Source organism: Oncorhynchus masou, chromosome 5 (assembly GCF_036934945.1).
Source record: "Oncorhynchus masou masou isolate Uvic2021 chromosome 5, UVic_Omas_1.1, whole genome shotgun sequence".
Lineage (NCBI taxonomy): Eukaryota > Metazoa > Chordata > Actinopteri > Salmoniformes > Salmonidae > Oncorhynchus > Oncorhynchus masou.
In genome coordinates, this window is record NC_088216.1 from 34,016,586 (window position 1) to 34,143,668 (window position 127,083).

The 127,083-nt window shown below is 40.7% G+C and overlaps 1 protein-coding gene across 4 annotated transcripts; it reads left to right on the forward strand.

Moving 5' to 3' along the window:
- The first annotated feature begins 5,344 nt into the window (after nt 1-5,344).
- On the forward strand, nt 5,345-112,301 carry LOC135539487 (CSC1-like protein 2). Of its 4 annotated transcripts, none has more exons than XM_064965392.1 (24): nt 5,345-5,385; nt 33,525-33,768; nt 38,368-38,447; nt 43,180-43,218; nt 47,520-47,610; nt 48,690-48,727; nt 56,353-56,495; nt 58,987-59,038; nt 62,765-62,873; nt 63,065-63,135; nt 69,612-69,692; nt 71,424-71,547; nt 71,636-71,769; nt 71,959-72,096; nt 88,576-88,729; nt 89,316-89,422; nt 95,363-95,449; nt 96,304-96,369; nt 96,642-96,804; nt 96,888-96,993; nt 103,270-103,437; nt 103,835-103,971; nt 104,101-104,187; nt 106,282-112,301. In XM_064965392.1, the coding sequence occupies exons 2-24, from the start codon at nt 33,595-33,597 to the stop codon at nt 106,462-106,464; spliced, it is 2,532 nt and encodes an 843-aa protein (XP_064821464.1). In that variant the 5' UTR covers nt 5,345-5,385; nt 33,525-33,594; the 3' UTR covers nt 106,465-112,301. The 4 variants fall into 4 exon arrangements, with proteins under 4 accessions (XP_064821464.1, XP_064821463.1, XP_064821465.1 ...); XM_064965391.1 differs by having other exon boundaries at nt 5,348-5,668; XM_064965393.1 differs by having other exon boundaries at nt 5,348-5,668; nt 103,835-103,950.
- The last annotated feature ends 14,782 nt before the right edge of the window (nt 112,302-127,083 follow it).

The following is a 127,083-nucleotide window of genomic DNA, read 5'->3' on the forward strand; positions in this document are numbered from 1 at the left end:
TTCCACTGTTCCAAAGTCCAATGGCGGTGAGCTGTACACAACTCCAGCCGATGCTTGGTATTGCGCATGGTGATCTTAGGCTTGTGTGCGGCTGTTCTGCCATGGAAACCCATTTTATGAAGCTCTTGACGAACAGTTATTGTGCTGACATCGCTTCCAGATACAGTTTGGAACTCGATAGTGAGTGTTTTAACCGAGGACAAGTGATTTTTATGCACTAAGCGCTTCAGCACCTGGCGGTCCCGTTCTGTGAGCCTGTGCAGCCTACCACTTCGCGAATGAAACATTGATGCTCCAAGATGTTTCCACTTCACAATAACAGCACTTACAGTTGATCGGGGCAACTGTAGCAAGGCAGAAATTTGACTAATTAACTTGTTGGAATGAGCACTATGACGGTGCCACGTTGAAAGTCACTGAGCTCCTCAGTAAGGCTATTCTAATGCAAATGTTTGTCTATGGAGATTGCATGGCTGTGTGCCTGATTTTGTACACCTGTCAGCACGAGTGTGGCTGAAATACCCGAATCCACTAATTTGAAAGGGTGTCCACATACTTTTGTATATGTAGTGTATACAGTATATTCTCCAAATCTATGCAAATTGTTATTGTTCCTAAAGATTTAAAAATTGCCAAAGTTATCCCCCTCTATAAATCTTGGGATCCAAGATCTTTTACAAACCATCTCCCAATATCTGTACTTTTTTTTCTAAAATCCTAGAATATAATAGAATGTTGAAACATTTAAATCAACACCGTATTCTTAATGAGCAGCAACATGTTTTTTTGTAAAAACTACTCCACAGATTTGGCTCTTTTGCAACTTGTGGATAAAATCTTTACAGCCCTTAACAACATTTTTTTTTAATATATCCAAAGCATTTGACACGGTTGATCATGACACACTACCTTCTAAATTGCATTATTACTGTTATATTGTTATGTTTATGCTAGAGAACAATTTGTTTATGCAAACGGCTGTGCATCTACCAGGGCCAATATATCCTGTGCTGTGCCACATGGTTCGATAATTGGACCTTTGTTATTGATGACCTTGCTGCTGTGTCTTCTACTGTACTTCCCATTCTCTTTGCTGATGATACCAATTTAATTTTATCACACAATAATTTTGATTCACTAATTGATGAAGCCAGCTCAGGTATGGCCAAATTGTCTGAATGGTTTCAGATAATCAAATGTCCATTAAATGTTAAAAAATCTAACTTTATTCTAAAAACTAGTAAGAGTAAGACATTTACATTACATTTAAGTCATTTAGCAGACGCTCTTATCCAGAGCGACTTACAAATTGGACATATTGTAAAGAAAAGAGACAGAATCTCAATTGGTGGGAATGAAATGGAACAAGTCACATCCACTAGATCCCACTAGTTCAAATTGATGAAAAGTTATCCTGGAAATGTCATATTACATTTGTCTGTAGCAAAGCAATGAAATCTGTTATCATCAGAAAGATTAGTGGTTTGGTTCATCAGGCTTGCCTCCTAACTCTATACTATAGCTTAATTTACCCATATCTCATTTACTGTAATATTGTCTTGGCCAGTACATATGCCTCCTACCTACACAAATTACTCATCATACAAAGACATTTGCAAGACTAGCCACCTCCTCTAATTACTTAGCTCCATCTGCAACTTTGTTTGAGAAACTCAACATAGTGTCTGTTTACAACATTAATGTACGCCAATTATGCACTTTCATCTACAAATACTCATACCTCCCAGACAGTTTACCTAAACCCTTCAATGGATTCTTCCAGGTTAATTCTGAAATCCATCTATATAACACTGCGATAACCTTCCCCCTCCCCACCCCTCACAAAGTAAATTCTCTACCAGATACAGAGGAACCATACTCTGGAATTCTTATCTTCATATTGCCAAAACCTCATCATGCCTCAATAACTTCAAGCGAGGACTGGGGGTCAGCCTGATGAACCAAACTACTCAATAATCCCCTCCATGTAGCCTAACTCTCACACTCACACTCATACTCACCCCCCCCCACACACATATATATAATCAAACATGTTTCTTCTTGTATGATAAATATATAATGTACAATTATAGTTAGTATGCTTTGTTTAACTGATATATATATATTTTGTTTTACATATGGATTCTTTAGGCCTTTTGCCATTTGGTAGGCCGTCATTGTAAATAAGAATTTGTTCTTCACTGACTTCCCTAGTTAAATAAATGTTCAATACAATTTACAAAAATAAAGACATTCAGAAAGGTGGGAAAAATGCAAATAGAGAGCCACTCTATGATCACTAACCTAAACAGGTCTATAATAGATAGAAAGGCAAAATATGTTACAGCTTCCTCCAGTCTCCCCTTACTAATAGTGAGCGTGCAACTTTCAAACAATTTCTCCCACTCTTGCCTACCAGCAAATCAATGAAATTCCGATTTATAGAGGGAGATAACTTTGACAATTTTCAAGTCTTGAGGAAGAATACCAATTTGCATAGATTCGGTGAAGATCCAGTATTCGCTACATATACAAAGGTATGTGGACACTCTTCAAATTAGTGGATTCTGCTATTTCAGCTGACAGGTGTACAAAATCAGGCACACCGCCATGCAATCTCTATGGACAAACATTGTCATTAGAATGCCACAAAGTTTGCAAGTTGTTCAACGAATGTAGAACGGAAGGATGGAAGGTAACTATTGGGAACAGTAGGAAGCCCATGTTTCAATAGGTGATAAGGTATTAATGTGTCATGAAAGGAGTGTGGATATTTGGCCCGGCGAAGCCTGGAATGGAAGCTGATACTGGTCCTGTTCCTCTGCTCACAGTGCATTTCCACATAACACTATGGGGGTGATGAAACAACAGAGCCCCATTCATTTTCAGTGGAGGGAAGTGAAGTGGACGGGGGGACCATTGGGCGATGCGAGAAAGATTGATCAGAGCAGGACCAAATTTGGAGAAAGCTGAACTTTATGCAAATACTCTACGATAACGCAACACTATTGACCAATTGAAGCTCACTATAGCTTCCAGCCCCTACTGGATTGGCTGTTGATACCTAGCACTACCTCAGCTTCTTGCTAGCTCCCACACGAAGGCAAAGCTAGAATGGCTATTGGAATTATTGTGTTATGTGGAAATGTACTGATAGACGTAGCCAGATCTTACGTCATATGTTATAGCAATCTGTCTGTAGATGACACATTCAATGACGTGGCACAAACCATTGGTTGATGCATGCAACATCTAAGCAGTGGAACGCGACCACTGCAATTATGAGTTTTTTACTCTGCTGGTCTCGCCTGGTCTCTGGAAGAAATTATGAGTCCTCATTGTCTGAGACCGAGTCAAGACCGAGTAAAAACGTATCAGACACTGAGACCAGACCAAGACACTCAATATGTGGTCTTGATTACTACAACACTGAACTGTTCCTTGTAGTTACTGCAGACTGCAGAGAGATATTATAGGGAAATATGGTCACAATGCGGACACAGAAGACAGATAACAGACACATTTTATTACCATGTGTAAACGTGACAGAACTTGTTTGGATCATCTTGATCAGATAATGAAGGTGAAAACAAGGCTTTTGGGTGTGCACAGCCTTTAGTAGCATTCAGAAAGCATATTGTACAAACCTAGGAACACACCTAGGGTTCCAAGGATGACTACAGGACAGAAAGAACACATTTATCCCAATGGTGGAAGGAAAACAGACTCATTTTTATGTGAAAAAACAACAACAAGGAAATGACAATAAACTTCAGAACTTTAAAAGATGATCTCGGGCCCATTCACATTGACTCAGAGCAAATAGAAACAGTTGAGCAACACAAATATCTTGGAACTATAATTGACTCAAAACTCTCCTGGACTGCAAACACAAAACAGATGTACAAAAAGGGACAACAACGACTGTCTTCATGAAGAGATTAATTACATATCAGGAGTTCATCTCAGAACATGGAAACGCTGTTCTTAGAGAGAGTAATGAGGGCAGGAGCGAGAATTTCCACTGATCTGACAGACCCACTCAACCAGGAGTACCAGCTCATACCGCCGATGCAGAGTCCATCTTTACAACACCGCCAGAGCCCAGAAATCATTCATTCCCACCAGTATAAATAACTACTCACCCCCCACCTGAATTGATGAACATGTCTGTTGTAGTTATTGCTTGTGATTTATGTATTTTACTAGGCAAGTCAGTTAAGAACAAATTCTTATTTCCAATGATGGCCTAGGAACAGTGGGTTACATGTCTTGTTCAGGGGCAGAACAACAGATTTTTACCTTGTCAGCTCAGGGACTTGATCTTGCAACCTTCTGGTTACTAGTCCAAAGATTTAACCACTCGACTACCTGCCACCCCACTTATTGGTGATGCTGTGCTGTTGTTTGTCGAGATGCAAGACACATTTCCCAAAAGGGACACATAATAAATAACGTTTTAATATCTCATCAGAAAGTTCAAACCTCTTGGTGTAACAATTTAAGTTTTGGACTCACAGTAGCAGTAACCTGGGTTTGAGTCTTGGTCGGGCTACATATTCGCTATGCTGGTGTTAGAACTAGAAGTGTGTCGAGACCTTTAGAGACCTTTGTACAACAACTAGGGACCTCATCAAGAAGTAGCAGAGTCCCGAATTGGGCTTAGCCCTGAATTTGCTACAATATGTTCAAAAACAGCAGTCTTCTGGTAGCCTAATATGGATGAGTGTAAAAATGATCATAATGGTTAATTTACGTTATCATTAGTCTTCATTTCTTTTTGTGAATAATGTTACATATTTACTGATCTATTTGTGCATATGTAGCAGATGGGGATCTATGAAACTCACTCTTCATCCTGAAAGTGTCATCCCTTGCGCTATTGAAATAGGCATTTTTTGGCAATGCAATGGGTTGGAGTGCTCTTGGAGGGCGGTCATGTGTGCTTGCGAGGCAGAGGTCCTGAGTTTGCACTGGGTAGGAGCCAAATCGGGTGGAAGTGGCACTCCCTACGCAAGCAGCATGATCTGCAGTTACCACCTGGTAATTTGCAACTTCCATACTAATAAAATTTGGTTTTGGTGAGCTGACTGAACTGGTTTTTAGTTAAGACAATATATTTTTTGTTCTTAAGATTTAAAGTAAATAAAACAGATGTGTTCCAATGATTCCAATGAGGTGTAACTAATAGGAAATAAATAAAATAACACTTTACAAAATGCCTGTGGGCACTGACAGTCACACTTTGCAAAATTACTTTGCATGCGTTTTTGGATAAAGGGACTTTTATTCTGAAAACCTAGCGGAAGTGTTACGTTGTCGCCACCTAGTGGTTGTTGTTGGGAGAGAGGCTCACAATGGAATATGTCGGGCTTCCAATTGCCGGTAATTATTTTCCTAACGTTTGCGTCCATTTTCGGTGTCGTTCAAAGGGACTGTGAAGCAATTCGCCGCTTTTTTAAAAACTTTTGCAACAAAAAGCCCATAATGGATTTCGAATATGTTTCTGACGCTTCTCAGTAGCTTTCTCTCGTGAGGCTGATTGCTTGGTTTCCAGACCTTGTCACCTTGGTGGTGGATTTGTAACGATATATTTAGCCTCTCTCGTTTGGGATATTGCCATTGGAGCAAGAGAAGACGCAAACAGAAATTCAAATTGGATTGCCAGGTAAAAGACGATGCGGCTTCATTTAATTTGTTTTGACATATGGCCAGAAGATAAAGACCTACATACAATATATACTATTGCGAGGGTTCACGTGTTTAAAAATGTTGACGCAGCGCAGCAATCATGCAGAATCGCATTCGCACTATTGTGCTCTGGGCCTGTCACGCCTATAGGCTAGTTGAGGGATAACCTACTTTATATAATTTTATAGTAGCCTAGACCATTTGAAGAATTATTTAAAAACCAAACAACGTCGTGTCGTATGATCTAATTGACGTTCTAAGAACCGCATTTAAAATAATTTTGTGCTGAGTTGTCTTTGCAGAAAGACTTTGTAGGATCCAGTGAGATGAACGGTCTTGAGTCTAGCCCAGTTTCTAGACAGATATTGTAATCTCCATCTAGCAGCATAGGGTAACTGACCCTTCTGTAATTCTCACAGAAACTCATTTGTAACACTTTTCCTGGCTGCCACTACTCGAGTTAAGCTAAAAATGTTATCTATCTAATCTACATTATTAAAGTCACTAACAGAACTATTCTGAGGTAAATTTATCTAATATTTAATCATTTAGAAAAATAAATTACTATATAGTACCACCTACTCATTCCAGAGTTTTTCTTTATTTTGACTATTATTCTACAATGTAAAAAATAAAGAAAAACACTTGAATGAGTTAGTGCCCATACTTTTGACTGGTACTGTGTTTGTGTGATATAGAGAACAAAAATATATAAGCGATTTTTCTAAGTTGCAGTTCATATAAGGAAATCAGTCAATTTAAATAAATTCAGTAGGACTTAATGTATGGATATCACTTGACTGTGCGGTGGTGCAGCAATTGGTGGGCCTGGGAGGGCATAGGCCCACCCACATGAGTGCCAGGCCCAGACAACCAGAATGAGTTTTTCCCCTCATAGGGTTTTATTACAGACACAAATATTCCTCAGTTTCATCAGCTTTTCGGGTGGCTGGTCTCAGATGATCTGACAGGTGAAGAAGCCATATGTTGAGGTCCTGGACTGGTGTGGTTGCACGTGGTCTGTGGTTGTGAAGCCGTTTGGACGTACTGTCAATTTCTCTAAAATTATGTTGGAGGCGGCTTATGGTAGAGAAATAGCAACATGTCTGTCCGGACATTCCTGCAGTCAGCATGACAAATGCACGCTCACTCAACTTGACATTTGTGGCATTGTGTTGTGTGACAAAACTGCACATTTAGTGGCCTTTTATTGTCCCCAGCACAAGGTGCACCTGTGTAATGTTCATGTTTCATCAGCTTCTTGATATGTCACACCTGTCAGGTGAATGCATTATCTTGGCAAAGGAGAAATGCTCACTAACAGGTTGTTTTTGTTCAATATATGTAGATTAGTGTATTCGGACCCCCTGACTTATTACACATTTTGTTATGTTACCTTGTTCTAAAATGTGTTCAATTGTTTCCTTCCCATTCATCTATCTACACACAATACCCCATAATGACAAAGCAAAAACTGTTTTTTTTAAATAAATTTGGCAAAAAATTTCAAACGTATGTACATGTGACATTTCAGTTTTCAGACCCTTGACTCAGTACTTTGTTGAAGCATCTTTGGAGCGATTACAGCCTCGAGTCTTCTTGGGTATGACGCTACAAGTTTGGCACACCTGTATTTGGGACGTTTCTCCCATCCTTCTCTGCAGATCCTCTCAAGCCTGTTGGGTCGGGAGCGTCGCTGCTCAGCTATTCTCAGGTCTCTCCAGGGATGTTCAAGTCCGGGCTCTGGCTGGGCCACTCAAGGACATTCAGAGGCTTGTCCCGAAGCCATTCCTGCGTTGTCTTGGCTGTGTGCTTAGGGTTATTGTCCTGTTGGAAGGTAAACCTTCACACCAGAGCAGGTTTTCATCAATGATCTCTCTCTGTACTTTCCTCCGTTCATATTTCCCTCGGTCCTGACTAGTCTCCCAGTTCCTGCCGCTGAAAAACATCCCCACAGCATGATGTTGCCACCACTGTGCTTCACCGTAGGGATGGTTCCAGGATTCTTCCAGACTTGACACTTTAATCTTGTTTCTCATGGTCTGAGAGTCCTTTAGGTGCCTTTTGGCAAACACCAAGCGGGCTGTCATGTGCCTTTTACTGAGGAGTGGCTTCCGCCTGGCCACTCTAACATAAAGGTCTGATTGGTGGAGTGCTGCAGAGATATTTGTCCTTCTGGAAGGTTTTTCCATATCCACAGAGGAACTCTAGAGCTCTGTCAGAGTGACCATTGGTTTCTTGGTCACCTCCCTGACCAAGGCCTTTCTCCCCTGTTTGCCCAGTTTGGCCAGATGGCCAGCTCTAGGAAAGTTATTGGTGTTTCCAAACTTCTTCCATTTAAGAATGACTGTGTTCTTGGGGACCTTCAATGCTGCAGACTTTTCTTTTCTTTATTTGTTTTCTTTATATATATATATATTTTTGGGATACCCTTCCCCAGATCTGTACCTCGACACAATCCTGCCTCGGAGCTCTACGGACAATTTCTTCGACCTCATGGCTTGGTTTTTGCTCTGACATGCACTGTCTACTGTGGGATGTTATATAGACCGGTGTGTCTTTCCAAATCAAGTCCAATCAATTGAATTTGCCAAAGGTGGACTCCAAGTTGGAGAAACATCTTAAGGATCATCAATGGAAACAGAATGCTTCTGTTTTTTCTTTGCCATTATGGAGTATTGTGTGTAGATTGATGAGGGGGAAAAAACAGTTTAATCCATTTTAGAATAATGCTGTAAATGAACAAAATGTGAGAAGTCAAGGGGTCTGAATATTTTCAAAATGTACTGTATGCATGACCAAGGTGGCAGGTGAAAGAACACTTTGAAGATTATTGGGAAATTATCAGACCAATAGTGAGGACACAACATTTTCACCTGACACAAGAATCCAAACATTACGCTGTTTATTTTGGTGCATTTTACATTTACTTCACTTTTCAACTACATCTGAAAATACTCTGAATACATTCAGTGATGTAAGAATATTCATTTACATTTTGAAGTAGGTGCAAGATAAGAAAAAAAACAATTACAAGGGTTTGAGTGAGAGGTCTAACTGGTGTTTCCAAACTGCACAGTTCCTAAGTAATTTCAATGCAGTTTTATGACTCAAGGAAAGAGCCTTCAACTATGAAGGTTCTTTTTAATTTTTTAAAATTAAGGTCTTCCTGCTTTGTCATTTGAGGAACTGAAGCAAACATGCTTGTGGCTTTTTGTTTGGAACAAAATGACTGTTTTTGCAATCCAAAAAACGTTTCATTATGAATCACAATCTGGGTCAGGTGGGTTTCGTGAAAGCTTATTCTATTGCCAGCACAGCTAGCTAAATTATACAATACAATCTTAGTGTTAAGCTTTGTCAGACAAACATGTCAGACAAAATGATTGTAATTTTACATTTTCAAATATGGAAGTGCACATTTTGGACTCATGGGCGTGTGGTTTGTGTGACATCAAAGCGGTCTTTGTTATAATCCTCAATGTCTCATCTTTCAGAACACCGACTCCTTTTGAGTTAGGCGCTTGTCAATGACAAGGATGACTGGCTGTGAGTGGAAAATATCATTGTTTTAATTGCAAAACTTGAGTTTTAGAACTGTTTGGCCCATCGGGTGAAAGCAGGGAGGGAGGAGCGCCCTTCTCAAATCGAACAGTAATCTGCTTATCCATGTTGTCAAAGATGCAGCATAGTACATCATCCAGAAACACACATCGCTTTAACATAAAATAAATGTGACATTTTTCAAGGCAGTTTTCATTGGGAAGGCAGATAAAACATTATCGAAACAAATCACTTTTGCATGGGGAAACACAGATCCCAAGTAATTGCTTAATTATGTCACTTTTGTTTGGAGCAGACTTCACCATCAGACCGAACGGGGCACCTGGCTCACCACCGGGAGGCAGCCCGTTTCCAAATTGAATGTAATCAACTTTTAGTCTATGCAAAACACGCCTGCCCAGGCGAGATTAATCAAACCCCCTCATGGATTACACCTCCGGTGTGAAACAGACAGGTGCGTGCCCGGATAGTGAAAACATTGAATCCATCTATGTTTGGTTTTAAATTAGAGGTGGGTGGTCGCATCTAACAATTGTATTGACTTGTTTCTTGAGTTTCTTGTGTTCGAAACCACCTAAAGCAAGACTGATTCAATACCGAACAATGGGTCCAAGACCGAGACCAGAAAAACATCCAATTCAAGACCATGATTGTAATTCTGTCAAATTGCCACCATAATAAGAGTTCAAAATGTCCAGTATTTCTGAACAACATATGGATTCTTTAGCCATTCAGAAGTGAAAAAATGCATTCTGAGGGAAAATAGAGCTGCTCTACAAATTATTATTAACCCAGACACAGTGAGGAAGAATGGGTCTTCTAAGCCTTCAGAGAAGATTAATAAAAAAAAATAAAAATTGAAAAGAAAGGAAAAAAAGATCCAATCAGCATTTGTATTTGCTGGTCCCTGGGGAGATACAGTAAATCTAGCTAGATAAGTCAACTATTGGCTAGGCCATCAGAAGCTGTATAGAAGGCATCTGCCATTCACCTGTATTATGGCAAAAGTGACAGTGAAATCAACCTATCAAATTTGGACAGTTTTAACAAAAACGTATGGAAACTTCTGCCTTCTCGAAGGCCAACGGGTCACAATAGCGAGCAGTAGCTTTCCCCCATGGCCTAGCAAGCTAGCTTTTGTTGTCGGCTAGTTTGCGGAGGCTGCAGCAGGTGTTGTTGCTAATTTGTTAGCTTCTCCCCTTTGAAGACTAACTTCCAACAGGAAGTCCAGTTTTAATGATCATCTGGTGACTGGAACTGTTTTTTTAATGCAGCACACCTGCTGCTGATAGCGTGAAGCATGATAAATGGCCTACTAACAAACATTTCGGACCAAACTTTTTCAATACCTTGTTTTCACATCCATTGTTGCCTTGTTAGCATTTACTGGGAGATATCTTTCCTACCCTACCGGCTACCGATGTCATTCTTCCGAGAGCTGCTCCTTACCAAAGCCGGTTGAGTGCTGTGGGCTCTTGCTGCCTGCAGATGATATTCTGCTGAAACTAGGCTATGTGTGTGGCGTTCGTGAATATACAGTATTTCATGTGTTTTGCGACGTGTGTAGGCTAATTTGTGCATGATTTCTCTATTGTACTACATAATTTATAAGCCTTGTACCTCCACTACGCTACTTTGATACGCATCAGTAGGGATTAAGAAGTGAGTTTATGCAATGCCAACTGAAAGAAAAAGGTGTGTGTATATATGGCCTATACCGGGTGTATAACTTCCACTGGGCCGTTGTGTTTTACTAAAAGTGTAATATTCCTTAACCGCGGAAAGTAAGGGTGCTGAGGGTGATAATAATATATTACTATTTTTTAAATTTAAAATCACAGGTAGTGCACTGAGCCTTTACTAATCAAATTGATTTGTATTTGTCACATAGACATGGTTAGAAAATGTTAATGCGAGTGTAGCAAAATGCTTGTGCTTCTAGTTCTGATAGTGCAGTAATAATATATAACAAGTAATCTAACAATTCCCCAACAACTACCTAATACACACATCTGAAGGGGTGAATGAGAATATGTACATATAAATATATGGATGAGCGATGGCCGAGCAGCATAAGCAAGGTGCAATAGATGGTATAAAATACAGTATATACATGGAAGATATGTAAACATTATTAAAGTGGCATTATTTAGAGTGCGTTGTATAAAGTGACTAGTGAGCCATTTTTGGAAAGTGGTTGGGTCTCAATGTAGGCAGCAGCCTCTGAGTTAGTGATTGCTGTTTAGCAGTCTGATGGCATTTAGAGAGAGAGAGAGAGAGAGAGCTGTTTTTCAGTCTCTCAGTCCCAGCTTTGATGTACCAGTACTGGTCCCGCCTTCTGGATGGTAGAGGTGTGAACTGGCAGTGGCTCGGGTGGTTGATGCCCTTGATGATCTTTTTGGCCTTCCTGTGACATTGGGTCAGGTGCTGTAGGTGTCACGGAGGGCAGGTAGTTTGCCCCTGGTGATGCATTGTGCAGACAGCACCACCCTCTGGAGAGCCTTGCGGTTGAGGGCAGGGCAGTTGCCGTACCAGGCTGTGATACAGCCCGACAGGATGTCGATTGTTCATCTGTAAAAGTTTGTCAGGGTTTTGGGTGACGAGCCAAATTTCTTCAGCCTCCTGAGGTTGAAGAGGCACTGTTGCGCCTTCTTCACCACAGTGTCTGTGTGGGTGGACCTTTTCAGTTTGTCTGATGTGTACGCCAAGGAACTTAGAACTTTCTACCTTCTCCACTGCTGTCCCTTCAATGTGGATAGGGGGGTGCTCCCTCTGCTGTTTCCTGAAGTCCACGATCATCTTTGTTTTGTTGATGTTGTGTGAGAGGTTGTTTTCCTGACACCACACTCTGAGTGCCCTCACCTCCTCCCTGTAGGCTGTCTCGTCGTTGTTGGTAAACAAGCCCACTACTGTTGTGTCGTCTGCAAACTTGATGATTGAGTTGGAGGCGTGCATGGCCACGCAGTCGTGGGTGAACAGGGAGCACAAGAGAGGGCTGGCATGCACCCTTCTGGGGCCCCAGTGTTGAGGGTCAGCGAAGTGGAGATGTTGTTTCCTACCTTCACCACCTGGTGGCAGCCCGTCAGAAAGCCCAGGACCCAATTGCACAGGGCGTGGTCGAGACCCAGGGTCTCCAGCTTGATGATGAGCTTGGAGGGTACTGTGGTGTTGAATTCTGAGCTGTAGTCAATGAACAGCATTCTTACATAGGTATTCCCTTTGTCCAGATGGGATAGAGCAGTTTGATGGCGATTGCGTCGTCTGTGGACCTGTTGGGGTGGTATGCAAACTGAAGTGGGTCTGGAGTGGCCGGTAAGGTGGAGGTGATATGATCCTTGACAAGTCTCTCAAAGCACTTCATGATGACAGAAGTGAGTGCTACGAGGCGGCAGTCATTTAGTTAAGTTTGCCTTCTTATGTACAGGAACAATGGTAGCCATCTTAAAGCATGTGGGGGACAACAGATTGGGATAGGGAGCGATTGAATGTGTCCGTAAACACACCAGCCAGCTGGTCTGCACATGCTTTGAGGACGTGGCTAGAGATGCCGTCTGGGCCAGCAGACCGTTATAGATGTCGGTTGTGCAAGCCAATTTTTACTTCATTTATTTTTTAAAGCATCTTTGCGTTGACAAAAAGGTAGTTTTCTAATTAATGCAGGATTCAATAGTTGGAATTGTAAGAGTTTTTGCTCTGTCCCTTTCTCTGCTGTTGTCATTCTAATGGAATCCATAAAGAACAAAATCCTGTCCTCAAAAAATGTACATCAAAAGGTGCAAAGACATGACATCCACATCAAATAAAATATTTTTCTTAAATATGAAATACTTTTTGTTCAGTATTAATATACCATCCTTACAAACCACTTAATGTAAATTAACATTACTGTGTTGTATATAGGCTGGTCATCTAGGTTTGTACCTGTAGGCTTTCCATCACCATGAAGAAAAACAATGACCAATACAGTGTTTGAGTACATTGAGACATCAGGTGGTATGTGATGTGGCTCAGTTGGTAGAGCATGGCGCTTGTAATGCTAGGGTTGTGGGTTCAATTTCTACGGGGGGACCAGTATGTAAATGTAAACTCACTACTGTAATTTGCTCTGGATAAGAGTGCCTACTAAAATGGAAAAGGAATGAATAGACGATTTCTGTTTTCACATAAGTTGCATTTGCAAAGTATTTCAAGAATCTGGAAAACTTATATCAAGCAAGTACTTTTTATATTCCTCAAGTATTATCAGAATAACTGTTTTGTACCGATAATTATCAGACTCCAATTACAAATGCTGTAAACGTTCAAATACATTTAAAAAAAATAATAATAATCTGAAAAGCAGTGCACTGGGCCTTGTATTAACGGACCGATTATAGATGCCTTTAGCGCGGGCAATTCCAATGCCAGGGTCATGGGTTAGGTTCCTGCTGCACTAACTATTGTATAAGAGGTAATGCTAATGGCATGCAGACAACCTGGGTTCAAACCCAGATGGTAACACAATAATGCAACCTTAATTTTCTGTGGAGACTTTCAGCATGTGCATGTACCCACTAGAATTCTGCACAACCACTATTGATAGAGGTGTGAAAGTCTCTTGCAGAGTCTGCCACAGACACGCACATTTTTATGATCTTCATGGTTGAGTCAAGTTTCATGGAGTTGGGATGATTTGGAAATAAGTCTGACTTTATTGTCATATCCCAGGTGTGTAAAAAAAAAAATATATATATATATATATATATACTGTCTTTTTTTTCATGAAAAATGTGTTAATCAGTTAAATTTGAGGACCTCCTTACAAAATAATAAGGTATTGAAATGGTTTGCTGTCCATAGCTTTTCTGTCAAAATGATAACTAGATTCTATATTTTGTAGTCTGTAGCCAACACCGATATGTTGATCATCATCCATTTACCCCATTGTCTTTTGGGGAGTGCATGCAACTCTTCAATCTAGATAAAGTCCCTTCCCATTAGATCAGGGGTGTCAAACTCATTCCACGGAGGGCCAAGTGTCTGCAGTGTTTTTTTCAATTCAGACCTAGACAACAAGAGGGAAGTTCCTTACTAATTCGTGACCTTAATTCACCAATCAAGTACAAGGGTGGTGTGATAACCCTCAGACACTCGGCCCTCCATGGAATGAATTTGATACGTGCATTACAATGTCCCAGGGTATTTTGAAATACGCCGGGATTTCCAATACCATACCGATTTCCAATTATTTTAAAGGTATGATTTTCAGAAGGCTACTAATTTGGATACCACCCAATCCATATTTCCAATGGCTCTGTGTTTTCTGACATGGAAGTATTGGAGAGAGAGTCATTATCTTTTGTTTTTATGTGGGGTGATTCTAATATTTTACATTTTAATATATTTAGTCAGTCATTCTTTCACTCTCTCATTCTGTCTCATTTTCTCTTCTCTCACTATCTCCTGTTTTCTCTCTCTGTATCTACCTTTCAAGTACATTTACTGGTTACCTTGGGTCTGTGTAATGGACACAGTGTTTGAAATTCAGTGAGAGAGCTCCTGCATGGGACCCAATCTACTGCAGCTAATGAGAGAAGATAAGAATTCTGTGTCCGAGAGAGAGAGAGGTGCAGAGTCATAACACAGCACTTGTTCAACTTCACTACAGCATGTCCTTCCCATTGATTAGGCTGGGTCAGCTTTACCTTGTGTTTTTTTTTTAACCTTTAACCTTTAAGTCAGTTAAGAACAAATTCTTATTTTCAATGACGGCCTAGGAACAGTGGGTTGACTGCCTGTTCAGGGGCAGAACGACAGATTTGTACCTTGTCAGCTCGGGGAAATGAACTTGCAACCTTTCGGTTACTAGTCCAACGCTCTAACCACTAGGCTACCCTGCCGCCCCGTTCCTAGGGCAGAATGTATATTTATAATCTAGTCTTTAACTCAGGTTTACGATACGGATACATACGACCAATGTACAAACAGGCTATGTAAGTGGTAACAAATACATGGACAGTCATGGGACTTCTACGAGATATTTCTGTGTTTGTTGATAAGCACTGCACTCATGTTAAGCGGGTGCGTTCTTATAGGCTACCTAGACATTTTTTTCGCCTCTCTCTGCTCTTTTTCCCCTTGTTGCACACTTGCTATCTGTTTGGAGCAGATAATCTCACTCTCGCAGAAGAACATGTTCGGTGCAGATATGTGATCATGAGCAGCCTGCTATATGACGATCCACATCAGTTTCCCTTTGAGAAATTGCTATGATTGTAAAACGAATTGGCTTGTATACATACCACTGGAATAGAGTGCTTGTTTTGGCCTAAACAAATAGATACAAAGTACTTCTAGAATTCAAAATTATGCATTCAAAAATAAAGTATATTTTATATGGAGGGAGTATAGTGGATTCTAGTATTCATAAATGGTTATGATTGTAATTTGTTATGATGTGAAGTCTACTGCTGTTTGATGCAGTGTTATGTGTCCTGTTCCATTGCAGTGTTGTTGACAGCATAACCCCCCCCACCCCCTTACCCACAAACCAAACACTGGTCAGAGGCAGGTTGGTCATAAGAACCTCATGCGCTCTGTTGACCAGACTAAATGCTAACGTTCAATTTTTAATTAGGGACGATTTTCAGGTTTTCATAAAAATCGGTAATCTTTATTTTTGGATGCCGATTATGGGCGATTACATTGTAATCCACGAGGAAACTCCGTGGCAGGCTGGCTACCTGTTACGCGAGTGCAGCAAGGAGACAAGGTAAGTTGCCAACTAGTATTAAACTTATCTTATAAAAAACAATCTTAACATAATAGTTAACTACACATGGTTGATGATATTACTAGCTTGTCCTGCGTTGACTTTATTCAATGTGGTGCCTGTTAATTTATCATCAAATCACAGCCTACTTCGCCAAATGGGTGATGATTTAACAAAAGCACATTCGCGTCAGGGTACAGTGCCTTGCGAAAGTATTCGGCCCCCTTGAACTTTGCGACCTTTTGCCACATTTCAGGCTTCAAACATAAAGATATAAAACTGTATTTTTTTGTGAAGAATCAACAACAAGTGGGACACAATCATGAAGTGGAACGACGTTTATTGGATATTTCAAACTTTTTTAACAAATCAAACTGAAAAATTGGGCGTGCAAAATTATTCAGCCCCCTTAAGTTAATACTTTGTAGCGCCACCTTTTGCTGCGATTACAGCTGTAAGTTGCTTGGGGTATGTCTATCAGTTTTGCACATCGAGAGACTGAAATTTTTTCCCATTCCTCCTTGCAAAACAGCTCGAGCTCAGTGAGGTTGTATGGAGAGCATTTGTGAACAGCAGTTTTCAGTTCTTTCCACAGATTCTCGATTGGATTCAGGTCTGGACTTTGACTTGGCCATTCTAACACCTGGATATGTTTATTTTTGAACCATTCCATTGTAGATTTTGCTTTATGTTTTGGATCATTGTCTTGTTGGAAGACAAATCTCCGTCCCAGTCTCAGGTCTTTTGCAGACTCCATCAGGTTTTCTTCCAGAATGGTCCTGTATTTGGCTCCATCCATCTTCCCATCAATCTTCCCTGTCCCTGCTGAAGAAAAGAAGGCCCAAACCATGATGCTGCCACCACCATGTTTGACAGTGGGGATGGTGTGTTCAGGGTTATGTGCTGTGTTGCTTTTACGCCAAACATAACGTTTTGCATTGTTGCCAAAAAGTTCAATTTTGGTTTCATCTGACCAGAGCACCTTCTTCCACATGTTTGGTGTGTCTCCCAGGTGGCTTGTGGCAAACTTTAAACAACACTTTTTATGGATATCTTTAAGAAATGGCTTTCTTCTTGCCACTCTACCATAAAGGCCAGATTTCTGCAATATACGACTGATTGTTGTCCTATGGACATAGTCTCCCACCTCAGCTGTAGATCTCTGCAGTTCATCCAGAGCGATCATGGGCCTCTTGGCTGCATCTCTGATCAGTCTTCTCCTTGTATGAGCTGAAAGTTTAGAGGGACGGCCAGGTCTTGGTAGATTTGCAGTGGTCTGATACTCCATTTCAATATTATCGCTTGCACAGTGCTCCTTGGGATGTTTAAAGCTTGGGAAATCTTTTTGTATCCAAATCCGGCTTTAAACTTCTTCACAACAGTATCTCATTCCTGCCTGGTGTGTTCCTTGTTCTTCATGATGCTCTCTGCGCTTTTAACGGACCTCTGAGACTATCACAGTGCAGGTGCATTTATACGGAGACTTGATTACACACAGGTGGATTGTATTTATCATCATTAGTCATTTAGGTCAACATTGGATCATTCAGAGATCCTCACTGAACTTCTGGAGCGAGTTTGCTGCACTGAAAGTAAAGGGGTTGAATAATTTTGTACGCCCAATTTTTCAGTTTTTGATTTGTTAAAAAAGTTTGAAATATCCAATAAATGTCGTTCCACTTCATGATTGTGTCCCACTTGTTGTTGATTCTTCACAAAAAAATACAGTTTTATATCTTTATGTTTGAAGCCTGAAATGTGGCAAAAGGTCGCAAAGTTCAAGGGGGCCGAATACTTTCGCAAGGCACTGTATCTGGCTAATCTCGTCCAATTAATCGGTTTTGGCTTTTTTTGGTCCTCCAATAATTGGTATCTGCGTTGAAAAATCATAATTGTTCTGCCTTATTTCCATTTCACATTAAATTTGATCTTTGTAGCTGTTGGCTCTGTTATGGAGCAGAAAGATCGATTGGCGCTCTTGTCTTTGGACAAGTTCAGCACAGACTTCTCAGGTGCAACCCAGCTCATTGAACATGGCTCAATATGCACAAATGTTTTATGTGAAGTAATGTATCTATTTACATTGTTTGTGTTTTCGACCATCCCCAAATTGAAGTGATGGATCGTTTGATAACTATAATGAGCCATGATTGAAGTGTTGGTTTCTTGCTTTTTGTTTAATAAACAATGGCATGTAGACAAGGGACTTTCACTCTTGAATATTTAATATGTTTGCGACCACAGTGGAGTATGGTGAGGTAAGATGACAAGATGTTCCAGTTGAAAGTATGGCGATCAATAGTATTTGTGTCTGTAGGCCGAGGGTTAGCACTAGCAGCCAGTCCTTCAGAAATTGGTGCTGAACCTGGCAGTGTGTCAGTGAAGGATGGGACAAAACTCACTCACAGAAACACACAAACCTAGACATATGGGTTGTGATGCAGGACACACGCACTAACTAACCTTGGATGTTGGTGAATAATGGGGTTTGTATTTCGCTGCTGTACCCTGACAGTTTGCCATGGCGCAAGGCACCAGGCCTGTGTTAATAATAGGAACATAGTTGTCAGCAATGACACGGAATTTACGACTTGCTATCCATGTGATGCCCTTCTATATATTTCATATTTACTTGCTGTCTAAATGGGCTAGAGAAGTAAATTATTATTTATATATCCGTAAATAGATAATTAATCTGTTGGTTATCGCTCAATATTGTTTATGCTCCATGCTACTGGCAATTCCAAAACAACTGAGTATTTCTTGGTGAGTTCCTGCAAATTTCTTCAGGTCTGCTGTTGTGGTGGAGGAAAGTGATGATTTGTTTTAGGTGACTGAATCACTGGACAGTTGTTTACACCATACTATTACTGAACAAAAATATAAATGCAACATTTGGTTTCAAATATTTTGAGTTACAGTTCATATAAGGAAATCAGTCAATTGAAATAAATTCATTAGCCCCTAATCTATTGATTTTCACATGACTGGGAATAAAGATTATTATTTTTTAATTAAAAGATAGAGGCGTGGATCAGAGAACCGGTCATAGATCCAGGGTGACCACATATCCTTCGCATAGAGATTATCAGGCTGCTGATTGTGGCCCGTGGACTGTTTCACTTCTTTTCAATGGCTGTGCGAAGTTGCTGGATATTGGCGGGAACTGGAACATGCTGTCGTACATGTCGATATAGAGCATTGCAAACTTGCTCAATGGGTGACATGTCTGGTGAGTGTGCAGTCCATGGAAGAACTGGGACATTTTCAGCTTCCAGCAATTGTGTACAGATCCTTGCGACATGGTGCCATGCATTATCATGCTGAAACGTGAGGTGAAGACGGAGGATGAATGGCACGACAATGGGTCTCGGGATCTCTTCACGGTATCTCTGTGCATTCAAATTGCCATCAATAAAATGCAATTGTGTTCGTTGTCCGTAACTTCTGCCTGGCCATACGTAACTTTGACAACAGCAAACCGCTCGTCCAAACAACGCCATACATGTAGGCTGCTTGGACGTATTGCCAAATTCTCTTAGATGACATAGGAGGTGGCTTATGGTAGAGGAGTTAACATTTTAATTCTGTCAACAGCTCTGGTAGACATTCCTGTAGTCAGCATGCCAATTGCACGCTCCCTCATCATGAGATGCCTGTGGCATTGTATTGTGTGACACAACTGCACATTTGTAGTGGCATTTTATTGTCTCCAGCACAAGGTGCGCTTGTGTAATGATCATGATGTTAATCAGCTTTTTGATATGCCACACCTGTCAGGTGGATGGATTATCTTGGCGAAGGAGAAATGCTCACTGATAGGAATGTAAAAAAAATGTATGCACACAATTTTTGTGAAATGTGTTTTGTGTGTGTGTGTGTGTGTGAAACATTTCTGGGATCTTTTATTTCAGCTCAGGAAACATGGGACCAAAACTTTACATACTGCGTTTTATATTTTGGTTCTGTGTATTTATCCACAATCATAATATTATGTAACTTATGTGCCCAAATTAGACGTTAAGAGTTTCACTGTGGACTAGATGTGTAAGAAATAGACTTATAGACTTATGGTATTCTGCCACGTCTTGCCTTTTGACTCAATAAAATTATTGTTGTATAAAGTCTATCCCGGTAGGCTATTTTATTGCATAATATTTTCTGCTTGGCAGTTAAATCAAGCAGAAATGGTTTGAATGGTATCTGAAGCTTCCCTATATGAATGGACTAGGATAATTCTTTAGTTTACAGAACTTTGTTCTCACACAGTCCGGATGGGGGGAGGGGGGTGACAATGTTGGGATGGGCTGAGGGGTTTCCATGTCAGGAAGTGCGGAGGGCTTTCCATGTCCTCCACCATGAGTCACGTTTCCACTGCACCCTGGCAGCCCATTGAGTGTTCATTGTTACATCTGTGAGGGTGTTGTATTGGGGAGTGAAAGAAAGAGGGAGGGAGAGTGCGTTGAGGTGCAGAGGGAAAGCAAAGCCCTGTGGGTAACAGGGATTTCGCTGGTCTGCAGTGACACAGACGAAAGGTCCATTCATATTAAAACAGAGTGGGATGATTTAAGAAAAATAGTCACTTGTGTGAATAAGAGTTTGGGCAGTCTGGCCTCGAGTCAGATGCATTTTTACCCAGAATGTTTTTGCTGCATTTGTGCACGCCGCAGGTGACCATAACTTGGACCAATGTATTTATTTTATCAAATTTTTATTTTATCAGGGAGTCCTACTCAAATCAAATGTTAGTCACATGCGCCGAATACAACAGGTGTAGACCGTACAGTGAAATGCTTACTTACAAGCCCCTAACCAACAATGCAGTGTCAGAAATATGAATAAGAAATAAAAGGAACAAGTAATTAAAGAGCAGCAGTAAAATAACAATAGCGAGACTATATACAGGGGGGTACCGATACAGAGTCAATGTGCGGGGGCACCGGTTAGTCGAGGTAATTGAGGTAATATGTACATATAGGTAGAGTTATTAAAGAGATTATGCATAGATAATAACAGAGTAGCAGCAGCGTAAAAGACGGGATGGGCAATGCAAATAGTCTTGGTAGCCATTTGATTAGATGTTCAGGAGTCTTATGGCTTTGGGGTAGAAGCTGTTTAGAAGCCTCTTGGTCCTAGACTTGGCACTCCGGTACCGCCTGCCGTGCTGTCGCAGAGAGAACAGTCTATGTGGGGTGGCTGGAGTCTTTGACAATTTTTAGGGCCTTCCTCTGACACCGCCTGGTATAGCGGTCCTGTATGGCAGGAAGCTTGGCCCCAGTGATGTACTGGGCCATATGCACAACCTTCTGTAGTGCCTTGCGGTCGGAGGCCAAGCATTTGCCATACCAGGCAGTGATGCAACCCGTCAGGATGCTTTCGATGGTGTAGCTGTAGAACATTTTGAGGATCTGAAGACCCATGCCAAATCTTTTCAGTCTCCCGAGGGGGAATAGGTTTTGTCGTGCCCTCTTCAGGACTGTCTTGGTGTGCTTGGACCATGTTAGTTTGTTGATGTGGACACCAAGGAACTTGAAGCTCTCAACCTGCTCCACTACAGCACTGTCGATGAGAATGGAGGTGTGCTCGGTCCTCCTTTTCCTGTAGTCCACAATCATCTCCTTTGTCTTGATCACGTTGAGGGAGAGGTTGTTGTCCTGGCACCACACGGCCAGGTCTCTGACCTACCTATAGGCTGTCTCGTCGTTGTCGGTGATCTGGCATACCACTGTTGTGTCATCGGCAAACTTAATGATGGTGTTGGAGTCGTGCCGGGCCATGCAGTTGTGGGTGAACAGGGAGTACAGTAGGGGACTGAGCACGCATGCCTGAGGGGCCCCTGTGTTGAGGATCAGCATGGCGGATTTGTTGTTACCTACCCTTACCACCTGTGGGTTGGCCCGTCAGGAAGTCCAGGATCCATTTGCAGAGGGAGTTGTTTAGTCCCAGGGTCCATAGCTTAGTGATGAGCTTTGAGGGCACTATAATGTTGAACGCTGAGCTGTAGTCAATGAATAGCATTCTCACATTGGTGTTCCTTTTGTCCAGGTTAGAAAGGGCAGTGTGGAATGCAATCGAGATTGCAGGACCTGTTAGAGCGGTATGCAAATTGGATTGTTTCTGGGGTAATGGTAATGTGCGCCATGGCCTGCCTTTCAAAGCAGTAGGTGCTACGGTTAATTTAGGCAGGTTACCTTGGTGTTCATGGCACAGGGACTGGTGGTTTGCTTAAAACATGTTGGTATTACAGACTCGGACAGGGAGAGGTTGAAAATGTCAGTGAAGACACTTGCCAGTTGGTCAGCTTATGCTCGCAGTACACGTGCTGGTAATCCATATGGCCCTGAATGTTGACTGAGACCAAAGTCTATTTTACAGAGGAGCCCTGAATTACGGAAGTTCACATCAAATACAGAAATAAGAGAACAAACTTGGGACTGAAGGAAGATATGTTGAAGGCTCGCGAGTGGCGCAGTGATCTAAGGCACTGCATCTCAGTGCAAGAGGCGACACTACAGTCCCTGGTTCGAATCCAGGCTGAATCACACCTGGCTGTGATGGAGAGTCCGCGCACAATTTCCCCAGCGTCGTTTGGTTTGGCCGGGGTAGGTTTTATTTTTACAAATTTCCTGTCGGCCCATGTGGGACAAGTGCCGAGTTGTCATAAGTTGACGCTTTTGTTGTCCCGACTAAATTGTGTTTAAATTCAGCTTAAGCCCCGCCCCCTCTCTAGCTCTTCTTCATTCTTATGAGCGAGAGAGAGGGCGGCGCTCATTATCTTTCCTTAAAGACACCGCACACATTATATATCCCAGCTGTATCTCACTCACTCACTCACAGTGTCTGACTTTATTAAAAACCCGTGATTGTAGCATGATTCCTCCCTGCAGACCAAGGAAATTTAATCAGATGGATCATTTTAGATTTGTATTTTATGCGCACTTAATTGCAGCTCATGAGTTGGCCCCAAAGTTTTTCCACTCTGGGTGTAACTCTTATACTGACATGGAATTGATCTTGTAGGAGAATTGTCCTTTCTCAATAATAATATATATATATGCCTTTGTTCACTACACACACACTTATATTAATAATCTGAGTACCTTACAGTATTTTTGGCAACGGAAGGGTGGATTTTTATTTCATTAAGCCCTTCTGACTATCCTCTCATGAGGTCTTATGGCAATGGAAAGTAATCACATTTGTACTTATAAGACATGGGCTTTTCATCAGGATGGTTAGATGGCTGCATAACACTATGTTCAGATACAGCTATGAAGCCATGTCAAACAGAAAAAGGACACTTTTTCATACCAAGACTAGTAAAAGAGCCCTGTATGAAACAAAGCTGTGTACCTGGCCTTAGTTGTGCTGTTGACTGCAGTGCATCTGGGTTTAAAAAGAACAATGCCCCTCTTTCCTCTACTAGGATTCAATGGTAACATGTAGATGTGAATTTGGGGGGGTAGCCTGATCTAGAATTGAACCCATGTCTCTGTGACTCAGTCCAGCACCTTAGTCATTACCCCAAGAGGCTCAAACCTCATGGCGAGGTTCCTACTTTGTACTTAGTTGTACAAGTTACAAGTTACTTTCTACTTAAAATACCCCTTACTTTGGAAAGAATTGGTGTCAGAAGCATTCAACTTCTGACAACAATGCAGCTAATTTGGGAATAGCCTGACTGGAACTCAGTCATGGGTCTTTGCAACTGTCGGTCAGACGCCTTAGTCAATGCGAAGAGGCTCAAACCAGTCAAGTTACTAGGTTTTGTACTAAGGTCGCCACAATGGCACACCCACAACTGAACCTGTGGTTACTTTTGTTACTTTTGAAGTTGAAAACATTTATATAACACTTCACAACCCCGCAATTTTTTGTTTGTTGATAAGATAAGGAGGTAGTAGGCTAAGGTATTAAGTGTTTCTGAGCCGTGTTCTTCAATCACCACAGACGAATCACAATGATCATTATCAAGGCTTCGTAGGAGGTACAACAACATATATTTTCTGTCAGATTTTCCCTATTGAGTCCACATCCTTATTTAGTCGTTGGGAAGTTCAATGTTGTCGGTAAGATCTTTGCATAGAATTCCTGTTGATCAGCTAGAATTCAGCTGCCAGAACTTCACACTCATCACTATCTTGGCTCATTTTCTCTCTCTTTTTTTTGCTTCTCTACTCTGATCGGACACACAAGCGAAAAGTGAAAAAAGCATTCCATTCTCTTTTGATAAGAGAAAGTGGGACGATTTTAGGTGTGAAAAATAGGTTGGGAACACCTCACCGTATCCATGAAGGGAATGCCGTCACCGAGTAGTAAGGCTGAGGCAATAGTCAATGCTCGCCCTGGGGAGTGGCAGCTGCAAAACTCAAAACTCCTTTCTAAGCTGAGAACTCTGAAGCAAGCAGACATGCCATCTTTCGGGGAACGCAAATAGGCCAAAGCCTTTTAATCTTATCCCTCAACAACATCAAGACCGATTGCACAGTTCATACTGATCCAACCTGTATTCGTTTATCGCCCAGTCAATCTAGGGCATGACTGTACAAGTGCTAGGAACTCTGAAACAGGTTACACTGTATTACTACTCAGACAATGTATGAATCAATAGTTCTGTTTATAACTATCATGAGCCCTTTGTCCAGATCTTGCCCACATTCTGATTGTGACATCTTTAGACCGATTTCGACGATTTAAAAGACACATTGGGATATGATTGTGATCAGATCTCCCTGACCACATCCGGAGGTAGTCGGTCACACGGTGCCTGGATATCAATCAAGTGTAAACTGATCTAGATCAAACCATTTTAATCATCATTATACTGGTCTCTAAAATCTGACCAGTAGCAAAATCTGTCAAATGATTTGCATACAGGGAGACACCAGCTGATCTGGTCACAAAGAGACACATTTCACCACAATACAATGTGTAGAGATTGGATCATATTGATTAGATATCGAAACTCATGTTAGTGCAGGGTGTCAACAAAACTAATGACTGAATAATATGGCTGAAGTAATGTGGTGACGTTCTTCAGGGAAGCATCACATAGCAGGCACCAATGATTTCAACTATTTAAAAACATAAACACTATTGAGCTATTTTAGACCCCACTACAGATAGCTTGTTCAACTATGCCTTTAGATAATAATGCATAGTTTTTACATGGACAATCTTTGAGTATAAGGGTGTTTTTATTTTTTGTTCTTGTCATAATTATTTTGTGCAAATTAGCACTATCTGTGGGATTAGATGTCAAATTTTAATCAAATCAAATTGTATTTGGCACATGTGCCGAATACAATGTGAGTAGACTTAAAGGTGCTACACAGGATTTATTTTAGATTTTTATCATTGTAATTTCAGAAAATGTCCATAATATACAGTGCATTCGGAAAATATTCCGACCCTTGACTTTTTCCAGTTTTGTTCTTCCTCCAATCGACACACACTACCACATAATGACAAAGCAAAAACAGGTTTTTAGAGTTTTTTTTGTAAATGTATAAAAAAAATAAAAAAATAATAATATTACATTTACGTAAGTATTCAGACCCTTTACTGAGTAATTTGTTGAAGCACCTTTGGCAGTGATTACAGTGTCGTCTTCTTGGGTATGACTCTACAAGTTTGGCACACCTGTATTTGGGGAGTTTCTCCCATTCTTCTCTGCAGATGCTCTCAAGCTCTGTCAGGTTGCATGGGGAGCGTCGCTGCAAGTCTATTTTAAGGTCTCTCCAGAGAGGTTAGCTCAGGTTCATGTCCGAGCTCTGGCTGGGCCACTCAAGGACATTCAGAGACTTGTCCTGAATCCACTCCTGCTATGTCTTTGCTGTGTGCTTAGGGTCGTTGTCCTGTTGGAAGGTGAACCTTTGCCCTAGTCGGAGGTCCTGAGCACACTAGAGCAGGTTTTCATGAAGGATCCCTCTGTACTTTGCTCAGTTCATCTTTGCCTCAATCCTGACTAGTCTCCCAGTCCCTGCCACTGAAAAACATCCTCACAGTTTCCTCCAGACGTGACGCTTGGCATTCGAACGTGACGCTGGGCATTCAGACCAGAGAATCTTGTTTCTCATGGTCTGAGAGTCCTTTAGGTGCCTTTTGGCAAACTCCAAGCGGGCTGTCATGTGCCTTTTACTGATTCAAAGTAAAAATACATTCATCAATGTGCAGGGGAATGAGGTAGATATGTACATGAAGGCAGGGTAAAGTGGCTAGGCATCAGGATAGATATGATTATAAAAAATGTGTGTGTTTTGTGTTGTTGGTATGCATGTGTATGTGCAAATGTAGTTTATGTGAATGTGTGTAGTGTGGAGCGATTAGTGCTTTTTGAGGTAAGTTTACCCTCTTTCTACTGTAGTCCATGATCAGCTCGTTGGTCTTACTGACGTTGAGGGAGAGGTTGTTGTCATGGCACCACACGACAAGTCTCTGACCTCCATCCTGTAGGCTGTCTCATTGCTGTCAGTGATCAGTTCTACCACGTCGTGATCGATGGTGTTGGAGTTGTGTGTGGCCACAGTCGTAGGTGAACAGGGAGTACAGGAGGGGGTTAAGCACACACCCCTGACGAGGCCCCCATATTGAGCCTCAGCGTGGTGGTGTTACCTACCTTCACCACCTGGGCCCGTCCCATCAGGAAGTCCAGGATCTAGTTACATAGGGTGTTCAGTCCCAAGATCCCCAGCTTGGTGATGAGTTTGGTGTTGAACGCTGAGCTGTAGTCTATGCATAGCATTCTTAGTTATTTCCCCTCTTGTCCAGGTGCAAGGGGGCATTGTGAAGTGCAGTTGGGATTGCGTCATCTGTGGATCGGTTTGGACGGTATGCAAATTTGAGTGGGTCCAGGGTGTCTGGGATGATGGTGTTGATGTGTGTCATGACCAGCCTTTCAAAATACTTCATAATTACAGATGTGAGGTTACCTTGGAGTTCTTGGAAACGGACAAAAGGTCGAGGACAATGGTTAGAGCACGTGTCAAACTCATTCCATGGAGGGCCAAGTGTCTGCGGGTTTTCGCTCCTCCCTTGTACTTGATTGCTCAATGAGGTCACTGATTGGTTAGGAACTTCCCTCGCCAGGTGCTGCAGGGTAGCCTAGTGGTTAGAGCGTTGGACTAGTAACCGAAAGGCTGCAAGTTCAAATCCCCAAGCTGACAAGGTACAAATCTGTCGTTCTGCCCCTGAACAGGCAGTTAACCCACTGTTCCTAGGCCGTCATTGAAAATAAGAATTTGTTCTTAACTGACTTGCCAAGTTAAATAAAAAACCTGGGTGTATAGGTCTTAATTAATCTTTTCACATGTGAGTTCCAAATATCTCTAACAGTCGCCCCGATTGTAAGTTGTTTCATGCACATGGTGTCAGAATGCACTCACTGTTCCAAAATGTGATTTACGCAACAGAACAGTTAACACGCACTGCCTCCTAATTATCTATAGGCTATGTTTCAACTTGTCAATGTCAAATTATTTTCTAACAACATTTTTGAATCAAGGCGTGTTCCACCTCCTCATTCGTTCACATAGAAGTAGCCCATTTCACTGTTGCGGACAATTTATATTTGAGGCTTAACTGAGCTGGACAAACTTCCCTCTTCGAGGAGAGCCCTTCCCCCATTTTTCCTGCACATCAAGTATGCTGACATTTGCGCAGTCTTGCACGAACTGGCACATTTTCTGGCTGGCGCTTACATTGTTTTCCTTACAAATAATAACTTTGGACATGTGTGCGTTCCTATTACTTTCTTTATATCATGTTTCTATTCTAGCATACATGTATTTATGGAGCATAATGTATTTATGGAGCATAATGTATTTACAGTTTTATTCACATGTTTTCAAGTTCTGGTGATAAATAATGCATTCCGATTATTGCATAGATTGTAATGGACACGTGTTTGTGTGTGTGTGTGTGTGTGTCCGTAAAATAACTTTTTGAAGGTTGTACTGATTATAGTAAGCTAATGCTAAGCTATTTGCCAGCAATGTGTGGCACAGTGTTTGTTGACATTATACAATGCATTCTGGGTGTCACGTAAACATCTGTCAGACCAAAGATGTTATAATGAGGTGAAGGAATGGTGCAATCATCTTTCGAATAAACTTCCGAAAGTGAATGATCGTAGACGACACACCCCCTTCAACATGCATACTGCAAACAGACCAAACTCATCTTTCCCCTCTTTGGTTGATGCGGGGAAAAAAACATGGCGGCGCGCACAAACTACCCATTGTTCGATTACTTTTGATTTCTCGAAAGTGTTTTACGAAATTAATTAGATCAATGTTGAGTTCACCTGTGATGTGATGAGTTATAAATAGTAATTGCTATTAGCTAATTCATATAGTGGTTTCTGTCAGCTGAGAGCTCTCTAAATATGACCGCTTGTGTTACTTCAATCTTACTTCAGGACTAATGTAGCCTACATTTTCCAGTTTTGATAATTGTGCATGCTGTCGCTACTTCTGTGAATGTTTGCACATTGCATCCAAAAATAAATGGGTCACATTCAGGACATAACTTTGTAAGGCCTGTGTTTGTGCAAAATGTTTCTGTGAAAAACCAGTGTGGCTAGTCAATCATAACTAGACGTTCTAAATAACCATTCTAATCACACCGGTTTGAGCTTACGCTGCAGGGACCACTGTAGAATGATCTCACCTGTTTGTCACCTTGTGACACTGAACTCTATCAGAGAAGTAGTTGGTAAACCAGGCAAGGCAATCATTTGAGAAACCAAGGCTGTCGAGTCTGCTAATAAGAATGAATACGGCTGCACAGTAATGTCTCTTATCGATGGCGGTTATGATGTCGTTTAGAACCTTGAGTGTGACTGATGTGCACTCATGACCAGCTCTGAAACCAGATTGCATAGTGGGATTCGAAATGGTCAGTAATCTGTTTGTTAACTTGGCTTTCAAAGACCTTAGAAAGACAGGTTAAGATAGATATAGGTCTGTAGCAGTTTATATAGGTCTGTAGCAGTCTGATATAGGTTTGTAGCAGTCTAGAGTGTCACCCCCTTTGAAGAGAGGAATGACCGCGGCAGCTTTCCAATCTTTGGGAATCTCAGACGATACGAAAGAGTTTGAACAGGCTAGTAATAGGGGTTGCAACAATTTCGGCAGATAATTTTAGAAAGAGAGGGTCCAGATTGTCTCGCCCGGCTGATTTTGTAGGGGTCCAGATTTTGCAGCTCTTTCAGAACATCAGCTATCTGGATTTCGATAAAGGCCTTGTAATTCCAAAAACTCACATATCGTAAAGATTTTTTTCGAATTTCTCTCCTTCATGAGGAGGAAGGATAATGAAAGTTCACAGAAGTAACAAGTACAAGTAGACCTCAGAAAGTACTCACACCCCATTACCTTTTTTCCCCCCACGTTTTGTTTTTAAAGCCTGAATTTAAAATGTATTCCATTTTGTTTTTGTGAACCTGGCCAAGACACACTACACTATAATGTCAAAGTGGAATTATGTTTTTAGACATTTTTACAAATTACATTTTAAAGCTGAAATGTCTTGAGTCAGTAAGTATTCAACCCTTTTGCTATGGCAAGCCTAAATCAGTTCAGGTGTAGAAATTGACTGAAGTTGCATGGATTCACTCTGTGTGCACTGTGTTTAACACATTTTTTTAATGACTACCTCATCTCTGTACCACACCAGTGTTTCAAAATGATTGAAGCAACATCCCAAAAATATGGAACATGAAAATATATATCTGCAGAAAATATATATCTGCAGAGGTGCACTTTGAAGATGCTAAGACTGTTTACATTTACTTTCCCTCTGCAAACAAAACATGTAATTAATAGAAAAAACAGACTATCCCATAGTAGAATAGTTTATCCATTTCCCTAGTCGGCTTGTTGTTTTGTGTTCAATGCAAGGGAAATACTTCTCTCAAAGAGCATTCAACTCAACTTTTTTTTGAGTGACTTAAATTGTGATTAGACAGATTACATTTTTAGTTGAGCAAGAGTAGTGGCAATTCTCCCTTGGCGTTGCCACCACATGTTAATAGGCAAAAAGGGGGCATGTATGTTGACATTAGAGGTCGACCTTTTATGATTTTTAACGCCAATACCAATTATTGGAGGACCAAAAAAAGCAGATTAATTGACCAATTTGTGTGTGTGTATATACGTATGTGTGTGTGTGTGTGTGTGTGTGTGTGTGTGTGTATTTGTAATAACGACGATTACAACAATACTGAATGAACACTTATTCTAACTTAATATAATACATCAATCTATTTAGTCTCAAATAAATAATCCATAAACAAATTGTTGGAGAATAAAGTAAAAGTGCAATATTTGCCATGTAAAGAAGCTAACGTTTTAAGTTCCTTGCTCAAAACATGAGAACAGCTGGTGGTTCCTTTTAACATCAGTCTTCAATATTCCCAGTTGAGAAGTTTTAGGTTGTAGTTATTATAGGAATTTTAGGACTATTTCTCTCTATACCATTTGTATTTCAGTAACCTTTGACTATTGGATGTTCTTATAGGCACTATATTATTGCCAGCCTATTCTCGGGAGTTGATAGGCTTGAAGTCATAAACAGCACAATGCTTGAAGCAAATGCGGGAAAGTGCTGTTTTGAACTCTTACGAGCCTGCTGCTGCCTACCACCGCTCAGTCAGACTGCTCTATCAAATATCAAATCATACACTTAATTATAATATAATAACGCACAGAAATACGAGCCTTGCGTCATTAATATGGTCAAATCTGGAAACTATCATTTTGAAAACAAAATGCTTATTCTTTCAGCGAAATACGGAACCGTTACATTATTTTATCTAACGGGTGGCATCCCTAGGTCTAAATATTGCTGTTACATTGCACAACCTTCAATGTAATGTCATAATTATGTACAATTCTGGCAAATTAATTCCGGTCTTTGTTAGGAAGAAAAGGTCTTCACACAGTTTGCAACGAGCCAGGTGGCCCAAACTGCTGCATATACCCCAACTCTGCTTGCACAGAACCCAAGAGAAGTGACACAATTTCCCTAGTTAAAAACTTCTTAGGGCTGCATTTATATGACAACAGCCAGTGCAAGTGCAGAGCGCCAAATTCAAACAGAAATCTTAATTATAATTCCACAAACATACATGTATCTTATACCATTTTAAAGGTAATCTTGTTGTTAATCCCACCAGTGTCCAATTTCAAATAGGCTTTACAGCGAAAGCACCACTAACGATTGTTAGGTCACCGCCAAGTCACAGAAAAATTCAGCCTTTTTTTCCAGCCAAAGAGAGGAGTCACAAAAAGCACAAATGGAGATACAATTAATCACTAACCTTTTATCTTCTTCAGATGACACTCATAGGACTTCACGTTACACAATACATATGTTTTGTTCGATAAAGTGCATATTTATATCCAAAAATCTCATTTTACATTGGCACGTTATGTTCACTAGTTCCAAAAACATCCGGTGATATTGCAGAGAGCCACATCATTTTACAGAAATACTCATATATATAAATGTCGATGAAAACACAAGTGTTAGACATGGAAATATAGATACACTTCTCCTTAATGCAACCGCCGTGTCAGATTTCAAAGAAACTTTACGGAAAAAAGCAAACCATGCAATAATCTGAGTACAGCTTTCAGACAACAAAGCAGCCAAAAAGATATCCGTCATATTGGGTAGTCAACATTAGTCATAAATAGCATTATAAATATTCACTTACAAAGTTCCGTTACTGTCTGTAGAAACATGTCAAACGATGTATGGAATCAATATTTAGGATGTTTTTAACATTAAACTTCAATAATTTTCCAACCAAAGAATTCCTATGTCTGTAGAAAAAAGCAATGGAACGAGAGCTAACTCTCTCGTGACCGCGCCTCAGAGCCTGTGGCAATCTGCCAGACACCTGGCTCAAACAGCCCTTATGAGGCCCCACTTCACAGTAGAATCCTCAAACAAGTTTCTAAAGACGGTCGACATCTAGTGGAAGCCTTAGGAAGTGCAACATAACCAATATCCCACTGTGTATTCAATAGGGGCTGGTTTGAAAATCGACCAACCTCAGATTTCCCACTTCCTGTTTGTAATAACTGTTTGCATTTCTTCTCAGGTTTTTGCCTGCCATATGAGTTCTGTTATACTCAGACATCATTCAAACAGTTTTAGAAACTTCAGTGTTTTCTATCCGATACTAATACTACTATGCATATATTAGCAACTGGGACTGAGGAGCAGGCCGTTTACTCTGGGCACCTTTCATCCAAGCAGCTCAATACTGCCCCTGCAGCCATAAGAAGTTAAAAGAAATTCTTGTTAGCAGGCAATATTAACTAAATATGCAGGTTTAAAAAAATATATACTTGTGTATTGATTTTAAGGCATTGATGTTTATGATTAGGTACACATTGGTGCAACGACATTGCTTTTTTCGCGAATGCGCTTGCTAAATCACCTATTTGGCAAAGTAGGCTGTGATTCAATGATAAATTGACAGGCACCGCATCAATTATATGCAACGCAGGACAAGCTAGATAAACTAGTAATATCATCAACCATGTGTAGTTAACTAGTGATTTATGTTAAGATCCATTTAATTCTAGCTAGCAACTTACCTTGGCTCCTTGCTGCACTCGGGTAACAGGTAGTCAGCCTGCCACGCAGTCTCCTCGTGGAGTGCAATGTAATCGGCCATAATCTGTGTCCAAAATTGCAGATTACCGATTTGTTATGAAAACTTGAAATCGGCCCTAATTAAATCGTCCATTTCGATTAATCGGTCAACCTCTAGTTGACATAATTGTAATCCAAACCCAACCCTCATGTAAGTCGTGATGAACTCTCAAAACATTTTAGACGAGACTGACTTCATGATTGAAATGATACTATTTACACTTTGTAGTACATTTTGAAACTAGAATATCATATCAATACCACAATGGCCACATTGGCCATTTTCAAAAGGAGAATTTGCTTTTTTGATTGTCGCTCTTTGATTTGGATTTGTAAGATTTTTTGGAAAACGTGGTCACACCAAAAAACATTTTACTGAGATTTTACTGTCATTATGTTACCAAACTTTACATATGCCCTGTTCGAGTAAATGTGTTTTTGTAAAAAAAAGATTCTGGGGAAATTGTTAAAAGTAGTCCTTGTGCATAGAGTTCTATGGTTTTTTAAACTTTGCAATCAATGTTTTTTTTGTTTTGGCATACTTGTAAAGTGAAAAATCTGAGTCTGTGTCATTCTGTTACTGTGAGGTGCCCCAACACTTATTCTGCTTTGTGAAATGGTCCTTCGCGGCATAACACTTGCTCTATTTATTGAATTGCCTTCACAACAAGTTTCAGTTTTAGAAACTGTAATTTACAAAGATCTGAGTTTTGAGATTTCTATATAAAGTGCACAATTCCTCTCCCTAAGTGATGATGTTTAGGTGTTTTTCGTTGCCATAAGTGGTTTATCTGGATATCTGAAATAGGTGGTTTCACCCTCCTTTTCCTCCTTCCTTCCATGATAGGTTTCCAGGAAGATGCGGCTGTGAGCTTGCTCACAGTGCTGATCCTGTGGGTCTTCACCTGATCGTGACCATGGGGATATGGCCGGGGGGTGTCCGGGCCTGCATTGCAGGCCAGGAGAACTGCTCTGCCAACAATGAGTCCAAAGACTACTGTTACTCAGCCCGTATCCGCAGCACCGTGCTTCAGGGCCTACCCTTTGGAGGGGTCCCCACAGTCCTTGCGCTGGACTTCATGTGCTTCCTGGTGAGTCTGCCTAGAGATCTCTTGCCTGTATTTCAAATAGATTCCTAGCACCCATTCCAGTGCTGCAGGTTTTTCTCACTCCCCTGTAGTTAATTTATTGATTTGTCACTGATTCATTGGCCAGAGATTATATTTACCTGGGATCCCAGGTTTGTGTACAGCAATACTTCTGACCTGAAGGTGAGGATTTGAGAAAAGGGGTCCTAGTGACTTTATGCTAACCTGCAATGATCACATAGGTATACAGTATCTATGTGTGTGTGTGTGTGTGTGTGTGTACAGTACCTTTGGAAAATATTCAGACCCCTTGACTTTTTCAACATTTTGTAACATTACAGCCTTATTCTAAAATGGATTAAATAAACATTTTGACAAAGCGAAACAATGTTTTGCAAATATAAAAAATAAAAAATGCTTATACTATTCAGACCCATTGCTATGAGACTCCAAATTGAGCTCAGGTGCGTCCTGTTTCCACTGACCATCCTTGATGTTTCCACAACTGTGGTAAATTAAATTGATTGGACATGATTTGCGAAGACACATACCGGTCTATATAACATCCCACAATTGATAGTGCATGTCAGAGCAAAAACCAAGCCTTGAGGTTGAAGGAATTGTCCGTAGAGCCCAGAGACAGGATTGTGTCGAGGTACAGATCTGAGGAAGGGTACCAAAAATGTCTGCGGCATTGTAGGTCCCCAAGAACACATTGGCCTCCATCATTCTTAAATAGAATAAGTTTTGAACCACCAAGACTCTTCCTAGAGCTGGCTGCCCGGTCAAACTGCGCAATCGTGGGAGAAGGGCCTTGTTCAGGGAGGTGACCAAGAACCTGATGGTCACTCTGACATAGCTTTAAAGTTCCTCTGTGGAGATGGGAGAATCTTCCAGAAGGACAACCATCTCTGCAGCACTCTACCAATGAAGCCTTTATGGTGGAGTGGCCAGACAGAAGCCAATCCTCAATAGAAGCCACCTGATAGCCCGCTTGTAGTTTGCCAAAAGGTACCTAAAGAATCTCAGACCATAAGAAGCAAGATTGAGATGCCAAGCATCACAACTGGAGGAAACCTGGCACCATCCCTACAGTGAAGTATAGTGGTGGCAGCATCATGCTGTGGGGATGTTTTTCAGCGGCATGGACTGGGAGACTTGTCAGGATCGAGGCAAAGTACAGAGATCCTTGATGAAAACCTGCTCCAGGACCTCAGACTGGGGCAAAGGTTCACCTTCCAACAGGACAACGACCATAAGCACAGTCAAGACAATGCAGTAGTGGCTTCAGGATAAGTCTCTGAATGTCCTTGAGTGGCCCGGACTTGAACCCAATCTAACATCTCTGGAGAGACCTGCAAATAGCTGCCCAGCAGCACTCCCCATCCAACCTGATAGAGCTTGAGAGGATCTTCAGAGAAGAAAGGGAGAAACTCCTTTTAAATACAGGTGTGTCAAGCTTGTAGTGTCATACCCAAGAAGACTCAATGCTGTAATCACTGCCAAATGTGCTTCAACAAAGTACTGAGTAAAGCGTCTGAATAGTTATGTAAATGTAATATTTCAGTTTTGTTATTTAAAAAATAAATAATTAGTAAACATTTCTTGAAACCAGTTTTTGCTTTGTTAAATTTTATATTTATTTAAACATTTTTGAATTGACTGGAAGTTAACACTGCATGAGGCACCTTTCCGTTTTGGAGACGGCAATATTAGACTTTTAACATGGTGGGTTAGCTAGTTAGCTTTGTGCCACAACAGATAGCAAATATCCTAACGTTATCTACATTAAAACATTTAGTATTTTGTCATTGTCCAGCATCAATGCCCTTTCAATTATTTCATTGAAAAGGGATCAATTCTGTATGGATTTATGACTATTAGATAGTCTAAGTTAGCTAACTACCCTGCTATGTTACGTTTTTGGGAATACTAACGTCGGCTTCTGAGTGCTTCTACTACACGAAAACACAGGTTCATTTTTTCCTCACCAAATAATTACCATATCTTTCAAACTCTGTACATGTTATGTGATGGTTTTGACACATGTAATTCATATTTAATGACTTCTCCCATGGTTTGCTTGTGTGTTAATGCGCAGGGGGAAAAAAATGTTAAAAATGGCTCAGGTCAATTGGGCGGGCCTACATAAGGTCAACAGGGCTAGGATATTCAAATCCGGACCAGTAAGTCCGTCATTAGTGTTGATTTTCTTTTCTCCCTGGATGTTAATTGATGTCATTGATTGGTCTGAGTCCACTCAACCTTGTGTCCTTGTCATTTTAGGTCTGAATCAGTCCCCAATTTACAGGGGAGGAAGTGTATGGTTTGACAAATCTTATTCTTATTAAATCCTTTAGAAACTTTACACCCACCCAACTATGGATTTCAAATTGGACAAGTCGGTCAGTGAGTTCAATGGTACCATTTTCTTTTTGACCAGTCCTAATGGTTTGGCTGTAGTACTGGTGTGGAACAGGATGCTCCCGTTCAGGAATAATTGATGGTAACATCCATAGTGCTTTGTGACCATGGGGACAATGGATTGACCTACATAGAGGCTGACTGTCTGGCAGTGGTGTTATTCAAATGAAGCTGTATTGTCATTGGGGCTCACCATCTACTGTTGTCTTTTAAAGTATGCTACATTCACATGGCCACATGCTCATCTCCTCATGTATTGTAAAATGTTACTGGGCAGCCAAGGTCACAAAGTGATGGGTTATGGCTGTGCTTGATAAGCATTATCAATAACTATATATGTGTCCAGAATGCGTTTTCACCCAAAATGACAGGGTCTGGTGACCAAATTAGTGTTCTGAAGACATTTTGTAATGTGTGCCCTCAAAGATCCCTGTCTCTCAAGGATTTTGTTTCTTAGGACAATGTCAACTTTGACGCTCATAAAGCAGCATATAGCAGGTCCCCCTCCCAAAACAGGTTTCTGTCTGTTCCTGGTTAAATAAAGGTTAAATAAAACATACTAACAACATGGACATGATATCATAACACAATGAACAGATGAAAAGGCTTGTTTAGTCAATTTATTTCATATTATTACTCACGTCTTTGTCAGCGTAAGGAAAATGTGAAATATATATGCAAAACTCAATCATTTTTGGAATCTGAACTGAGTGACGTGAGTAGTGGCCTTTTTATACTTTGACATTTTCTTAATTACCCTTTAGAATTAAGCACCAATGTTGCTGCTTTCTATTGTCATCCTCTAATCGTACTACATTTACCTCCTATAATATGAAGTGTGGTCTGAAATGATTGACACCCTTGATAAAGATGAGCAATAATGACTGTATAAAATACGTAATTCAAATACTTAATTATATTTTATACTGGTACAATTTCTCAGAGAAAGATTTTGTTTAACATTAAAAAAAATATTCTCATGGGTAGGGGTCAAAATTGACATCCCTAAAGATTCTTATAAGTCAAAGTCCAAAAGGCTTCTTAAAAGCTTCTACCCCCAAACTATAAGACTGCTGAACAATGAATCAAATGGCCACCCAGACTATTTACCCTGCTGCTACTCGCTGTTTATCACATATGCATAGTCATTTTACCCATACCTACATGTACAAAATAACTTAGCTAACCTGTAACCCCACACATTGACCCGGTAGGGTACCCCCTGTATATAGCCTCATTTTTATTTGACAATTTTTACTTGAGTTTATTTAGTAAATCTTTTCTTAACTCGTTCTTGAGCTGCATTGTTGGTTAAGGGCTTGTAAGTAAGCATTTCACTGTAAGGTGAAACCTGTTGTATTCAGGGCATGTGACAAATACAATTTCGATTTGATTATAAGTAAAGTGGCCAAGTTTTGTTTTGTGTTTCAGATTTTGTGCTCAGTAGAAATTAATGGTAAATGTATTGTCATTTGAGTCACTTTTATTGTGAATAGAATGTGTTTCTAAACCCTTCTACATGAATGTGAGTGAGAAATTTAGAGGGTCAAAAGTCATACCCCACAAGACATGCTTAACCTCCCTGGTTTGGTAATGGTGAGAGGGTAGCATTTTTGAGGGGTATGATCTTTGACCTTCTAAATTTCTCACTCACATTCATATGTAGAAGTGTTTAGAAACACATTATTCTATTCTTATTTGCAATGTCTCAAAAATGACCACAATAGATAATTTACCATTTAATTTCTATTGGGCACAAAATAATCTAAAATGGAGCCAAAACGAACCGTGAAGGCATCCAATAAGTTTTTGTAGTGTCAAGCTTGATGTAGTCATTGCATACTAGGAATATGGGACCAAATACTAATCTTTTGACTACTTTATTAATAAGAATCTTTTGGTGTGTCAATTTTCACCCCGACTTTTTTTTTCTTCTCTATCTTTCCATTTTTTTGGAGTGTACAATATAACTTTGTTCATTTTTTCCCCCATCATTATTGTTCATCATTATCAAGGGTGTCAATAATTTCGGAGCCCACTAAGTGCTTACTGGTCCTACAATTTGTTTTTTTTAGAACAGCAGTGACATTTGAATGATACACAGATGTTCTTGGGGCTCACCCAAAAAACACCAACGAAGAGGAAATCATAACACATTACTTTCCTCTGTGCTTTCAGGTGCTTCTCTTTGTCTTCTCAGTACTGCGGAAAGTGGCCTGGGATTATGGACGCCTGGCATTGGTGACAGATGCTGACAGGTAGGCCTAACAAATGACTCTGAGGTGTTACATTGTACGCACATTTAGGCATACACGTATACTGCCCTGATGTAGTCCTACTGGTCATTAGCCCTTGTCCGTTGAATTGTGAGAATGACTTGCCTGTTATGACTGTGTGCCTTTAAGTAACCCCATCACCATTCCTTCCTACCTCTTCCTTCAGGATTATTGGTTTGCAAGTCATTCAGGGAGACTGAATGACTCACTGTCACTTACATACTACTCATTTCTGGAGCTGTATATGAACGACGACTGTCTGGGCTGCAGGGTTTGCTCACACAGCAGAGCAACAAAATAGGGAATATTTTCACCAGTTTATTATTGTAACCCATTGGGATACTTATTAATCAATTATGATTCATCTATGGTTTGGGTATGTTGGTCATAAATATGGAAATAATTTCTAACTAGTTAGCATACTTACTGTATTTTACTGTTGTGTCAAATCGATCACCTTGAATGTACATGATTTGGTGCAGTGCATTAAGAAGAGAAATAACACGTTTTGAACTCCTTGAGTACTGAATCAGTCATTCACTGAGAACTGGGTCTTGTCATGGTCGCTCTGCTCATATCGACCTCATTATTTCTCCTCCAGGCATTTCCCCATGCAGACACATGCACATACATACTTTGGACATGGTCAAAAGACAAAATGAAAGGGTTAGCTTTCTGCCTCCATCTTATTTTTATAGGGTTAGCTATCTGACATTAAAAGTTGACTGTCATATTATACATCAGTGATCATGAATTCATGAATTTCGTCAACCAATTTGTTCCATAAAACAAGCTTATACTTAGGGGACTTGTCCAGGTAATCCAGTGTATACTTGCACTCTGTAATGACGATGTAGGCAAACCTTCTGGCAGTTGTCCTTTTGGGCTTATGTCCTACTGGGGAAATATTGAGAGAGTTGGCCTTGCCCAACCAGACACCGGCTTATGCAAGATTTTCAAAACTGCCACAACAAATTAGTTTTGAAAAATATTCGGTAGCACTTTTATAATAACTCCACATAATAATGTATTTGTTAATTGTTTCTTAATCATTACTACCACATTTGTAAATGTTAGTAACCTAGTTATTCACACATTTATAAACAACTTTAAAAGTAGGTCTATTTGCTTGGCCTCATCTAAAGTGTGGGCTATTTCTACTTTATAAATAATTCATAAATGTTTTGAGTATACATTGTAATTTCACAAAAAGATGCACATGCCATAGTAGACATTCCAGCAGTACCTGATGCTCCATAAGGTCTCAAAATGACCCAAGAACATATTAATGGTTAAACAATAAGCACATGGTACAGAGGATGTTTAAGAAAATATATGGAACATTTTATTCCAAAGCTGTTTAATATTGTAACGTGTCAATTCATACATACTCTTTGCTGAGTGAAATACAATTTTTGGTCTGAAAATGCTAACATAAGCGTTTCGTTTCTACGAAAACCAAATTGTAGTTTGAGGTCACTCCTTAGGGCAGTCTAATCTTGTGTAATTTGGTCAACTACGGGATTAAATTTTGTTAAAAAAATAAATATATATTTGGACAGGAAGTAAATTCTGAGACCAAGGTCACTATTCCAGACGAGCCTTGCAGAGTTCTGGTCCATAAGTGAGTCCCAGTTTGCGAAGTCTCCACCCTTGAAAAAGGAACCCCCCCCCCCCCACCAAGAATTTGCTTCCACACTGTAGCTGCACATGTGCATGGGTTCACTTCATGAAGCTAGAGCGTGGTAGGTACGGGAGTAAAACAGTGAGGGAGTTTAGCCTTGCGCTTCTACGCTCTTAGGTTGTTGCGGAAATTACCCACTATGCTGTTTACTTTGTTCACCTACGTCATATCACTGAGTGTACCTGTAGCCCTTTACGCTTGTACCCGTATACAGGTTGAAAATAGCAGATTTTGGCACTTAAGCACCTAAAATGGAACACAGTGGCTGTACAGTAACATGATATAAATTGCATCAGAGCTCAGGCTTTGCGCTATATGGGTTTTGACTGACAGCCGTTCTGAACCTGAGCACCAAACGCATCAAGAAGTTGCCCCCATCCCTCCTGCTAATTGGGCAACTTTTGCACATTTTTTGTTTGAGTGAGGGAAATGCTGTAAATTTAAGAGGACTCAATGAATTTTGAAAGATGAGACATTGAGGATTATAATACATACCAATTTGATGTCATACTACTGTAGCAACACTTCACATTTCCCTATCACATTTTCATATACAGTGTTTTTGATGTACAGTTACAAGATGACATGGCGTCATACCCTGGGTTGTTCAGAACAGAATAAGCCTATGTTTGTCTATTGTGATTTCTTTTTGCAATGGGACACGCGCCTGAATGCACTCATGACTGCTTTCTATGAGCACCAAAATTACAATCTGTTTCTCTGAATTGCCCTGTGAAAGCCTAACACTCAAGATTATATTTTATAACTTAGCTATTCGTAAACAACAGTAATTGGTGTGGTGGGGGATGCAGAGTTATGTTCCAAACCAAACAACTACCAGTGTCCCTGCCCTAGTTCCTCAAGGGCACAGCTAGGAGAACAAACAAAAAGAACACCTTATCGTTGAACTCTTCTTTGAGTCATAAAACTACATTGAAATTACTTAGGAACTATGCACACTTTGGAGGGGGTTTTGGCCACTTGGAGACACATGTTAGTCCTCTCAGTCAAACCCTTGTAATTTTTTTGTAATGTTGCCCCCTATTTTGAGTCTCAGCTTTACATTTACTATGTTACATCTAGTCTTTGATGAAAGGGTGTTTTTCATTATAATTATTTTTTACAGTAAATATCCAACTCTAATAGTTGATTTACTCTTTTTAGTATCATTTTAGTATACTCTTGCAATTTTACACTTATCTGTGTTTTGAATTAACAGTCAACTCCATCAGTTTACATTTTCTCTATCAGTTTACTACTTCTGAAGTGTAAGGGTGATGCCTTATTTGCACATCTTAATGTGTCACGTTATGGTAACTAGCAAAGTAATATCCAATCCCTGTTGGTATCCAACTCAAGGGAAGATATCACGACTTGCATTCAGAAAGCCTGTTGGAGCATGAAGTAAAAAACTAAGGATTATAAACAATCAATGTACATGCAAAAAGACAGATATTAAAAAACAATTAAATAAAAATCTACCTGCACCGGAGCATGCTGGGAAATATGAGAGGCCCCTCCCACACCTGTGGATACTCCATAGATTTAACTCCCTGTCTCTGTTTACTCTTAATTAGGTAAAAAGTACTCTGTCCCAACTAACTCCAGAGAGCGTATCACGCTGATGGTTAAAATAACTCAAGTGGAGTCAATTTAACCCTAACAATTTTAACACTGATTTCAACTCTCCTTGATTTACTGTGTACCAATCCTGGATGGCCCCTTATAAGTACAATAATAGTTGAAGACTTATTTGGTTACTTTAAAGTGACCTGGGTCTGCTCATGGATATGATGTATGAGATTTCTATTTCTATATTTCTGTCCTCCCATTCATTTAAAGGACTGAGAGAGAGGGGCAAACCGTTTCCTGCTATAGTCCCACAGCTGACTGAACAATCTCTTTTGCGCCACATACTTCCTGTTTTCTTGTCTGTCCCGCTCCCTCTCCCTTGTCACTCCCTACACACACACACACTAGTGCTGAGTGATTTAATGTTTTTTTAGGATGATTTGGTTACGGTTCGGTTTTTGAAAAATAGTCACGGTCTTCAATATTGGTAAGATTTGTTTTTCTTCTGTACCTACACATAATAAAACAATTAGCTAATAAAAGCCCCATGAAGGTAGTGACTGCCAATATTACTGCCTATCACTTAATTCATTCACAACTTTACTTCCTCTCATGCGGTCTGTGTGTTGTTCCCCTGAATTACATCAACCAATGTGCAAATTGCTGCCGGTTCATAGTCCAAAAAAGTTTCCCAGCTCTCCCAAAAATTACGCCGCTGACAGAAGTGGAGCCACTGCCTGCATTGGCCATATGGTCACGTACTGCACAGCGCTGTTGTAACTTTCCACCGTCTGGCTTGCACAGCAAAGCTGCTCTACAAGCAAACACATTTTTGGGTGGGAAAGAGAGACAAGCACTTATTGCTATACTAACTGCTCCTGCGCCTAGATGGAGAAAAACGCACCCTTTTGTCTCCAAGAACGGGCAGCTGTCTGCAAGGGTGGATTGTGGCCAATGTACTTAATTACCACATTTTCTGCACTAAACTATGTTGAACTTCCCACAGTTTGTACTGGATTTGATTTCTCTCTAGAGAAACAGCGTGGTGAGTTCAGATAAAAACGTTGGTCAATGAGTAAACCGGGCCCACATTTTTGTTAATTGGTCAGCACTAACAGACACACGCGCACACACACACATACAGAGCTGTTTTCTTGCTTTCAGGGGCTCTTTCAGAGCTGTGATGAGGCAGGGGTCACCAGTGTGGGAGTTGTATGTCCGTGTGTGTGGTGAGGGGATTGTGGGGTGACATTTGATCAGGGCCCATGTGATGGATCGCCCCTCAACCTCACTCCGCCTATGGCTCTCATAAACCTGTCCTGCTACATTGTGTAACATCTAATTTGTTGACACTTCAGGATTTCTATCCAGGACTAACCTTAATGAAGTAAATGTGTACTCCTTTTCATGCCGATTATGTTAATTTTTCCTGTTTGTTTTGTTTGTTTCACTGTGAAGATCGAAGAAGCGTTTCAACGGATTGGAGGAGCGGGAATAGTATGTTGTTTTTAAACACGTTTTGATTATCTCCTGGTTTTCCAATGTCATCTTCTCTCTTCCCTGGTTGCTTTACTGTCCTAACTGTACTTGTCCTGCTCACTGGTGGAATAACACTCTCTTTTTTCCTTTCAGGTGTGTGTGTGTGTGTGTGCTTGCAGTCCAATTCCATAATGTACTGCAATCAACTCCAATTGGGGTGTCCTGTGGGTTGGTGTGTGTGTGTGAGAAAGGTTTATGTGTATCTATCTTATTAACAAGCAAGATGGTTTGGTGTGAGGGCTCTGTCACTGCTTTTTGCTGTGGATTTATTGGGTGTTGACTCTGACTTTGGTTAACCCACCATAAGTGCCTTGTGTGTCATTAACCATACTGTTGACTTCCACCAGTGTATCTGCCATGGCTTCTGATGCTTTGACTGTCACCTAACATATGAATCTTTTGACATGCATGCTTCCTTTTTACATATTTGAATATAACATAGTCGGAGAAGAGAAAAGGGTAACTATGATACACTGAGAGCAAATAATACAAGGTAAATGGTGAATCAGGGTGGATGTGAACTTCCCTAGGCCCTCTTGCTGTGGCGTCTTTGTGAATCCTTGTGACATTACCTGTGATAGCACCTCCCGAGTGGACCCTTTAGACGATAAGAAGCCAAGTTCTCAACAGGCTGGGTTCTGTCAAAAATTGACCCCTTCCCCTCTGTCCATTCAGGGCTATGAAGGGGTCAATAAAGGCAGAGGAAAGGAGTGTTTTCAGATTGGAATCCAGCTAGAAAGTGGAATGTGGTCTTCTGTCCTGACGGATAAATGCCCCCATTTCTGTACATGTCGTCATTGGACTAAGTTTATTGTTGGACCGTGGTAGATCTTCTGTTGTAGGATGTAAGAGTGGGAGATTCCAATACACACCCAGTGCTGCATCTAAAACAACCTATTTGTAGACTTTGGACCCTATTCAAAATCGCTAACTGTCTTTCCGGAATAGGTCAAAAACAAATCCTACCCTTCAAGAAATTATGGAGTAATACTGTTGTTGTTGAGGCCAGGCACCACACTGATGGTGTCCCCCCCCCCCACCCCCTTAATCACAATCATCTAGGTTGTAGAGCCCCACTCTGGAGGTGTCATAATACCCTTAACCTAGCAGTCAAACAGGGAAATGGTTCCAATCATTTTATTAAAACCATTTTTCCCACAGGGGATTTTAGAAACACTTAAAACAAGGGATGTGTTTCATGTAGGCTTACCCTGGCGTGAAGTTTTGATAACCATGTAAATCTCTCTCGTTCAATGTGATTTTATCAATATATTCGGCTTCATTTACTCTCTGATTCGAAAATGCTAATTAGCATCAAAGTAGACATCATGCAAAACTACAAATTCCTGCAAGGTCCTGCACATCATCTCTAGCTGACACCTTTACTAAAAAGTATTGTGTCAATTTAAAACTTGCACAAGACAGTTCACAGAACAGTCCGTTGTAGCCAATTTATTAATTACTACATTTAGCTAATGTTAGATGGTTAATCCAGAGGTGACCTTTGCCTTGATTCGGCAGTCTCGTTCAGATCTTGGCATTTGTTATTCTTTATGATAGCCACATTAGCAGCTAATTAGCATTTAATTTTGGGGAGGTAAATACAGGCAAATATATTGATCAAAGTCACCTTGTCCTAGAGAGTTTTACATGGTTATCCAAACTTCACGCCAGGGTAAGCCTACACGAAACACAGCCCTTATTTGAAGCGTTTCTAAATCCCCTATGGGAAAGATCTATGGTGGAATAATTATTGGAACCATTTCCCGGTTTGACCGCCTAGGTTTTATGGGTATTATGACTCATACTGTGGTACTCAAATTAAATATGCAAATATTTGCATATCCTGTAAATCCATTTTTCTGGAAACTGTCATTGTCAGTCATTAGGGGTGGCAGGTAGCCTAGTGGTTAGAGCGTTGGACTAGTAACCAGAGGGTTGCAAGATCGAATCCCCGAGCTGACAAGGTAAAAATCTGTCATTCTACCCCTGAACAAGGCAGTTAGGCCATCATTGAAAATAAGAATTTGTTCTTACTGACTTGCCTAGCTAAATAAAGGTAAAACAAGCACAAAACATTTGCCCGTAGTGCCTGGCCTTGAGTTGCAGTTTTTTGTTTTAACATGTTGTTTGAGTACATAACCCAAAACAGGCTTTCTTATAGCATAAAAAAACAATTGCTCATGATGAGAAGACAGTTAATCGGTTGAATTGAATACGGCCCTTGGCGTTTAAAGCATAAGACAATGCATGTCCATTGCTCAATGGAGCTCTAATCACAAAATGAGATTATGCATATCAAAGATGGTACACTACATGACCAAAGTATGTGGACACCTGCTTGTCGAACATCTCATTCCAAAATCATGGGTATTAATATGGAATTGGTCTCCCCCTTTGCTGCTATAACACTGCCTCCACTCTTCTAGGAAGGGTTTCCACTAGATGTTGGAACATTGCTGCATGATCTTGCTTCCATTCAGCCACAAGCATTTAGTGAGGTTGGACACTGATGTTAGGTGAACCATTACTCCTCCATCACCAAACTTTACAGTTGGCGCTATGCATTGAGGCGGATAGCATCCTCCTGGCATCCGACAAACCCAGATTTGTCCGGCGGATTGCCAGATGGCGACGCGTGCTTCATCACTCGTGAGAATGCATTTCCACTGCTCTGGAGTCCAATGGTGGTGACCTTTACACCACTCCATCCGAAGCTTGGCATTGCACATGGCGATCTTAGGCTTGTCGGCGGCTGGTCGGCCATGGAAACCCATTTCATGAAGCTCCCGACGAACAGTTCTTGTGTTGACATTGCTTCCAGAGGCAGTTTGGAACTTGGTAGTGATTGTTGCAACCGAGGCTACGCTCTTCAGCACTCTGCTGTCCCGTTCTGTGAGCTTGTGTGGCCTACCGCTTCACGGCTGAGCCGTTGTTGCTCCTAGACATTTCCACAATATTTACAGTTGACCGGGGGGGGCAGCTCTAGCAGAGAAGAAATTTGACGAATTGACTTGTTGGAAAGGTGTCATCTTATGACGGTGCCACGTTGAAGTCACTGAGCTCTTCAGTAAGGCTATTCTGCTGCCAATATTTGTCTGGAGATTGCATGGCTATGTGCTCGATGTTATACACCTGTCAGCAATGGGTGTGGCTGAAATAGTCAAATCCACTAATGTGAAGGTGAGTCCACATACTTTTGTATATATAGTGTATTTCCTCAGGCATGTTAGGCAGCACAATGCAATGGTGGCCAACATAGATCGTGCAAAGCCTTTCTTCAGTCTAAAAATTCTACTGCTAGCACACAACCATTATTTGGCTTGAGGGTACCCTCAATGATGCCTACCTTAATGTCTGGATGCTTGGCATACTTGGGGCACCCTCAGCCAGAGTTGTGTTGGTCTGTTGCACACTGTGTATGTCTCTTGTCCTATAGAGTGAGGGGTAACCCTTTACTTGATACCTCCCTGACAAGGCAGATGCCATAAACCGTCATTACACTGTTGGCTGATTCTACCAGACTTTACAGTCATGACACAAACCATAATCTAGACATCTCTCCAGCCCCACGAGTTTGATGTTTGTGTAGTTACAAATGTTGAACTTGTGGAGCTGGACATCCTATTATGTCATTCACATAGCAGCCTTGTTGATGTTGACCTTGGTGTGGGGAGTTCAAGTGAGATGTTGTGTGATTTTGGTAGTGCATAGTATCTACAGTAAAAAGTCAAATGTAGGATTATCTCATGTGGCAATGACTAAATTAACTGTTTTCTGATTGACGCCTCTGTGCGTACCAAGTCAGCAATGCTTGATTGGCCAGTAATTCCGCTGAGGGTTGATGGGATCTTGAATGTGTCATGTTAGACCCTCCGAGAGATGGAGAGTTTATCAAACTGACTATAAAATATACACAGAATGGCATGGGTCTACAGACATTGTTGAGTAACTGTTATGGTTTCATTAATAAGTTGACATTTTTGATGATAAATATGCAGCAGTGAAACATAATGTGGGTTGGGGTCAAATTATATTTAAATGTTGTAAATTCAGGAAGTAAACTGACATTCCAATTTTCTGTTTACTTTCTGAATTGATGGAATTAAAATGGAATTGACCCCATTAGTTTTTCCTCTAGCCTCAATTCCATTCGGTTTCAAACCACAAATTAACAAACTAAACCACAGTTGCAGGACCCGGTCCTGCCTTGTTCTCTGTGCCTCCATCAAAGCCTGACACTTGTCCTCTGTTTCCAGTGTTGCCTCAGCTCTGCATTCTGAAACGCCAGACCGCTATGAACGTCTCACTTCAGTCTCCAGCTCTGTCGACTTCGATCAACGGGATAACGTGAGAAATCCCTCCCTACTCCCTCCCTCCGAATGTCTCCCCACCACTGTCTCCTACTGGTCACACGTGCATCTCTTTAATCGACTCCATTGGCTTTGCCTCCCATCCCTGTTAAATAATGCAAGATAAGCCGCTGGCTGCCAGCCTTGGATGTGGGTGGAGTCAGGTCCGTCAGACACAGTTTCACTTGGTGACTCATGATGGAGACTTCCCACCCCGTATCGATTCAGTACATAGATGTTTTATCATAAGGGAGACTTACCTCCTTATCTCTCTTGACTCTTCCAAGTAATGCAACACAATATTGTATATGATGATAGTTTGAATTAATATCCTTAAGATGAAATGCCCCAGTGCGTGGAATAGACACTCATACACATTTTCAAACTTGTGACTTTTACAGAAATATAAGCTAAACCAGTCAGTTATCCACACACCAATGTTCCTCAAGAACATTCTATGGAACTCCATACGATATCCCGAGTCATGTGTAGCACTGTAATCACCCTAGTAGGTCAATTCAGTCCACGTTATGTCTTTCTACCTCCTAGCCTTTTAATCCCAGCTGGTAGGCTAAGGCTCTGCCTCCGCTCTCCCTGTCTGTTCACTAAAACACACATCATGACGATTGGGCCACTGCTATAGCTGTCCTGATCACGTTGGCTTTACCCCAGACAGTCCCCTGTTTATTGCCCTCTCTGGTCATACAGTACTTGGACCCCAATTAAATAAATTGCAGATAAAGGAACACCGTAGTTTAATTCTAAATGTTTACACTGTTTTGAGTTTAGGTTTCACATCAACATCCAATGACTATGAGAATAGCATGTTGCTATGTTGGATTTAACACCTCTGATACAGAATAAACCAGAATTGTTTTTTATTTATCTGCAATTGATTGAATTGGGGACTAAAAACGAAAACACTTTATAATGCATCACCACTGTCAAATTATTTGTGTGGAATTTCATTTTTATTTTATTTTTAAATATCCATGTATTGAAAATGTTGAAAAGCGACTGTTTTCAACTGCATATTTTTCAAATGTCTGATTGTCATTGTACATGTCTACACTGCAGGGCTTCTGTTCCTGGTTAACTGCCATCTTCAGAATAAAGTAAGTGAGTCTGTTATCAACGTTCTATGTAAATGCTTGATTGGGAAAAACCTAGAGATCATGCATATCAATGTTGCCACAATAATGTGCAACTGAATGAATAGTAATGCCAATGTGCTAAAGGCCACCTCTGATCGGAACAAACGGTGATAAATAACTATCGCCCTATTTCAAAACGTTCTTGCCTAGCAAAAATATTAGAATCCTTGATTAATTCTCAGCTACAATCTTTCTTATCTATGAAATATATCCAGAATGTTCACCGGTCTGTTTTTAGGCTATGACATAACACCATCTCTGCTGCATCCCAAATACAATATCAGCATGTCAAGTGGCTAGTTAGTGCAACTTCTTTATGCAATTTTACAGCTATCAATTTAGGAGTCTCCAATCTCACCATGTTCAACCTGTGTATAATGCGCCTCAGGGTGGGGTTTGACATTTGAGGAAATGGTAAACGTTGCCCGCGCTACGCTACAATGGGCCGCGCGGTGCATTCTGGGTGAAGGCGCACTCTCATGCAAAGAGTGAATGGGAGTCTGTTGGGCGCTAGCTCAAAACCCAACATTAGCACGAATTTTGTCAAAAAGTACAACATTTACAAATCTTTTCTTAGATGTGAGATAATTAACTTGCTATCCGTAATATCGCATAGCTTTGGAATCGTTACATTGCGTACTTTCAAGGAAAATAGGCACATTCCTCGACATATATACTGACTTTGAGAAGGGATTGCGTGACGATTAGTTTAGCAACCGCGTGACTCAGCATGACAATGTGAATGCGATTAGTCGACAGTCTGCTGGGTGGGGTTTATACGTTCCATTATTCATTGGATTCCTATCTCCTTTCTATAATATCTCTGACAACGGCATCATACAATGCACCCCGGATTAAAGAGGCAGAAAATGTGCTAGACCCTCCGTTAAATTACACATTTCTCGAGGTAGGAATATCACAAAAATATAATCAATGGCTCATTCGAGAGAAGACATCCTCCCGAGTTTTGACATCGGCCAGTATTGAAATCTGACCTGTACGATAGACGTTTTTGCAATCCTAAATATCATATTCCTGTTAACTTCCAGTGTAGTGAGAGCGACTTAATCAGTTCTACGTCATACCGGACGGATTTCTGTCTGCTTGAACCCCAATAACTCGGATGTGTGAACCTTTCCTTTAAAAACTACTTGACAGATCTAACATATTATGTATCTATTGATGGTGTTCAGTTAGGTTTCCTTAATATAACAAAATATGTTCTGCAAGGGCTGATTCTGGGTGCAGTACTTTTTGCCATCTACATGAACAATATTGTTTTTTTCTGTGAATAATTATAAATTGCGCCTGTATGCGGATAATACTGTTGTGTATTTTATTCCCCTCCACCGTGGACAAGGCTCTGTCTGACCTACAGACTGCTTTCATTCTTATGAAAAACACTAATTGCCCTGAAAGTTGTATTAAATACTGGAAAAACAAGGTATATGTTTTCTAGAGCGCTCAACAATGACTCTAAAGATCTGTACCTTGGATGGTGCCTAACTTCATCGTATCTCTGCTTACAAATATCTGGCATTTGGATAACTGAGAAGTTGATAATAAAACTAGGCTCTATAGCAACAGGTCACGCCTCTTGCTTAATTGTGGGAAGCAGATCTTTGTCGCCGTTCCTACCAGTCCTAGACTATGGCGGCACCTTCTACATTGTTGCAGCTGCCACTTCATTAAAGCTGTTAGATGCAGTGCACTTTGCTTTATTACAGGCAGCAGGTTTTGCATTCATCACCGCATTCCCTATCTGAATGGCCCTCTGACTTTGCGTAGGTCCAAACATTGCATTCTGTTTATTTTAAAGCCTGTTTGCTAAAACACCTGTATTACCTAACATTGTAACTAGCCTATTGAAGTGTGAGATGCCATATCCTGTTGCAGGGATGGCTGAGTCTTGAAATTCCTTCTGTCACTACAGATTTCGGTAAAACTGCTTTTAGTTTGTTCTATGAGTGATGTGCGAAGAATCTTCAGAACACCCTACAGTTGGACGCATTGGTGCCTTTCCGGCAATTCAGATTGTTGGTAGAGGGACCTCTTCACTGGGGAATGTGGTTGTTTTTTTTTATCATCGTTTTTTTGTGTGTATTTTGCTTTGTTTCCTATATTCTTTCCTTGATTGCTTGGTCTTGTCATGTAGGGCTCCCTTGAAAAAGAGACCTTTATCAATGGGACTCCCCTGCCTTAATAAATACAATTAAATACTGTAATATAGTAGTTTTTACGTTCCCCACAAACAAATGCTCAAACTATTTTTTAAGAGGGTAAATGGCCTTTGTTTGAAAAAAAATATTGTTTTAGATGTATCCCTTTTGTACAAATCAGTGCCCAACCGGCAATTTGGAAGGGCTGGGTTGTTAAACCATGGGGGCTGTTTGAAATTGATGAATTTACCTGCAAAAAACACAGCTAAATTCCCACGTATAGTAATAAAAAAATATATAAATCTTGCTGGTCACAGACCTGGGCAGAAAATAGTTGTATTTTGTTTGTTTTAAACTTTTCAAATAATCTAGGAAGTCGAATATAGTTTTAAAATAAATCATTATTTCCTTTGTTATTCAAGTACAGGTCTCAGAAAAGCAAATGATATTTGAAAGTATTTTTCATATCTTTCAGATATGAAAGTTTTCACACCCATTGCCCCACATTTTGTTGTTAAAAAGTGGGATTAAGATTTAGTTGTCATTTTTTTGGTCAACGATCTACACAAAATATGCTAAAGTCAAATTAGAAGTGGAAGAAAAATTCTAACATTTGTTAAAAAAAATATATATATATACAGTGCCTTGCGAAAGTATTCGCCCCCTTGAACTTTGCGACCTTTTGCCACATTTCAGGCTTCAAACATAAAGATATAAAACTGTATTTTTTGTGAAGAATCAACAAGTGGGACACAATCATGAATTGGAACGACATTTATTGGATATTTCAAACTTTTTTAACAAATCAAAAACTGAAAAATTGGGCGTGCAAAATTATTCAGCCCCCTTAAGTTAATACTTTGTAGCGCCACCTTTTGCTGCGATTACAGCTGTAAGTCGCTTGGGGTATGTCTCTATCAGTTTTGCACAGAGAGACTGAAATTATTTCCCATTCCTCCTTGCAAAACAGCTCGCGCTCAGTGAGGTTGGATGGAGAGCATTTGTGAACAGCAGTTTTCAGTTCTTTCCACAGATTCTCGATTGGATTCAGGTCTGGACTTTGACTTGGCCATTCTAACACCTGGATATGTTTATTTTTGAACCATTCCATTGTAGATTTTGCTTTATGTTTTGGATCATTGTCTTGTTGGAAGACAAATCTCCGTCCCAGTCTCAGGTCTTTTGCAGACTCCATCAGGTTTTCTTCCAGAATGGTCCTGTATTTGGCTCCATCCATCTTCCCATCAATTTTAACCATCTTCCCTGTCCCTGCTGAAGAAAAGCAGGCCCAAACCATGATGCTGCCACCACCATGTTTGACAGTGGGTATGGTGTGTTCAGGGTGATGAGCTGTGTTGCTTTTACGCCAAACATCACGTTTTGCATTGTTGCCAAAAAGTTCAATTTTGGTTTCATCTGACCAGAGCACCTTCTTCCACATGTTTGGTGTGTCTCCCAGGTGGCTTGTGGCAAACTTTAAATTACACTTTTTATGGATATCTTTAAGAAATGGCTTTCTTCTTGCCACTCTTCCATAAAGGCCAGATTTGTGCAATATACGACTGATTGTTGTCCTATGGACAGAGTCTCCCACCTCAGCTGTAGATCTCTGCAGTTCATCCAGAGTGATCATGGGCCTCTTGGCTGCATCTCTGATCAGTCTTCTCCTTGTACGAGCTGAAAGTTTAGAGGGACGGCCAGGTCTTGGTAGATTTGCAGTGGTCTGATACTCCTTCCATTTCAATATTATCGCTTGCACAGTGCTCCTTGGGATGTTTAAAGCTTGGGAAATCTTTTTGTATCCAAATCCGGCTTTAAACTTCTTCACAACAGTATCTCGGACCTGCCTGGTGTGTTCCTTGTTCTTCATGTTGCTCTCTGCGCTTTTAACGGAGTGCAGGTGCATTTATACGGAGACTTGATTACACACAGGTGGATTGTATTTATCATCATTAGTCATTTAGGTCAACATTGGATCATTCAGAGATCCTCACTGAACTTCTGGAGAGAGTTTGCTGCACTGAAAGTAAAGGGGCTGAATACTTTTGCACGTCCAGTTTTTCAGTTTTTGATTTGTTAAAAAAGTTTGAAATATCCAATAAATGTCATTCCACTTCATGATTGTGTCCCACTTGTTGTTGATTCTTCACAAAAAAATACAGTTTTATATCTTTATGTTTGAAGCCTGAAATGTGGCAACAGGTCGCAAAGTTCAAGGGGGCCGAATACTTTCGCAAGGCACTATATATATATATATATATATATATATATATATATATATATATATATATATATATAAACACTAATGTATCTTGATTAGATTAGTATGCAACCCTCACAGGTGATTATACATGTTCGAATCACCTGTGAGTTGTGGGCTGTGAGTTTCTGGGTAAGTCTCTGAGCTTTTCACACCTGAATTGTGCAATATTTGCCCATTTATTATTTTCAAAATTCTTCAAGCTCTGTCAAATTGGTTGTTGATCATTGCTAGACAACATGTATTTTATTTGTAATAATGACAATTACAACAATACTGAATGAACACTTATTTTAAGTTAATATAATGCATCAATAAAATCAATTCAGCCTCAAATCAATAATGAAACATGTTCAATTTGGTTTAAATAATACAAAAACAAAGTTTTGGAGAAGAAAGTAAAAGTGCAATATGTGACATGTAATAAAGCTAACGTTTAAGATCCTTGCTCAGAACATGAGAACATATGAAAGTTGGTGGTTCCTTTTAACATGAGTCTTCAATATTCCCAGGTAAGACATTTTAGGTTGTAGTTATTATAGGAATTATAGGACTATTTCACTCTTTACCATTTGTATTTCAGTGACCTTTGACTATTGGATGTTCTTATAGGCACTTTAGTATTGCCAGTGTAACAGTATAGCTTCCGTCCCTCTCCTCGCTCCTCACTGTGCTCGAACCAGCAACACAACGACAACAGCCACCACATAGAAGCAGCGTTACCCATGCAGAGAAAGGGGAACAACCACTCAAAGTCTGAGCGAGTGATGTTTGAAACGGTATTAGCGCGCACCCTGCTAACTAGCTAGCCATTCCACATCGGTTACACCAGCCTAATATCAGGAGTTGATAGGCTTGAAGTCATAAACAGCTAATGCCAAATGCACGAAAGTGCTGTTTGAATGAATGCTTACGAGCCTGCTGCTGCCTACCATCGCTCAGTCAGACTGCTCTATCAAATCATAGACTTAGTTATAACATGATAACACACAGAAATACGAGCCTTAGTTTCCGGATTCGGCCATATTAATAACCTATCATCTCGAAAACAAGTTGTTACATTGCACAACCTTCAATGTTATGTCATAATTACGTCAAATTCTGGCAAATTAGGCGGCCCAAAATGTTGCATACACACTAACTCTGCGTGCAATGAACGCAAGAGAAGTGAAAGAATTTCACCTGGTTAATATTGCCTGCTAACATGGATTTCTTTTAGCTAAATATGCAGGTTTAAAAATATATACTTCTGTGTATTGATTTTAAGAAAGGCATTGATGTTTATGGTTAGGTACACATTGGAGCAACGATACGCACCGCATCGATTACATGCAACGCAGGACACGCTAGATAAACTAGTAATATCATCAACCATGTGGAGTTAACTAGTGATTATGATTGATTGATTGTTTTTTTATAAGAGAAGTTTAATGTTAGCTTGCAACTATCCTTGGCTTACTGCATTCGCATAACAGGCAGTCTCCTCATGGAGTGCAATGTAATCAGGTGGTTAGAGCGTTGGACTGAAGGTTGCAAGATTGTTACCTTGTCAGCTCGGGGGATTCAATCTTTCTTTCTGCCCCTGAACGAGGCAGTTAACCCACCGTTCCTAGGCCGTCATTGAAAATAAGAATATGTTCTTAACTGATTTGCCTAGTTAAATAAAGATGAAATAAAGGTGTAAAAAAATAAAAGAATAATAATCTGCCAAATCGGTATCCAAAAATACCTATTTCCGATTGTTATGAAAACTTGAAATCGGCCTTAATTCGGCCATTCCGATTAATCAGTCGACCTTTAGTTGAATTAGTCTAAATATATATTGAACAAAAATATGAACACATGTAAATTGTTGGTCCCATGTTTCATGAGCTGAATTAAAACATCCAATACATTTTCCATACGCAAAAAATACTTATTTCTCTCACGTTTTGTGAATTTATTTAAATTAACTGATTTCCTTATGAACTGCAACTCAGTAAAATCTTTGAAATTGTTGCATGTTGTGTTTATTTTTGTTCAGTGTATGATCGTTAGCACAAGGTTTGGAGGGCTCTCAGATATGAATCTTAATCTATATCCTAGAAATAAATGTATGAGGGACATATAATCATCTCAACATCAGAGCATTTCTAAATGACTAACAAATATATTTTTCACAATGAGTGAGAAATAAGGTAATAGAGTAACACTTGACATCAAGTTCTTATACATCTGCAATTTCTTTGATTATTACAATAGCAACATTGGTGTTACATAGAACTTTGGTAATTGTTTTATAATTGCATAATCGAGTAATACCATAGTTATAAATACACTCAGCTCATTACTATGCAATTAAAATGCAATTATCAAAATGTTATTTAATAACATGCTAATAAAATGTTGCTCAAAGTAATTTGTTTTATTACACAGGCATAAGAACAGTTTAATGTTAACAAAATATGGCTATTAAATGTCGAAAGGGAACACATTTAATAACAGCCTTCTTGAATTAACTACAGCCTAGGTAGATTGAACATGTTAGTTTGTACTCTGTGTAAACTGTCTTTTTAAAGATGGTATAGTGTGTGTTTGAAACGAGAGCACTGACCAACTGCAGCTTTCGACCTTTTCAGTGGCATGTTGATAGTCATAGTAGTTGAGCGTCACAACTTGGTTATACTTATCTGTAAAAAAAATAATATTTTTAGTTAATTGGTTTGAATTGATTATCTACACCTGAGGCAATGGACATTCCGAAGAATGGACATTTTACCGAATTTTCATATAATGAATTGTGTAGATCAAATATGATTTCCTGTCAGATAGTGGAAAAGTATAATAAATTGTGTGCTCTAGTCATTATATTTCTATCTGCAAAATGCAGTTCCAGATACAGCCATGCCATTTATTGTTGTCACCGCCAAACAAACTATTTGTTCCTCCCCAAAAATTGTCACTATACACAAAGCATAGTTTAAAACTAGTTATCCCAGGTCTGCACATAACTAGGTCTCATGCTGGGCTTTAAGTGGTTTTAATTCAAATGTAAAACATTTACCTCCTATCCCTTTCACCAAAAATAAGGTCAAAAGGTTTAAAAATAAGGTTCTTGTCTCTGTGTAAATGGGGCTCAATTTATACTCCAAAAGTGAACCCACTTCTCCTGCCCTCACCCCACCTAGGGACGAGGAGATCCGGGAGAAGTGTGGTGAGGACGCCGTGCACTACCTTTCCTTCCAGCGCCACATCATCGGCCAGCTGGTGGTTGTTGGGGTTCTGTCTGTGGGCATCGTCCTGCCGGTCAACTTTTCTGGAGACCTTTTGGGTGAGTATGCCAGATTTCCATTAATTTCTATTAATGAAATGTACCTCTTGTTTACCTTTATAAATCCCTTATTAATGAGATTAAGTTAGACACACTACATTGTTTTTGTTGTCATCATGTGAGACTTTGCATATTAATGTGACTTCAACAAAGAAATAAACAAATAAATAAACAATGGTACAACATGAAGACGTATTCCATCAGATTTGCACATAGAAGTAGCATATCTGCTCTCCATTGTACAGTTCGGTTTCAAAATCTCCTATGACAACAAAAACACCAATGGACCAATCGGTCCTTGTTTTGGGTTTATGATATGCCAAAACGGCCCATTAAGGCATTTGCAGTGCCTTCAAAAAGTATTCATACCCCTTGACTTATTTCACATTTTGTTGTGTTACAGCCTGAATTCAAAATGGAATCCCATCTATACACACTACCCCATAATGAAAAAGGGAAAACATATTTGTACAACAGTTTTCTAAAACATTTTTCTAATGTATTGAAAATTAAATACAGAAGTATTCACACCCCTCAGTCAATACATGTTAGAATCATATTTGGCAGCCATTACAGCTGTGAGTCTCTGGGTACATCTCTAAGAGCTTTGCACAGTTGTATTGTACAGTATTTGCACATTTTTTTAATTCTTCAAACTCTCCCGAGTTTATTGTTGATCATTGCTTGTCGGCCATTTTCAAGTCTTGCCATAGCCATATAAGCCAATTAAAGTCCAAACTGTAACTAGGCCACTGAGGAACATTCAACATCATCTTGGTAAGCAATTCCATTATATTTGGGCTTGTGTTTTAGGTTATTGTCCTACTGTAAGGTGAATTTGTCTCCCAGTGTCTTTTGGAAAGCACTGAACTAGGTTTTTCTCTAGGATTTTATCGGTGCTTAGCTCTATTACATTTATTTTTATCATTAACAAAAACTCCCTCGCTGATGAAAAGAATACCCATAACATGATGCAGCCACCACAATTCTTGGAAATATGAAGTGGTACTCAGTGATATGTTTGGGGCAAATTCTACACAACACTTTGTATTCAGGACATGAAGTTATTTAAAAAACAATTGTTTTCCTTTTACCCCCTTTTCTCCCTAATATCGTGATATCCAATTGGTAGTTTGTCTTGTCTCATTGCTGCAACTCCCCTATGGACTCAGGAGAGGCGAAGGTCGAGAACCATGCATCCTCTGAAACACGACCCTACCAAGCCACCCTGCTTCTTGCCAGCTGCAACAATCTATCGGAGGAAACACCGTACAACCGAAAGTCAGCTTGCAGGCGCCCAGCCTGCCACAAGGAGTCGCTAGAGCAAGATGAGACAAGGAAATCCCGACCGGCCAATTCCGGACGACGCTGGGTCAATTGCGCGCCGCCTCATGGGTCTCCCGGTCACGGCCGGCTATGACAGCCTGGGATTGAACCCAAGGCTGTAGTGACACCTCAGCACTGCGAAAGTTCATTTCTTTGCCGCATTTTTTTGCAGTGTTACTTTAGTTCCTTATTGCAAACAGGATGCATGTTTTGTGATATTTTTATTCTGTACAGGTTTCCTTCTTGTTGTCGCTACCGAGTTCCAAACTGCCTCTGGAAGCAATGTCAGTACAAGAACTGTTCGTTGGGAGCTTCATGAAATGGGTTTCCATCGCCGAACAGCCGACACACAAGCCTAAGATCACCATACACAATGCCAAGCTTCGGCTGGAGTGATGTAAAGCTCGCCGACATTGGACTCTGGAGCAGTGAAAACACGCTCTCTGGAGCAATGAATCACGCTTAATCATCTGGCAGGCCGACAGACTAATCTGTGTTTGGCAGGTGCCAGGAGAACGCTACCTGCCCAAATGCGTAGTGCCAACTGTTAAGTTTGGTGGAGGAGGAATAATGGTCTGGGGTGTTTTTTCATGGTTCGGGCTAGGCCCCTTAGTTCCAGTGAAGGGAGATCTTAACGCTACAGCATACAATGACATTCCAACTTTGGCAAAAGTTTGGGGAAGGCCCTTTCCTGTTTCAGCATGATAATGCCCCTGTGCACAAAGCGAGGTCCATACAGAAAGGGTTTGTCGAGATCGGTGTGGAATAACTTGACTGGCCTGTAGAGCCCTGACCTCAAACCCATCAAACACCTTTGGGATAAATTGGAATGCCGACTGCGAGCCAGGCCTAATCGCCCAACATCAGTGGCTGAATGGAAGCAAGTCTCCGACACAATGTTCCAACATCTAATGGAAAGCCTTTCCAGAAGAGTGGAGGCTGTTATATCAGCAAAGGAAGTCCATGTTAATGCCCATGATTTTGGAACAAAATCTGTTAGGTTGTATTCTGAGGCAGACTACTTCATTTTAGTTGACTATCATAGCTAAATTGATACAAGAAAGTTTCTTTAAGTTGACTAACAGACTAAGTACAGATAATATAAATACTTAAAGGAAATGTCACAAGAAAATGTCTATATACATTGTTCTCTTTTTGTCACCAGAAAATAATGCATACAGCTTTGGGCGGACCACTATAGCAAACCTGAAGTCTGGGTAGGTACATTTTTTTTATAACACGCTTTTGTTATTTTGTTGGATATTAAACCAATGGCATTATTTGAAAAGAAAGAAGGATGGGTAGTTATGGAAAATCCCAGGAGGCAAAACTGATTGCAATGACTTTGTTATTAATTATTTTGGTACATCATGATCAGATGACTGGTTGTTTTTTAAAAGTCAATTGGGGATCGTTGAGCTGACCAACTCAACCATCTCGGCGCCGACAGAGATGGCCGCCTCGCTTCGCGTTCCTAGGAAACTATGCAGTTTTTTTTTTTACGTGTTATTTCTTACATTGGTACCCCAGGTCATCTTAGGTTTCATGACATACAGTCGAGAAGAACTACTGAATATAAGAGCAGCGTCAACTCACCATCAGTACGACCAAGAATATGACTTTTGCGAAGCGGATCCTGTGTTCTGCCTTTCACCCAGAACAACGGAATGGATCCCAGCCGGTGACCCAAAAAAACTTCTTAGAAAAAGAGGGAAACGAAGCGGTCTTCTGGTCAGACTCCAGAGACGGGCACATCGTGCACCACTCCCTAGCATACTTCTCGCCAATGTCCAGTCTCTTGACAACAAGGTTGATGAAATCCGAGCAAGGGTAGCATTCCAGAGGGACATCAGAGACTGTAACGTTCTTTGCTTCACGGAAACATGGCTCACTGGAGAGACGCTATCGGAGTCGGTGCAGCCAGCTGGTATCTCCACGCATCGCGCCGACAGAAACAAACATCTTTCTGTTAAGAAGAGGGGCGGGGGTGTATGCTTCATGGTTAACGAGACGTGGTGTGGTCACAACAACATACAGGAACACAAGTCCTTCTGTTCACCTGATTTTAGAATTCCTCACAATCAAATGTCGACCGCATTATCTACCAAGGGAATTCTCTTCGATTATAATCACAGCCGTATATATTTCAAGCAGACACATCGATGGCTCTGAATGAACTTTATTTGACTCTTTTCAAACTGGAATCCATACATCCTGAGGCTGCATTCATTGTAGCTGGGGATTCTAACAAGGCTAATCTGAAAACAAGACTCCCCAAATTGTATCAGCATATCGATTGCGCAACCAGGGCTGGAAAAACCTTGGATCATTGCTATTCTAACTTCCGCGACGCATATAAGGACCTGCCCCGCTCTCCTTTCGGAAAAGCTGACCACGACTCCATTTTGTTGCTCCCTGCGTACAGACAGAAACTAAAACAAGAAGCTCCCGCGCTGAGGTCTGTTCAACGCTGGTCCGACCAATCTGATTCCACACTCCAAGACTGCTTCCATCACGTGGACTGGGATATGTTTCGTATTGCATCAAACAACAACATTGACGAATACGCTGATTCGGTGAGCGAGTTCATTAGAACGTGCGTTGAAGATGTCGTTCCCATAGCAACGATTAAAACATTCCCAAACCAGAAACCGTGGATTGATGGCAGCATTCGCGTGAAACTGAAAGCGCGAACCACTGCTTTTAATCAGGGCAAGGTGACCAGAAACATGACCGAATACAAACAGTGTAGCTATTCCCTCCACAAGGCAATCAAACAAGCTAAGCGTCAGTATAGAGACAAAGTAGAATCTCAATTCAACGGCTCAGACACGAGGTATGTGGCAGGGTTTACAGTCAATCACAGATTACAAAAAGAAAACCAGCCCCGTCGTGGGCCAGGATGTCTTGCTCCCAGGCAGACTAAATAACTTTTTGGCCCGCTTTAAGGACAATACAGTGCCACTGACATGGCCCGCAACCAAAACATGTGGACTCTCCTTCACTGCAGCCGACCTAAGGAAAACATTTAAACGTGTTAACCCTCGCAAGGCTGCAGGCCCAGACGGCATCCCCCAGCCGCGCCCTCAGAGCATGCGCAGACCAGCTGGCTGGTGTGTTTACAGACATATTCAATCAATCCCTATCCCAGTCTGTTGTTCCCACATGCTTCAAGAGGGCCACCATTGTTCCTGTTCCCAAGAAAGCTAAGGTAACTGAGCTAAACGACTACCAACCCGTAGCACTCACTTCTGTCATCATGAAGTGCTTTGAGAGTCTAGTCAAGGACCATATCACCTCCACCTTACCTGACACCCTAGACCCACTCCAATTTGCTTACCGCCCAAATAGGTCCACAGACGATGCAATCTCAACCACACTGCACACTGCCCTAACCCATCTGGAATACCTATGTGAGAATGCTGTTCATCGACTACAGCTCGGCATTTAACACCATAGTACCCTCCAAGCTCGTCATCAAGCTCGAGACCCTGGGTCTCGACGTCGCCCTGTGCAACTGGGTACTGGACTTCCTGAAGGGCCGCCCCCAGGTGGTGAGGGTAGGCAACAACATCTCCACCCCGCTGACTCTCAACACTGGGGCCCCACAAGGGTGCGTTCTGAGCCCTCTCCTGCACTCCCTGTTCACCCACGACTGCGTGGCCACGCACGCCTCCAACTCAATTTGTGGACGACACAAGAATGGTAGGCTTGATTACCAACAACGACGAGACGGCCTACAGGGAGGAGGTGAGGGCCCTCTGAGTGTGGTGTCATGAAAATAACCTCACACTCAACGTCAACAAAACTAAGGAGATGATTGTGGACTTCAGGAAACAGCAGAGGGAACACCCCCCTATCCACATCGATGGAACAGTAGTGGAGAGGGTAGTAAGTTTTAAGTTCCTCGGCGTACACATCACAGACAAACTGAATTGGTCCACCCACACAGACAGCATCGTGAAGAAGGCGCAGCAGCGCCTCTTCAACCTCAGGAGGCTGAAGAAATTCGGCTTGTCACCAAAAGCACTCACAAACTTCTACAGATGCACAATCGAGAGCATCCTGGCGGGCTGTATCACCGCCTGGTACGGCAACTGCTCTGCGCACAACCTTAAGGCTCTCCAGAGGGTAGTGAGGTCTGCACAACGCATCACCAGGAGCAAACTACCTGCCCTCCAGGACACCTACACCACCCGATGTCAAAGGAAGGCCATAAAGATCATCAAGGACAACAACCACCCGAGCCACTGCCTGTTCACCCCGCTATCATCCAGATGGCGAGGTCAGTACAGGTGCATCAAAGCTGGGACCGAGAGACTGAAAAACAGCTTCTATCTCAAGGCCATCAGACTGTTAAACAGCCACCACTAACATTGAGTGGCTGCTGCCAACACACTGACTCAACTCCAGCCAATTTAATAATGGGAATTGATGGGAAATGATGTAAAATATATCACTAGCCACTTGCTACCTAATATAATGTTTACATACCCTACATTATTAATCTCATATGTATACGTATATACTGTACTCTATATCATCTACTGCATCTTTATGTAATACATGTATCACTAGCCACTTTAACTATGCCACTTTGTTTACATACTCATCTCAAATGTATATACTGTACTCGATACCATCTACTGTATCTTGCCTATGCTGCTCTGTACCATCACTCATTCATATATATTTATGTACATATTCTTTATCCCCTTACACTTGTGTCTATAAGGTAGTAGTTTTGGAATTGTTAGCTAGATTACTTGTTGTTTATTACTGCATTGTCAGAACTAGAAGCACAAGCATTTCGCTACACTCGCATTAACATCTGCTAACCATGTGTATGTGACAAAGTTTGATTTGATTTTTTATACTGGTTATAATGTTTTTAGACATCTTTTAAACAACATGTTTATCAAATCTCTTCTGCGTTTTCTCAGGACTAACCTCTTGTGGCTCCACACTTCGTTTGCATTCATATACCTGCTTCTGACTGTGTACAGCATGAGACGACACACGTCCAAGATGCATTACAAGGAGGACGACCTGGTAAAGTTTATTTGATTGATTGATTTATTTATCCATAGTCAAATTCAGATGAATGCAATGTCCACTTAATCATGGGCTACTATATAAACATTTGGAATGTAATAGTTATGAAGTACAGTACATGGCAACATCTGGTTAACAGATGTGTTTTTTTTCAGCAGTCATAAATCAAAGCATATGCTCTTTTCCAGGTGAAACGTACTTTATTTATCAATGGCATCTCCAAATATGCCGAAGAGGTCCACATAAAACAACACTTTCAGTAAGCATTTCTCTTGTTTCATTTATTGTCAGACATCAGCAAGGCATTGGCTTGCACCTACATGTGTGGTACATTATACTGTGGGGTCAGAATTGATTGACATCATTGATAAAAATGAGCAATAATGACTGTAAAATAAATAATTTAAATACTGTATGCAAACAAAAATGGGAACTTATTTTATACTTACACAAATTCTCGTTCTCTGAACAATTGCATTAACAAGCAATATTTTTTTTCTGAAAAAAGGAAGTGGTTAGCATGATATACACCGATAAAGACTCTTTTATAAGCTTGTCAAAAGTTTAGTATGTGGTCCCATATTCCTAGCATGCAGTGAACTACATCAAGCTTGTGACCCTACCAACTTTTTGGATGTGTTGTGTTGTGCCCAATATAAATTAATGGTAAGTGATGTATTGTAATTTTGTCGTCACTTTTATTGTAAATAAGAATAGATGTTTATAAGCATAGGTTTCTAAACATTACCATTAAATGGGAAGGTTAGCATGTCTTTGGGGTATGATCTTTGAACCTCAAACTTTCTCACTCATCATTATTCACGATTCATTCAGGATTATCTCTAAACACGTTAGCTTCCACATTATTGTAGAAGTGTTTCGGAAAATATATTCTTATTTACAATAAAAGTGACTCCAAAAGACACAGTACATTAATTACCATTTCATTTATATTTGTCATAAAATAATTTTAAACACAAATAAACGAAATGCAAACACAAAAAAACTAAACACCAGTCTCAACATCAACAGTGAAGAGGCGACTCCAGGAAGCTGGCCTTCTAAGCAGATTTGCAACGAAGCCTTTTCTCAGACTGGCCAATAAAAATAAAAGATTAAGATGGGCAAAAGAACAGACACTGGACAGAGGAACTCTGTCTAGAAGGCCAGCATCCCGGAGTCGCCTCTTCACTGTTGACGTTGAGACTCGTATTTTGTGGGTACTATTTTAATGAAGCTGCCAGTTGAGGACTTGTGAGGCGTCTGTTTTTCAAACAAGACAAATGTACTTGTCCTGTTGCTCAGTTGTGCACTGGGGCCTCCCACTCCTCTTTCTATTCTGGTTAGTGCCAGTTTGCGCTGTTTTGTGGGAGGGAGTAGTACACAGCGTTGTACGAGTTCTTCAGTTTCTTGGCAATTTCTCGCAAGGAATAGCCTTTATTTCTCAGAACAAGAATCGACTGACGAGTTTCAGAAGAAAGTTCTTTGTTTCTGGCCATTTTGAGCTTGTAATCGAACCCGCAAATGCTGATGCTCCAGATACTCAACTAGTCTATAGAATGACAGTTTTATTCCTCCTTTAATCAGGACAACAGTTTTTAGCTGTGCTGACATAATTGCAAAAGGGGTTTCTATTGAACAATTAGCCTTTTAAAATGATAAACTTTGATTAGCTAACACAACTTGCCATTGGAACACAGGAGTGATGGTTGCTGATAATGGGCCTCTACGCCTATGTAGATATTCCATGTCTACCCTGTTTTTCGGATCTATTTGATGTTATTTTAATTGACTTTTCTTTCAAAAACAAGGACATTTCTAAGTGACCCCAAACTTTTGTATGGTAGTGTACATGTAAATCTCTCATGGCTCAAATTGGAAGAGAGGTTGACTTCATCACTACCTATTTTTGTAAGAGGTGTTAACAAGCTGAAGGTACCGAGCTGTCTATTTAAAATACTAGCCCACAGCTCGGACACCTATGCATACCCCACAAGACATGCCACCAAAGGTCTCTTCACAATCCCAAAGTCAAGAACAGGCTATGGGAGGTGCACATAACTACATAGAGCCATGGCTACATGGAACTCTATTCCACATCAGGTAACTGATGCAAGCAGTAGAATCAGATGATTAAAAAACCCAGAATAAAAATACACCTTATGGAACAGCAGGGACTGTGACACACACACACAGGCACAGACATACATACACATAAGACACACACTCTACAACATGTACACATGGATGTTGTATTGTAAATATGTGACAGTGGAGTAGTGGCCTGAGGGAACACACTAACTGTATGGAGTGAAGTGTTATGAAATGTAATGCCATGTAATATTTTAAATAGTCTATAACTGCCTAAATGTTGCTGGACCCCAGGAAGAGTAGCTGGTGCCTTGGCAGTAGCTAATGGGGATCCTTAATAAATACAAATACCAACATCATTTCCCACATTTTTTAGCAAAATATATAGCTCAGTTTTTGAATTGTTTATTTTCTACAGTCATTATCGCTCATCTTTATCAAGGGGGTCAATAATTCCAGACCCCACTGTATGTGCCTTCAGAAAGTATTCATACCCTTGGACTTATTCCACATTTTGTTGTGTTATGGTATTATTTCAAAATGGATTAAAAGAATATCAATCTCACCCATCCACACACAATACCCCATAATTGACAGTGAGAAAGATTTGCAAGTGTATTGAAATCTCATTAACGTAGGTATTCACACCCCGTTGCTATGACGCTCCAAATTGAGCTCAGGCGCATCCAATTTCCTTTGGTCATCCTTGAGCTGTTACTACAACCTGATTGGAGTCCACCTGTGGCTGATTCAATTGTTTGGACCTAATTTAGATAGAAACACACCTGACTATTTAAGGTCCCACAGTTGACAATGCATGTCAGAGCAGAAATCATGCCATGATGTCCAAGGAGCTGCCCGTAGATATGAGATTGAATTGTGATGAAGCATACAGTATATCTGGGGAAGGTGTCGAGGAAATTCCCCACTAAGGACTCAAAGTTAATGAACAGATGTATTATCACGGCCGGAGAGGTTACAACAAACTTAATACTGAAAATACAAGTCTGTCAGAATCTCTGAAGGGATGCTCTCCCTTCAGCACTCTTTATACTCGTGCACAAACTGGGCGTCTCTGCTCTCAGGGCGCAATAGGCTGATCATGACCTTGCACACACAGTTTCTAGGCGTTGGGCCAAAGTAACATTGTGTTCCCTTCTTTCTGTTCTTCAATCAGTCCCTTTCCTGAGAGCAGAACATCCTAACACAATAACAAGAAACAACACGCTACATGTAGTCACACATTTGCAGACACAGAGGACGCTAAACATTTCCACTACAAAAGATCGAAAACAATTTCTACAGTGTTGAAAGTTCCCAAGAGCAATTTCCCATCATATGGAACTACCCAGCTGGCTGTCCATAAGCATAAGGCAAAATATAATATAATCCGATGGTCTGACGAGACCAAAATTGAACTACTTGGCCTGAATGCACAACACAATGTCTGGAGAAAGACAGGGGTTTAGCTGTGGCTGGTTAACACCATCCCTACTGGGAAGCATGATGGTGGCAGCAGCTTGCTTTGGGGATGTGTTATAGCGGCAGGGACTGTGAGACTGGTAAGGATAGAGGAAACAAAGAATAGAACCAAATACATGCAAATGCTTGAGAATTAAAACCGGTGCGAAGATTTAGGTTCCAACAGGACAATGACTCCAAGCATACAGCCAAAGCAATGCTGGAATGGCTTTAGAACAAGAATGTGAAAGTCCTTGAGTGTCCCAAGGCAAAGCCCAGACTTGAATACTATTGAAAATCTGTGGAAATACTTTAATTTTACTGTTCAATGCCGCTACCCATCTGATTTATCGGAGCTTGAGAAAATATGCAATGAAGAATGGGAGAAAATCCCCAAATCGTGATGTGCAAAGCTGATACAAGACGACTCAAAGCTGTAGTCATGGCCAAAGGTGCTTCTACAAAGTATTGACTCGGTGTGAATTCTTATGTAAATTACATATTTCTGTATTTTTTTTAATACATTTGCAAACCTGTTTTCACTTTGTCATTATGGGTTATTATTGTGTGTAGATAGATGGGTGAGAATTTTTCTTTAAATCCATTTTGAATTCAGGCTGTAATGCAACAACATGTGGAATAAGCCACGGGGTATGAATACTTTCTGAAGGCACTATGTGGGAATTGGGTGAAGATCAGTGATGTAAAGTACTTAAGTAAAAATACTTTAAAGTACTACAGGTTTTGAGTAGTTTTTGGGGGTATACAGTTGAAGTCGGACGTTTACATACACTTAGGTTGGAGTCAATAAAACTTGTTTTTCAACCACTCCACAAATTTCTTGTAAACCAACTATAGTTTTGGCAAGTCAGTTCGGACATCTACTTTGTGCATGACACAAGTAATTTTTCCAACAATTGTTTACTGACAGATTATTTCACTTATTATTCATTAATTATTAATTATTATCAAAATTCCAGTGTCAGAAGTTTACATACACAACATTGACTGTTTCTTTAAACAGCTTAGAAAATTCCAGATAATGATGTCAGGGCTTTAGAAGCTTCTGATAGGCTAATTGACATCATTTTAGTCAATTGGAGGTGTACCTGTGGATGTATTTCATGGCCTACCTTCAAACTCGGTGCCTCTTTGCTTGACATCATGGGGAAATCAAAAGAAATCAGCCAAGACCTCCGAAAACAAATTGTAGACCTCCACAAGTCTGGTTAAACCTTGGGAGCAACTTCCAAACACTTGATGGGCCATGTTTATCTGTACAAACAATAGTACGCAAGGATAAACACCATGGACCACGCATCTGTCATTCAGCTCAGGAAGGAGACGCGTTCTGTCTCCTAGAGATGAACGTACTTTGGTGTGAAAAGTGCAAATCAATCCCAGAACAACAGCAAAGGACCTTGTGAAGATGCTGGAGTAAACGGGTACAAAAGTATCTATATCCACAGTAAAACGAGTCCTATATCGACATAACCTGAAAGGCCGCTCAGCAAGGAAGAAGCCACTGCTTTAAAACCGCCCTAAAAAAGCCAGACTACGGTTTGCAACTGCACATGGGACAAAGATCATACTTTTTGGAGAAATGTCCTCTGGTCTGATGAAATACAAATATAACCTTTTGGCCATAATGACCATCATTTTGTCGAGCCGAAGAATCCCATCCCAACCGTGAAGCACGGGGTGGCAGCATCATGTTGTGGGAGTGCTTTACTGCAGGAGGGACTGGTGCACTTCACAAAATAGATGGCATCATGAGGAGGAAAATTATGTGGATATATTGAAGCAACATCTCAAGATATCAGTCAGGAAGTTAAAGCTTGATCTCAAAATGGTCTTCCAAATGGACAGTGACCCCAAGCATACTTCCAAGTTGTGGCAAAATGGCTTAAGGACAACAAAGTCAAAGTATTGGAGTGGCTATCACAAAGCCCAGACCTCAATCCTATAGAAAATGTGTGGTTAGAACTGAAAAAGCGTGTGCGAGCAAGGAGGCCTACAAATCTGACTCGGTTACACCAGCTCTGTCAGGAGGAATGGGACAAAATTCACACAATTTATTGTGGGAAGCTTATGGAAGGCTACCTGAAACGTTTGGCCAAGGTTAAACAATTTAAAGGCAATGCTACCAAATACTAATTGTGTATGTAAACTTCTGACCCACTGGGAATGTGATGAAAGAAATAAAAGCTGAAATTAATAATTATCTCTACTATTATTCTGACATTTCACATTCTTAAAATGAAATGGTTATCCTAACTGACCTAAGATGGGAATTGTTACTAGGATTAATTGTCAGGAATTGTTTCAAATGTATTTGGCTAAGGTGTATGTAAACTTCCAACTTCAAATTTATGTACTTTACTATTTATATTTTTTCTACTTTTACTCCATTACATTCCTAAAGAAAATAGTGTACTTTTTACTCCATACATTTTCCCTGATACCCAAAAGTACTTATTACATTTTGAATGGTTCTGACTTCTAAACTTGAAAACATGAAACATCCTTTTTCATGTGACTAAGAGAGAAAGAGGAATGTAGAACGTTTACATTGTCACTATGTTATTGTTAGACATCAGGGATCCTATGGAAAGGAGAAGTGCCACAGTCTGGTACAAGTCAACAGGACAGCTATGAGAGGGAGGAGTGAGGAATTTGGGCTGTGGTCAGATGAAGTGAGGAAGAACAGATCACTCAAGTTTTGTCTAGCAACAGAGGTGTATTGGCTATTCAGATATGTAAGGAGGAGACTGCATAGGAGGAAGAGTTAAATACCAGTGCTTGTGTGAATGTCTTTGTCTGTTCAGCTGTCTGACCCATTGGGTGAATCAACTTGGTTTGAGCTTTTCATAGTTGTCTGTCAGTTTTTTTTACCCCGTTATTTAGAACCTAACACAGGAAAATTATATAATTCACACACTTATCAAGAGACCATCCCTACGCGTTTTGATCTGGCAGACTCACTAAACACAAATGCTTCATTTGTAAATTATGTCTGAGTGTTGGAGTGTTCCCCTGGCTATCTGTAAATACAAAAAAACAAGATAATCGTGCCATCTGTTTTTTTTAATATGAAAAATGTCACTATTTTTAAGATCACTGACTTTATCAACTCTCATTATCGTATGGTAATTGTTTTCTTTTCTCTCCATTGTCACACAGGCAAGCCTATGAGAACTGCACTGTTCTTGATGCTCGAATCTGCTACAACGTAGCCAAACTCATGTCCCTGAATGCTGAGAGGTGAGACCTTTACCTGCTGTTCACCAATTATGTTCATTCTCACTTTCCTTTAGAGTGCGTCATCACAATTTCAGCCCCCAACATATCAAACCCTCACTACATAAAATGGCATCGTTTGACAAAATTGTACAGATGTATGATTGTAGGGCAGCCCCTGAAGTGACTCTACACTGTATGCAAAGATTTCCTTTGTGTTGTCTTAAGAATTCAGCCTTCTCTGTGTTGTTCTCCACATCCCTCATTCTGTTGTCTTTATATCCTGTGGGTCTGATATCTGATGGGAAGTTAACTCAACAGTAATGCTATTGGTCAACAACTCAGATTTTGAATCCAAACAAGTCAGATACTTATTTTTTTTAAACTCTTAGATTCTTTCTCTTTTGTTCCTGACCTGCGTTGGTGAAATATACACGGTCTTTCTACCTCTCTCTCCCCCAAAAGCTATGGGACATGGCACAAGCCATGATTTCTCTCTCGTTTCTGGTCTGATCATACCTAGGATAAGGCCTTGTAACTGAAGGTTATGCCTTGTATGATTTTATCATTTATTTTATAATAATATTACATTTTTGCCTTTGATAGACAACTCAGACCTTTCTTGAAAACCTATTACTGTAACTCAACTATAATTTGTTGAGTATTGTTAAATCATCTTTATGGAGTCAATAACATTTTAATCGGCTAATTACGTAGTTTTATCACAGGTCACATGTGAGGTATCTATTATATAGCCTATGTTAAATATTATTTCACTTTTAATTTGATCACACTTTTGTTGCTGAGATTTTCCTGCGCTGCAATGCAGATGAGTGATTTACATAATTTCACTTAAAACCCATGGTTATATTATCAGTATTCCACTTTACATGTATCCTCATTTTCCCCAGCGATCAAGCAACATGATGGACTAAATGGACAAATCCTGTTTCTGCAGGATTCTTTTGCTGCGACAATACAGGTCTAATTAAGATGAGACATCTGTAGTTACAGTAGAACAACTCCCAGGTGGAATTTATTCCTGCCATTTTTGAAGGGAAGAAAAGACCCCCATATTTTTGTTGTTGTTGACCAGACATAGAGATAATACATTAATTAAACTCATTACCTTCTCACTCTCAAGAAATGGGTCAAGGCAAGTGTAAGGTCCATAAAATAGTGCTTGAATTGGATATAGAGACGCAGGGTTGAGGAGTAACTACATGGGGAGTAACTAAACCTTAACCCTTACTATATCCATTCAGAGTGAGGTGTAAAATAGTGGTGTAAAAATACTTAAAATTACTTTTTACTTCATACATTTTCCCTGACACCCAAAAGTGGAAAGTTTCGCTGTGCTTCTTGAAAATCCTATATCTTGAAAAGGTATCACAGGTGAACTACAAGTCAGTATTCAACATATATCCATGTCTGAGGACGTTGGGAGATAACGTGGAAACCAGCAGCTAAGGGCAACAGTGAGTGCTGTTACCATCAAGTCGGCTTTGGCTTTGCTAGGGTGTTGTGAATGGGGATGGTGGATGGGCTTCTGTCTCTGGTTCCAGAGGTTGCATGTTAGAATCCATCGATAGAAAGTTGTTTTTGATATTTTTTTTGTACTTGTACTGCTCTGATGGGATTGTGTGGACATACTGTATGTCACCATGCATTTGTGCGTTTTGTGCACCATGTGTAGAGCTTTCAATATGATTTGTGTGTGTGTGTGTGTGTGTGTGTGTGTGTGTCGCCTCACAGGAAGAAGACAGAGCGCAGTTTAAAGTTCTTCACTGATCTCATGGCCAAAGAGCACATGCCCACCATGGTCAACCCCAAACCCTGTGGCCACCTCTGCTGCTGTGTCATCAAAGGCTGTGAACAGGTTAGACACCCAGAAAACCATCAAATTCATTTGCAAATTAGACTTCTGTGCTATGTTATGTAAAGTATAATCTGTCATTGTATTTCAGGAAGAGGCGGTGAGCTTCTATACCAAGCGGGAGGCCAAATTGAAGGAGGAGTACAGAAAGGAGAAAGAGAAGGTCAACACTAAACCTCTTGGCATGGCGTTCGTCACTTTCCAGAATGAGGCAATGACTGCAATGTGAGTCGATCTCGACATAAGTTGATGTTTTTGTGGTGTATGTATTTGTTTGTGCATGCATGCTCTGTTATATCTGACCAGGATGGTCTTTCAAAACGCCTCAGTAGATCAGTGCCATCACCAAATGCCATATGTAATAAAAGCTTTTTTAGCCTGCTCAATTTCCCTGCCATTTACCACTTTTCATAGAATCCTAAAGGACTTCAATGCCTGCCAATGCCATGGCTGTACATGTCGCCAAGAGCCCAAGTCATCCCAGTTCAGTGAAAGTCTCCACATCTACAACTGGAGTGTGAGCTATGCACCTGATCCTCAAAACGTGCGCTGGTAAGAGACAGTGTCTTGTCCAGGGTGGGCCAGCCATAGAAATAGAATTTAGAGAACTACTAATTCTATTTCTATGTGGCTAGCACCAACTATGATGTTGAGGTAGAACAAAGGGGGCAGCAAGAGAGGCTAAAATGGACTCTATCGTCAAATCAAATTTTATTGATCGCATACACATGGTTAGCAGATTTTATTGCGAATGAAGAGAAATGCTTGTGCTTCTAGTTCCGACAAGTGCTGCAATATCTAACATGTAATCTAACAATTCCTCAACAACTACCTAATACACACGTCTAAATAAAGGAATTGAATAAGAATTATTACATATAAACATTATTAAAGTGACTAGTGATACATTCTCTCTGTGTTAGTGATGGCTGTTTAACAGTCTGATGGCCTTGAGATAGAAGCTGTTTTTCAGTCTCTCGGTCCCAGCTTTGATACACCTGTACTGAACTCGCCTTCTGGATGGTAGCGGGGTGAACAGGCAGTGGTTCGAGTGGTTGTGGTCCTTGATGATCTTTTTAATAATGGTAACACAAAATAACAAGTACAAGGTTATATAAAATAAGTACTGTTACCGAGTCGATGTTCAGGGCTACGAGGTAGTTGAAGTAATTGAGGTAATATGTACATGTAGGTCGGTGTAAAAGTGACTAGGCAATCAGGATAGATATTAAACAGCGTAACAGTAGTGTGTGTGTGTGTGGCATCAATATGCATGTGTGTGTGTGTTGGAATGTTAGTGTAGTATGAGTCCAGTAAGTGTGCATAGACTGTATGTTGGTATTTTATTAGGATCCCCATTAGCTGTTGCGATGGCAGCAGCTACTCTTCCTGGGGTTCACAGCCAGTGTAAGAGTCAGTGTGAAGAAAAAAGGGGGTCTATGAAAATACTCTGGGTAGCCATTTGATTAACTGTTCAGCAGTCTTATGGCTCGGGGATAGAAGCTGTTCAGGAGCCTTTCGGTCCCAGACTTGCTGGCTCCGGTACCGCTTGCCCTGCGGTAGCAGAGAGTACAGTCTATGACTTGGGTGGCTGGAGTCTGTGACAATTAAGTTGTTCTTCTGATACCGCCTAGTATAGAGGTCCTGGATGACAGGGAGCCTATCAAGATGCTCTCAATGGTGCAGCTGTAGAACTTTTTGAGGATCCGAGGGCCCATGGCATATCTTTTCAGCCTCCTGAGAGGGAAGAGGCATTGCCGTGCCCTCTTCACGACTGTGTTGGTGTGTTTGGACCATGATAGGTCCTTAGTGATGTGGACACTGAGGAACCCATAACCCACTCCACTACAGCCCCGTCGATGTCAATGCAGGAGTGCTTGGCCCTCTGTTTCCTGTAATCCACGATCAGCTACTTTGTGGGGGGGGAGGCTCATCGTCGTCAGTGATCAGGCCTACCAGCGCCGTGTCATCAGCAAACTTAATGATGGTGTTGGAGTCGTGCATGGTCACGCAGCCGTGGGTGAACCGGGAGTACAGGAGGAGACTAAGCACGCACCCCTGAATGTGGGTGGCCCGTCAGGAAGTCCAGAATCCAGTTTCAGTGGTTGGTGTTCAGTCACATGTTCCTTAGCTTAGTGACGAGCTTGGAGGGCACTATGGTGTTGAATGCTGAGCTGTAGTCAATGAACAGCAATTTTCACGTAGGTGTTCCTCTTCTCCACGTGGGAAAGGGCAGTGTGGAGCGCAATAGAGATTGAGTAATCTGTGAATCTGTTGGGACGATATGCAAATTGGCATGGGTCCAGGCTGTTTGGGATGATGTGAGCCATGACCAGCCTTTCAAAGTGTTTCATAGCTACAGATGTGAGGGCTACACATAGTCTTTTAGACGAGTTACCTTGGCGTTCTTGGGCACAGGGATTATGGTGGTCTGCTTGAAGCATGTTGGTATTACAGACTGGGTTAGGGAAAGGTTGAAAATGTCAGGGAAGACACTTGCCAGCTGGTCAGCGCATGCTCTGAGTATGTGTCCTGGTAATCCGTCTGGCCCTGTGGCCTTGTATGTTAACCTGTTTCAGGGTCTTACTCACGTCACTGGACAAAAAGGGTCCACATCAGGGGATATCTTTATCTATATATTTCCAGGTATCTGACATTTTATTAGATATAAGGAGTAGACATGCTCCACATACGCATGTTCTTCAGTTCATATACGGAGCTAGGATATCCTCCGTAATGGGAAGGTTTCTGCAATCATCCAATCCCAACGTTCAAGACACACACCTGATGCCCGTGCACCCGATTTATATATTTGTTGAATATTCTATTGTTTTATTTTTTTAATTTTACATTAATTTTTATTCAAGAGCACATAAAGAACATGTACCATACATACACAACGTTGCTGTCTTTACTAAAGAGCATAATTACATTCCCATCTAAAGGGTACATTTTGGCTGTATAGAGCAACTATTTCAAGTCTGAATAAGTATACAAGTTGGATTAAGCCACACAAAAACAGAAACAAACAAAAAGCCCAGAAACGACAGAATAAGACCTGTACAATATGTCAGGAGCTCTGACCAGACACCTTCATACCTGTGCTGTCTATGTTGCAAGATTGATGTAATTCTCTCCATGTCAGCAAGTTCTCCGCATCGACCTAACCACATATCTTTTGAGAGTGAATGATAATTTTTCCAGCATTTTGTTACACATTTCCTTGCTGCTGCTGAAATATAATCTATACATCTAAGTGGAGAGGATTGGAGTGTATCCACAGGAACAATACCTCGAAGGAGATGACATGGGTCTGGTTGAATAATAATACCTATGATGTCCTGAATAACATGGAGAATTTCAGACCAAAAATACTGGATTTTTGGACATAACCTAAATATATGTGAGAAAGTACCTATTTGTCCACACTGCCTCCAACACTTAGCGGATATTCCTTTTTTCATGTTATTAAGTTTTTATCAGGTCTCAAAAAAATAACAATGTAGTACTTTGAATTGAAACTCCCTTGTTCGTTTACATTTAGTGGCTCTCCCAGCTTTCCACTGATATCTGCACCTGTAATTCAACCTGCCACGTGTTAAGATTATCTAAAGATGATATTTGCATGTTGGGTATATTGTGATAAAAATGTGAAACGGTTCCAATGTTTTCCCCTTGATGAAGTAATTCAATCATCTCGTCAATAGGCGTAATTGGCTCAGTCATTTTTTGTAACAATCCTTTTTTTTAACAATGAATTGCCTTGCTTGAAGGTACCTATAAAACTTTTTGGGGATATAATGAATTCCACCTGGATTTCTTGAATCGATTTAAAAAATTGAGCCTTTGAATAGTTGAGACTCTACAAAGCTCTCTCTCTCATCCCAATCCCTAAATCCTTGGGACATGGTAGCAGGAAGAAAGGCTGGGTTGTGGAATATTGGTCGAGTGTCTAGAAATGTCATTACTCAGTTTATATTGGCATTGAACCAATCTCAATGTAAGAATAATAATTGGGTTTTGTTTAATCCTGTCAATAGAAATAGGGTCTGCTATAAAGAGATGACAATGTAAAGGCATATCACAATATTGACTCTCAATTTCAATCCATGACAAATCCTTTGGTTGTTGAATCCGTGATGCTATGTGATTAAGTTGCGCTGCCCAGTAATATGATTTAATGTTAGGAAGGTCAAGCCCACCCAGTTTTTGAACAGCTGTAGCCTGCTTATTGTCCCTTAAAAATGTGCCTATTGCTGCATTTAGTCAAGTAAAGGTTTTAGCAGGGATTTTAACAGGATGCATTGAAAACGGATAAACCAGTCTTGGTAAGACGTTCATTTTCACTGAAGCAACCTGACCTGCTAGAGATATAGGGAGGGGCATCCAATGGTCTAGATCTTCAGTGATTTGACTAATCACAGGGGGGGTAGTTCAAAGCATATAGTTTCCCATAGTCTGACGAAATATTAAAGCCCAAGTAACGCATGCTTGTATCAGTCCACTTAAATGCGTAGTTGTCTTTGATACTTGAGGGTGCATCACCAAATGTCACCATAGCAATAGTTTTACCAACGTTAATGTTATAGGCTGATGTAGCACCATATTAACCTATTCATTTGAATAGATTTGGAATCGTTGTCTCAGCATCTGTTATGTACAGGATGACATCGTCTGCATATAGAGATATCTTGGTTCATTTGGCCCCACCTGCAGACCATGAATGTTTATGGCATTTCAAATAGCTACAGCCAGATGTTCAATACTAAGGGCAAATCAAATTTGCAAAAGACATTCTCCTTGATGATTACCTCATTGAAGTGAAAAGGAATGCGACATATTCCCATTAGTTCTAACAGATGATTTGGGACTTGAATATATCAGTTATATCCATTTCCAAAACTACATTTCTTTAACGTTGCTAAAAGAAAGACCCAGTCGACGCGGTCAAATGCATTTTCAGCATCGAGAGACAGTATAACTGTTTGTTTGAGTTGGGTCTTAGAGTAATTGATAATATTCAGATGTCATCTTATATTCAACGTTGAGTGACGTCCTTTAATGAACCCGGTTTGATCTGGATTGATTAATTTTGTTACTAGCTCAATTCAGTTTTTTAATGTTAGTAAGGATTTTAGAGTCACAATCTAGAAAACATACTGGTCTATGGGAACCACAGTCTAGTGGGTCTTTACCTGGCTTCTTTACAGGGTGGTGATTGCTTCACACCAAGTATCTGGATATTTATTTCACTCTAACCTCATGAAGAACCCCTCTGATCAGCGGTATTATTTCCTTACTGAAAGTTTTATAGAACTCACAGGGGAACCCATCGGGACCCGGGCACTTCCCATTTTGCATGCATCTGATGGCTGCTTCGATCTCAGAGTCAGTAATGTGGGCGTCTATCTTCACACGATAGTTCTGGCAGTTTCAAATGTGTGAGAAAGTCCTCCTGAGAGGAAACATCTTTAGATTTCTTATATCGGGTCTCGTAGTACTCACTAACAAGTAACTTTGCCCTGCACAGTTCTGATAATGAGAATACATTCAGCTGCATCCTTTTTAAGATGTAGTGCAATAAGTTTGCCTGTTTTTTTCTCCCTGAGTATAGTATTTATTTTTGGCAAATCGTATAGAACCCTCTGCTTTACAAGTAAGAAGCGTATTAAGCTCCCCTTTCGATGCAGTCAACTGAATTAGTGTCCCCATCCCCTTGTTTCTTATGTCTGTCTTCTAATTTCTCTCTCCATCTTCTCCTGTTTTTGTATACATACTTTTTTTGCAGAGATGAAAAGGCTATGATTTGAACCCTAAGATATGCCTTAGCACTCTCCTATAAAGGGTTGGGCTGACACCTTCTGTTGAGTTAAATTCCAAAAACATTAAGTTCAGCTTGAATAACCTTTTTGAAAATGAGTTACTCCAAGAAGGGAAGTGTTTATCCTTCACCTGTATGTATCAGGTTTGTTGGTATTTTAACTTTAGTTTTAAGGACACCGGACTATGATCTGAGATGGTGATTTTATTAAAAATAGTGTTCTACCTGATGAGCTAAGGTTTGAGTGATAAGAAAGTATATCCTAGTGTAAGTGCCATGAGGATTTAAAAATAAAGTACAATCTTTTGTTGTTTGGTTGAACTTTCTCTAAATATCAATAAGCCCTTGTTCTTCACAGTGAAATTGAACTGCTCTAGACATTGTTTAATATGGGACCACCTGGTTGTGACTTTTACAAATTTGGAGATAATATGCAATTAAAGCCACCTCCAACTATACAATGTGTATTTGAATGCTTAGCAATCGTTAAGAAACATCTATTAATAAATTGCGGGGAATCATCAGTTGATGTGTACAAATTTTCAAAAGTAAAATTTATTCCAAATAATAGGCACTGAACAATAACAAACTTACCCTCTGAACCCAGTTACCTGATTTTTCACTGTAAGAGACTCTTATTAAACGTCTTATTAAGGATCGGTTGGAGGGCATGCAATTCAAATAAATAATCATTAATATTATGGATTTTAAACATTTAGGTAAATACAAGTGTCTTATATTGGCTGAAAGCTTAAATTCTTGTTAATCTAACGGCACTGTCCGATTTACAGTAGCTATTACAACAAACATTTTTCCACCGGCACAGGTTTCATACATTCATGTATAACGATTAAATATTCACTTTTGGAAATCTTCCTCTGATTTATCATCCAAAGGGTCCCAGCTATAACATGTAGTGTCGTTTTGTTAGATAAAATCCTTCTTTATATCCCAAAAGGTCTGTTTAATTGGTGCCATCAATTTGAGTAATCCACTCGTTCAACTTGCAGAGAAAGGAATCCGAAAATCTACCCCTAAACTTTGTTTCAACAAGTTAAAATACATTACTATTTACTCCCCAGATAACCTAAAATGTAATCAAACTATAATATTTATTTTGGAAAGAAGTATGTTCAATAGGAAACCGATTTTTAGCAGGTGCGTAATGTCTTTATGGTGCGCAAACACGAATTTCCAAGACTGTGTCCCTCTACTAAGTGTTATTTCTTATTCGTTTTTGAAGTTACAAGCCTGACACCTTGAACATAGACTGCTAACACCATGTGGAAGCCATAGGAATTGCATCCAGGGAGCTAATTTACAATATGACCTTTCTCTTGCATTTCTAAGAGGATGGTCTCTCAAAAAAATAAAATCAGGTTGCTATTTCTTTTGGAATTTCTCCTACCATCTATTGTTATATTCTCCTACATTATTTAACATTTCTTCAGACGTAAGTATTTTCTTTCCAATGGTACCAATTATATGCATATCCTGGCTTCAGGGTCTGAGCTACAGGCAGTTTACTTTGGGCACGTCATTCAGACAGGAAGTGGAGAAAAAGGATCCTAGCCCTAATACAAACACCTATTATTTTGCAGAAGAGTGAGAGGAGAAAAAAGTCTGACCTACCCATTCCCGTTTAAGCTTTTTGTGTCTCCTGGAGGAGGGCAATGTCACAATCCATTTGTTTTAGCTGTGTCAATATTTTTTTTGTTTAATCACATGGTTTAAGCCCTTCGTGTTATAAATCAAAATGTTAAGTGACTTCATTATCAGTATAAAGTGTCTATAAAACACTACAGACCTTGATTTGAATTGACCTTTTCCTTGTTTCCTTGTACATATTTGCAGAAAGAAATGCTCCCTTGTTTTTATTTTCAATACAAAACACACAGAAACAACAAGAACGTCAACACAAAGACCAGTGTCTCCACTAGAATGAAGGGAGCCTAAACAGTTAAATTAAAGTAGAACACATAAGATTGCCACATTCCTGGGTTGCTGATCTTGGTGGTGTTCTTTTAAACAAGGGGGGTTCTTCACGAGACCCAGTATCGGGGCAATTGTAGAAACTAAGTGATATTTTGGCCTATATTATAGTATATCTGACCTAATATTTATCACTTGACAATTTCACTTCAGCGACCTAACCATTTAGGAGTAGCCTGGATGTAAAATAAATAATTAATCAACAAAAAAGGGGAGAGGCCCATAAACAAACCCTCATAAATTTTTTTTAAACCTTTACTTAACTAGGCAAGTCAGTTAAGAACAAATTATTATTTACAATGACAGCTTACAGAAATTGCCTGCACTCCATTATAAACTATGAAATATAGCCCCGTAGCCTATTAAATGTTTTCCCAACTCAAATAATATTAGTCTATAAGAAAACAACGCGAAAATAAATAATTAAGAAAATAAATAATAAATACATTAGCCTGCCCACATATGCTTGTATAACTGTCTCTCCTTCCAAAGCAGGCTTTCCTAAACAGTAAGGGTTAAAGGCTGGAAAAAACATACAATGCATCCAAAAGCATTGTATAAATAAATAAAGCATCAGCACTTTTTGTTAATATTTTGACTAACCTATACTTGGGTAGCCTATATGTAATTGCCATAAACAACGTAAAACATTGATCATCTTTACTCTATATCCTATTAAAAGATCATGTGGGAATGAGAAAAGCAGGCTATTCTGTTTTTTCCAGATTGAATATTGACCTCATCCCAGCAAACTGTAGGTCAAAGATTGATGAATTAGTCCAGCAGTATGATCCCAGTTATGAGCATAAATCCAGGTAGTTTCAAGTCCTTAAGAAGAAGGGGTTGCTTCAGTAGTCAATGTGGACAGGACAGTGTTCCGCGGTAGATTTAGGCTACGGTAGATTTCGGCCTTGAGTCCTTCTTTCTCACTCCTTCTGGGCCCAACCATTTGCCACGTAGTCTGCAAATTTTTCCGGACCCTGTCCTCGGCTCTGGAAGGTGGTGTAATCCCAATGGAGTACAGGAAGGACTCGGCAAGTACAGAATCAAAGATGTGGGTCTTCCGCTCATGGGTGACACGCAGCTTCGCAGGGAACATCAGAGTACGTGATGTTTTTGGCCAATTCTCTCTTGATTCTGTCGTAATATTTTCTCTTCTGCAATAGCTCTGAAGAATAGTCATTGAAGATAGATATGCGTTTGTCTTTGTAGAATAGGTCTCCCTTGGTTCTCGACAGCTGCATTATATCCTGTTTTGTTTCGAAGTTGACAAGGCGCACGGTGATAGCGCTGGGCCTCTGTGTCTCCTCTCTGGGCCTGCTCTGGGCTGCAGGTGTAGTTCTGTGGGCCCTCTCTATGACCAAAGGTGTAGCAGTATCGATGTCCAAAACCTCCCTTAGCATCTTGTACACAAATGTAGACATTTTCTGCCCCCTTTCTGCATTGGTTTTGACCCCAAATCTTAAATATTATTACGACTAAAAAGTTTTCCAACAAGTCTCCTTTTCCAATTCCTAATTGGCCCATCAGGTAGCTAATAGCCTGGTAATCTATTACCCGTTTATCATTTTTCTCTAGAGTAGCCTTCATGCCATTGATATAGATTTGCATTTTGCATAGGGAGGTGGCTGTTTCTCGTCTAAACAACTTCAATTCTGCCATGAGAGAGGAATCTCCGGCCATCTCTGTTTCGGCTGTGATGGCGAACTCTAACACCTTGTGGAGTTGGGCTCGGTGAGCGACTTAATCTGCTACGTTCACCGTGTTTAGCTTCTCTTTGATGCCGTTTTCACTTGGATATTTATTCTTACTCATTGTCAGTCCGATTTAGGTCAAATATGTACTTTTAACTCGTGAAGTTTAATTTAGGCCAAAATTGTTACAGAGCTTGATCAGCAAACAGCCTTTCCCCAGAATTCCATGCAAGATCCTCTTGTAGAATATTCTGACTCCGGAAAGGGTATGTGTCACCATGCTGACATACTGTGTCTAAGCCTTTATACTAAGGCATGAAGGAATCCACATATTTTCTGAAATGTATCATATCTGTTAGGCTTGGGCGGTATACCGTTAACACCGTTTATTGGGGTATTTGGAAATGGCCACAGGATGGTTTTTCAAAACAATTTCTTAAAGTTTTTTTATAAATGTTAATATTTGTTGCCACTTTTTAAGTAAATACCTGCAGTCAACTTGTGAAATAAGTTAGGTCAAATGAAGAATGCAATCTTTATCTCCTATCACATAATTTTGCATGATGAAGTTTACCGGTAGGCCCGGTTGTTTACAACTATGACAGACCTGAGCCTTGTGGGTCACTCACTGTTGTGCAGCACATGCCAGGTGATATATACTTAACAAAAATATGAACTTAATATGCAACGGTTTTACTGAGTTACAATTCATATAAGGAAATCAGTTAATTGAAATAAATGAGGCACCTAATCTTATTACTATTATTTGTTACCCCTTTTTTTCCTCTCCAATTTGTGGTATCCAATTGGTAGTTATAGTCTTGTCTCATCGCTGCAACTCCCGTATGGACTCAGGAGAGGCGAATGTCGAGGGCCGTGTGTCCTCCAAAACACAGCCAAAACAAGCCGCACTGCTTCTTGACACAATGCTTAACCTGGATTCCAGCTGCACCAATGTGTGGAAGGAAACACTGTACATCTGGCAACTGTGTCAGTGTGCACTGCCCCCGGCCCACCACAGGAGTCGCTAGTCCACGAGGGGACAAGGACATCCCTGCCGGCCAAACCCTCCCCTAAACTGAGCGACGCTGGGCCAATTATTTAGGCAAATAAAAATAAAAAGGCTCACTAACAAGGATGTAAACAAATCTGTGCACAACATTTGTGAGAAGTAAGCTTTTTGTGCTTATGAAACATTTCTGGGATCTTTTATTTCAGCTCATGAAAAATGGGACCAAGATTTTACATGTTGCATTAATATTTTTGTTCAGTATAGTAACAGTATGGAATTGAAATGTTGGAAGTTAAATATCCTATAACTATTAACTGTCTAAAATGTGCTAAATGTTCTGCAGTTGTGCATTTGGTTTGCTAATTTAGTTGTTTTTTTTACTATTTAAATACATTTCCTTGCATAATATGTAATATTCATCCTAGTATGTCTGATCGAACCTGGCCTAAATCCTCCTCATGACATGCCCAGCGCCCAAATTATAAATCAGTGTGGTTCTTCACAAGGTGACATATCTGAGCATTCATTTGCACCATATTCAGTAGTAGACTATACAAGACACAGAAAGGCAAACATTGTCATATTTCATCCAAGTTGCTATTTCCAAAGCATATCTGTTATTTCTGGTAGAAAAAAAATCTGCATATCAAATCCAGAGCTCCAATCACAACACATATTGCATTTTCTGGAAATATGCAAACGTAGGCCAATCTTTGCTAAATGTTTGTTTATTTATTTAACATATAAAATAAAACGCCCTCAATACTCCTGTCTGCCCTGTTTTGATATGGACGATGGGTGCAGATTGAGTCCCCAATACTACCACCGTCCAGACACAACACGGTGGTAGTATTGGTTTGTAATCCACTCCAAACTCTCAATGCATAAATCATTAATCAAAATTGTCAATGTTGCAAGAACATATTGTCCATTCACATAACCATACCACAAGGTAGCTACTCTACCTGCTTCATTCTTGACGAGAAGATTAACTGGAATAAGCTAACTAGCCAGGTTGCTAGCTTATATTGACCAGTAATAGAAAAGCTGCCTAAACATTTTAAAATGTTAGCTGTCAGCTTGAGGCTTGATGGGGATAAATAAAAAAATCCCTGAAGAGAAGGCAATTTCGTAATTTGTTAGCTGGCTAGGCTACCAGTTAGCATTTAACGTAAACTCACTCACTTTTGTACATCGCCTTGGTCTGTACAATTTACCTTTATTTTAGCACCCCAAAAATGTAATACTTCCATATCAACTGTATTGTCAATACCATTGTAAAGCACAATTTCTCCCCTTTCCAACAGAATCAATTGCATGACCCCCACGCTGCCCATTTCTGCATGATTCAAGAAGGCAATGAGCCCCGTCGGGTATTTAAAAAAAATGTCGGGTGGGGAAGCGAAACTAATGCGTTATAGTGAGAAGGAGAGATGTTGTGTGGGAAAATTGCTTTTTTTCCACTCGATCTGTCCAACGAATCACCTTATCGCCTCTAAAATGTAAATAAAACACTATAAAGAGTTTATATAATATGTCATTACACACATATTTGAGAATGATGATCGCTTGTAGTGATGACGCATAAAATGACTAGGTACCCCCGTCACTGTCCATTTCTTGTTTTAAAATGATGAGAGAAGTGCTACACCTGGTGGAGAGATATTGTAAGACATAAATGGTTGCTTTATGCGTGCTGTACGTTACGGCATGACACGTCACAATCTAACGGAGGGTCCGTTTTTAAAAAACTTTTCTCCAATACTATAGAGCCATTACCATGTTGATCAACGCTTGAATAGAAACGTAGTTCACACCCCAGATTTTGAAGTCAACACAGTCGCTACAGTCCCATTAGTTTTCTTTGTAGCCTCGTTTGAATGTTGCGGTTGCGCACATTTTGTACAGAATGGGGTGAGTTTACGTTTCCCACCTAGCTAGCTACTGCTGCTGGCCAAATTTAGTGAACGTTCCTGATTCTAGTTACTAAGATAACAAAACATCCTAAATTAGATACTCACTTTAGCTTTAACTTCTTTGGGGTATTTTTGGAACAGCTTCTCACTTCTTTATTTATCCAGTTGTCAGTTTGACCACACCGTTAACACACTTATTTGTGGCACCCAAATTCCAAAATGACAGTTGGAACTTGTTGCTAGGCTGCCAGTTAGTGATTTTAGCCTACAGTTTATGCGCACATTTATCAAGAGGCAATATCAAAATTATAGCTGGTTTCTGAAAGAATGATATGGTTTAATATTTGTCGAATTATTGAGCAAGTCCTCAAATATGCATCAGAAATGTTCCTTATTTAGCATAGTAAAATGCATAGCCAGATCCTGATATGGACCTCAGTCAAGAGCATATGCATTGTACTGAGAAAATATGCTTTGCAGGCCTACTGTCAATATTTGTCATCATATAGAGAAAATAAGATATCCACAGGTCTATCTCAGGATATCTAATGAGTCAATATCCTGCCATACCATTTATGATATCCGGAGGGAATCTAAACATTATTTGTGCATGAAAGAAATATGAATTTCATATTCGTCAAATTATTGAGCATGTGCTTAAAACTCATGAATCAGAAATCATGCTGTATCAAATCAATCACCTCAGCCAAGAGAAGCATATCTGGAATCAATAGATCTTCATATTTTGAATGTGCTGAGAAAACAGATATGCAATGTATACAGTCAGTATTTGTCAAAACGAAGAGAGAAAATAGGATTTCACATATCTCAGGATATTGAATGAGTCCATATCCGGCCATAAGAAATGTCCATGTGTGATATGCAGCGTAATCCCAATATCATATGTCTAATAGCCACATCTGGATTCAGACTTTTTCAGGATATGGTATATATCCACAAAACTCAAAATATACTTTGGAAAAGGTCTTTATTCTCTAGAATATAAATGTGTCATTTAAAGAGATCCCCTGATATGGACAGTAAAACGCCCAGTGCATTGGCTTCGAAGAGTGTGATCACACAGTCATCGAGAACAGCTGGTTCTCTCATGCATCATTCAGTGTTGCTTGACTCGAAGTAAGAATAGAAGGCATTTCGCTAGACTGGTAGACTCGAATCACTGGGCAGCTCGTGGCTTGGTTTCCCTTTGTAATCCTTGATAGAATGCAAGCCCTACCACATCCGACGAGCATCGTAGCCGGTGTAGTAGGTTTTGATCTTAGTCCTGTATTGACACCTTGCCTGTTTGATCTTCGGTGGGCGTAGCAGGATTTCATATAAACGTGCAGATTAATGTCCCGCTCCTAGAAAGAGGCGACTGTAGCCTTTAGCTCAGTGTGGATGTTTGCTGTAATCCATGGCTTCTGATTGGGATATGTACGCATGGTCACTCTGAGGACCAGAGGAGGCTGGTGGGAGGAGCTAAAGGAGGACCGGCTCCTTGTAATGGCTGGAATGGAACGGTATCAAACATATGGAAGCATATGCTTGACTCCATTCCAATTAATTAATTCCAGTCATTACAATGAGCCTGACCTCCTATAGCTCCTCCCACCAGCCTCCACTGGTGAGGATGTTGTTGTAGATTCACTTATTAATGAAGGCGATGACTGTGGTAAACTCTTCAATGCGATCGGATGAATCCCGGGACATATTCCGCTGTGTGCTAGTGAAATAGTCCTGTAACTTAGCATCCGCTTCATCAGACCACTTCTGTATTAAGTGCTTCACTGGAACTTCCTGATTTAAAGTCTTGCTTGTAAGCAGGAATCAGGAGGATAGAGATTGCCAAATGGAGGGTGAGGGAGAGCTTTGTATGTGTCTCTGTGTGTGGAGTAAAGGTGATCTAGAGTTGTTGTTTTTTCGCCTCTAGTTGCACCGGTGACATGCTGGTAAAAATGAGGTAAGACTAATTTCAGTTTTCCTGCATTAAAATAACCGGCCACTAGGAGCACCGCCTCTGGATGAGCATTTTCTTGTTTGCTTATGGCCCTATACAGCTCGTTGAGTGTGGGTTTAGTGCCAGCCAGCATCAGTTTGTGGTGGTAAATAGACAGATTTTAAATATATAGATCATAAAAGTGGTTCCCAAGCTTTTCATAGTCCCGTACCCCTTCAAATATTCAACCTCCAGCTGCATACCCCCTCTAGCACCAGGGTCAGCACACTCTCAAAAAAAAATGTTTGGGCCATGATTGTAAGCCTGCCACGCACACACATACAATACATTTATTAAACATAATAATGAGTGAGTTTTTGTCACAACCCGGCTTGTGGGAAGTGACAAAGTGCTTTTATAGGACCAGGCTAGAAATAGTCATCAATAATTTTGCTCGTTATTTAACCATCCTTACATATAAACCTTATTTGTTTATCAAATTGTGAATAACTCACCACAGGTTAATAAGAAGGGTGTGCTTGAAAGGATGCACATAACTATGCAATGTTGTATTGGAGAGAGACTCAGTCTTAAATAATTTTCCACACACAGGCCAGTGAGGGCCGAGAATCCACTCTCGCATAGGTACGTGTTTGCAAAGGCCATCTGTATCTTAACAGCACGATTCGCCAAGGCAGGATACTCTGAGCGCAGCCCAATCCATAAATCTGGCAGTGCCTTCTGATTTAAATTCAATTTTCACAGAACCGCTTGTTGCAATTTCGATGAGGCTCTTGTTCAGATATTGGTAAGTGGACTGGAGGCAGGGCTTGAAAAGGATAACGAATCCAGTTGATTGTGTCATCCGTTTCGGGAAAATACCTGCGTAATAGGGCATCCAAATCACTCCGGTGCTTCGCTATATCACATTTGACATTGTCCGTAAGCTTGAGTTCATTTGAACACAAAAAATCATACAATGATGGAAAGACCTGTATGTTGTCCTTGTTAATGCAGACAGAGAAGAGCTCCAACTTCTTAAGCATAGCCTCAGTTTTGTCCCGCGCATTGAATATAGTTGCAGAGAGTCCCTGTAATCCTACATTCAGGCAAGAAAAAACATCACCTCGATAGGCCAGTCATGTGAGAATCTTGTCATCATGCAAGCTGTCAGACAAGTGAAAATTATGGTCAGTAAAATAAACTTTAAGCTCGTCTCTCAATTTAAAAAATAGTGTCAATACTTTGCCTTGATAACCAGCGCACATCTGTATTTTGCAAAAGCGTTACATGGTCGCTGCCCATATCATTGCATAGTGCAGAAAATACACAAGTTCAGGGGCCTTGCTTTAACAAAGTTAACCATTTTTCACTGTAGTGTCCAAAACGTCTTTCAAGCTGTCAGTCATTCCCTTAGCTGCAAGAGTACCTTGGTGGATGCTGCAGTGTAGGTGGATTCTGCAGTGTACCCAAGTGGCGTCGGGAGCAACTGCTTGCACGCGCGTTACTACTTCACTATGTCTCCCTGTCATGGCTTTTGCACCATCAGTACAGATAATAACATGAGCATCAGCTACGTTTGGCTATATACGGACCGTTTGTGCAATTCCCGCAAGAGAGTAAGGGTTAATGTGATTTGAATGTTAATTATTTGACTAGGCGACCTGTATTTGACATTGTTCTTATTTCGCCCTACACTCGATGGTTTATTTTTTATTTATGGCAGTGAAACGAGGCTACTCAGGCGAGGGGGAAAAACACCTCACCCAAATGTATTTCCCAGTTGGAAAATATAAATAGACTGTTTGAAAATGTGAAGGAAGAAAAAGGAAAATAGATGCCTAATTTAAAAAATTTATATTTTTAATTATTTAAATCTTTTTTATTTGACATTCCCCAGTTTGGGAATACCTGGTCCACAGCTTATCATGAGGTATTCTCATTCAGGCGAGCATACCTGCTGAATATATAGAAAAAAATATCCACGACTCGGAGAAACATAGGATATTAGATTTCTTCAGATCATTTTATGATCGTCTCGAACGTAGCTTGTCCAGTTTTTTTCTCCAGTGATTGCACATTCACCAATAGAACAGAGGGTAAAGGTGGTTTATCCACTCGTCGTCAGGTATCCCCACATACCAGTCAGCGTTAGACTCTGCCTCTTCCTTTTTCAAATGTCTGGGGTTTGGGCCTGTCCTTCGTCACCGACTCATTGAAATAGAAATCCTCCTCCAAATCGAGGATCGTTGTTCTGATATCCAGAAGCTCTTTCGGTCATAGGAAACGATGGCGGTAACATCATCTACCAAAAAGTTAAGATCAGCAAAAAGTTATTATAATAATAGCACAATTGGTCAGGGCCCATAAAACATAATAATAGTATGTGCGTGTGCACACGGGTGTGAATTTTGGTCAATAAATTTCATATCCGTAGATTTGATATCAACAAATTTTATGATTATATTGACATCTTTTAAGTGATGAACACCAAAACTAGTGTTCTATTTTTTGTTTTGTATTTATATTACCTTACCAGCAGGTATTGTATTAAGTCTGATATGAAGGTAACACTTTAATGTTCATATTGGGATGACTTGTTTAAATGTTGGATGATTTACAAATGATCTCTGTGTATATCCACTTCTCTCTGACAGGGAGCACTTATCGTTGGGGGGGGTTTCCTGGTGGATTCGCTGCTTCATCATCAACTGCATCCTTTTCCTCCTGCTCTTCTTTCTCACCACCCCCGCCATCATTATCTCCACGATGGACAAGTTTAACGTCACCAAGCCTGTGGAGTATCTCAATGTAAGGACATCTTCGATATCCCCCCAATGTATTTCACCATATATCAAAGGTTTTGTCGTGGCCTGGCTGGTCTAGTAGCCTCTGCTACACAGGTCCTCAGTATCGGCATGGGTTCGAATCCAGCCTTCTGTCCTTTGATACAACCTTTCTCTATCTTTCCCCACTGTTGTTCTCTCCCACTATATGTTCAATCTTAAAATACCTTTAAAATATGTATTTCAATTTTTTTTTAAAAGGCTTTGTCAACTGAAACATCTCAAATTGATTATACGTTGACATAATGAAAGAAAATGATGCACTGTGAATTTGCTAGTTGCTTTCCCAGGTCTGATTCAGTCCTTGATTAGAGGGTAAGAATCAAAACCAGCAAAGCTTCTGACGTAATTTAATAGTCATACCCTGCCCTGCCTTAGTACTTTGGTCAATGAGAATTCAGTCATTGTTCTTAGCATGGCGTTATAGATTGCAGTTGGACAGAATCAAATGCTTTTTGGTACAGAGCTGAATCTGAGGGCCTTTGTGGAGCAAGGCTTTGTTGACACTTGAGGAAATGTCTGTCTTCTGTTCCACTGTCATTTTTCTCCAGAACCCCATCATCACCCAGTTCTTCCCTACTTTGCTCCTGTGGGCTTTCTCTGCCCTGCTGCCCACCATTGTCTACTACTCTGCTTTCTTCGAGAAACACTGGACAAGGTACTGTTAACTTTCCTATCCTCACTACACTACCGGTCAAAAGTTTTAGAACACCTACTCATTCAAGGGTTTTTGTTTATTTTTTACTATATTCTACATTGTAGAATAATAGTGAAGACATCAAAATGATGAAATAACACATGTGGAATCATGTAGTAACCAAAAAAGTGTTTTATATTTGAGATCCTTCAAATAGCCACACATTGCCTTGATGACAGCTTTGCACACTCTTGGCAGTCTCTCAACCAGCTTCATGAGGTAGTCACCTGGAATGCATTTCAATTAACAGGTGTGCCTTGTTAAAAGTTAATTTGTGGAATTTCTTTGGCTTAAACGCATTAAGAAGGAATCAATTGTGTTGTGACAAGGTAAGGGGGGAATACAGAAGATAGCCCTATTTGGTAAAATACCAAGTCCATATAATGGCAAGAACAGCTCAAATGAGCAAAGAGAAACAACAGTCCATCATTACTTTAAGACATGTTCAGTCAATCCTGAAAATGTCAAGAACTTTTCAAATTTCTGATGCGCCAAACCCAGCGAGCTTGACATTTCTACGTTTTTGGGCTGCGCATCAGCCGCCTTCCTTCCGACCGGAGACCTTATATCGCGACATAACCACGATGCAACACAATCGTGGCAAAAATTCCCATTAACTCCTCATGTCTAGCTTTTAACCCAGCCTTAGTTGAACGAGCGCATGTTCGGCGTAATCAACGGACTTCCATATTGATGGGTCCTTCGGAAAGCTCCGAACCGGTGACGGAAAACGGGGTAAATTGGTACTTCAAGGGGTCCCTTGACCCAGCCTGTACTCCTTGGAGCTCACTGTGTTTGAAAATGGTGTACGGCGGCCAGTGGCAAAAAGTCCCTATTAGTCGGGCCCAGTGGAGAAACCCTGGGAGGACCCGGCTCCTTGGAGTGGCCCTTCCTTTGAGGCTGTACTGGGTCATGATAGGATTTCACCAGTGGTACCCAATCCACTGGCGGCCGCTTTTTTCGGTTCTCAGGAAGTGCATCCTGCATTATTTAGCTCACTTGGCCTGGTTTGGCATGTCCAGGTTTATAAAAATTAGTTTTCACTGTACTCTATCCCATTTTTGGGTGTTGGGGTCCTGTCTACAGGCCCCTTTAGTTCTAGGTTTCTTGCCCGCTATATATACATTTTTACTGCTGGCACGGCCCCATAGCTTGGCCCTTAAACTTGTCTATGTACTCATCACCACAATTGGGTGTTGGGGCCCGGTCTGAAGGCCCATTTATTTATAGGTTTCTTGCCCGCTATATATACATTTACACTACATTTACAACATCAGCTAGTAATATATACATATTACTAGCTTTATTATGTTGTGGCCCTCCGGTCGTCTGCCGATTTTCATTTCGGTTTCAGTTCCCCTTTCTTGTGTATTACTGTGTTTGCTTGCCCACGCTTCACTATCTTCCGGGGCTTGTCTCTAAGAGAGTCATAGTTACTCCTGCCGTTTACCCGCGCTTCATTGAATTTCTTCACTTTGACATTCATAGCACTGGGCAGAAATCACATCGCGTTATCTCCCGCCTTGGGCCTTCGATGCTTTGTTTTAATTAAACAGTCCCTGGTCCGCACCAGTTCTAAGTCAGCTGCTAGGCGCCGGCCGAGGCAACCAGCCGGAGACCCCGCGTAAACGAGGCCAACGAGCACCGTAGCTGGGGAGATCCGCGAGAAGGGCCTGGCACGCGTCCAGAGTCGACCCTGCCAACCACCAACTTAAAGTGCAGTCGTAAAAGCCTTCAAGTGCTATGATGAAACTGGCTATGATGACTGCCACATGAAAGTAAGACCCAGAGTTACCTCTGCTACATAGGCTAAGTTCATTAGAGTTCAAGTAACAGACACATCTCAACATCAACTGTTCAGAGGAGACTGTGTGAAACAGGCCTTCATGCTCAAATTGCTGCAAAGAAACCAATACCAAAGGACACCAATGAGAAGAAGAGACTTGCTTCGACCAAGAAACATGAGCAATGGACATTAGACTGGTGGAAATGTGTTCTTTGGTCTAGAGTCCAAATTGGAGATTTTTGGTTTCCAATTGCGGTGTCTTTGTGAGACGTGGTGTGGGTGAACCAATGTATTTCCCACTGTAAAGCATGGAGGAGAAGGTATTATGGTGACACTGTCTGTGATTTATTTAGAATTCAATGCACACTTAACCAGCATGGCTACCACAGCATTCTGAAGTGATACGCCATCCCATCTGGTTTGCACTTAGTGGGACTATCATTTGTTTTTCAACAGAACAGGCTGTGTAAGGACTATTTTACCAACAAGGAGAGTGTCAGAGTCATGTATCAGATGACCTGGCCTCCACAATCCCTCGACCTGAACCAAATTGAGATGGTTTGGGATGAGTCGGACCTCAGACTGAAGGAAAAGCAGCCAACAAGTTCTCAGCATATGTGGGAACTCCTTCAAGACTGTTGGAAAAGCATTCCAGTTGAAGCTGGTTGAGAGAATGCCAAGAGTGTGCAAAGCTGTCAAGGCAAAGGGTGGCTTTGTGAAGAATTTAACATATTTCAAAAATGCACTTTTTTGGTTACTATATGATTCCATATGTGTTATTTCATAGTTTAGATGTCTTCACTATTACTCTACAATGTAGAAAATAGTACAAATAAAGAAAAACCCTTGAATGATTACGTGTTCTAAAACTTTTAACCGGTAGTGTGTGTATGCTTTGCAACTTGCACCGTGGGTTAGGCCATACTGGTCCAAGGGATTTTCCAGGTCCAAATGAGTTGCTGATTTGGTGTAAAGGACATAAATCGGCAAACACGGCGAGGACTGGAGTTGCTCTTCCCTAAATTATGAGAGTTATCAATCAATCAGATTTATTTTTATAAAGCCCTTTTACATCAGCAAAGTGCTGTACAGATACTCAGCTTAAAACCCCAAATATCAAGCAATGCAGAGACAGAAGAACAGTGTATAGGAAAAACTCCCGAGGAGGCAGGATTTTGATGGACAAAATCAACATGCGCCCGATGGCAGACTCACGCACGTGCCCGGTATAGTCAGCATGTTATGCACAACCAGAATGATAGGACACAGACACACGGAACTCCGACATAACCTGGGAAATATGAACAAAGGAAATCATACATTGAATTAAATAAACAGCACTTCTACCTCATGAGTCTTGCGACTGTTCATGTGCACAGTAAACATTGCGCCCACTCAAAGTGTAAGAAAGGGTAAGTGAAAATGTGTCGTCTCAAACATGAAACAGAAATGTTTAAGTGTTGCAATAAACAGTACGGGAATGGAATGACGACGGTGCTTGATTTTTGTTAATCCACACCAAATATCAAAATTAACTCTTCATTTGGGGACATGTCGAAACGCATGAAACATTCATGGCCATTTAGTTTGTCCTGGGATATAAACATTGGGTTATTTTACCTGAAATACACAAGGTCTTCTACTCTGACAATTAATCCACAGATAAAAGGGTAAGCCTAGTTAGTTTCTAGTAATCTCTCCTCCTTCAGTCTTCTTCTTTGGACATTTTATGGTGGTTGGCAACAAACTTTAAGGTGCATTACCACCATCAACTGGACTAGTGTGGACCCCCGTTCAGCTTTCAATCACTCACGTGGATATATGCTCCTAAAATCCAATGAGGAGATGGGAGAGGCTGGACTTGCAGTGTGGCAAGTGTAAATAATAGAACCAACTTCTATTTTAGCGCCTGGCTACGGAGATGCTCGGTGACGCGGGCAACCAGGTTGGATGAAATGATTGAATAACATAATACGTACATTTATTTTGCAACTCTCGTGCATGTAACACGAGCGATGTGGTCAGCATGTAATAGCAGAGCACACGGCTCGGTGAGCATAGAAATAGGCTATGTGGCCTACGCCGCACGCTTTGCAGTCAGTAAAAGATCAACCGTTTTAGATTTTTAACCAATGACAATTCATCAGCATTGGCACGCAAAGGTGGGCTCGCATATCTAGGTTAGTGACCAGAAATAACTTTAATTTTCTCCAGTTTTTCTGGGCAAGAACTGATTTGATTAATCTTTTTCATATTTCAGACAAGCCTAGTTTGGGTGCCTACTGGCTATACTTCTAAAGATAAGCAGATGTAACATCGCAATGCCTTCAATATTATGGGATGAAGATGTTACATTCTGGCAAATGTATTACAATATTTGTGAGGATGAACAGGGCTACCCGGCTGGCAAAGTGCACTCTGCCGACAGGCTGCACTCCAAGGTGATAGCACGGTGCAGACAGAATATGCTTTCCATCTGATCTTGCAACCTCTGCTACAAGTAGGCCATATCATTTAGCTTGCTCTGTCTGGACTCCAGAGTAAGTAATCAGTCAATCAAATGTATTTATATTTTTTACATCAGCCGATGTCACAAAGTGCTATACAGAAACCCAGCCTAAAACCCCAAACAATGCAGATGTAGCCTTGCACAAGCTTATGCGAGCCATAGCGGCTCATAGGGTGGGAGCCAATCTCCTGTTTCTGTAGCGCGAGTCTGGACAGGACGCTAGTCTAGCACAGGGCCTTACCCCCAATCTACAGCATCTTAATGCTGAGTGCCAAGCAGAGATGCATCAGGTCCCTTTTTTACACTCTTTGGTTTAACTCAGCCAGGGATTGAACTCACAACCTTCCAATCTCAGGTCAGACACTAACCACAAGCCAACTGCGTTGACTCCAGAGTAGTGACATGATATATTTCTTGTTGATATTGGCTACTAAAATGAATGACCTTCCGATCCATGCAGGTGTAAAGAGCAGTTTATGCGTCACCGTTTATGGCTGTAATGACAGGCTACACTTGTGGCGCGATTGTGGATGCATGTTTACATGTGCATGCATGTGTGTGCGTTGGGGGTTGCACCACTCCTTTTTGGGGGTCGCGGGTCAAAAAGTGTGAAAACCACTGGGATGATAGTGGCAACAAACAGTTGGGTTGGATATAGTAATGGTAGGCTTCAGTATTTCTTACAACATTCTATTTTGACTGGAATTGTGTTGGTAATTGATAATAGTGCAGCATTTATTCCAGTTCAAAATAGTTGATCAAAATACTTGTGCTGCTTTCCCCTCATCTTGTAGTAATTGCTCAAAAAGTCTGTGACCGCAGAGAAGCTATTTTTGTTTCTTTTTGATCATTGTTTAAAATAAAATCACAGTAAGTTAATTAGCTGTTACCCAGAAATGATTTGGTATTGAGAAAAAAACGACTACATTGGACCTTTAAGAGTACATGTGGCCATTAAAGTTATGTTCTGAGAGATCTTTAATTCCAACAGCTCTTTGTGCAGATGTGATGTTGACAATGGGGAATCACCAACATTTATGGGAGGGGTTTCTTACAGTTGACCTATGTTATTTCCACTTGATTTGGGGTTTTCTAAAGATCACACACACTTAAATTAGTATAATTGTAGAGATGAGGACAACTACTCTTATTACCGATGGCTTTCTGTCACTCGCGGCTGCCGGGGCATCACCCAAGTTGGTGCTACAAATTAGTATTGAAGAGGAGTAGCTACCTACAGAGTCCACAAGGAGAGGCTGAGGAGGTCGGGGACAGCGAGGTGTGCTGATGGCTGCGGACCTATCTCTGACTCTTGATAAAACCACTGAGCTCCCTGGCTGTGACTGTGATCAAGATGCTCCCTCCTCCCTCCACCGCTCAGACCATTCGACCTTCCTTCTTGCCTCAACTCCCTGACATTTTGATTTGAAATTTGTTGTATCTCATCTTATTAATTTAAATGCGTTTCTTGTAATATGTTACTGTAATTCAGCTTTTAACTGCCATAGTATACGTGAAACTAAATGAAATAGACCATTATCATTATGTAAGTGATTTAATGCTCCATCAGTGACATTGGCCTTTTTCTCTTTTTTTTAATGGGCAGGTCGGGGGAGAACCGGACCACCATGCACAAGTGCTACACCTTCCTCATCTTCATGGTCCTCTTGCTGCCTTCACTGGGTCTTAGCAGGTACCTGTTAAACTATGTTTTAAAGTCTCAAAACATTTCATGCAGGTCGTTGGTTATTTCAACTAAGGTAATATGCCCCATACTTTTTTAGCTAATATCCCTTAAAGACATGGTCTGGAACTTGGGCTTCTACTAACTATTTTTTAAACCTACCACTTTGGATGTGTCAATGTGTAGTTTATGCATAATCGATGAGCAGAATTACTGTCTTCCCTCAATTAAACACGAAATCCGAGTATGAAAGCGACTGTTTTTCTGGAAACTGTGCTGTGCCATTTTCCCAGAATTTGCCCCCACGTGGGTCAGTCCCCTAGCAATTCGACTTTTGCCAATGAGTTTCACATGGTGCACATATCTGTAGTTATGTGACGTAGTACGCAATTTTCGGGGATCCATTTATGGCTCATGAGCGCTACTTTCAGAACTACTGGCTAAAAAGTTTGCGAGTCCTGGACAATGTCATTTAATAACCCCAAAAACCTAAGCTGTTGCTACATTTCTTATGCCATCATAGAAGACTTTTTGAAATATAACTACATGAAATCGTAAATGTAGGGGCATATCTTATGCCTGGCACCTGGAAATAGATTGAGGTTTAGCCATAGAAATCAGCAGGTGAAGTACAGTAGTTTCCCTTGGCCCTAGGTAGGAAGTTACAGTGCCTGGCTGTGCAAGTCCACCTTGGCCCAAATGCCTTGTAGAGATTGATTTTGCTCTGTTTTTGCCAAATGAGTTTATCAAATAAATGGCACATGAATAATCAACCAATATCTGCCTACGGATATCAACCAAATTATGACCTACCCAGGAAAGCTAATTTGATTTCATTTTTGTTGTTGTTGCTTTTAATACAGTTTGGATGTCTTCTTCCGCTGGCTGTTTGATAAGAAATTCCTTGCTGACGCCACTGTCAGATTTGAGTAAGTATTTCTATTTTTATAGAAGAGGAATATAGTTCAGATCCATTGCTGTTACAGCTGGTATTTGCCTGGTATTATGTAGGACGTCCTGGTACTGTACTTTCAACACAATTGCTAATTACCTGGTACATAACAGCGTTTCTCTCAATGAAACCAAAGCATAGTTACTGTGTGATTTGTCAGGCCATTACTCATAAATACCAGTGAAATGTATTTACAGTACTATGGTAAATGCTATCTAATCACACTGGTGGTGCCTCCCCCTGTATAAGGTGTGTCTTCCTCCCTGACAACGGAGCCTTCTTTGTCAACTATGTCATCGCCTCAGCGTTTATCGGTAACGCCATGGACCTGCTGCGGATTCCAGGCTTGCTCATGTATATGATCCGACTGTCCCTGGCCCGTTCCTCTGCAGAGAGGCGCAACGTAAAGAGGGTAAGAGTCCTTAAGGAATATATTGCCGCTGCTGTGCTCAAGTTCAATTGACTTTTCAATGCTGAATGTTTTCGTGTCTACAGCATCAAGCGTTTGAATTCCAGTTTGGAGCGGCCTACGCCTGGATGATGTCCGTCTTCACTGTAGTTATGACATACAGCATCACCTGTCCAATCATCGTCCCCTTTGGTGAGTCAGCCCGCCTCTCCCCAGAGAGGAAAGGGGTAAGAGGGAGAGAGTGGGGAGAGATTGAGTAGGGGAAGTGAGACTGGGGAGAGAGAGGACTACTCTCCCCTCTCTTGGGTCACCTATTGGCAGTTCTTTGTATGCGTCAGAATGAATCACCAAGGAAATTAGGGAAAACTAAACTCTGCGTTATGCCTAGAACAGGCTGACCCACTCCTGGTGTGTACATACAGTATTAATACATCACTACTGTGCATCTCTATGTTAAAGCACTGTATAGGTACAATATGCAATACATCTTTACTAAGACATACAGTGCGGAAAGTATTCATAACCTTGACTTATTCCACATTTTGTTGTTACAGCCTGAATTCAAAATGGTTTAAATACATATGTTTTCTCACCCATCTACACGTAATACACCATGATGACAAAGTGAAAACATGTTTTTAAACATTTTTGCAAATGTATGGAAAATGAAATAGATAAATATCTAATTTACATAAGTATTCCCACCCCTGAGTCAGTAGTTTGTAGAAGCACCTTTGGCAGCGATTACAGCTGTGAGTCTTTCTGGGTAAGTCTCTTAAGAGCTTTCAACACCTGGATTGTGCAACATTTGCCCATTTATTATTTTCAAAATTCTTCAAGCTCTGTCAAATTGGTTGTAGTCAGTTCCGCTCTGACAACGCTCGTCCATATATAGTTCATTCTTTCCTACTTAGATTTGTGTGTATTGGGTATATGTTGTTAGATATTACCGCTTTCAGGTCTTACCATAGATTTTCAAGTAGATTTAAGTCAAAACTGTAACACGGCCACTCAGGAACATTCACTGTCGTTTTGGCAAACAACTCCAGTGTAGATTTGGCCTTGTGTTTTAGGTTATTGTCCTGCTGAAAGTTAATTCATCTCCTACTGTCTGGTGGAAAGCAGCCTGAACCAGCTTTTCCTTTAGGATTTTCCCTGTGCTGAGTTCCATCCGTTTCTTTTTTATCTTGAAAAACTCCAGTCCTTAATGATTACAAACATACACATAACATGACGCTGCCACCACTATGCTTGTAAATATGGAGATTGGAACTCAGTAATGTATTGGATTTGCCCAAAACATAACACTTTGTATTCAGGGCAAAAAGTGAATTGCTTCCTTCTTTTCACTCTGTCAATTAGGTTAGTTTTGTGGAGTAACTACACAGTACACTGTAGTAACTACACTGTAGTTTTCTATCACAGCCATTAAACTAAGTAACTGTTTTAAAGTCACCGTTAGCCCCCCGGTGGAATTTCTGAGCGGTTTTCTTCCTCTCCGGCAACTGAGTTTGGAAGGACACCTGAAGTGACTGGGTATATTGATACACCATCCAAAGTGTAATTAATAACTTTACCATGCTCAAAGTTATATTAAATGTCTTTTTTTTACCCATCTACCAATAGGTGCCCTTCTTCATTGCGAGGCATTGGAAAACCTCCATGATCTTTGTGGTTGAATTTTGCTTGAAATTCACTGCTTGACTGAGGAACCTTAGAGATAATTGTGTATGTGGGGTATGGACATTAGATAGTCATAAAAAAAAATGATGTTCAGCACTATAATTGCACACAGTCCATGGAATGTATTATGTGACTTGTTAAGCAAATATTTATTCCAGAATGTACTTAGGCTTGCCATAACAAAGTGGTTGAATACTTATTGACTCATTGACAACATTTCAGCTTTTCATTTTTTGTAGTAAAAATTTCTAAAAACATAATTCCACTTTGATATTATGGGGTATTGTGTGTAGGCCAGTGACACAAAATGTTAAGTTTTATACATTTTATATACTGGCTGTAACACAACAAACTAATGTGACCCCACTGTAAAAAGGGGATATTTTCACAACCCCCACAAGTCAGGGGTCTCAAGGTAAGTAGTTTTGTGGTAGTTTTGTGCCTACCCCAAAAAAAGTGAAATATGTGTAAATCCTGAGCTGTCTTGATCTCCTAGATAAAGGACAGACACTTCAAAACCTTATTTCTTATGATTGATTTGACTGTCTTTTTTGCCATTTATGAATGTGTTATTCAATGCATTTCTATGGGCTATAGTAATAAAGGCCAAATTCCATATTTTATCAAATAATTGTTATATTTTTTATATATATACTTTAAGGGGTCATAAAATTCTAAATCAAATAGCTAAATGATTTATGGTATGACCAGTGACAAAAAATAGCAATCGTTTTTATATTCAGGCTGTAACACAACAAAATGTGGAAAAAGGTTAAGGGGTGTGAATACTTTCTGAAGGCTCTGCCCTTGGAAAGACAGGCCAACACCAGCGAAGGTGGGAGTGTCCATAGTGAAAATAATTGTTTTTTGTTAAATATAAATTCATACATAAGTAATATGTGTAGTAAAACTGCTTTTCAATGTAATATTAATTAAGCATATTACAATTACATTTTGACCCATTCGTATTTGCTTCGTATATTCAAACATACAGTATTTGACATTGTGTTGGTTTGGATGTGGACACCTTAAGTCTGCTTCTCCTCTGGTAAAATGTCTCCCCCTACTGTCTGCTTGGTAGTACTGAAAGACTCATCATTGGGTCATGAGTTGCAGAGGAGCAACAGGAAGGGAGAGGTGGCTAGAATGGCGCCAGCAAGGCACCCAATCACATTGCCTGTTCAGAAGATAACCTTCTCGCAGTGTTGCCCTGCAAGGTCACTGCTAATTTATGAGAAATGTGGTGTTGTCTGGCTTGATTTTGTCCCAGGAGGTGACACAATAATATGGTTGCGTTTCCACCTATCAAATTTGGACCGTGATTGTGCTGTATTACTCCTGCTTTGTCAGCAATTGATGTCCTCCAAGATGATAATCTGTTTTGATATTATTGTATTTGATGCTCCCACAATTTGACATCTATTCACTCACGATCATCTGTCTTGTATCATTTATCCATTCCGAATCCTAATATATTGACATGAATTTCATATACATAAATCTAATATACACTGAGTCGACAAAACATAAGGAACAGCTTAAATTCGCCGGGGCATGGACTCTACAAGGTGTCAAGCATTCCTTGGGAATGCTGGCCCATATTGACGCCAATGCTTCCCACAGTTGTGTGAAGTTGGCTCGATGTCCATTGGGTGGTGGACCATTCTTGATACACACAGGAAACCATTGAGAGTGAAAAGCCAGTGCACCTGGCACCTACTACCATACCCCTCTGAATGGCAAACATACATTTTGACTGTATGTTTGTTGAAAAAAAAATATATTTTTTTTACCTGTCTCCTCCCTTTCATCTACACCAGGTATTCCCAAACTGGGGTACGCGCAATGCCGTCGGGGGGCGCGTCAAAATAAACCCTTTTTTTCCCCTCACATTTTCAAACAGTCCATTTATATTTTCCAATGGGGCTATACATTTGGGTGAGGTTTTTGTCTTGCCTGAGTAGCCTCTTTCACCAAAAATAATATTAAACCAACTAGCAAATAACACAATGTCATATACAGGTTGCCTAGTAAAATAATTAACATCCAATCACATTAACCGTTAGTCTCTCGTAGGAATTAGCCAAACATAGCTGCTGCTCATTCGGTTTGCTCGAAAATGGATAAATGGTAAAAAAAAAAGTAAGGCCTGCGTCCATACAGAGACATACCAGCTCACCACGTACCAACTCTCCGCAAATATATTCAATGTGCGGGACATACCAGCAGTACTACACCTGCACCTGTCGACAACACAAGTTGTTCTGCTTCATGAGCACATCCAAAGCTAGCATCAGTAATTCTACATTTGTTGTTTGCCCAGCTAGCATGGACACTGACAGTTGTGAGCTACTGCCCCCTTACCTGGGAAAGCACCAAACAACAGAATTTAATGTGTTTGAGCCAATCGCTTGTGTTGTGACAAGGTAGGGGTGGTATACAGAAGACTTTACCCTATTTGGTAAAAGACCAAGTCCATATAATGGCAAGAACAGCTCAAATAAGCAAAGAGAAGCGACAGTACATCATTAGTTTAAGACATGAAGGTCAGTCAATGTGGAACATTTTCAAGAACTTTCAAAGTTTCTTCAAGTGCAGTCGCAAAAACCGTCAAGCGCTATGATGAAACTTGCTCTCATGAGGACCGTCACAGGAAAGGAAGACCCAGAGTTACAGCTCTGCTGCAGAGTAAAAGTTCATTAGTTACTCACCTCAGATTGCTGCCCAAAGAAATGCTTCACAGAGTTCAAGTAACAGACACATCTCAACATCAACTGTTCATAGGAGACTGCATGAATCAGGCCTGCATGGTCGAATTGCTTTAAAGAAATCAATACTAAAGGACACCAAAAAGAAGAGATTTACTTGGGCCAAGAAACACGAGCAATGGACATTAGACCGCTGGAAATCTATCCTTTGGTCTGATGATTCTAAATTTGAGATTTTTGGTTCCAACCACAGTGTCTTTGTGAGACGCAGAGTAGATGAACAGATGACTTCCCCATGTCTGGTTCCCACTGTGAAGCATGGAGGAGGAGGTGTAAGTGGTGTGGGAGTGCTTTGCTGGTGACACTCAGTGATTTATTTAGAATTCAAGGCACAGTTAACCAGCATGGCTACCACAGCATTCTGCAGCAATACGTCATCCCATCTGGTTTGGGCTTAGTCCCACTATCATTGACCCAAAACAATGACCCAAAACACCTCCAGGCTGTGTAAAGGTTATTTGACCAAGGTGCGTGATAATGCTGTATCAGATGACCTGGCCTACACAATCACCCAACCTCAACCCAATTGAGATGGTTTGGGATGAGTTGGACCACAGCGTGTAGGAAAATCAGACAAGTGCTCAGCATGTGTGGGAACTCCTTCAAGACTGTTGGAAAAGGATTCTTCATGACGCTGGTTGAGAGAATGCCAAGAGTGTGCGGATCGGTCATCTTTAGAATATCATGTCATATCACTTAATCCGGCATAGCCAAAGACAACACAACATTTCTCTGCTTATTTGAGCTGTTCTTGCCATAATATGGATTTGGTCATTTTCCAAATAAGGCTATCTTCTGTATACCAACCCTACCTTGTCACAACATAACTGTTTGGCTCAAACGCATTAAGAAGGAAAGAAATTCAACAAATTAACTTTTAACAACGCACAACTTTTAATTGAAATGCATTCCAGGTGACTACCTCATGAAACTGGTTGAGGGAATGCCAAGAGTGTTCAAAGCTGTCATCAATGCAAAGGGTTGCTACTTTAAACAAATCAAAATATATTTTAGATTCTTCAGACCTTTTTGGTTACTACAAATTTCTATGTGTTATTTCATTTGATGTCCTCACTGTTATTCTACAATGTAGAAAATAGTAAAAATAAAGAAAAACACTGGAATGAGTAGGTGTCCAAACTTTTGACTTACTGTATTTATAAATATATTTTAAATTCCCCCGCATATATGTACATACTGTATATTGTTATAAATGAGTTTTCGATATGGGTTGTATATACCCTTGTCTACTTTAGTAAGAATGAGAACATTTGCTTTTTGGACAAAAGTGAACACACATTTGTTCATTTAGTAAATACTTGTAACCCCCTCAACTCAGGAATTTCAACTGTAGCAACCCAGGTGTAAACCCCAAAGAGCAAGCACAGACTTATCAGCTTTGGCATGGGTCCCCAGATCCTCAAACGGTTTTACAGCTGCACATCGAGAGCATCCTGAAGGGTTACATCACTGCCTGGTATGGCAATTGCTAGGCTTCAGAGCACAAGGCACTACAGAGGGTAGTGTGTACGGCCCAGTACATCACCGGGGCCAAGCTTCCTGCCGTCCAGGACCTCTATACCAGGCGGTGTCAGAGGAAGGCCCTAAAAATTGTCAGACTCCATGCATAGCCATTTTAATAACCCTACTTTCATGTACATAATTACCTCGACACCGGTGCCCCCGCACATTGACATTGACACAGACTCTGAACCGGTACCCCCTGTATATAGCCCCGCTATTGTCATTTACTGCTGCTATTTAATTATTTGTTTTTCTTATCTCTTTTTTATTAGGTATTTTCTTAATACGGTATTGTTTTTTAAGGGCTTGTAGTAAGTAAGCATTTCACTGTAAGGTCTACACCTGTTGTTTTCGGCGCATGTGACAAATACAATTTGATTTGATGTCAGTTGTCTCCAGCAAATACTTAAAATGTGTGGGGGGAGGTGTATGTTCAGTAGTTATACCGTTTAAACAACAGTTCTCAAGCAAAAAAAAATCTCCCTCTTTCTAGGTCTGATGTACATGCTGCTGAAGCACCTGGTGGATAGATACAACATGTATTATGCTTACCTTCCCTCGAAACTGGACAAGAAAATCCACTCGGGTGCTGTCAATCAGGTGGTGGCAGCTCCCATCCTCTGTCTCTTTTGGCTGCTATTCTTTTCCACCATGCGCACAGGTAAGGGGCTGGGGGGGGGATCTTTTTCTTCCCTGAATTAGTGGTAATTTGGATTGTTTAAATGTGTATTTATTCATTTTATTTCACCTTTATTTAACCAGGTAGGCAAGTTGAGAACATTTACAATTGTGACCTGGCCAAGATATATCAAAGCAGTTCGACACATACAACAACACAGAGTTACACATGGAGTAAAACAAACACACAGTCAATACTACAATAGAAAAATAAGTCTATGTACAATGTGAGATAATGTGTTAGTAATGTTAGTGTTAGTAATGTGTTAGTACCTTACACTTACCACCTTTTTCAGAGGGTGAGTCCTGAAGTCAAACATAAATTAAATTACAGTAAATTAAAGTAAATTACCATCTCTTTGCACTTTTTTAAAACACAGGCTTTGTAACCCCCACGTCCATGTTTACTTTGGTGGTCCTAATCATCACCATTGTGGTATGCCTGTCGCACGTCTGCTTCGGCCACTTCAAGTACCTCAGCGCTCACAACTACAAGGTACGGGTCACTGTGCTCAAGGTACGGCTCACCAACACGCCAAGTGTCCAGTCCTTCAATTCAGGTAGCAGACTTAGGCCAAGTAGTACCATAGAGGAGAATCTCTGACAGCTCTTTCCCCCTTTTCTTCCCTCCTCTGACCTTAAACAGATTGACACCAAGGAAACAGATGTTGACGTGGTTGAAAATGGCCGCCCTCCACTCCGCACCTTCTCCTCTCCTTCTAATAAGTCTCAGGTAAGCAGATACATTTTTTTGAGTATTCCAAGCTGTTGAATTGTGGGGGACTAGAATGGAACTGTCCAGATGGCACAATGAGATTGGCCCAACGTTATCGCAATGCATCATTTTGTCCAGTGTTCCAACGATGTGTGTTTGTTTGCTCCCTTGACAAACAATCTGACTTTGGTCCAAATCTGGGATTCAAAAAATAACAAAGCAGCCACCTGCCATTGTTCTGGAAAATGAAAAAAAGATGAGACTGGAGAAATGTAACCACTCAAATTCATAGACCCAGCTATCGGTGCAAGGACAAACCATCTGTGAGATCAAAGTTATAGCTTTAATATTTTTTGAAGCTATACAGTACTTTGACATTGCAGCCGACTTTAAAAGCAAGTCAAGCTTGACTGATCTACAAATCAGCTTGCGTCATAAATAACTACTCAATATTATTTGTAGATCAGTCAGTCACAATGATGCATCACAGTTTTGATGCTCCCGAACACGGCCCATGTCAAGTGTTTTCGGATCATGTCATCGGAAATACTTTTCTTCCTCTATCTTTTTGAGTACAAAACATAGATACACACTATTTTCATGTGGGTTCGTTTCCTAAGAGCACACATACGTAAAATGTATGCACACATGACTAAGTTGCTTTGGATAAAAGCGTCAGCTAAATAGAATATATTATTATATATGCTGTTGTTGGGGAGGTGCTGAAAATGATGAATATGAAATGTTCCTTTAATTTTAAATGACATGAAAATCATCAGCTCGACCTGCTATCACGCTATGTTTGCAAGTGCTAAATTGCTTGTGTTATAGTGGAAATTCTGACGAGTCGGGTTCTGATGCCCGACTTGGCTGTATATAAATGTTTGTCTCCTTGTCAATGCAACTACGTACCATCTCCCTGTCAGCTTTTCACCAGCAGCATACCACTCTGCATCCCACTTCTGTCTTGCTTCTGAAGCTAAGCAGGGTCGGCCCTGGTCGATCCCTGGATGGGAGACTAGATGCTACTGGAAGAGATGTTGGAGGCCCAGTATGGGACACTTCACCTCGGGTCTTAAGATCAAATCCCAATACCCCAGGGCAGTGAAGGGGACATTGCACTGCTTCGGCTTGCATCTTTCAGATGGGACTTTAAATGGGTGTCCTAACTCTGTGGTTGTTAAAAGTCCCACAGCACTTATCTCAATAGTAGGGGTGTCCTGGCTAAATTCCATGATGGCCAACTAATCATCCCCTAATTGGCATATTTCACTCCTCACCTCTCCACCATGCTAGCTGATGTGTGGTGAGGGTTCTGGCACAAAATGGTTGATGTACATTACCCAGGTGGGTGCCACACATTGGTGGTGGATGAGGTGAGTTTCCCACTTACGATCTAAAGTGCTTTGAGTGCCGAAGTTGGTTGAAAGGGGCTATACAAATCCAATCCATCATTATTATAGACGTTTGACAATTTGCTCCCTGTGAATTCCCTGTCCCAGTGTTGGTTTGGAGTCAGCAGCCCTTTTAAATAGGTCTTAATGTCAATTATAATATCTGTAATAGAGAAAAAGAGAGAAGAAAGAATAAGAGAAAAATAAAGAACTTTGAAGTTGTTTGTTCACTAGTCATTCTGATCATATTCAATGTAAACAAACAGCAGTGTCTTGCTGATTTACTATTGGTTCACATTCTTGGCAGTTGAACATGTGAACATTTCTCGCATAGAATGGGCGATTTTCTGCCCGACTAGATGCGCAGGCGTTGTATTGCATCAACCAATGGTTGTGTCGACTACGCAGTCAGGCATCCTTTTGCTATATCATATGATGTGTTTAACTGATATGTTAAATACCTATCCAGGGCTTGTAAGAGCTGGCATTGATCTGCAATGTAGTCAGGCAGGTACTCAACCATTGTATGTATGTATGGGTTATGATGAAGTATGAAGCAATACAAAGCTAAGGAGTATTCCTTCAAAAACAAGTGGAAGTTGAAATTATCAGTACAAATTCAAACACCTTTAACATCTCACGATGCCATTTATAAACATATTCATGGTGATGTGCAGGATCCTTCATAACATTGAATGTTTGTTTCTTTTCTCCTTAGCAACCAACGTACATTGCCCAGGTTTTACAGGACCCAATCATGGATGATGCTTGCACAGGCAGTGGGGAGGAAGATCGGGGGTCCTCACAGGATGAGGAGATGATCAACACTGGGAATAGTCTCAATGAAGCTGACTTCCAGTCCGGTGAAGACAGCCTCATAGCCAACGAGGTCCACCAGTAACACTACCAGCTGAGAAGGGGAAAGAGCGAAAGATGGTGAGAGAGGGATTTTGGAGAGGATGAATGCCAGACACGAACAACAAACCACCAACTTCACTTTGGATTCTAAAACAATTTGCAGTCATTCCTCCCCCATGCTCCCCCACCTTTTTTCAGTTGTGCCTCTGCACATTGGCATTACCAGAAAATGCCAGGTACATCACCACACACACACACACACACACACACACACACACACACACACACACACACACACACACACACACACACACACACACACACACACACACACACACACACACACACACACACACAGTGTAATTGTGAATGGTTTTGTTAAGTATAATTTGGAGCTTGTCTCTGCGGATTCTTCAAAGTCCCCTCTGTGTATGTTGAACACCTATCAGCGCGATATGAATCTGGGTGTTGACGCCCCTTGTTTTATTTATTTATCTACTGGAGTCCTACACTTTTATGGAGCTTCTATGGAGCACAAGTCCAACACTGGTTTTCATCCAATCCAAAAAGATGGAGTCCCAGGAAAGAAACCATACAATAACCTAGACTTTGTACATATCCGAAAATATGCCAACTGTTTTTGTGTCTCTTATTTGAAAGAGGGGGTCAAAATTGTGCCTGGTTTGGGATTCTTTTCATCCATGTTTCCTTACTAAATCCCCATCAGTGTGGCTCAGGACTGGTGGAGAGGTCATGAAAATTAGGCTACAAAGCCTCTAATGAAATCCTGCTCCATGCACAGGTCCCATTGAACTTTTATGGGTCTACAGACTCATACTTAAACTAAACCTGGTTCATTCTTGTCAATGTGCAAAGCACCCTGCATTAGGTCTTCTTTCTCATAGCTTATGAACAAAATGACTTGCTTTCCCCTTTTTTCGTTTGATATCTTATGTTCGTCATAAGATATCCACTCTGCCACTGAACATCCCAGCCATGTGGTTGGAGACACCATCTTAACATGACGTATAAAAACATGATGCAGTCACTGTCAAGTTTGTGTATTGTTATAGATTTTTTACTTCATGTGTCTCACGTCACTGAATGGGCACTGTTGGAGGGTATCAGGGCCATCACATCGGCCCTCTGTTTTGTCATCGATATTCCAAAGGCGGCAGTGGGCATGGCATGCCAAACAGACCAGGGTCCGCTCAGATGGATTGTGGGGTTTCTGGTGTGACTTGTGTTGTCATGGCATTTGTCTTACTGTCCTCCTGCCTGTGATGCCCTGTCAGTCACCTGGTCTTGCTGCTCCCCTCCATCCTGTCCATCTCAGTTTCCAAAGGGTCAGTCATGGATGGCTTGGTGACTCTTGCAGCCACTAACGTTGTACAGTTTTTATTTTGTCTTTTATTTTTTATTTTACCTCTACTACCTTAAACATATGAACATATACACCTGAAATAGGAAGCACATTTTCTTGTCGGTGCATAGTTCAAATAGGCAACTTCTACTCTAACTGGGTTCTGTTCACCTTGGAGAACTTCAACATTTACACAATAGTACAATAGTTTAGCCTATGTTGTAGATCCAGGGAAAAGCTGGGAGACATGAAGAAACTGGTCTTGCCTCAAGTACTCTCTACCCTTAAAATCCTCCAGTCAGAAGTACGATATATGCATCTCTGGAAGTCCCAATGCATTAGCTTTATTCTATGCTTTCTCTGAAGGAATAGAAATGAAGTGTAGATTAAAAAAATGTAGTATTTTGCTCTTCAGGAGTCATACCTATGGAAGGTAATTGTTCAGATATACAGCACCAATGAATAGCGATGCTTCCATTTATTTTTGTCACATCAGTTTGGGTGCAGTGTGTGTCTGATTTGAAGTGCAATCAGCCAGGTGTCTGTCTGATGCAAATTGGCTCTCGGATTCTTTTCTCAGCCCGCATAGCAACTTCCCCATTTGGTGTTCACAGTTATACCCTGGGAAATTGTGATGACATTTCAAAGACAGTGTGCAATTTCTTTTCTTAATGCACTTCAAGCACAAAACGCATGAAAACGCAATCAAATACTTCCATAAAAGGCACTGGGTAGAAATAAATGAATTCACAACTATGTATATAATATCATATATATCTTAAATTACCACAATTTCATGAATTTGAAATAATCCAGTCCAAAACAGGAAAAAAAGTGGATAACAAGTACGTTAGGCAGAATTAAATGTAACTTTCCTGAAGTATTAAAGCACTGGGGGTAAGTATTGTCAATATACCGTAGTGATGGCTCTATCTCCCGAATACTTTTAAGTGGAGCATTCTAAGTATTTCTTTATAAACCTAGCCAGTCCTTTCAGATCTGTGAACACCATAGGGATTTGGCCAAATGGACCAAAAATGTACCAGGCCCAAGAGTGTGGCTCCACTGACTAGTCCAACAAATGAGGTGCACTGATAGTGAAGATCTGCTAGAGGTCACTGTATACCTGTGTTTTTGTATTACTATTATTATCATGTTTTGGAACGGGACGAATCGTCTCTGTGCAAAATGATTTGTTGTTACAAAAAAAGGATGTTTTACCAATTTGCATCAGGAACATGCAATAGCAAGCCTGACATGCAGCAAAGAAATAGAACTAGAGCAGTGACTTAAGGAAATGTTCAAGTCTCAGGTGTACTTGTTTAAAAAAAAATAATTGTTTACATCTGTTTTTTTTACATTGTGATAGTTGTTTTCAACTTTAAGCATTTCGATCTGTTGATGAAGCTAATCTATGAAAGCTGTGGCTATTGGTAACATTCTATCAGGTAGGAAAATAAAAACATGTACCGTGGTTGTCTTGTTATTAGCAGCACAGTTTCCTCTGTAGACACTGAAATTACCATTGTATTGTGGTTTGTCCCTGTTTGAAAACCATAGCTACATGCTGGAGATATTGTAGCTTTTCTGTGTCTACTCTGTCCTGTAACATCTGTTTCCCTTTTTAAGTGAGTGTGCACTAACACTCTGTTCATGATTGTATGCACGCTAACACAAGACTAACAGCTATCCAGTGGAAGTAAATTTTCCTGACAATATAATAAATATTTTAAGAGGCTTGCTTGCTAATGGACAGTCTATTTCTCAATGGAAATGAAGTTACTTTACAATAACACTATTCTACAGTGACGAAAAAGGCTGAGATATTTTGTAAGTTGCAAAAGGAGCTGTTTTCAGTGACACAGCCTATTCCAGATGCGATACCGATTATGTATTATGTTGAAAGCTGTGACGATGCCGTTACATGTATTGTGATTTTTTTATTTATCATGAACTGACTTTTTATTTTATAACTGTTGCTAAGGATTTAAGTTGTGGAAGTAAACATGCCTTGATAGAAGGATTCGGGATCAGGAATAGTTTGCTAAAAGTTTATGATTAGATTTGTATATACACTACCATTCAAAAGTTTGTGATCACTTAGAAATGTCCTTGTTTTTGAAAGAAAAGTCAATTAAAATAACATCAAATTGATCAGAAATACTGTGTAGACAGTGTTGATGTTGTAAATGACTATTGTAGCTGGAAACGCAGATTTCTTTATGGAATATCTACATAGGCGTACAGAGGCCTATTATCAGCAACCATCACTCCTGTGTTCCAATGGCATGTTAGCTAATCCAGGTTTATCATTTTAAAAGGCTAATTGATCATTACAAAACCCCTTTGCAATTATGTTAGCACAGCTGGAAACTGTTTTGCCTATTAAAGAAGCAATAAAACTAATCAAACCCACAAATGCTGATGCTCCAGATACTCAACTAGTCTAAAGAAGGCCCATTTTATTGTTTTTTTTAATCAGGACAACCGTTTTCGGCTGTGCCAACGGGGCGGCAGGTAGCCTAGTGGTTAGAGCATTGGACTGGTCACCGAAAGGTTTACAAGATCGAATCCCCGAGCGGACAAGGTAACAATCTGTCGTTCTGTCCCTGAAAAAGGCAGTTAACCCACTGTTCCTACACTGTCATTGAAAATAAGAATTTGTTCTTAACTGACTTGCCTAGTTAAATAAATAAAATAACATAATTGCAAAAGGGTTTTCTAATGACCATTTAGCCTTTTAAAATGATGAACTTGGATTAGCTAACACAATTTCATGAAATAATCCAGTCCAAAACAGAAAAAAAGTGGATAACAGAACAAAGGGAGAAATAGATGACTAAAATCACTGGGTAAGAAGAGCCATCACTACCGTTCATTGACTAATACTTTTCCCTAATACTTTTAAGTGGAGCATTCTAAGTATTTCTTCATAAACCTAGCCAGTTCTTTCAGATCTGTGAACACCATAGGGATGGGTCCAAATGGAAAAGACTAGGGACCAAACATTAACCAGGCCCAAGCATGTGGCCCCACTGACTAGTCCAACAAATGAGGTGCACTGATAGTGAAGATCTGCTAGAGGTCACTGTATACCTGTTTGTGTATTACTAGAATTATGTTTTGGAACCGGGCGAATCGTCTCTGTGCAAAATGATTTGTTGTAACAAAAAAAGGATATTTTACCAATTTGCATCAGGAACATGCAATAGCAAGCCTGACATGCAGCAAAGAAATAGAACTAGAGCAGTGACTTAAGGAAATGTTCAAGTCTCAGGTGTACTTGTTTTAAAAAAAAAAAAAATTTTTTTTTTTTGCATTGTATTAGTTTGCAACTTTAAGCATTTTGATCTGTTAATGAAGCTAATCTATGAAAGCTGTGACTTGGTAACATTCTATCAGGTAGGACAATAAAAACCTGTACCGTCGTTGTCTTGTTATTAGCAGTACAGTTTCCTCTGGAGACACTCTGAAATTACCATTGTATTGTGGTTTGTCCCTGTTTGAAAACCATAGCTACATGCTGGAGATATTGTAGCTTTTCTGTGTCTACTCTGTTCTGTAAATTCTGTTTCCCTTTTAAGTTAGTGTGCACTAACACTGTTCATGATTGTATGCACGCTAACACAAGATTAACAACTATCCAGTGGAAGTACATTTTCCTGTTATAATAAATATTTTAAGAGGCTTGCTTGCTAATGGACAGTCTATTTCTCAATGGAAATGAAGTTACTTTACAATAACACTATTCTACAGTGACGAAAAAAGGCTTTGAGATATTTTTGTAAATCGCAAAAGGAACCGTATTATGTTGATAGCTGTGACGATGCCGTTACATGTATTGGGATCTATTTATCATTGTTGCTAAGGATTTAATTTATGAAAAGAAGAATGTGATCTGAAAAATAAACATGCCTTGATAGGATTCTATCACTAACAGGAGTCATGGTTGCTGATAATGGACCTTGGTACGCCTAAGATGATTTTTAATGGAATATCTACAGTTTCCAGCTACAATAGTCATTTACAACATTAACAATGTCTACACTGTATTTCTGATCAATTTGATGTTATTTTAATTGACTTTTCTTTTAAAAACTACGGCATTTCTAAGTGACCCCAAACTTTTGAATGGTAGTGTATAAAGGTTTTTGTAAATAGCCATAAATTCCCTATTAAGTTATGGTAGTGTTATGAAGTACATAATCTACAGTTTCTATAAAACATGAGTAAGGGTAGGGCTACATATAAACACAGCAAATGGTCACACGTTTGTTTGCTTTTCAGTATCTACTAACATTCATGCTGGTTCCCTTCACTAAGACAACCAAGGAATGTTTATTTTGAGGCTGTAGATTTGTCAGGTTGTGTGTACTATTTATTTTTACTTTTGTCCAATTTACATTTACATTTAAGTCATTTAGCAGACGCTCTTATCCAGAGCGACTTATGGTCTGTATGGTGAAGCATTTGTCATTATCTGTTCCTTGATCAATAAAATTGGCATTCATTCTTCATGTTGGTTCATAAGAACATGATTGAGGAGCGATTCCTGTGGTAGCAGAGATTCCATCTCTTTTGACAATGCTGTCCCAGTTAGGTTTTGTAGGAGATTGGATTCCCATTCAAATCAAATGTATTTATATAGCCCTTCTAACATCAGCTGATATATCAAAGTGCTGTACAGAAACCCAGCCTAAAACCCCAAACAGCAAGAAATGCAGGTGTAGAAGCACGGTGGCTAGGAAAAACTCCCGAGAAAGGCCAAAACCTAGGAAGAAACCTAGAGAAGAACCAGGCTATGAGGGGTGGCCAGTCCTCTGCTGGCTGTGTCGGGTGGAGATTATAACAGAACATGGCCAAGATGTTCAAATGTTCATAAATGACCAGCATGGTCAAATAATAATCACAGTAGTTGTCGAGGGTGCAAAAAGTCAGCACCCTCGGGAGTAAATGTCATTGAGAGTATCTCTACCGCTCCTGCTGTCTCTAGAGAGTTGAAAACAGCAGGTCTGGGACAGGTAGCACATCCGGTGAACAGGTCAGGGTTCCATAGCCGCAGGCAGAACAGTTTAAACTGGAGCAGCAGCACGGCCAGGTGGACTTGGGACAGCAAGGAGTCATCATGCCAGGTAGTCCTGAGGCATGGTCCTAGGGCTTAGGTCCTCCGAGAAAAAGAAGGAAAGAAAGAGAGAATTAGAGAGAGCATACTTAAATTTACACAGGACACCGGATAAGACAGGAGAAATACTCCAGATATAACAGACTGACCCTAGCCCCCCGACACAAACTACTACAGCATAAATACTGGAGGCTGAGACGGGAGGGGTCAGGAGACACTGTGGCTCCATCCGATGATACCCCCGGACAGGGCCAAACAGACAGGATATAACCCCACCCACTTTGCCAAAGCACAGCCCCCACACCACTAGAGGGATATCTTCAACCACCAACTTACCATCCTGAGACAAGGCCGAGTATAGCCCACAAAGAGCTCCGCCACGGCACAACCCAAGTAGTGGCGCCACCCCTGCGCAATCTGTAACGCATCAGTGATCGATTGAATAGAGCCTCCAGTTGAATATTTTTCTCTCTCAAAATCCACATCAGACTTTTTAAAATCAGATGTCGTGGCACTTGGTATAAGGCTACATGTATAGCTGTTCCCATAAGATCACCTGACGAGTTGGCCAGTGACTAACAAATTCCTATCAAGATCTTAGACTTTATATCCACCAACCAATGGCATTTCTTAAAATAGGTCAATTTGGCTACCAGTGTGATATTTTTATCCTCCAAATTCAAGGTTTACTTTTGTTCCACTTTGTAAATAAATGTAGTTTGCCAATATTGCGTGATGCATCCTTTACTAGGTTACTTTGCCTTTAGTGCAAAATTCAAAAAGGCACATTTTCTTATGTGACAAAATCCCACATTTTTGCTTATCCGTTTCACACACATCAGTGTTTTTAAGGAAAAAAAATATAAATGAGGTCCTTACAGCATGCGAGTTTATTGTACATCGTAAAGACATAAAACACATTAAGCACGGGTTCAAGCTTTTCTGTTGCGGAAAAACTTCAGTGCTGATGCTCGATTCAAATAACGCATATGTGACAAAGTGGATGATTTATAATAATGCAAATAAAAGTTGTACATGTACAGTAAATGTAGCCTACATAAGAAATTAAGTGGTCTTTTTGGTCTAAAGGTAACCTTATGCTATGTATATTCTTTATGTTAAGCCCATTTAAAATACAAATTAAGTGATCTTGAGAGACATTGATTCAGCTTGATCCAAACTTTCAGCTTGATCCAAGCATTTCCATTGAAGACCTTACCTGTGTTTTACCCAAAAGGCTCAGACTGTGTCCATGCCATGGGCCATGGCCCTGTGTACTACTTAACTCATTTACATAACAATGGCTAACCTTAACACCTCACAAAGCAAAAGTCTTGAATGATGCAGAGGTGGTTAATTCTGCTAGCCACGAGTCTTTAGTGTCACACTCCTGATGGAAACCTAAGGGAGCCCCTCCCCTCATGCTAAAGAGCCATTGCCTGCCCGAACTTCCTCATTGTCTTGTGAGTACGGGAATGTGTTGATGGTCTCACTCATAAAATCAGAGAACCGGGTTTTTGCAAGTAACCTTGAGTTCTCTTTCAATTATTAATTTTGACTTCTCAATAGTGGGATATGGCCAACTCCCGTATCGCACACGCTCTCTGAAGCCAGGCAGTCTTAATATCAACCCTTGGTGGTCCTGACACTAAGAACAGTGACGTCTCATCAGTAGAACCTCATAAAAGTATGAGGTGATGCCCAACAAGCTGCATTGCAAATCTCCTGCAAGGACATGCCATTGAAGAGTGCCCAAGAGGTAGCCATACCTCTGGTGGAGTGAGCCCGTAGGCTATTGCTATTATAAGCCAATATAATAGCTTCCACAATCCAATGTGATATCTGTGGACGAGCCCAGGACACAAAAGAGTTGGTTGCTCTTGTGCAATGCTCTCGTCCTATCCAAGTATATGCGCAACGCACATACCGAACCCAAATGGTGTAACCGCGCCTCTTCCATAGAAAGGAAAGGTGGTGGGTGAAAAAGCCACAAGCTCCAAGATGAGACAATTGTATTTGACACTAACCTTGTGCATTAAGGCGGGGTTAGACAACAAGGTGACCTTGGAAAAGCCCTAGGCAAACTGCAGGCACGAATGGTAAACTGACAGTGCATGTAGCCACTTGTACATTTTGCAGAGGGAAGGGCAAACAGTAAAGCGGTCTTAAGGGAGAGATTATGTATCTCCATGCTTTCATCTCCAAAGGTTGCCGTGAATTAGCCCTAAGCACAATAGGCAAATCCTATGATGTGGTTAAAGGCTTTTCAACTGGAAGTAACCCTTCATGACGGGGTGTTTTCCCACCGTGTTCTCGTCAAAGCCTATATGACAGGCCAAGATTGCTCTAGATAAACCTTAACCGTGGAGAAAGCCTTCCCTCTGTTCGAGAGATCCTGCAAGAAGCATAACATCTCAGATTCAGATCATTGGTATGGAATTATCTGTTTTCGTTCACATCACTTCTCAAAAACGCAGCACTCTGGATTGTCTCAATGGCTCCAAGAGGCAAACCAGTCGCATCCAGATTTAACCTCTCAAGGAGTTAGCAAGGCTCGGTGTATAACAGGAGAGTGATCTCCTATATCCAGAGCTTGCTTTGCCATGGAGGGACTACCAAGATGAGGGATAACCCTTCTCCCTCACTCTGGCCAAAGTGGGAAGTTTGAGGCTGAGTGGAGGAACATCGTAAAGCAGCGTCTTCGGCCAAGGGTGTGCCAGCGCATCCATCCACAGTGGTGCATCTCCTGCTAGTGCTAAAAACAACAGATGCACGTTTTCTTGCTATGCGAAGACAGTATATCTCCCAGATCTGTTTCTCCACTTGGGGAAGTAGTCTCCAGTCCCTAAGATGGGGATTTCCTCTGGACAATAAGTCCGCTCCTACGTTCATTACCCTCAGGACTTGAGTCGTGCTTATGGACACTAGGTGTGCTCCACATAATAATCCTGAACGTATAGTCTGTGTAAGCGCAGGTAGCGAGTGCCATCCTGGCACTACCGTCGTATTGTCCATTCTGATCAAGACGTGACAATTCAGAAAGGGGAGGTAGAAAATGTTTCAGTGAAAGCAACCCTTTCAGAAATTCTAGGTCATTTATGTGAGCAATGCGGAGTTGTGGGATCCATACTCTGTTTATTGCATTGCCCTTGTGAACTGCAATGGCATTACCCCCAGGGGAGTGCCATGAATGAAGATTGAGGGACTCTTCCAGAATGGAGAGCTGAGAGATGTGCGGAAGTTACCTCTATCTGGCGATGGAGACGATGCCATGTACACAGGAGTTGGACAAACACCCCGCGCAGGAAGTCTCTCATCCTCAGTGGGCCAAGGGGTACTACTGAGAATGTGGACGCCATCAACCGCAGCACTCGTAGGCACATCCTGAATGTGACCGAGCACCCCCTACGGAAGAGGGAGAGACACTGTTGGAATAACTCAATGCGGTCTTCCGAGAGTGTTGCCTGGTGTAAGAGTGATTTCACCATTAGGCCTAGGTGGGGAGAGTCTGTGCTCCACCCGAGAGGAGGCAGGCCATGGAGTAAACTGTTGGCTGCCCCTCTCTGCCACAGGGGGCGTACCTGTGGGTACGAACTGTGGGTTCAATGCCCACTTTGTCGCTGGGGGCCTCCCACATGAATTGGCCTATCCCTGCCATGAAGCCCTGGCTTGGGGTGGGATAGGCTGTGTAGCCACGATTTCCAGGTCTATGGGTCAGACAGAAGTTGAAGGCTTCGCCCTTCTTCTTTTGAAGTTTGCATGGCAGCGACAGCCAGCCCAAACAGTTCCTTCAGCTCGACAGGAGAGTCAAGGAAATCTGCTTTCTCTGTCTGACAGGCTGGACAGGTTGAGGCACAGGGCCCTCTCCCCTTCCACTGCAAGGCTCATGTCATGGCCACAGCCTTCAATGGTGCCTCTGGAGACTCAGCGGTTAAGGTCTGTGACAAAACATCTCATCCCAAATGTCTGGGTTAGGCTTGCCAATCGATAGGAGACTGTGCACCTCCAACATCAAATCAGCCTGGTAAGCCAGTAGTAGGGACGTAATGTTTCAACAACCATACAGAATGTGCAGGAGACATGTACACCTTTTGGGTGATAGACATGGAGAAGTAGTCTGCCTTAACAGGGAGAGAAGTGCCTGTCATTGACGAGGCACTGGGGTTGAGGTGGTTGGCCAGCTCCTCCATGTCTTTGACATTCATGTTGACAAAAAGTTTGGTTTCCAACATGTAAACTGGGATGGCTGGGAGAAGTTGTCTTCCTGGGATGGTGCAAAAGGGAAGCTTCCCCCCGTCACGTTTGGCATACAGGTCAAAGAGTTCAATCTTGGTTTCATCAAACCAGAGAACTTTGCTTCTCATGGTCCGAGAGTCCTCAAGAAGCATTTTTGCAAACTCCAAGTGGGCTGTCATGTGCCTTTTACTGAGGAGGGGTTACTGTCTGGCAACTCTACCATAAAGACATCATTGCTGTAGTGCTGCAAAGATGGTTGCCCTTCTGGAAGGTTCTCCCATCTCCACAGAGGAACTCTGGAGCTCTGTCAGAGTGACCAATGGGTTCTCTTTGTCACCTCTCTGACCAAGGCCTTTCTCCCCCGAATGCTCAGTTTGGCTGGGCGGCCAGCTCTAGGAAGAGTCTTGGTGGTTCCAAACTTCTTCCATTTAAGAACGATGGAGACTAATGTGTTGTTGGGGACCTTCAATGCTGCAGAAATGTTTTGGTACCCTTCCCCAGATCTGTGCCTCGACACAATCCTGTCTCGGAGCTCGACGGACAATTCCTTTGACCTCATAGCTTGGTTTTTGCTCTGACATGCACTGTCAAGTGGGACATTTATAGACAGGTGTATGCCTTTCTAAATCATGTCCAATCAATCGAATTTACCACTGGTGGACTCCAATGAAGTTGTAGAAACATCTCAAGGATGATCAATGGAAACAGGATGCACGTGAGCTCATTTTTAAGTCATATAGCAAAGGGTCTGAATACTTATGTAAATAAGGTATCTGTTTATTTTTAATACATTTGCAAAAATGTCTAAGAACCTGTTCTTGCTTTGTCATTATGGGGTGTTGTGTGTAGATTGATGAGGAAAAAATGATTTAATCCATTTTAGAATAAGGTTGTAACGTAAGAAAATGTGCCAGGCCTCCCCCAAAAAATGACTTTCGTCTTGCTGTGTTTCATAATTTTCCTTCAATACGCTAGAGGCTGAATGTATCTCACTGGAGAAAGTGCTGTCTGGTCCACTATCTGGTGCTGTCTGGTCCAAAAGAATATGACATTGTTGCAGCCCGTAGCATTGACGACAAGGGAAGCATGTGAACATTCGGCCTCATCGATTAAAAAAAAGAAGTATAAAATATACAATCAGCATTGAGCCAAACTGAGTGAGCTCAGCTCTGAATGGTCCTAGCGCACCACAAAAAAAGTATAAAGGTAAGCAACTTGAATTGTTGTATCTCATTGTGTTTGTGTCCTCCAGTGGCTAGCTAAAATTGTCCCTGGATAGATTAGCCATGGATAGATATAGGATTTGGAATAGTAGTTTTAATTAATTCTCCCTACTCGCCAATGATTATAATGGCAATTCTGATCCAATCCATTAAATAATAAATGCTTGCCGCCGGGCCTGAGAGGATATCAATATATAGCTAGATGTAGATGGCTAATGTTAACTAGCTAACGTTGCCCATGAAAGGAAGTTAGTCTAGCGAGCAAGCATTTGAGCCATGTAGTCTAAGACAACAAAAAATAAAAGTGCGTAGTGATAGACCGTTTCGCCTACAGGAAAGAGATGAGGATGGCATTGCCGTTTCTCTACAATAGGGGGAGTCTCCATGTTTTTTCTACTTGCATGAATGCACACGTACGCACACACACTCAGAAATCAGAACCATGGACATCCACATCATATGTATCTTATGTTGATTGGACTAAATCGTTTTTGGTATCTTTTAGTTGTCACTGTATTAGACTAAGCATAAGTTATTTGATAACATTGAAATGGTGCTGGTATAGTGGAGGCAGCTCCTGTTTTCTTTGTGACTTGCGGTACCTCTACGTGGTTCTAAATCAATAGCTGTTTAGTGGTCTGAAAATGTTGGAAACATTAACTTGCTTATAAGCATTGTGGACTTTACTGGACAGAGCTTGCTCTCTGGTTTCACCTACTCTGCGTTTCACAAAGACACGCCGATTGGAACCAAAAATCTAAAATTTTGACTCATCAGACCAATGGACAGATTTCCACCTGTCTAATATCCATTGCTTGTTTTTCTTGGCCCAAGCAAGTCTCTTCTCTTTGGTGTGCTTTAGTAGTGATGTCTTTGCAGCAATTCGACCATGAAGGCCTAATTCACGCATACTCATCTGAACAGTTGATGTTGAGATGTGTCTGTTACTTGAACTCTGTAAGTGATTTATTTTGGCTGCAATTTCCGAGGCTGGTAATTCTAATGAACTTATCCTCTGCAGCAGAGGTAACTCTGGGTCTTCCTTTCCTGTGGCGGTCCTCAGGAGAGACAGTTTCATCATAGGGCTTGATGTTTTTTTGCGACCACATTTCACATTTCAAAGTTCTTCATTTTCTGTATTGACTGACCTTCATGTCTTAAAGTAATGATGGAGTGTTGTTTATCTCTGCTTATTTGAGCTGTTCTTGCCATAATATGTACTTAGTCTTTAACCATATAGGGTTATCTTCTGTATACCACTTCTACCTTGTCACAACACAACTGATTGGCTCAAACGCATTAAGAAGGAAAGAAATTCCACAAATTAACTTTTAACAATGCACACTTGTTAATTGAAATGCATTCCAAGTGACTACCTCATGAAGCTGGTTGAGAGAATGCCAAGAGTGTGCAAAGCTGTCATCAAGGCAAATGGTGACTACTATGAAGAATCTCAAATATAAAATATAGTTAGATTTGTTTAACACTTTTTTGGCTACTATATGATTCCATATCTGTTATTTCATATTTTTGAAGTCTTCACTATTATTCTACAATGTGTAAAATAGTAAAAATATAGAAAAAGGTGTGTCCAAACTTTTGACTGGTACTGTATATATTTTTTACACGTATTTAACCCTTTATTTTTGTTGGCAAAAATGACCTCCGTACTTCCATTCATTTGTATGGGTTACGAGTCCCGTGATACTTGTGGGCGTCATAGAGCAAAAAACGGAGAACACCATCGTGAGAGTCTCATCTTTCCATAGAGTGCAATGCTACAGACATTCGGATGCTACAGACGTTTTTGTGAGAGGAGACATTTTCAGGATGTGTCCTGGACTGACAAACAGTGCTGTTGCTCTGCAACTTTCCACCGCAGATGCAGAAGGGCGACATAGGTGAATGCAGTGTATTGAGACGCAGCCCATGCAACAACAAAAAAACAGATATAAACTGACAGATGTTTATGGGGATTTTTAAACTATGTTATTTTAGATTGGATCCTATTGACTCAATAGTGTGTCAATGGGATTTATATAGCTCAAAGTGTAGGGCACCTACCTTGTATTTGTTGCAGTTTGTGCGACAAATCCCACATCATTTTTTTTCTTTCTTTGAAATGTAGAATTGCATTTATTGTGTTTGTATGTTGAGTAGTGAAGTGCTGCCAACAGCTTGAAAATGAAGATTAAGACTGAATTTAATACGGACCTACGTCTTCCTTCAGCCTTGAGGACAAACACACTGCTATGGCCTCAGTCATATTGCATAAGCTGGTACATGGACGTGTACATCTAAATGTAAGCCTGCAACGTTTTATCATAATTCTTATATTAATCTTCTTGGTCACATATGCGTTATTTGACTTTTGAACCTTGCCTCGACGCGGGCTTCAAACTGACGGCCGTCATATTTCGCCACTTCTTAGTGGATTACGCCACCAATTACGGTTAACAGTAAGGGGTAAACTACAGCTATTTCACATGACCACGAGTATCTTAAACTTTTTTTGTTTAAGATATGTAAAAATATAAACTTAAATGTTGTATATTCTTCCACACATCTTTATCACAGTGTGTGAAACGGATAGGCAGCATTTTAGGTTTTTGTCATATTTGAGAAAACGTTCCTTTTGAATTTTGTCTTAACGTTAGTAGCTAGTAGCCTAGTCAAAGATGCATCATCCAGTATTGGGACCTAGTGGAACAAAATTAAACCTTGAATTTGGAGGTTTCAAATATTCCTCTGATGGCCAAGTTGATCTATTTTAAGAAATACCATTGGTTGGAGGATAGAAAGTTTAAGATCTTTGATAAGCTGATGTGGAATTTGTTACAGGAAATAATCACTGTCAGCTGGTTAGGTTAGCATAGGGAAGATGGAATTAATGTCGAAGGCCCGGGCAAGGAAGACGGTGGATGGCGAAATGAAGAGAGGCAGAAAGAAGAGCACGAAGTTCAAACCCAAACCGACATCTGCTGAATCAAGTTGAGTACTTTCTCCTTTGAGCTAAGTTCAGGACAGATACTGTAATTACATGTTACGCTCCTGAAAACCCTGAGCAGTCGACAGATAGTGAACTCTCAGAAATGTTACCTGACAAGTGAAGAGGAAGAACCTGTGCCAACAGGTGAGGTGAAGGCTTCTGAGCCTCACCCCAATGATCAGGAAAATGCCAGAGATATCTCTGGCCTAGTGGGAGTATGATTCTTGGAGATAGTCGATCCATGCCTTTTGGCAGATCCATTTGTGGTATCAGGCTGGGTGAAAAGGAAGGGAAGCATTGGGCTCTGTCAATTTGGTAAAAGTATCCAGAAGCGGACTTGCTGATTTTTTTTTTTGAGTGTCTGCTGCTCAAAGGGAGAGGGGGCTACGAGATCTGTGTCCTGCTTTGCTCTCCGGAGCACAGCACCTCTGAAAGGAGCGATAACTGGGGTGGCGTGTTGAGGTGGATCGGCTGAAGTTGAGGATTATCAGCAGCAGAGAGGTATTTGGGTATCAGAGATTTTAGTGCAGAAGAACTACAGTGGGTTTTGAGAGAAGGGATTCTAGCCTCCAAGTCCGATGGTCTGGAGTAGAATATATTAGGGCCAAAGTAGTGGGAAGGGGTTGTCATGACGTTGGCTTGGGGGTAGGTTTATGACAGTCATAAATACCTCTACCCCCCTTTTCCTCTCTGTACTCTACTGATGTGACATTTGAAAATCCTTTGGTTAACATAGAAATTCTGGGAACATCAGAGGGTGGGGGGAAATGAACTATATTATGGTAATCCGACCAATTGAACATATGCGGTGGTACTTAATGTATATGATGTCAGTTCGGTTGTCATCTGAGACATTCTCATCAGTGATAGGATGACATAAACTCTACAGTGGAAAGTCTGCACATTGTAGTTATCGGATTCACATTGAATTGTTGTTCAATTTAAATGTTTGAATATAAAATTATTGGTGAAAAGATGAAATGTAATTTTAGCTTCCAAATTAGAGATTTGGGTTTTCATAAGGTTAGGGCTCTGCTCAATCAGTGGCCCGCCCCTGTGAAGAGACAAGGGTTCTAAAACTTTTTAAACACACCCTTCTCGCTCCACTATATAAAGCCTTGACGAAAATGTAACCTCCTGTTCCAACGATGTGAGGACGACGGTCCATACGTTAAAAGGACTAACATGTCAACTACAGAACTAAGCCAACCTCAGCATGAGCTTTGGTTGTGAATGGTATGGACTTTGAACTCTTATTCACGACAGAAGTGATACCTCCTTGCCGTTGAGTTAGCAACAGCAGCTGCAAACGTGGGCTAGGAAAGAACTGACAGATTATCCCGTCTACCATATAACAACGTTACTACAACGTATCCAATTTACCACCAGATACATTCTTGAAAGGACTCGGTTGGGCAACAAACCCCTCCATCTACCACCAACCTACCGAAGCGCAGCTCAGAGTAAATATTTATTGCATTTTTCCTTTTCCAAATGGGCGGTAATTGCAATGCATAAGATACTGTATTTACGATAGAGACATCACTTCTCCCTTTGTTCCTCAGTCGTCCCGCTCTTTCACTCAAACCCAGCCCGTTTTCTTTGTGTAACCAGCTGTCATATCTGTTCCGCCCGCTAGGGACGTTTTCCTTTATGACGTAATTTGTAATCAAGTTATGATTCATTCTGTGCATATGTAATTCTGTGTGATTAGTTAGGTATTTCGTAAATGAATAATTAAACCCAATTTTGTATTGCTGATTCAACTTGTTAGTCAGGGTTCGTGAAGATAACCAAGAATTTACAACTTTCAGATGAGACTTAAGGAGACTTAAGGAATAAGGTGACGATTAATATTGACTGCTATTGATGTGAAATATTATTAGGTCTTTAAGAGTTTATTCGGAAGATAAAAGCTCTAGAAATATTATTATGTGGTGCCCCGAATTACAGAGAAAGGATTTTATAGAATAGCATGTCATATTACTTAATCCAGCATAGCCAACGACACGACAGGGTGGTGGGATGTGTTGGGGATGGTGTTGTGTATACTAATGACGGACTGGCTATCTGGATCACACGGGAGTTTTCCCAGTGGGCCGCTTGACAATTGGCACCGATGCCACGCTAAATAAAAATGACCAAGTCCTGTGTGTATGACTGGTCCAGGCGAGTGGGCTGCCGGCCCACTGCAACTGTGGTTGGTATTACATCTGTCAGCTTCTCTCTCCCAGCCAGTTACTTTTGGTCCAGTCCATTCCAACTTTACCTGGGCTCCGCCCCTTTCCCATCTCTGATAAGTGGTGACATTTGGATAAAAAATAGTGGAGTGGAGCAAGATGGCCAAACAAAAAGAGAAATAAATGTGGTGGTGCTGAAAAGCGGAGAGAGAAGAGAAAGTCCCTTGAGTATGATGCAGCTAAATGTTTTAAAATATCAAATTATTAATTTGGCGCCATTACCAGTCAATCATCTCAGCCTAATGGTACTGGCAGCAGAGAGGAGCGAGAGCAGAGAGAGCTGCCCATTGAGCCCAGTGATACCAGTTCAACTGTTAGTCAAGGTTTTGCAGCTGAAGCGGTAAGACAGAAGACAATAGGGATAAGATAAGCAACATTTGGGTTTGGCTAGCTGGCTATTTAGCCTTTTGTTGAAACAAGCGCTCGTCAATGTCACTTTTCATGAACCGACCATTCAAAGCCTGGATGGGGCGGGACATAAAAAAAGGTTGACGCGCTACAGCAAACTTTTGAAATGTTGAACTCATTGTTATGAATTAATTATTATTGACAAGTCAGTACTTAGCATTAAAAAATAGAGACTAACCACCAATGTTGACAATTTTTCTTGTCTACAATGACAAAGACTTAATGACGAAACACACAAAACATTTTTCATTTTCGTAGTTTTTTTTTCTTAAACGGCCTTATTGTCCAATTGGAATTAATATTATACAAGTGATATATAGTATACTGTTATGAAATTATGAATATACTAACATTGTATAATGAATATATTAATATTATATTAACATTCTACTTTTTATTTAATTTTATAATATTATAATAATATACTAATTACACTTCCAGGTTGAGGATAGTGCAACGGCAGTGGACATATGTAGATTGAGCCAGAGCCAGAGCCAGGATACCACTGCCACCCCAGTTTTTTATTATTTTAAGAGGCCGAAGTCAGGGGAGCTAGATATGTTTTTTAGTTTCCACCCCCAACAAAAGTGTAGGTGACCAAATACTTATTTTCCACCATAATTTGCAAATATATTAATAAAAAATCCTACAATGTGATTTTCTGGATTTTTTTCCTCATTTTGTCTGTCATAGTTGAAGTGTGCCTATGATGAAAATTACAGAACTTGCACAATTGGTGGCTGACTAAATACTTTTTTTGCCCCACTGTATGTGATGAACGTCATCCATGAGAGGCTTGTGACTGTGGTAAAATGCGAGGCATCCACTGGACAAAACTGGGAAACATGAAGCTTGACATCAGCAAGTGCATTGGCAATTCCACTGATGGAGCCTCTAGTATGCAAGGCCAGTATAAAGGCTTCTCTCCCCTGCTCTCTGCAAAGTCCACCAATCAAGTGCACGTGTTGTGCTATGCATACATTTTTAACCTTGTTTTGGCAGATACAACAGGGAGTGTCTTGGCAAGTGGGTCACTTTTTTCTCTCATTACCAACATAGCTGTGTTCTTCTGTGAATCCTACCAGAGGATGCACATTTGGGAGAAGGAGAGCAAGGAGAGCAAGTACCCAAGACAATTGGAGAGACACAATGGTGGGCTAAATACAGTGCCTTAAATAAGGTCTTTGGAGCTTTTGGAAATCCAGATGAGGGTCTGTATGTGATGTCCTTCTCACTCTTTCAACCATACAAGATCAGAAAAACATAAACACTACTGCACGGGTCAAGGCTCAAGGATACATTGAGGGGTTGCTGAATAATGAAACAATACCTACAGCTCAGATATTCCTCAGAATATTTCAGGTCACCTCAACAGTCTCAAAATATCTTCAAACAAATGGAATGGACATTCTGACTGCGCATCGTAAGGTTGTATTACATGGCAAGAGATTTTGAAAAGGTCAATGCAGCTGCAGCCACATTTGTTCAGTGGGCCAACAGGAAGTTGCAGGAATGGGATGAGGAAACAGAGCTAGAGTTAGAGACCACTCTGCTAACGAAAAGGGCTCAAAAGAAGAAAGCCATGCATGGAGAGATGGCACAATATGATACTTTTACTGGGGCAGAGCGTGCATAGAGGATTGGTGTCCATAATCAAATTCCGGATACAGTTATAGATAGCATCCATCAGCGATTTCTGAGTAATGGCACTTTGTATGCCGACCTGGCTCTTCTGGACCCTAAACACTTCCACAGACAGCCCTTCCACAGACAGCCCTTCCACAGACAGCCCTTCCACAGACAGCCCTTCCACAGACAGCCCTTCAGGAACTAAGCAAATGTTTGACCAAATTTGACAGCAGAGCAACGGTGGCCAACTTACAGAGTGAGCTCATGAGTCTGGCAGAACAGTGGACTAGGTTAAAACAATCGGGATTTGAAGAATACACAACCAGGACTATGGAGGATCATGGACCTGAAGGAAATGAAGACGAAGTGGAGATGGTGAACAAGAGTTGTTCACCTTGCAAGGACTGTCAAGTGTGTTGCTACCGTATTCTTAGTCAGTACAACCTATTGACCGACGCATACCACATCCTGGGCCTTGCTTACAAGTTCCTACTTTACCCTGTCAGTAACCCAGGTAGCTTGCGAGTGGAGATTCTCTACTCTGAAATTCTTCAAGAGTAGGCTCAGGAGCTCTCTATGTCAACAGCACCTGGAGGCTTTTATGCTCATGACTACTGAGCGAGATGTTTTAATGGCCCTGGACAGTGACCTGGTTATATATAGCATTGCTGACAGAAGTGAGCTGCTGCAGAAATGTATCATTTAAGGAGGTAAGAAATATGTTTATTTTAATTTTACTCTATGACTTGCCTACTCACCACTTTTCACCAACAAATGTCCTCCTGTATTATTTATTTTACTGGTCAGATGGTTCCAGAGATTCTTGTCACATTGCTGCCAGTGCCATTGTGCCAATATGTGCACCTTCTAGCCAGCCTCCTCCTAAGAGCAACACGTTCCCCTTGTTCTATTTTACATATATTTTACTAAAGTTATTGTTATAAATATTGTTCAGTAATCTTGTTTATATAAAGTGTGGTGTGGGTTGTGTGGGTGGTGGTGTATTACTGGGGGGGTTTTGGTGGGCCAGTATGAGTCAAAAAGTCCAGAGCCATTTTTCATTCCCACGCCGAGCGCTGACTGCTGTCTAAGCAACAGAAAGGATGACGACCCTGGCAGACAAAACAAAGACTGAGTTCCTGAAAACTAAGGAAACATTTATTGAAGGGATAGAACAGTGTTGTGAAGATGGGGGAGAGTGAGTCAAAGGGCAGTGGGCCAGATATGAACCCATGTCAACTCTGGCATGTGTGTGCCTGGTTCAGCAGCTGTAACTGCTGGACCACACAGGCACTGAGGCCACCAATGTATTCTGCTTAATGCTTGACTTGAACATGTAATAAAACAATTTATTTAAAAAATATATATTTTCCCTAAGGAAAAATACACATAACCCCTACAAATATGTCAATTTATTTTAATCGACATAGGAATTCACACGAGACGCTCTGC

Bases quoted from the DNA above. Each gene is read 5' to 3' on its own strand.
- LOC135539487 (XM_064965392.1), top strand. From the start codon at position 33,595: ATGGGGATATGGCCGGGGGGTGTCCGGGCCTGCATTGCAGGCCAGGAG. The intron at 43,219-47,519 runs GTATGTTGTTTT...CTCTGTTTCCAG, and splicing joins GGATTGGAGGAGCGGGAATA to TGTTGCCTCAGCTCTGCATT. The intron at 48,728-56,352 runs GTAAGTGAGTCT...CACCCCACCTAG, and splicing joins ACTGCCATCTTCAGAATAAA to GGACGAGGAGATCCGGGAGA.